This window comes from Cryptomeria japonica, chromosome 6 (assembly GCF_030272615.1).
Source record: "Cryptomeria japonica chromosome 6, Sugi_1.0, whole genome shotgun sequence".
Taxonomy (NCBI): Eukaryota; Viridiplantae; Streptophyta; class Pinopsida; order Cupressales; family Cupressaceae; genus Cryptomeria; species Cryptomeria japonica.
Window position 1 is genome coordinate 183,201,566 of NC_081410.1, and position 144,179 is coordinate 183,345,744.

A 144,179-nucleotide genomic window follows, 5' to 3' on the forward strand; every position below is an offset into this window, starting at 1 on the left:
AAAGATTTGTTGATTGGGCAACTCTTCATCAGATATCATAATAACCTTTGGGTAGATTAAGGTTGGTTTCTATTATTATTTTTAATGTCTTCTTCTTGTTTATGTTTGGAAGTTGTTTGTATAAGAAATCTGTTTTTTTTTTTGAAAGTTTATGTTTGAAAAATCTCTTGGTCTTTTTGCTTTATGAAATATTGTGTTTTGGGAGTTTTCTCAAGATCTCTTACTCTTGGGAGAGAAGAGGATCTTGAGGGTGGTAGCAGTGACAGCCCTCGAATGAGAGACTCTCTTTTGAGAGCAATCACAAGGGATCTTTGTGTGACCCTTGCTGCATGGCCTGTTTGTGCAATGGGGGTCATAAGGAGGGATATAAGGCTAGAATGCCATTGGGGGGCATAAGGAATAAGGGGTTGAGATTCTTGATATTTTTATTGTGCCATGAGGTGGCTTCTTGTTTATTTCATACTTGTAGTTCTCCTCAGGGTATTTGGTCCACTACCACCCTTTGAAAATGTTCATCACCAAAGTGTGGTGCTGTGAAAGCCAAGTTGGGAATGTGTCTGGAAATTCTGTATGCATTGCTTTCTATGTGTTTGCCTATTTGTTACCCGTCTAGGATTTGGTTCTTCGAGCTCGGGGGTGGCTACCAGTTAGCCTAGGCTAGGAGGTGAGCACTCCGTGGTCATATTTGTGTTTTCTATTATGCAGGAAAATTCAGAGGAAAGAGAATAGGAACCAAGAAAAAGGCACTGAAGATTATTATTGAAGATTCTTAAATTTAGTTGCAGATGTTTGTTTAAAATTGTTATAGAAATATGCCTCATTCATAGAAAAGAGAAGCAAGTTGTAAATTGTGAAAATAGACTTGATGTTTTTATTGTTGTGACTATTCAGAGAAACATCCTGAGAATTTGGTAGAATATCTTAGAGATGTTATTAAAAAGAAAAGCTTGTTATTTCTACTTCTGGTTTTAGAAAAAGAAAAGTTAATTTGTGTTGCATGCAAAAACTTCATTGAATTATGGAAAAGAAAAAAAAGAGATTTATTTTCATTTAGATTTTATCTATATTTCACTTGTGGAAAATAGAAGTTTATTAATGTTGGAAGTTTTTAAATATTTTAAATGGAAAAAGTTGTTTTATGTAAATATTTTATTAGAAGAAAAAAATCAATGAATTTCTTTATTTCCAGAAAAAGTATAATGTATCTTTGAATAGTATTTTAAATTGTATTTTAGTTAGCATTGATTTAAAAGCTTATTAATTTTTTATATATATATATATAAATGTTTATATATATATATATATATATATATATATATATATATATATATATATATATATATATATATATATATATATATATATATATATATATATATATATATCTGATTTATCTTAATGCTTTTCCCTTTATTATATTAGTTTAAAATTTTGCATGTAAATTCTCTTTTAAAAATATATATAAATTTATATTGAAATAAATTTCATCTTTTTAACTATGATTATTAAAGTTATGTAAATATAACTATAACTATATATATATATAAATATGTATATTTATATATATATATATATATATATATATATTTTTATATATTATATTTTAAAAAAAAAAATTGGTTTTGGGTCCTCGCGGACTCCACTGTGTGTACGCACAGTGGAGGGCCGTGCGGCGCCCACTGTGTGCACACACAGTTGAGCCGCTTTCGGCTCCCACTGTGTGGGCACATAGTGGACGGCCACGGCCGCCACTGTGTGGCCACACAGTGGGGAGCCGCTAGCGGCGCCCACTATGTGGGCACACAGTGGTGCCGCGGTGCCCACTGTGTGCTCACACAGTGGCGCGCGGCCAAAAAAAACATCTCCCTTCCTCCCGCGACCTGCAACAATAAAAAAATTCATGGCCTCCTTTGGGGTCTTCGGCCCAGCAAGAACTTTGACTGTTAAAAAAAATATATGGGTTAAAACCCTAGCCCGGATGGGGCTAGGGCAATTCAGTCTTAAAAATAATAAAAAAATGAATTAGTTTAGATATTATAAATGTGAGAAAATTAGAACCCTAATTAGGGTTGGGGAAAAATATGGTTTAATAATTAGGAAGTTAAAAATGGCTTTTGAGTTAGAGTTAAAATATTTAACATATAAATAATATATATATATATATATATATATATATATGTTTCCATATATATATATATATATATATATATATATATGTTTCCATATATATATATGGGAATATATATATGTATATATATGAATTTTGAGCATTTTGAATAAGTAATTAAATTATAAATATATATATATATGTATATACAAATATGTATATATATATATATATACATATATATATATTTATATAGTCCTGATTTTAATTTGGAATAAATTATAAAGAGAAATTTAAAAAAAATTTGATAAGACTATAAAGTCATATTGGAGGATAAATTAAATTTTCCTCTCCTATTTCCTTTAGCTTGATTAATTTAGTAAACCTAAAGACTAGGTATCTCTTGGAGGTAGAATTAAACCAGTAGGTTTTCTGCAATTAAAATTTAACAATTTATCGATGCTTAGTTCGTTTCAGAATTAGCTCGTATTTAATAATGAAAATTTCCCTAACGTTTGTCGCGAGAGTGAACTTGTTAATTAATTTAGTATGTTTTAAAAAGAAATTTGTTCCATTTTTGCCCTAAATTTTGGGCATGACAGATCACATATCCCATGATCAATCATAGCCATCAGATCTTCACGCTTGACTAGGTTCAATGTATCCTTCGATCTGAAAACATTTTACCCCACCTTGGAACTTGCATACATTTCTTGGAACTTGTGCTAGGGTATTGCAGTTCAATCTGCGTTGTAGATCTTCCTACCGATTTTCCTTTACCATAGATTCTTTAACAAACTTCATGCATGACGTACCAATCATTTAATCAGTTCTAGCTCATCAGCTTCCTTCATTAAATAATGTTTTTATTCATTCAATGCATTCTGTTACTACTCGGTTGCAACTCAGTAAATACTAAACTTCACTCAGTAGACATTCTACCTTCATTAACTGATAGTGATAACCTTAGGGTTTACTAGCTAGGTTCTCTGCTTGGTAACATAGTATAGTATTAACCTTATAATCAACAACATATGTAGGATATCAAAACAATCTAAACATCATTATCTCATCATTATCTAACTCGGTAATAGTTGCCCATTGAATAACTCATTCCTCCCTTTATTCATCATATTCTTTCTATGCCTTTTACCGACATCTTTATACTCATCAAATCATACTTTTTAAGATATGGCAACAAGATACTGAATTAGAAAATCAATTTCTTGACATCAATGACACAATAATAATATTAAGACAGTAAACATCCTTAATCAGTTATATCCATAATCATCAACAACCTTCTCAATATCCTTATTGAAATGCCAACAATCTCCCTTTGTCTATTATAATGCCAACAATCTCCCCCTTTGGCATTGATGGAAAAACCAATTGATTTGACCTATTCGATTCAGATTGCTGTAAGATTTTGAAATGCTGAAATGTTCCCTGTCATCAGACTGCTCCCCCATACATTAGTCTTCTCCCCCTTTGACAACAATGCCAAAAAGTAAAGAACTAAAACATAATTTCTTCATGTATGAACTGATTTCCTGCTGTTGTATGTGAACTTGGTCTCGTTCAGAGCATTTTTTCTTCAATTCATGTTCCCTTTATTATTTCTTGCACACCTTTAGAAAACATCCTAAAGTGTGTAAATCAACATCAACTCCTAAAAGATATTTTGTAGAGTTATCAAATTGATGCTTTCACCGAACTCGGTGAGTGAGTAGAAGATAGGGGTAGGACCCCTAAATTACTTCTGAGATACTCAAAAGTGTCCCTTAGCAGTGGCTTGGTGAAGATATCTGCTATTTGCTCCTTTGTGCTAACATACTCCAACACCACTTTCTTCTCTAAGATAATGATATTTGATAGAGATGTGCTTAGTCTTAGAGTGCATAACAAGATTCTTTGAAATGTTAATGGCATTAGTATTGTCATAGAATATAGTTACTGGCTCGGTAACTTTCTCATTTATACCTGTATACAGTGAAAATGGATAATAGCAATGTTGAAAGACTAAATAGATTCAACCACAAAACCCTAGCCTAACAACAACAAAGATCCATCATAACATATGAAGACTACCTGAGACAATCCAAATCAAATGAAATCACAAAGATTATACCATCACATGTCCAATAGGGTTTGGATCTCCATTCTTTCTATCTCCATTGATCTTGCTTGGTATATTTGCTCTCAGATTTTATATGTGCACAAGAGCTCAACAAAGAATGGAAATGTGGTTGCAAGTAGGATCGCATATGAAAGTTCGAAAGCGTAGTATAGTCAATTGATCAGTCAAGATGCATAGTGAGATTTTGTCAGGGTTTGATAATGAAGGAAGCATCTCCTTATATAGAAGACACTATATGAAATGGAGGGATAAGATTGAGAGGTGTAAAAAGAGGTCGGCTATGATTAGAGGGTAGGTAAAAGAAATAATAAAATAATGAAAGGGTAGGTAGTGTAGGAATTAAGAGATGAATTGCATGTGTCATGGGTAGAAAAAGTTAAATGAATTAATTAAATAAATAAAGATTTATTTAATTAATAGAAGAAGTGGGATCAATTAAATAAATAAGATATTTATTTAATTAGACATGACAATTTTGGGTGTCTACATTTTGCCCCTCTTTGAGACAATGCATCTTGTCGCATTGTTTCAAAGAAGATAAGATGAACTGATACAAAGTTGCCCCAAGATGGGAATGGTATGCCCCCTTGAGAGATTGGATGAAAATATCTGGAAAGATCATAGATAATCTCTCGATAAGAAAGAAAGGCTAGAAAGGACTAACCGGATAGGATGGAGTGACAGAGTCACGAGATAAAGAAGACTAACTCGGGAAGCAAGGGCTAGGGCTAGGGCTAGGGTAGTATATAAGATAGACCATGAGGGGAAAACATCCTCATTGTCATCCACACATCGAAGAGATTAGAGTGTAGAGAGAGAATAGAGCAGTAGCAGTCAGTAATGATGGCATTGGTTCACAGATTCGATCGTGTTCGCTGATTTCAGAGGCCAGCAGAGGTAGGAGAACTGGTAAGTACAACAAAACCTCCTTGTACTTTGTTGTAATAAATGTTTTCATTAATGCATCTTAGGTAGTGTTGTAGATAGGAATTCGGAAACCATCAAAGCAAGTAGTAAATTAGACTAGCTCAATCACGAAAACTAAATTGCAATGACAACAATCCTAATTACATTCAATAGAAAACATGAAGACAAGATATTCAAAATGAAATTAAAGAAAACCAAATGCAGATATCTCCTTCATAATTCTCCATTGTCCTTCTTTCTCCTTCAAATTGCTTTGTTTGTGGATCTCACCTACAAGTGCATAAGCATAATATGAAAGCAAGATTGACAAGACAGCATAAGGATACTAGAAGCGTGATTGATTGATCGGGGGGGCATGATTGAAGAAATTCATCCAATTTATAGATAAATTGGAGAAAAGACAAGATTAGCATGAAGAGATTTGAAAGGAAATTTCAAATCAAGAATGACAAATATGACAAATTATGACAAAATTGACACTTTCCATGCAAGATTGATTGATTGACAAATTATGACAAAATTGACAAGGTTGCTATGCAAAATTGATTGATTGACAAATTATGACAAGATTGAAATGTCATTCCCATGAAATTAGGGGAAATAGGAGAAAATTAGAAAATTAGATGAATTGGAGATTAGGAAATTAGAAATTGATGAAAATTAGAAAATTAGGAATTAGAAGAAATTAGTAAATTGGAAAATTAGGTAAATTAATTAATAATTTTTCATTCATTAATTAATTCACAAAAAGAGGGAGGAATTAATTAGCCAATTAAATAAATATTTAATTGTGACAAGAAGACTTAGGATAAATAAATAAATTATTTAACCTAGATGGAAAATGACAAACAAGATTAAATGAATAAATCATAAAATCCTAGAAGATGAATTAGAAATGCAAGGACGACAATTAGGTCTTGACAAAAGATAATTGATGTTGATTCGATCATGATTCTGATTAACAAAGGACCAACGCTGAAAAATGATTGAGATTGGTTGACAAACTAACCAAGATTGATAAAGAGAGAAAATTGATAGGCACCAATTGATGAGGAACAATAATTAATTGATCCAAATTGACACGATTGAAAATGACAATGATTGATGACAAATCAACCACAAAATTGACGAGATGGACAAGAACAATGATCAATGACAAATCAATCGCAAAATGACAAGATTGAAAAGGATGAGGATTGATGATGAATCGATCACAAAATGACAAGATTGACAAGAGGACAAAACCCTAATTCTATCATCGATTAGGATTGATGTTGTCCAAAATGAAATCAAATTGACGATGTCAAAATATGCCAAACAAGCATGCACATTGATGCGAAAGGATAAGATCGACCAAAATCATGACTGAAGATTATTATTAACAAGACCAAATTCGAAAGTGAGATAAATGAAGAATGCAGAAGAAGGACTTGATGCTCGCAAATGATAAAGACCAAGTGCGCAACATAGAAGAAATGTTAATGCGATACAAAAACCCTAAAATAAGGCAATGCACAAATTTTAAAGTATGACTCCACAAGCGTTGACCATTTTTAGACGTCTACATTTTGCCCCTCTTTGAGACAATGCGATTTTAATCATTGTTTCAAAGAACAATAATGAAAATGCCCCAGACAATAACAATGACATATGCATGCCCCCTCGAGGAATTGGCTGGAAACATCCAGAAAAGAGGCCAATTGATCGATAAGAATGATAGAAAATGATAGGATCAAATGGATCAAGAATCGAAGATCGGATGCACGAATGACAAGAAATAGAAGGTGAAAAGACCATGACCAACATAAGATGGAGAGGGTGCACGTCCATCTATGCACTGACAAAGATCTATAAATGAGACAAGGAGAAGGAAAATAGCTCATTTGCACTAGCCAAAGTGGAGGATTTGTTGCTATGAAAAAGGACCCTTGTAGAGAGATGGTGAACATTCCAATGGCAGATCACCTTGGGGAAAATGTACGCACCTACAGATGATCAGATGATGTGGGAGCAGCATTATGTATCTCAAAAACCCATATTATCAATTTCATGAATTTTACTCACTTGTGGGACATTGCGGGGCCCACAAGGAATGAAAAAAAGGACTTCTGCGCTTGTGTGGGTGCATCCTGTGCTTGTGTAGGATGTTTTGTGCCTATGTAGGGTACATAGGCATAGCTTGATGCTACAGGCACAGGACAGGGTACACAGGCATAGTTGTGCACTAAGAACCCTAATTTGACCAAAAACAACACGCGAATGATCTTGAAAAGGGGGAGGATGGTAGGATAGGTCAAAATAGATAAGAAACACCTTGATTGGTGGATGAAATAAGGAAATGCAACCCATAGGAGGAAACCCTAAAACTGACAAAAATTGTGCCCTAATTGTGATGCAGAGTCGACAGTATCCATTGATTACGTGGGAGAACCAACCTGACTGCTTCATGTTACGACATAGACTCAGGAGCACGGACAGAGATACATTAGCAGGACTTGGATTATACTATATCACATTCATGCCCGAGATTAGGCAAACACAGGATTGCTTACCATATTGGTAGAGCGATGACATTTAGAGACTTCCTCTTTCCATTGGGCGACTGGAGAGGCGACTGTGACACTAGAGGATGTGTGGCGTATCCTCCGCATTCCAATTCATGGGGAGATGATAGAATATGACCCATCGACAGGGAGAGACACTTTGTGCAAATTATTTGAGTGTGATGCAGATGATTTGGATATCATAGAGAGGGAGATTGGCTGGGAGACCATGGCATCAGAGTATGATCAGCGATATGTAGTGATAGCAGTGGTTATAGCATGCTTATTAGCAGCGGATAGATGAGGACATGGATTCCCTATTGGATGGGGAAGAGTGCTAGAGTGGATGGTGACAGAGGGGACTGTGTATGCATGGGGACCATGTGTGCTTGCTATGCTATATTTTCAGCTGCATCAAATAGCATATCAGGGGGTGCAAACGTTGAGCTATGGAGTCACACTATTACAGGTATGGGCATTTGAGCACATAGCCATATGTCGACCAATTGCAGAGAGACAGGTAGTACCACACTGACCATATGTGTATAGTTATGGGGGTACATTGAGACAGGGTCCATTCGAGTACATATTGTATTGGCGACATGAGCTAGATAGATTGAGAGAGTTCACATGGAGGCCATATCTTGATTTCCCTGGATGGTCAGATGATAGTGATGAGCTACCATATTGTAGATAGGAGAGATACCTAATTGGGAAACTAGTGAATTGCCAAAGAGTGATTGAGATGTACCTACCAAAGAGAGTTAGACGATAGTTTGGAGAGACACAGGATGTACCGAGAGGGACTGCACACTTTGCCTGATCTCACAGAGAGACGAGTCAGTGGGGGAGGATGATTCAACCACACATAGCATATGTTGACTTCACATAGCTACAATAGAGATAGTAGGATTGGAGATCAGATGTGGTGGACGCTGGGATGACAAAGGAGTATGAGCGATGGTTTGCATGACGACGGCCTATGCCATTGATAGATCCTAATATTCTGGTACCTAGGAGACAGGAGGACTTTCCACTCGCTGGAGAGGAGGAGGGAGATGATGAGGATAGAGATGAGGATGAGGGAGATGATGAAGATGTGGGGGATGATGAGGATGGAGGGGATGATGAGGAGGATGAGCCAGATTCAACCGATCAGGAGTCATTGTAGGATATACCCATAGAGCCGGAGATAGCTAGCATAGAGGAGATGGAGATATGTAGGGCTACCATAGCGAGTCAGCATGATCACATTGCGACATTAGAGAGACAGAATGCTACCTTGAGGATAGAGCAGGATCAGTTCAAAGCAGAGATAGCCAGATTGATAGCGGCTCGAGATATAGCAATAGCCCAGGCACAACAAGCAGAGCAGAGAGTGACAGAGTATATTGGGTCGATTAGGGATGCCAATGCACGTGAGATGGCACAGATGTTGGTAGAGATTGGAGAGGATATACGCCATTGGAGGACACTATATGAAAGTGCAGTTCCACCAGAGCAGAGAGCAGCGTCCTATCAGGTACGATCAAGGATAGAGAGAAGGCCACATTCTTGAAGGTCAGTGAGCAGCATGGGGGTGAGTGGACCTAGGAGACCACCACAACCAGGACTAGGGACAGGAGGGACATCATCTATGAGACATGGTAGGGATGAGGAGGACAGAGGGAGCACCTAATGACAGAGGCACGTACTCCTTATGACAAAGACATATGTAGTTTGACATTATGCATTCAGCCTGTGGACCATACTGAGGACAGACAGTCCAATTTTGTACTCCGATATTGTTTTGATATATGATATGATATGCAGCTATATGATGGGATGCAATGTGTTATGGCTTATGTTTACTTTCCATGTATGGATGGCTTATGCACTGTTTATGTACCATTGATGGAATATGAATGAATATATTTTTATGTGGTTTTGATGCAAATATGAAATGGATAAAATGCTTGATGTGATGCTTGATATAATGCAAATGTACTAATCAATGAATGCAGGATGCAACTTATGTTTTTGGAGATCGGAGCACTACACCGAACTAACTACCCACACTGATGGAAGAAATGCTAGTAGGAAGAAATTAGAAAGAGGACAGTTAGAGATGAAGAAAAACTTGCTTTCACCAATGCACAGAAGTAGGTGAGAACCTTTATTTGATATGGCAAAATGGATGTGGTGCAATATGGCAATGAAGGCCAGAGCAATAATGCAATCCCTTTGCGTAAGACAGACACATCGCACACAAGGAATGAGTGAATCATCCTAGGGTACATACATCAAGGGTCGAGGTATGTGCAGCGTTCACAGAGCGAACGTACTTATCACAGACACCCAATGATATAGTTGCCCTAGTTTGTGACAAACATTCCACAAACAACAAACACAACAAAAAAAACAAAAGGGACCATAAACCATCTCGGTCACTCTAAATCACTTAGTGACATCATCGAGCAACATAGGAACATGATCGAAGCCAAAGATAAATCAGTAAAAAGATAAGACACACAAATTCAACCAAGTCAAACAAATAGTCTAATCATCATTGTCAAAAGTGGAAAACAAGAATGATCATAATGTCTGGTTTCAGGGAATGTGGTACCCTATCTAAGATAGGACATAGTCTGTTTTCGAGTATACCACACCCTATATAAGACCCATGATAATGTTGACAAGGACCAATGGTATTCATGTTGATTGATTGATATGACAATTTTAATCAGTTTGAATGTCCGGTTTGATTGAAAAGTTCATCTGTGAATGTGTGATTTGCAGTAAAGCGCAGTGTGTGATTGATTGCCATTGGATGTATGCTCAACGATCTATCTATGCACAAAGTGGATATTTTTGTTTTGTTGTTTTCAATTTTTTACAATGTTTTTGTTTTTCTAGGACTTTATTTGACTTTTTAGGGATTATTTCAGGACATTATTTAATTTTTTTGGATTATTTCAGGACATTTTTTTAATTTTTTTGTATTATTTCAGGACTTTATTTGAATTTTTTTAGGGATTTTGCCCCCAGTGTCTAGCAAGGAAAGGAATATGACAGGTGAATGAATAGGCTTGCTGAAATGTTGGTGGATAGAGGGAAGACAAAGGCCTTTTATAATGGAGACAATATGGATGCAATTTTCAAGGGCTATTGCGTGATGGGACAAGAGACTGGATATGACAATGTAAAGTAGGAAGATAGCATGAGGGACATGTTAAGAGGTTTTTGAATCCATGTTTAAATTTTGTGTCCTTATGTCAAATCAAGATCAAGGAATGAAAAAGAGTGTATGGATATGGATAGGATAAGAAAGACCAAGAATGGATAAGGGACATAGATTGAAGGTCAAGGTAAAATACGGGATAGTGGCAGAAAGTTGCAATAAGCCAGGGAATATGGATGAAAGGTTGTAATAAGCAAATGGATAAATACCAAAAGCTATGATGGACTAAAAGCTGCAAACAAGATGCATGATACTCATGAAGATCCTTAGCCTTGTCAAGATCAAAGGTGGAAAGGGAAATTGGACATGAGGGACAATAGGATATGAAGGGTAATGACAGGGGTTTGATAGGATAATGGAACAATGAAGGACAAAAGGATATGATAGGATAAAACCTGTCCCCAAATATGGTATGCAAGAAGTTCATAGATTACGCATGATGCCTATTTGCTAGGTTTTCATTACGGTACTTGCCCAAAGCACCTGTTTGCTAGGTTTTCACTAGTGGATGAATTATTTTTGCTTTACTTTTTTCTCTTTTGTCTTTTTTTTTTTCACCTTTTTTTTTTTTTTGAATTTTGACTTTTTCAATAAAAGATGGACACATGATAGGGGATGGAAGAAGGACTCAAACATCTTTTTGTTTGGATAGTAGCCTTGAAAAAAGTGGACCATGACCTTTAAAAGTATGCTCAAAGACGTTGGTAGGATAAGGACATGGAAATTAAGATGAAATTAAGGCAAGGATTTATGCAAAGGATTGGATCAAAGGGATCGAAGGATGGAAAATATGCATTGGATAATGGATAGGGTATTGGAAGAATTGTGCTTGAGTGGATGGAAATGTTGGCAAGATCGACATTGGCACACACCTTGAGGGGTGATGGACTGATGGAGGAAAGATGTATTTTGGATATTGAGATTTTGAGGAAGGAAAGGCTATGGATTTTGAGACATAAGGGCCCAAAACGGATGAAGAAGGTGGTGGAGAAATAGACTTGGAAGGTTTGGATGGAGGAATAAAAATTTTAGATGCCAATTTTGATGTTTCTTTAGGCTTTTGTGCTTCAAGGAGCCGCTTAGGGATCCACATGGTTTTTTATTTTTCATGCTTTTGTGGTTCCTTGGAGTGAATTTCTTGCATAAGGGACTTAGGAACCCATATAGATTTTAACTTTTGTTTTTGAGCAATGGGCCTTTGTGACCTTTTGGATATTTCTTTTTCTTTATAGATCAATTTGTGCTTTGTTTTTACATGTCGATTATATTGGACATGTTGATCCTTGAATACATGTGGATTGCTAGACTTATGACGTTTACACTTGGCATCCAAATTTCTTGGAGAGGGAAAGGAATGCATGGATGGATATGAATGAAATGGAGTTCTTTTGGATTGATGAAATTTACTCAAGGATGTGTGCCTTTGCTAACCTTGCATAAAGCACGAAGGAATATAGGGACCTAAGATGGATGGAAAGTATGATGGGGAAGGGATATGTTTGGATTTTGAAGGGGTGTTGGATTTAGTAGGGGTACCCACATCTTGAGGAATTTCACTGAGGCCATGACCCTTAATATTTTCTTTAACATGAAGGGATTCTTGCTTATGGAGATCTACTCCTTTGCCTTTATGAATATCTTGACTTGTAGGATACTCTTTTCTTTGGGAAGAAGATGCTAGTCCATTATGAGGTGGATATGATATGAGAGAAATAATGAGATCTTGAAGTGGATCGGATTGCACCAAAGAGGAAGAACCCATTATGCATGTCAAGGGTTCATGAGCATCTTGCACTGTCACATTAGAATCATGAGGAGGATTAGGATCATGAGGGGGACTATGATTGTGTAGTGGACATGGTTCAATGACAGGCTCTTCAAGAGATGGAATGGGAGAAATAATGGGATCATCAAAAGAAATGCGATCTTGGAGTGTATATGGAGCACTAAGACAAGGAGATGGAGGAACAAAAAGATCTTGTGGAGGATCTGAAGGAATGATAGGGTCTGGTGTTGGAAATGAATTTGGAAGGATACTTTGATCTTGACAAGGAGGAAGATCATTGGATTCCTCTTTAAAGGTGCTTTGCTCTTGACTTTTAATGGGATCATCGGAAAGGATGGAAGGGATATCTTGATCTTGCTCAAGGAATGGAATGTCAATGGGATTTGAAAGGACATTTTTTTCATGAAATGGAAGGGGATCGTTTGGGATTGGATGGACTGGGGTATCTTGATCTTGCTTGGGGAATGGAGTGTCAATAGGACTTTGGATGGGATGGACAAGAATAGGGGAATCATCATGAGTTTCTGGGAAGATGAGATCTTGGTCAACAATTGGATGGGATGATAAGGTTTCAAGATCTTGATCTTCATCTATTTCAAGACACGTTTCTTCATGCTCTAAATTATCCTCTTGATTGGGGTTGGACTTTGGATATGCATGGGGGATTCTGACAAGGAATCAATGCTTGAACATGAGGAAGAGGGACTTCGAATGGGGTCCTCTAAAATAGGTAATGGAAATTAAGTACATGGTGGCATTGGGTCTTATATTTCTGAAACATGACAAGGATGTGCATCATGAATTGGATTATCTTAGCAATAAATTATGGATAGCCCTTGGGTAATTTCATCCTTGGGTGTATTATTTGATGAGGAAAATATGAAAGGTTCTTGTGAAACTTCTAAAGGTGTATGGATAGATGCCACTGGAGAGTCAATTTGTTTATGGGGGGATGAGGCATTGCTAGACATAATTGTATTATCTTGATCTTCCTCAAAGAACTCACTTGGTAGGTTCCTTAAGAGCCTTGCAAGAAAGCCACCTTTCTTTCAAGGTTTTGACATGGTTGTATCTAGAATTTGAACTTGTTTGGAAAGGAGTTGGTTCTGGTCTGATGTCATGTTTTGATTTCGAACTAGATGTTGATCAAATTGGTTTGACATGTTCAAATTTTGGCTTGGTGCATGTTGCAACCTTTGTTTTTGAATGTTTGGTTGTGGTTGTTGACATTGATATGTTAATTGAACTTGCTGATATTCCACCATTGGTTGAACTATTTGTGGATATTGTATAGTTGGTTGGACATATTGTTGAAATTGGACCATTGATTGTGTTGGTTGTATATGTTGGAAATGTTGAACAATTGGTTGTGATGGTTGAAAATCTGATTGATAGTAAACACCTTGTTCTTGTTGTGAAGGCACATAATGTTGTTGTCTCTTTTCTTGAAATTGTTTCATCATCTCAATTTGTGAGATGAGAGCTGGTATGTCTGATCGTTCAATAAGAGATCTTCCATCAATTGCCTCAATCTTTGGATTTCAACCTGGAAATTTTCAAAACATTTTGGACATTTGTGATCTATTCTTCTCAATGTTTTTCACTCTTTGTTCCAATATCTCCTTTTCTTGAGCTAGTTTCTCCTCTAGGTTTTGTATTTGGAGACTTGTTTCATCATAAAAAGTTTGATCAATGTTGCTTTGTTGTTGGGTTGGATAGAATTGTGATTGCATTGTCGGTTGAAATTTCAAACTTTGTTGCATCATTGGTGCTTGGAACCTTGTTTCAATAGACATATCACTATGCAATGTTTTTGGGATTTTTGATTTTGAAAGAATGAGGTATGATATGCAACTAAATGCAACCTAAATAGATGAAAATGCAATCTATGGCAAGAATGCAACCTATGTTTTTGTTGTTTTTCAAGATTTGGACAAACTTTTTGAAATGAAAACCTAAGGACTCAACCTTAGGAAGTTGAAATGAAGCCAAGACCTCAAAGGAAAAAAGGACCAAATGATGATAGGACAAATTGACAATGTCTCACCTATATGCTTGGATACTAAGCTAGGTTTGACAAAAATGATATTGATGACAAAAAGACAAAAGTTTGATAAGGTCTGGACTTCTTAACAATGACTTAGGGTATCATCCAAAGTTTTGATTTCTCAAGTATGACAAAACCTAGTTTTTGAGACTACATGCAAGAAAGCAATGATTATGACAATGACTTAGGATATGATATGAAAATGATCTAAGGATATGATATGACAATGCAATGATAAGGATATGAAAATACCAATGACTTGGAATATGCAAAATGCAACCTATGCAACCTAAATGGAAATCTATCTTGGATATGACAATGAAATGAAAACTTAGGAAAAATGATCTTGGACCTAATTGCGAAATGAGGATGCTTGCAATGAAAAGGACTAAAATGAAAGAAGATGACAATATGCCTTAGGACCTAAGTGGGACTATGCAAAACCTAGCCTAAAGTGACATGAATGTTGAGACAAAGTTTTCAATGTGTTTGAAAGCCATGTTTGAAGGTGTTTTGAACTTTGTTGAATGAAATACTCTTGTGTTTAACCTTGTTTTGAATCAATTTTTCTTGTTTTTGAAATGAGACACAACTCAACTTTTGACAAGCAAAGAATACAAGATATTTTAACTTAGACTCAAGACAATCATGCTCATTCACACATTTCTTATGGTAGGTAAGGATAGTAGGTACTTGAGAGGTAGACTCATTATGAGATTCAAGGAGAATACATATATGCTTGACCCCATGAGCTCCCCTCCATGGCACTCAGTTCTCAAGGAAGCCAAGCATTAGTCCCCATGGAAATCTCCCCATGGCAAACTTAGTATCTCTTCCAAGTATCTGAACTCCTCCTTCTCAAGCAACTAGAAGGATTTTTGGCCTCTAAATACAAGGTGTTTAATAAGGATTTCTATTAAGCGCTACTCCTTGGTGTCACGCAAGCATGATTGAGACATAGGCCCACCAAGATACCAAACAAATGTAGTCGTGCAAGAACGATTTAGACCGTGAGGCCCTACTTAGATGCTGATATGAGAAAGAGTCCAAGGGTCATAACTTCCCAAGTAACTACAATTCCCACGTAACTCTTCCTTCAAAGCTTTCGCCCATCGGGTATTTATTTATAGTGAGTTAGAATGCCAAGGTACTCTAGATGTGCTCACTTTGGGTCGTTCCCTTCTCATGATTGTCACTTGCTTGCAAAAGAAAGCAAATGGTCAGGAAGGCAAGCCCTCTAAAGGTAACAAACAATCCAAAACATGAGAATGGTATCGAAGATCTGGATTTTTTATCACCCTAAGAGGGATGAGAGCATACTCTCCTACTCCAATGTCAAACTCGACAAGCAAAGTGAACACATGTTCATTCCATCCTACTTAGCAAACATACTAGGTGCCTAATTATGAATTACAAACACAAAGTTTGGTTGAAATATAAGGCAACCTACAAAATCACTAAGTTAGAAGTTTGATTTGTTTGGTCTTTGACTAGCAAACCTACATAAGATTTGTTAGTAGTTTCATTCTTAGTCTTCGTCACATGTAATGCCAAGGTGCTGCACAAAGGATCAGTACCAAAGAAAACCAAAATACAAGAACAAAATGCAAAACAAAGTAATTTGCAAGTGAAAACACTGATTTTTACCTCTGTTTCTGGCCTTACACAGGCACAGAATGTCTTGACACAGGTGTAGAATGCCTTGACACAAGTGCAGAATGCCTTGACATAGGCACAGATCCCTTTGACAAAGGTGTAGAATGCCTTGACACAGGCACAGATCCCTTCTACACAGGTGCAGAATGTCTCAACATAGGCGCAGAAGTGTCTAGAAAGCTCTGGGTCGCCCTGTTTCTTGAGTTTTTCACCTCCAAATCAACTCAAAAGGCACTCAAAACATGGTTAAATGGTTAGTTTCACATCGGGTTCACCAATTAATGTACATAGGAATTCGGAAACCATCAAAGCAAAGAGTAAATTAGACTAGCTCAATCACGAAAACTAAATTGCAATGACAACAATCCTAATTACATTCAATAGAAAACATGAAGACAAGATATTCAAAATGAAATTAAAGCAAACCAAATGCAGATATCTCCTTCATAATTCTCCATTGTCCTTCTTTCTCCTTCAAATTGCTTTATTTGTGGATCTCACCTACAAGTGCATAAGCATAATATGAAAGCAAGATTGACAAGACAGCATAAGGATACTAGAAGCGTGATTGATTGATCGGGGGGGCATGATTGAAGAAATTCATCCAATTTATAGATAAATTGGAGAAAAGACAAGATTAGCATGAAGAGATTTGAAAGGAAATTTCAAATCAAGAATGACAAATATGACAAATTATGACAAAATTGACACTTTCCATGCAAGATTGATTGATTGACAAATTATGACAAAATTGACAAGGTTGCTATGCAAAATTGATTGATTGACAAATTATGACAAGATTGAAATGTCATTCCCATGAAATTAGGGGAAATAGGAGAAAATTAGAAAATTAGATGAATTGGAGATTAGGAAATTAGAAATTGATGAAAATTAGAAAATTAGGAATTAGAAGAAATTAGTAAATTGGAAAATTAGGTAAATTAATTAATAATTTTTCATTCATTAATTAATTCACAAAAAGAGAGAGGAATTAATTAGCCAATTAAATAAATATTTAATTGTGACAAGAAGACTTAGGATAAATAAATAAATTATTTAACCTAGATGGAAAATGACAAACAAGATTAAATGAATAAATCATAAAATCCTAGAAGATGAATTAGAAATGCAAGGACGACAATTAGGTCTTGACAAAAGATAATTGATGTCGATTCGATCATGATTCTAATTAACAAAGGACCAATGCTAACAAACGATTGAGATTGGTTGACAAACTGACCAAGATTGATAAAGAGACCAAATTGATAGGCACCAATTGACAAGGATGAAAAAATTAATTGATCCAAATTGACACGATTGAAAATGACAACGATCGATGACAAATCGACCGCAAAATTGATGAGATTAACAAGAACAATGATCGATGACAAATCAATCACAAAATGACAAGATTGAAAAGGATGAGGATCAATGACAAATCGATCGCAAAATGACAAGATTGACAAGAGGACAAAACCCTAATTCTATCATCGATTAGGATTGATGATGTCCAAAATGAAATAGAATTGACGATGTCAAAATATGCCAAACGAGCATGCACATTGATGCGATAGGATAAGATCGACCAAAATCATGACTGAAGATTATTATCAACAAGACCAAATTCGAAAGCGAGACAAATGAAGAATGCAGAAGAAGGACTCGATGCTTGCAAATGATAAAGACCAAGTGCACAACATAGAAGAAATGTTAATGCGATGCAAAAACCCTAAAATAAGGCAATTTGCAAATGTTAAAGTATGACTCTGCAAGCGTTGACCATTTTTAGACGTCTACAAGTATAATAAATGCGCTGTAGGATAATGTCAAAAAAAATATAAAAAATGTGTAGGTGCATCTGCCTTTGTGCCAGGCGCGTTTGTGTTTGTGCTAGGTGCGTCTATGCTGGGAAAAGCGTCTATGCCAGATGCGAGCGCGTCTATGTTGTGTAGGCACGTTTATGCTATGTGGATACGTCTGTGCAAGACAGGCATGTCTGTGCAGTCTGTAAGCATATTTATGTCATGAAGGTGTGTTTATGTCTTCAAGGTCAAATCGACAATTCTGTGATGAACATACATTGTCAATTGGATAAGCTGCTGAGAGGATACACTCAAGCAAGTCCTCTAGGGAAGACTAGGATAGATCAAGGCACTTTGTGATGAACAGGGAGTACTAAGATAAAGTACTTTGTGATGAACAGGGAGTACAAATATGAGCAGCACTTTGTGATGAATAGGGAGTGCTAATATTAACAACACTTTGTGATGAATAGTGAGTGCAAATATGAGCAGCACTTTGTAATGAACAGGGAGTGCTAATATGAACAACACTTTGTGATGAACAGTGAGTGCAAAAACACGTAGTACTTTGTGATGAACAGGGAGTACTACTAGGAAAAAATAGCAACACTTTGTGATGAATAGTGAGTGTCACTAGAATAGAAGCAACACTTTGTGATGAACTGTGAGTGTCACTTGGATAATAAGTAGCATTTTGTGATGAATAGTGAATGCCACTTTGACTGACACAGTTGATTTACTTGACTGCAGGAGTATCTACCTATGCTGGAGTCACGAGAGAGATTCACATCGACTTAGAGTCTGCGAGCGGAGTGGACACACGAGGATAGAGCAGCAGTTGAGGCCATGGGCTTGCGATACATTCTGTATGTGCTTGAGTTTCAAGGCAAACATGGGGTTGTTGACTGCTCTAGCTGAGAGATGGCACTCAGAGACTTGCACTTTCCATTTGCCGATGGGTGAGATGAAAGTCACCTTAGAGGATGTATATAGGATTCTAAGGATACCGATCAATGGGGAGTTGATTCCCTATGATCAAGACAGAGACAAGGATTCCCTAAGATGAGTGTTTCAAGATCCGGGATTGGAGATGATGGCTAGACATGTTGCCTGGGATACCATGACAGTGACAGGATTGGCGCTACTAGCAGTGCTAGGAGGAGTGATTAGTGGGTTCCTATGTCTGGATAGGGCGACACGAGGGGTGGCTGCAGAGGACACAGGGGCCAGGAGAGAGGATCTTGAGGTGGGTCCTTCTAGGGCTTAGACTCTGTCGAGGCTAGCCAGCTCCGAGGGAGGGAGTTCATCATAGCCGTAGAGGGCTCCCTATGTATCAGTTTTGTACCATTTTGTATTATGATGTAGACACCTTCGGGTGATTTTATAGCCATATGATTTTTGGACATCATTGTATCATGACACTTATGATTTTGATATATATATGAGATGATTCTTTGTGGCAGCTATATGGCTGTGTACCTACGAGATGTATGTTTCATGATGTATGTGTCTATGTGATGAGATGTTATGGATGCAAATATGTACATAATGAAATGCAATATTTTTGTTCTTTTATGTTTTATATGTTATGCCAATGCAAATGTGAATGTATGAAATGCAAATGATTATTTACATGATGAGAATGCAAGATGTGCTAACATGTGTTGTGTGCAGGATATGGTGCAATTGTGATATCTATATGTATGTATGAAATGCTAACATGTGATAATGCAAGTGCAACTACATGAAATGCAAATATTTTTGGTGTGTCATTATACTCAGTCATGTGATAGCAGGCTACACGTACTCAAGAAGGATGATGAAGGTCAATCAAGAAAGGGAGGTGGAAGATAGAAGATATGAAAGTGAAAGAGCTTCTTGTGCGTTATCATCATTGAGCTTTATTATGGCAAGTAGGTTATGACAATTGAGGCATATGTTCGACCCAGAAAGTCTTTTTACCTGTTTGCATGGAGATAAGACAGTCACAAGCAAGGAATGCCCCAGTTCACACTAGACTCATGGTATCCTTATATCCTTGGACACGTCATAGCATTACTAAAAGACAATCCATAGACAACAAAAGAAAAATAGGTGACGATACCCCATCCTCGCCTTTCTAGTCAAAGACATCCTGGAGATAAAATCTCTAGTCAGAGACATCCTGGAAAAGCTAAAAGACATGTCACCAAAAATAAAAAATAAAACCAAGACTCGACACCAACATCCATTGTAGTCCTCAAGTTTAGTGTCTCTTGTCACTTGTATAAGTTTTATTTGATTGTGGTCACAATGTTTACTTTCACAAAAAGGATAGATAGCACTGAACCATAATGTTGTCTGAGTCTGTTGAAAGATTTGATTTGTTGAAGCACATTGTTGCTGCTGTGTATCATTTGAAACTGATTGAATCCATGAAACTGATACTTTATTGTGGAGAAGACAAAACTTTATTGCGGATTGGCGATGCAAGTGCTATTTTATTGCGGATTGTTCATGAATAGACTGAAGAAAAATGGAGAAACTATGCTCCTCAAAACATGTGATGTTCTTAGTTCCACACCCATCACTAGACGTAGGATTTGCCTTAGCCACAGATAGGAGATGATTTAATATGGATTGAAAGGGGGAAAAGGGGGTTATTATAAATGGCTAACCAATCTTAGGTAGATCAATAACAAGCCATGATGGGAATGGGTAATTTTATTATGGATGGATAGGTTGTGAGTGTGTGCAAAGTGAAGGATGAAGGTGAATCCTAAAGGAGGGAGGAGTAATGTCTCTACACATGGTGTTGGTGACCTATTTTTCACCATGGTACTTTCCCAGGGAGCCACCGAAGTGGTTTTCACTGTTGGATGAAATTTTTTTTTTTTTTTTTGTGTCACAAGGCGCCTGTTTTCCAGGTTTTCACCAAGTAATGATTTTTTTATTTTATGATTTTTTTGTATTTTTGTATTTTTTTTATTTTTTTTATTTTTTTTGAATTTAGGATATTCTGAAGAGCTATGTGTAAAACCTACGAAGGTGCATGTTGTTGAAAGTATCCTCCAAAGGTTTACCCTCTATGGTTGAGAGCTGATACACACTAGATCCATATGTTGTTGTGATGATGTAAGGACCAAGCCAACTTGGTTCTAACTTGCCCTTCTTCTCTCTATCTTGTTGGTTCTTAGGATTTTTCTGAGAATTAAGTCACCCACCTCGAAAGTGCGAGGCTTAACCTTATGATTGTAGTTGTGTCTATCCTTGACTGAATGATGTGTATCTCGAGTGACTGTCTTCCTTGATAAAGGAATTGAGATAGAATTACTAATGTGCGGACTACGTAGGCCCATATACGTGTCACCTAAAAAAGTTTGGGCATCCTTGATAACAAAGTCCCTTGAGGAAGCTCCATTAAAGGTCCATGATGTATCGCCAGAAGGGGAAGGATGTGCAGAACAAGTGGATGAGTTATGAAGGCTTATGATTGCGAAAAGAAGTGAAACTATCATGACATGATGGAAACTTAGGATCAACAAGTATTCTTTTTGGCTTGAAATTTTAGAACTTTTTCCCCCAGTTATTTTGATATTAGGGGAGATCATCTCTTTCTCTTTTTCTTTCATAGGAGTTTTATCCTTGACTTTGATTTTTGCAGAGTCCAATAGCTTTTGATTTTGATTTGAACTAAAGGACTTTTCTTTATTTTTGTCTTTTAGATTTTTCTTTTCAAAGCTTGATTTTTGATCCCCATTGAGTAAGGGTTTTTCTGATTCTTGTTGATCCAAGTCTAGGAGCGGACTGGAAATAGCATGAGTGGATGAAATGGTAAAGCTATGTGAGTTCTCAAGAGGGCGAGTGATACACTCAATAGATTCTTTGTTGGAACCATTCTTAGGAATATTGATATCAAGAGATGCTTGCACCACTAGAGGAGATTCGCATTCAGACTTAGTAGCCACAACACTAGGTGGTTCACACCCAATTCCTTGACATTGTAAATTGTTTGTAGGTTGTTCCTGTTGACTAAATACCTTAGGAGATAGTGGGAGTTGATCAACATGAAAGATATACTCACCACATCCCATGTCTTTAATCTTGAACCTTTCTTTGATCTCTGTCTTCTTTGATGTAGACACTTTCAATGATTCTGGATCCACATATGTTGATGAAGGAACAACTTCTTGATTGACTGGGATTGTTATTTCTAATCTTGACTGTAGATTTTTGCAATATATGAATGGATTTGGGTTAGCTTTGATGATCACTTCAACTCCATTGTGTGGAAACTTGATACATCAATGATATCTAGATAGGACTGCGCTCATCTCATGAATCCATGGACATCCTAGTAATATATTGTATGTAAGATCCAGGTCTAGGACTTGACAAACCACATCCTTTGTAACTAGCCCAACTCTGAGAGGTAAGGTGATTGTTCCCTTGGATGAGTGCTCTTCATCATCATATGCTTTGATGGTAATTTTATTTGTAGAATTAATAGCTTTTCAAAATATCCCAATTGTTTAATAGTGTTCAATGTACAAATGTTTAGACCTACTCCTCCATCTATCAGGACTTGTTTTATTCGATGTTTATGTAGGAAGGCTTCAATATGTAAAGGTGCATTATGTGGTTGGCTTATGGATGCATCGTCAGCTTCTATGAATATAAGGGAGTTTGGAATGGAAAGGTATCCCACCATGGCTTGAAACTGGTCCACGTTCAAATCAGTAGGGACAGAGGTGTCTCTCAAGATTTTGTCAAGAATGGCTTTATGTGTGGGGGGTATGCGTAAGAGCTTAAGGATTGAGATAAGCACAGGTGTCTTCCCTAACTGTTGTACAAGGTCATACTCAGGCTTGGTTGATGAGGAAGTGATGTTTTTAGTTGGAGCACCTTGCAAAGTGAATTTACCTCGATTAGTTGTAACATTACATTCAGAGGTAGGTTCAGAAGAGGATCTAATTCCTTTCAGGATGATTTTGGGTCTTTGGGTAGAATTCTCAGGCGTTTTCTCCTTGATGATAATGGCAGAGGTATAATTGTCCATTGAAATGTGATTGATAGTTGAATCATAGTTATAAGACGCTCTGGTATAGTTGGTTTGGTCATCTGTGGCTTTAGATTTTCCCTTGTCATGTTTTGGGAATGGTTCTTTGAACATCTCATGTTCTTGATTGGATGAGTGTCCTTCAATTTCAACATTGCCTCTATCAATGAGATCTTGGATGATGTTCTTCAGTCAATGCAAATTTCCTATCTTATGACCCTTATTCTTGTGAAATTCGCAATACTCATCATCATTCCAACAATTTGGTTTGACATTTGGTTCATATGGAGGAAAATCTGGAACTGTGATTACCTTGTTTGCCACTAGCTTCTTGAAAACTGATTCAAGTGGTTCTCCCAATGGGGTGTACTTCCTTCATGATTTGGAAGTTGTTTGAGTATTCACTTGATTGTTTGTAGAGCTTGATCCCAAAAAAATGATTTTGGGCCGCACTGTATTGGCATCAACAACACCATCATTGACTATGTTTTTGTTTTTGTTCCAAAATCTTGGCTTATCTTTTCCTTTAAATTAATCTTTGTTTTCTTTGAATATCTTAATGATTCCTTGCTCAATTAGGACCTTTTTTGTCGCTAAGCCTTTTTCAATGACGTCCTTAAAGGTGGACAAATAAGCTTTCCTTAGATCATAGCCAATGTCTTGATTAACATTCTGGGTGAACATTTCTACCATTTGTTTTTGTGGAATTTTACAAGAGCATCTACTGACTAGATTCCTCCATCTTTGTAAAAATGATGAAAAAGATTCTCCATCCTTTTGTTTAGTGTTGCACAAAGTAGTCACCAATATGTCTGTCTCTATGTTGTATAAGAAATGTTGGATAAATGCCTCTGCTAGATCACCCCATGACTTAATTCTAGGTGGGAGTTGGGAGAACCATTCCATAGCTTGATCAACTAAGCTTTGTGGGAATAATCTCATCAAATATGTCTCTTCTACTGCTACCTTAGTGCAAGCTGTGAAAAATTGTCTTATATGTGCCTTAGGATCCCCTTTGCCTCTATACTTATCAAACTTAGGTGTCACAAAGTGTGTAGGAAATGGAGGCATTGGAATATTTTTGTCAAATGGATAAGGACATATGTCTCTCATTATGTAAGTTGGCTTCGGTGTATTTATGTCCTCCATTTTCTTTTGTAAGTCCCTGATTTGTTGCTCCAAATCACTCTTCAGTGGAGACCAACTTCTTGGACCATACCCCATGCCTGAACCACCAAGTGGAGGAGGAGCATGTTGCATATATGGATGATATTGATCATACACATGTTCATATGGAGGAGGTCTATAATGATGCTGCGTATATGGACCACTTGGTATAGAGTCATGATGAGGAATGGAATATCTTCTTTGTCCATGTATACCATACTCTACAGGCATGTCATGAGTTTGTTCTAGTGTGTTGCCCCCAAATTTGACATGGGGTTTCCTTGTGTCCAAATTTTGAGCATGTCTTTGAATATCCAATTGCTTTGGTGGTTGATCCTTAGCATTGGTATGTGATTGAGCATATTTTTCTGTATAAGACTTCCATAATAGTCTGCGAAGGTGAGTATGATATGCCTTACCATGTGTGTATGGGACCTCTGGTTTTTGAAACAAAGATGATGGTGGTTCAGGCACAAGATGTGGTCCTCTATTGCCTCCACTATTAGGCCTCATTTGATCCATGTTGAGGTGAGGCTATTGTAAAGGTCGATTTTCCATTATTTGAGACATGACAAAATCATGAGGTATCTTAGCTCCACTTTGTGCCATCACTTGTAAGAAGTATTGTCTATCTCTTCTCATTATTTCCTCAACCAATCGATTGAAATGGGGATTCATAATGGTGTCTTTCACTTTGGTTGAATGTATGAAAAAGTTGTCCATATTGTCATTGCGTGTATCATTGTTGTTTGTAGTGTCCATGTTCTCAACATTTGGAATGTTTCTATAGGCATCCATGTCAGGTAATGTAGTATGATCAGAATTGAAAAAGATATCATTGTCAGACTCATAAGAACTCATGTTTGCGGACTCTTAAGTCTCTTCAGCTTCTCTCCTAGATTTTTGGAAATGATTTTCAACCATGAACTAGATCTTGACCAAGATGTGTGAGACTAGATGAAAATGGAAAGAGTATGGAAGACTAAGAGTTGGATGGAATGTAAATGAATATGAGGTGTACTTGCATTGTCCAAAGTGTAAGACCAAGTATGTATGTAGTAGAGTAGGTGTGACTTCCAAAGAGATGATAGTTTCTCTTGATGAGGTAAGTTGACCTTGACTCTAAGTAAGACCAAATGAGACCCAAAGGTGATAGACCTTGATGAGGGACCACTTAGCAAAATGTTGTTGTATGTAATGTGTTGACAAAGTATGATGAGGACAAGCAAGAGACATTTTGACTCAAGTTTAGACAAATGTGAATGTAATGCAAGGTGTAAAGCAATGATGGACTTTGTGAGACACAAAGATAAGTTGAATGCTAGATGACAACCTGAAGAGATAGCTTAGGAAGCTCAAGAATTCTGAAACTGATTGCTCTTGTTTGTTGGACTGTAAATTTTTCCAATTTGTGAAGTTGTTGTTGTGACCAAATCTGAATTTTTTGACTGTTTTTCATGACAAGAGGACACGATGATGATGAAGACTCAATGTTTGCAAGTGTTTAGACTCAAAAATGACTCAAAGAAAAGTGTGTTGTTTGATGTAAAATTTATTTTGCATACACTTGAAGACACAAAAGACACAATGTTTTAATGTTTGGTGTTGAATGTTTGATAGTTCAAAATAAGACAAGCACAATTCTTATGGTTGGCCAGGACAATAGTTGTTGATCCCACATGGAGTTTCCTCCGAGGCTACGCTATTCAGAGCGGATACTTAGATGCTTGACCCCATTGACTCCACCCTCGACACTCACTTCTCGGGGCAGCCAAGCATCAGTCCCCACGAAAACTCCATGTCACAAACTTTGTATCTCTACTAAGAATCGTATGTGTGTGGGCTGTTACCAGAGGTTCGACCTCCTGCCCCAACAACTAGAAGGATTTTGGCTTCTAAAACAAAAAGGTGCTAGTAAGGGCATCTGCTCGTGTGGCCATACATGCGGCACTTTCATCTTTGTAAATACAGAAGGCTCCCAGCCGATAGGGGTTATGCCCTACAACTGATCAAATAAATTTGATCAAACGGGTTTATGGGGAGACATAGTGTCGGTATGAACTAATCAGCACACGTTATCCATAGTTTTCACCATGGATACAATTATTTATAGTGGTTTGGAAGAAGATGGATTTTCTTTTTCTACCACTTGGGTTGTTCTCTTCTCACTAGTAGTCCTAATGACCACACGGGGAGACATGCCCTCTAAAGATTAAACTAAAACAACCTATTGCTCAAGACACAAAAGACAATGCTTCAATTTTAGTGCACCAATTGAAGTGTTTGCTAATCTATGAAAACAAGGCACACAATAAAGCTCAAAAGAAAATCCTTGTCGAGGTCCTGCAACAAAGATTTGTTAGTAGTTTGGATTGTTTCAAATGATCACCCCTTCCTGCAAGCACACAAGTTAGGTAAATTTTAGATCCAAAAGACTTTGTGAAATAGGGGCCTTCAACAATGCATTTTTTTGACCAATTCAAAGATTTGATTTATCGTAAAAAAAGACCAACTATAAAATTTCAAGAAATTTCCAAAAATGTAAGAAAATTGAAAAAATTTGCTAATTTACTCCAAAAATTAATTTTTTATGAAAAATCATATAAAATTCAAAATTGATCCAAAAAATGTGAAATTTTTATTGGATAGTCCTGAGGGTATTCCAAACTTGCATACAAAAATTAATGCAATAAATCCAAACAATTTGTGAGATATGAGCAAAATAATGCAAAACCCTAATTTTCAAAGATCTAATTTTTGAGGAATTATTTTGCATCAAATTTAAAATAACAAAAAATAGAGTCTATGTATAAATCAGAGAGCTTTCCAAAAATATAAGAAAATCTACAAAATTCGCTAATTTTCTCTCAAAATTAATTTTTCATGAAAATATATAACAAATTCATAGAAATTTAAAATATGCTCTAAAAATTCTGAATGTTTTACAACCAATTTCTGAGAATTTTTTTAACTTACAAAAAAAAATTGATGCCAAAATTCAAAGCCGTTTGTGAGATTTGATCAAAATAATGAAAAACCCTAATTTTTAATGATCCAATTTTTTAAGAAATATTTTGCCTCAAAATTAAAATCACAAATAATAGATCTTGTGTATAATTATGAGAGATTTCCAAAAATGTAAGAAAATCCAAAAAATTTGCTCATTTGCTCTCAAAATCAAATTTTTATGAAAATTCATAAAAAAATCATAGAAAATTAAAATATGCTCCAATAAATCTAAATTTTTCTTTGAGAGCTATTGATACTGTTTTCAACCTGCAAAAAAACTTTTGTGCAATATTTCGAAGCCGTTTGTGAGATATGATCGAATCTCTCCAAGATCTTGATTTTGTGTCCAAAACCCTAGCTGCACAAGGTTATTCTCCAAATTGTTTTACAAAACAGCAATATATGGTTAGGAAAACGTTCAAAAAACATAGATCTAGAAAAAACACATGTCCCACTGGGCGTGCCAAAATGTATACGGTGAAATTGGATAACAACAATGTTGAAAGACTAAATAGATTCAACCACAAAACCCTAGCCTAACAACAACAAAGATCCATCATAACATATGAAGACTACCTGAGACAATGCAAATCAAATGAAATCACAAAGATTATACCATCACATGTCCAATAGGGTTTGGATCTCCATTCTTTCTATCTCCATTGATCTTGCTTGTTATATTTGCTCTCAGATTTTATATGTGCACAAGAGCTCAACAAAGAATAGAAATGTGGTTGCAAGTAGGATCACGTATGAAAGTTTGAAAGCATAGTGTAGTCGATTGATCAGTCAAGATGCATAGTGAGATTTTGTCAGGGTTTGATAATGAAGGAAGCATCTCCTTATATAGAAGACACTATATGAAATGGAGGGATAAGATTGAGAGGTGTAAAAGAGGTCGGCTATGATTAGAGGGTAGTCAAAAGAAATGATAAAATAATGAATGGGCAGGTAGTGTAGGAATTAAGAGATGAATGACATGTGTCATGGGTAGAAAAGGTTAATGAATTAATTAAATAACTAAAGATTTATTTAATTAATAGAAGAAGTGGGATCAATTAAATAAATAAGATATTTATTTAATTCAAGAAAAGGATAATTTAAATAAATAAACGTATTTATTTAAATGAGAAATAAGGCTAGAAGATGATAAATAAATTAATTAAATAAATAAAGATTTATTTAATTAATAGAAGAATTAGGCTAAAATAATTAAATAAATAAAATATTTATTTAATTAGACATGACAATTTTGGGTGTCTACAATACCTTCCAACAGTTGTTTGGTCCATGCTATGTTGGTACAATTCAATGCTGCAACAACGTATTTAGCTTCTACTGATGACTATGAAACACATCCTTGTTTCTTGTTAAGCCAACTCACTAGTCTTTCTCCTAAAAAGAAAGCCATAATCCTTAGTGCCTTTCAAGTATCTGAAAATTCTCTTGATTGTTGTCATGTGTGTTTCCTTGGGATCTGCAGAAAATCTTGCAACTATACCTACTGCATGTGCTATATCCGGTTTGCTGTGAACAACATATTGTAGCTTTCCAATCATGGATCAGTAAAGTGTCTCATCAACAGATGCAGATTCATCATTCTTTGATAATTTATAGTTGGTAGTCATAGGAGTACTTACTGGTTTTGAATCCTCCATTCCAAATTTCTTCAAGATTTCCTTTATGTACTTGGATTGAGTAATGAAAATCTCATTTTTCATTTGTAGTATCTATAAACCTATAAAATGCTTTATCTCATCAATTAATAACATCTCAAATTCTTTGCTTATTTCATTTCCAAAGTTCTTGCATAGAGAGTCATTTCCACAAAAGATAATATCATCAACAAATATGGCTGAGATTAGTATTCCATTTTCATCATTCTTCATGTATATATTGTTGTTTTCACTTGTTCTTATAAAACCAATCATGATTAAATAAGAGTGCATTCTTTCATACCATGCTCTAGGTGCTTGTTTCAAACCATATAAAGCTTTGTTCAATTTACATACCTAATCTTTATTCTTGTCTTCAACAAATCCTTCAGGTTGTTCAATAAAAACTTCTTCTTCTAATATACCATTCAAAAATGCAGATTTGACATCCATTTGATATATCTTGAAATTTCTTGTAAGCAGCATATGCCAACAATGTTCTTACTCCTTCAAGTCTAGCCATAGGTGCAAAAGTCTCACCATAATCAATTCCTTCTTCTTGATCATAACCTTTGCAAACTAGTCTTGCTTTATTTCAAATGACCTCACCTTTTTCATTCAACTTGTTTCTGAAAATCCACTTTCTACCGATTACATTTTTGTCCTTTAGTCTTGGACTAGTGTCCATGTGTCATTCTTCTTGATTTGATTGATCTCTTCTGTCATAGCATTTATCCAATCTTCATTGTTAAATGTCTCTTTCACTATTCCCGATTCAAATTCAGATATCAGACATGTGTTCTATCTCAGTTTGTTCCTTGTCATCACTGGATCATCCTTATCTCCTATAATCTGAGTTGATGCATGATGTCTTCTGACATACTTGGCTAATATAGGCTCGGTAGGCTCTGTATGATCTTCTTCATCACTCGGTAACTGTATATTCTCTTCATTTTCTTCAACAATTCTCTTGGTAAGACTTGTCGGTTGAACATAGACAAATTCATCATTATCTTCTGGTTCTTTGGAATTTCCTTCATCATTTCTTTCTGCAAATTCATCAATTTTCACATTTGCACTTTCTACTATTTTGTTAGATGATTTGATCAGAGATTTAAATGCTTTACTTCTAGAAGAATAACTAAGAAATGTTTCTTCTTCACTTTTATTATCAAACTTTGCATTTCTATCATCTTTGTGTACATAGAATCTACTTCCAAAGATTTTGAAATAACTTACATTAGGTTTCTTGTCATACCAGATTTCATATGGTGTCTTCAAAGTTCCTTTCTTTAGTTGTACTCGGTTCAGGGTGTAAATTGTTGTGCTTATTGCTTCTCTCCAAAATATTTGTGGCACTTTCTTTTCAATCATCAAGGTTCTGGCACAATCCGCAATAGATCTATTTCTTCTCTTAGCTATCCCATTTTGCTGTGGAGTTCTTAGTGCAGAGACTTATCTTTTAATACCACGTTCATTGCAGAATAAGTTGAACTCATCAGATGTGAACTCTCCTCCTTTGTCTGATCTAAGACATTTCAGTTGTCTTCCTGTTTCATTTTCAACTCTTGCCTTGTACCATTTAAACATTTGAAAAGCTTCTGATTTTTCTTTTAAAAACATAACTGACATCATCCTTGAATAATCATCCACAAATAATATGAAATATTTATCACCATAATAACTTTGAACTTTCATAGGACCATAAAGATCAATGTGCACAAGATCTAAAATTCCCTTAGAAGTGTAGGACTTACTTGTAAAGCTTGATCTTGTCATCTTACCCCTCTGGCATCCTCCACACATAGCATTCTCAGGTTTTTCAAGACTCGGTAGACCTCTTACTCGGTTCTTCTTTCTTATTTTGATCAGATTATCAAAATTTACATGACAAAACCTTTTATGTCATAACTAGGTATCATCTATCTTTGCATACAGACACTTGTTCTGAGTTGAGTCAAGGTGAAATGTATTACCTTTTGTTTGTGTCCTGGTAGCAGCTAACTTTCCATGCTTGTCATGAACTTTGACAATTCCTTTCTGAAATTCTATTCGGTAACCTATGTTGTTTAGCTGTGCTACACTCAATAAATTATATTTCAATCCTTCAACCCAATAAACATCATTACGTTTTGCATTGTCAAGAAGTGTTATGGATCCTTTACCTTTTACCGAACATGGTGCATCATTACCAAATTTTACATAGCCTCCTTCATAATCTTCTAACATAACAAACTTGTGTTTATCACCTATCATGTGATGTGAGCATCCACTATCTATGATCCAAGAATCATTAGTATTTATGTGAGATATTAGGGCTTTTTCTTCATACCTTTCTTCATCTGATCCATCTTTGATAGCCACATAAACTACTTCCTCTGTATGAGTTTCATCTAATTTATCATCATTGGATTCCTCATCAGCTATTAAGTATGACTTTCTATCTCTTCTTCTGAAATCTCGGTGTCCTTTGTAATGATTATCTTTTTGTCTGTCATCTCGGTAATCTTTCTTTTCAGTAGATTCTTTGTCAGGACAATTAGAAGCCATATGTCCTATCTTATCACAATTGAAACATTTCAAAGGTAGTTTTCCTTTATACTTATCTTTGCCTCTCGGTAACCTTCTGGCTAATAGTGCTTCAAACTCTTCTTGCTTTCTGATTTCCTCAAACAGTTTGTGTACATCTTCCACATTTTTGCAAAATCTTTCACTTGCTCCACTGTGATCTCCTTCAGAATACTTACTCATTCTATCATTGTAATTATTAGATTTACCAAGATGAAAAGAACTAAATGCAGATTCCACTTTATTTACTGATGACCCACTGTTATCAAAATTACTTAACTCAAATGCATGTAGCTTACCAATAGTAGCATCTAAAGAAATTGGCATATTGGGTACAAACCCCTATTCATTGATTTCAGAGACTCGGATTGCATAAGCTGGTAGAAGGGTTCTTAACAACTTACTTGTTATATCCTCTTCTTCAATAGTTCCACCTGCTCCTTCGATTTGATTGACAATCTCCTTTAGTCTTGTACTGTACTGGGTTATGTTCTCACCTTCATTCATCCTCATAGATTCAAGTTGCCCTCTTAGACTGTCCAGTTTTTCTCTTTGAACATGTTCATCACTGCCATACACAGATATGAGCTTGTCCCACATTGCCTTTGCATCATTGTAGCCTTCTAGATCATTAAACTTTGAGTCAGTCAATACAAATATTATTTCAATCATTGCTTGGATATGTTCTTGCTTTGCCTTTATCTCTTCCATTGTCAATGGATAGGTGATCGGTGTAATAAAATCATCTTTCAGATAGTATATAGCATATTCTCCAACTTCTGATAGGTGCAGCTTCATCCTTTTCTGCCATGTAGAGAAACTTGACTTGTTCAGCTTTGGTGCATCCCTCTTATACATCTTTGGATCTTTTCCTCAAGTACCTTTAAACTTTTCTTCCAGAGTCCAAAGCTCTAATACCAATTGATAGTTCTGATAATTAATGTAATGTACAGATGCCAAGCTAATAAGATGAGAGGGGGGGGGGTGAATCATACGAACTTAATCTTCCATAAAAATAACAGATTCAACCTCGGTAACATATACTTCAGTAATATAACCAAAACTGCTAAACATGCAAACTCAAAAGAATATAAACATCATAAAACTCATAACAACAGACTTAACGTGGAAACACAAATAGGAAAAAACCACTGTGGGATTTCAGACCCACTAAGAAATATACTCTTCTAGAGTATGCTCGGTTAAAAGCAAATCCTGTTAAAGATTACAAACACATTGCTAGATGTGACCTGGTTAAGGGATTTTCCTTAGATTTGTTAGGATCTTCACCTTGTTAGAAGTGACCTTGTTAAAGGATTTCAAACACTCAATCAAAATGTCACCTTGCTAGAGGGTTTTATAGATAAGACTGTTAAGTCTACTCGGTTAAGAGATTTTCTGTCACTTCACAAAATAATAGTAATAAAAATCTATCTGCAACTTCACATCTAAAATGATAAAGTAGATTCTTATTTGCTCAATACAATAGGACTTATCTTGTCCATCTGCTGGGCTTTATATACTGTTATTCAAACAGGTCTTCAAGCTTCAGTGCTCGGTAATCACTATGTAGCATCCCTGTGCATACACTTGCTCGCATACATTGTTTATCAACAGTTCCTTATTTATAAACAATTGCTAACCGCTTAATCTCCTTGATCACATATCCCATGATCAATCATAGCCATCAGATCTTCACGCTTGACCAGGTTCAATGTATCCTTCGATTTGAAAATGTTTTAACCCACCTTGGAACTTCCATACATTTCTTGGAACTTGTGCTAGGGTATTGCAATTCAATCTGCATTGTAGATCTTCCTGTCGATTTTCCTTTACCATTGATTCTTTAACAAAATTCATGCACGACATACCAATCATTTAATCAGTTCCAGCTCATCAGCTTCCTTCATTAAATAATGTTTTTATTCATTCAATGCATTCTGTTACTACTCAGTTGCATCTCAATAAATACTAAACTTCACTCAGTAGACATTCTGCCTTCATTAACCGGTAGCGATAACCTTAGGGTTTACCGACTAGGTTCCTTAGGGTTTACCGACTAGGTTCTTTGCTTGGTAACATAGTATAGTATTAACCTTACAATCAACAACATATGTAGGATATCAAAATAATCTAAACATCATGATCTCATCATTTTCTAACTTGGTAATAGTTTCCCATTGAATAACTTATTCCTCCCCTTATTCATCATATTCTTTCTGTGTCTTTTACCAACATTTTTATACTCATCAAATCATACTTCTTAAGATATGGCAACATCATACTGAATTAGAAAATCAATTTCTCGACATCAATGACAAAATAATAATATTAAGACAGTAAACATCCTTAATCAGTTATATCCATAATCATCAACAACCTTCTCAATATCCTTATTGAAATGCCAACAATGTCCCTTTGTCTATTATAATGCCAACACATAATTCAAAGTTTTCATCTCTAGGATACCATAAGCCAAGATTTGTAGTGCCTTGTAAGTATCGAAAATTCTTTTTTACTATTGATTCATGATTTTCTCTAGGATTATTTTGCAATCTTGAAACAATACATACTGCATTCATTATATCAGGTCTTGTTTGTGTCAAATACAGTAGGCCTCCTATCATAGATTTGTACCTAGTTGGATTAACAAGTGTAGATTCATCCCTTAGTGATGATTTGTCATTTGTAGTCATAGGTGTGCTTACCAGTTTAGAGTTCTCCATCCCAAATTTCTTTAGTAACTCCTTCAAGTACTTGGATTGACTCAAGAATATACCTTTATCAGTCTATGAAATCTACAATCCTAAAAAATATTTTATCTCTCCAATCATAGACATTTCAAATTCTTGTTTCATTTCAATAGAAAAGTCTTTACATAGTCCATCTTCTCCTCCAAAGATTATATCATCAACAAAAACTTCTATAAACAAGATATCATCATTAGTCACTTTATAGTATAAGTTTTTGTCAGCACTACCTTTAGAAAAACCAATCTTCAAAAGATATTTATCCAATCTAGCATACCAAGCTCTTGGAGCTTGCCTCAACCCATACAAAGCTTTCCTTAACCTACAAACCATATCTTTGTTATCTATCAAAGAAAATCCATTAGGTTGCTCAATGTAAACTTCTTCTTCAAGATCTCCATTCAAAAAAGCACATTTAATATCCATTTGATATACTTTGTAGTTCTTGTGTGCTGCAAAAGCCAAGAATAATCTGACTGCCTCAATTCTAGCTACTGGTGCAAAGGTTTCATTATAATCAATTCTTTCTTTCTGAGAATATCTTTTACACACTAGTTTTTCTTTATTTCTAATTACCTTACCATCTTCATTAAGTTTGTTTCTGAATACCCATTTTGTTCCAATTACAATTTTATCTTTAGGTCGAGGAACTAATGTACATGTGTTATTTTTCTCAACTTGTTCTAGTTCCTCTTTCATAGCTTTAATCCAATGTTTTTCTTCACATGCCTCATTAATTGATGATGGTTCAATTTGAGAAATAAGACATACCTCTTCATGCCAATCTTCCTCTTGTCATAACTCCTTGATACCTGTTCCCAATTATCTGATTTTCAGAGTGGTTCAATCTTACATATCGGGGTGTTTTCATTTACTGTTGTTCCTCAGTTACAGTGGAATTTTCAGATGATACTAGTGTAACTGGATCTTCATTCTATACCGGTGGGTTTAATGTAGGTTCGTTTGTTATTATTTTTGTTGCTGGTTTAGAGTCTATATACCTTGAAGGTCCTCTCAATTATTCATCAATATTCACATTTGTACTCTCAACAATTTTCTGCAATCTCTTGTTTAAACATCTATATGCTTTGCTCTTACATGATTAACCAAGAAGTATTCCTTCATCACTTCTAGGATCAAGTTTGCAATATACTCATCTCTCCTAATATAGCATTTACTTCCAAATATTCTAAAATATTTAAGAGTAGGAGTATTGCCAAACCTGTTGCTACTTATCAAGTTGCCATTAGTTTTATATTCAAAGGCATATTATAAATTCTAGTCGGTTATCACTACCGAATCATGCAATCGGTATATACACAAAGAAGTCAGTATGCATAGTCTAGTCGGTTATAGAAGAAAGTAGTTACAGAACATAGTATACACCGAGCTGTCTACCGAGTATCTTTTTGAGACTATCGAGCAGTAAAGATGACACACCGAGTTGACATACACCGAGTGAAATGTCTTACCAAATACATTGAACTTGGACATGCACATGAAAATGTGTTACAAGATCAAGGCACAGCTAACCGTTATTATATTGGAAATTGCACCAGAAGATTGTGTATGATTACAAGGACAATCTAATGAATAAAATATTGTGTATAGTTATTCATTCGATAAATCTTGTTTATAAGATTGAAGCAATGAACTGGATCACTGTTTTAAGAGATCTATTTATACAGCATGAGTTAAGAGCAAGGTATGTGCATGTATGAATGAAGGAAGACTGTTACAGAGACACAGAGGTCACCAAGAAGGTTTTCAAAGAACAGTCGAAGAACATAGTAAACAGAAGGGTTTAACGAGTTACTATATGGGTTACTGAGGTATGCTATAAGCAAGGTAATCTTATTCTAAGCACATAGAATCTGCTATAACATTTCAGATGTAAAGTTGCAGATATTTGTAATGATTTTATTGCAATATTGTGAAGATTGAAAGAGAAACCTTTATCAGGGTAAAAGACTCTAATCAAGTCTATAAATTGTAAAGCCTCTAACCAAGTGCAGCATTCATAATAAATATTGTAAAATCCTTTAGCAAGGTAGATCTAACAAATCTTGTTACTCCTAATAGGGTAAGCTATCAGAAATAGCTAAATGTAGCTCTAATCGAGCATTCTTTATTATTGCAGTAGTGAAGTTGTGGGTGCCACCCCCACCGCAATTTTTCTCTCTAACCAAGAGTTTCTGCGTAACCAAAATATATGTGTTATGGAGTGAATCATGTATGATTTTTATCTATTTGTCTTAACTTTATTCTATGTTACTGCACTATTTTGTTTATGCATAACAGTAAGGTTATTATTGAAGAAAAGTTTTGGAGTACTGATTCACCCCTCCCCTCTCAGTACATTAGCTTTCCATATTGGGCCTAACAAAACCATAATTCATGAGGGGTCTTACCAGTTTCGCCTTTGATGTGAACTTTGTTGAATGTATAGACCATTGTGCTTACTACCTCTCTCCAATATACATGTGGTAGATTTGCTTCTGATAACATACTTCTAGCTACATCCAAGATAGTTTTGTTTTTCCTTTCTACAACTCCATTCTCTTGTGGTGTTTGGGGTGCTAATAACTATCTTCTGATTCCATTCACTTCATATAATATATTAAATTCCTTAGATGTGAATTCACCTCCTTGATCTGATCTTATACATTTGATTTTCTTTCCGGTTTCATTTTCTACCATCACCTTGAATAGTTTGAACTTCCCAAGTGCTTCTGATTTTTCTCTGAGAAAAGTAACCCAACACATTCTAGAATAATCATCAATGATTAGCATGAAATATCTATCACATTGTAAGCTTTTAGTTCTAGCTGGACCACATAAATCAGTATGAATTAAGTCAAGAGCATTATTGGATTTTTTCAGAATACTTTTAAAAGATTCTCTAACATGTTTTCCAAATTGACATTCCTTACATACCAAATTGTGAGGTTTAACATTCTTAGGTAAATCTCTAACTGCCTTAGTGGTATTGATTTTCACAATGCAATCAAAATTTACATGACAGAGTCTCTTATGCCATAACCAACTTTCATCAATATGTGCAATCAAGCATGTCTTTTCACTATTATTCAAATGAAAGATATTACCTCTAGTTTGATTACCGGTTGCAATTTCCAAACCGGTTCTATTCATAATTTTGCATTTTGCATTCTTGAATTGTAACTGAAATCCTTTTTCAACTAATTGACCAACACTCAAAAGATTATGCTTTAAACCTTCAACATAGTAAACATTGTTAGTATTATGCTTACCATCAAGAGATATAGTACCTTTTCCTTTGATTAAACAAGCTTTATAATCTCCAAATCTTACCAGACCTCCATTATATTCCTGAAAGTTCAATAATTTACTTTTGTCACCAGTCATATGATGTGAACATCCTAAATCAATGATCCATTCATCCTTAACTTCAACTTTAGCTACCAGGGCCTACTCTACCGATTGAATAGTAGGTGTCGGTTGATCTTTTGTTATAGCAACAAAGACCCATCCATTGTCTATTGGATCCTCATCAGAATCATCAGTGACTCCTTCATCAGCAGGATAACAAGATTTATCTTTATTCTTCTTAAATTTGTATCTCTGATATTCAGGGTTAGGCATGTATGTTCTTCTAGCTTCTTCTCTTAGTCTAGCATGTCTATCAGGGAATCTTGAAACCATATGACCAATCTTATTACAGTTAAAACATTTAAAGGGTGCTTTACCTTCATACTTACTTTCAACTGGACCTTTAGGCATTTTCCTTGCAAATAGTGCTTCAAGTTCTTCATTTTCTCTCCTTCTTTCTTCAAGTTCTTCTGCATAAAAGGATTTCCAATCTGATTTGTCAAATGATGGTGTAGATGATGTTGATGCCTTAAAAGCTAAATTTGTCTTTATAGTAGCAACAAGATCAAATTTCTCAATTTGAAAAGCTGAAAGTTTTCCAATCAGTGTGTCCCTAGTTACTGATGTGTTAGACATTGTTCTTAACTCATTTATAGATGTAACTTTCATTTTGTATGCCAGTGGAAATCCTCTTAAAACTTTTGAAACAATTTCATCTTCACTTAAGGTTCCTCCACAACATTTAATACCCAAAACAATTTCATTTACTCTTTCCATAAAAGCAGAAATCCTTTCATCTTCTTCCATTTTCAGATTTTCATACTTGACCCAGAAGCTTTCAAGTTTTGCAATTTTGACTATGAAATCTCCTTCATTCAATGTTTCCAAATGGTCCCAAATAGCTTTAGCTGTAGATCTATCTAATACTCCCATGATTTTGTGATCTGATAATGCGCTTAAAAGTGCTTCTTTTGCTTTGCAATCATTTTCCTCATCTTTTCCTAAGGTAGGTGGATTAGGCTGACTTTGAGTAGGAGCAATATAGCCATTCTTTGTAACATCCCAGATGTCCTTTCCAATGCAATTCAGATGTGTCTCCATCCTAATCTTCCATATGCCATAGTTGGTTCCATCAAGTTTAGGAGTGTCCTTCCTGAAATAGTTATTAGGAATTGGATCTCCTCAAGTTGTTAAACTTCTACAAAAAGAGAACTAGGCTCTAATACCAATTTTTAGGTCTTAGAGACAATTGAGAGGGGGGTGAATCAGTTGTCAATTAAATTCAAACTAAAAACAACTTAACCAACCTTAATGCTTAATACCGGTAAACCAAACTTTATGTCGGTAGACAGTTTATCAGTTAATTGCAGTATCAGTAAAGATAAATGCATGAAACAGAAAGACAATAACATCCACAACACATAACACCAATATTTGTATGTCGAAACTCTGTAAGGGGAAAAACCACAATGGGAAACCTTACCCACAATCAGATGATACTACTGTAGATAGTATGTGTATACAAATGGGTTCTACACATACAGAAAGGCCAAGTGCCTAGAGCTCACTGCTTAAACACAAATAGGATCCACATTGACTACAATTAGATGGTTAAATCCAATAATGATGTACTGTTCAAAATAGCATCTTCATATGTTGGATTCAGTACCGGTGTAGTTTTGATATGCCTTCACAAAAACCTTGCTTCACCTTCAAATGATGTTTGCATGTATAACTCTGCTTATTCTCGCATATACCTTCTTACAATTCTTTTTTCCAATCGCATATCGATCTTACAAATAATATCTTACATATATACCATAACCTAAGACCAATTTTAGTAGGTCGGCTCTAAAAGATATATCAATTACAAGTAAATCAATAATCGATACAATATCTGATTCAATATGTCATCTTAATGCATTTACAATAACAACAAAATCATCTCCAAAGCGTGTCGTGTTGATTTGGAATAGATAAGCCTGTCGGTGCTTATTCTGGACCTATTTGCTGATAACAGCAAATATGCAAACTTGAATATACCAATGAACAAGTCTCCAACACAAAGTATCCAAATGATGTCTTCAACATAACTAAGTGTTTTCCATGTCATTCCAAGTGTCAGTGAACAATATACTGTGGCGATGTACCAGATATCAATGACTGTGCATAAAGTCACTTGCTTGCCGGTGAACATTGTCAATCCTCCAAAGTGCCAGAGTTGATAAGTGTTAATAGGTGTTGACATCAATGACAAAACCATATCAACATATCCAAAATACCAACATCGATAACTAAAAGGCTTACTAGAACAAATGATAGCTTCCAGATCATCAAATCCCAAACTAACTGAATGTGATACTCATCAGAAACACATGAATAATCAATCGAAACCATTACCAATAACCAGAATATACTGGAGACAAATCTCTTGATCATCATCAAATTCCAACCACTCTACCAGAACCCGATAGACAATCAAGAAACTAGTGTTGACATCAATCACAAACATCAATGCAAGACATAATCAGTTCCTCCAAAATGCCAACAATAACTTCCTACAATAACCTTGAGAGGAGGATAATGCAAAAAATTTTACAAACCATTATAGTAGTTATAGAACTTAATAGAATTAATCAAAATATCATGCATACCACAACATAGCAACATAGTGATTTATGTGGGGAAAACCCTTCTAGGAGAAAAACCCCACACTCCAAAAGTAGCTCAATATATTATTTAGCAATCAATAATAAATTACAATATATTTGCAAAGAAATCTCTTCACAGGAGTACCGCTAATCAAAGACTCAAAGGTAATACAATCATCATAAGACTCTTATACACAACCTCTATCTCTCGCACCTCATTTATAGGAGATACAATACAAGAAACTGTCAAACGGTATTACATAACTGTTGACGTGCGTTTTGACACACCCACCAACAGTCAGGTAGTTTATGCAAACATTCACCACCTCTCCTGAAAAGTAACAGGTTTGGAAGAACTCACTACCCCAAGGTCTCTGTAGTCAGGTCTCGACGGTGATGGATAACTCAATGGCTGATGTAGTTATACCTCTAAAGGGGCCTGTTGGTTAGAACTAACTCTCGCTCGTTTACGAACAATTGCACTTCCTCTTTTTTTTGTATTTTATGATTTAAGACTCTCTAGGGAAATAAAATGCGAAGCATAAGGGAAACGAGAAAATAACAATAAAGATCAATACAATGACAACTCAATAAACTATTCAATTAGTTCCCTACAATTTGAGCAATTATCAAATATTATCCAAGTTAGCATTCAACAATGGACTTCCATAAAACCTCCAAAATCATCAATTTCACAAATCTATGGACATAGAATCATCAACAATATGGCCTATCACAACAATTCTCATACACCACTGACATGCACAATATGGTTCATATCATAATAGACAAAAAGATTACCATGTTGCTAACTCAAAATAATGGACGTTATCGATTACACAGAACAATTTGGTAGAATATAGATGTAAATCAAGCAATCTACAAGCTACTTTTCATATTAATCTTCATGAATGTATAGCAAAAATAACTCAAACTTCTTAACAATCTGCAAAAATCTCTAAAAATCTCTAAGTGGGCCAAAAATCATCAATTTGGGGACCCTTACAAATGAATTCAACTTTTCAATTTATAGAATTTTTTTCACCTTATTATTTAGGAAATAAATCTACCCTAAATTAAGAACTAAAATTAGGAGTCGCAACTAACTTGCAAGTTTATGCCTAGACACTCCACTTTAACAACTACAAAACGGATGGTGTGTTGGCATATGGACACTCCAATGAGACATTGTGTGTGATTGAAGGTTTTGTCATTGATGGCAACCTTGCAATCCTATGGCACCGGCAAGACATTATACCGGCAAAGCATTTGCACCGGCATTAGCAAGATCACTCTACACCGGCACCGGCATCGGCACAGAAGATGTACACCGGCATAGAAGAGAACATGTATATCGGCACAGAGGCCGACAGGATTTTTGATATGTAATATTTTGTTTATTATTGTAAGCCGACTTGGCAAATTGTAAAATGACTCTTGTATATAAAAGAGATCATTGTAGGCATTTGTAGGACATGGATATGAAGCATAAAGAAAATTATAAGGCAGACCTAATGTGTGAATTGTAGGTCAAGGGTATATGTAAAGAACAGAGCAAGAACTAGTACTGAATCTGGCATTGAAGATGCTATTATAAAGTAGTATAGATCATTGGATTTGCATAATCCTCATTGTAAGTCAGTGTGACTTCTTATTGAGAAGTGTGCTCTAGGCAGTTGGCCTTCCTGCATGTGCAGGCCCCTTTTGTAAGTAATATTCTCTTACTAGCCATTAAGTGAATATTGTGGGTCACAAATCCCACTGAGGTTTTTCCCACACCGAGTTTCCTCATTAAACATCTTGTGTTATGGTCTTCTTTTCATGTGGATGTTTTTGATTCTGTTATTTACATTAATTCTTGCATACCGGTATACTGTTACTTTATGTTCTGCATATTCAGTTTTAAGAAAATCTCATTACCGGTCAGATACTGATTCACCCCCCCCTCTCAGTATCTGTGGGAACCCTAACAATTGGTATCAGAGCTTGGTCCTCTATTTTCAGAAGCCTAACAGCTTGAGGAAGATCTTAACATCGGTAAAGATGGAAAATTTGATGAAGCAACTTGAAGGAGCTCTTACTAACTATGATGCAGAAAAATTGAAAAATATCAAATTAGAAGATGATTTAAAAGCAGCTCAGGACATTATTCAGGCACTTCAAGAAAATCTTACTGTTACAAGAAATAAGAGAAGAGAACTTTGTGAAAAATTGCAAAATGAGAATGATGAAAAGGAATCACTAAATGATATGATAAGCAAATTGAAACAAGAGATCATGACAACAAAAAATGAAATGCAGGATATGACTATGAGATTTTGCAAAGAGATTGAGGACAAAAAGAAGAATGAAAAAGAATTGACCAGAAGACTAAGTGATGCAGCAAATGAGAACACAAGACTTAGCTATGAAAATAACATGTTGAAAACAGATCTGATGCATACTCAGAATGACTCAAATGAACTAATGAGACAAAAGAAATCTTGGAAAGGGAATTGGAAACTACAAATCAACACAAAGAAAAATTCAAGAAAAGCTCAGAAGAACTTGGTACCTTATTGAAGAATCAAAAACCCAAAGGTGACACTTTTGGAATTGGATTTGAAGTTGGAGAAAGCTCCGGTACTGCAAATACCCAGGATCACAGCAAACCGGTAAGACCTTCTAATACTTACAAATTCAATGGAAAATGCTTTAACTACAATAAATATGGTCATAGGGCAAATGAATTTAGATCTAGGAATTATCAGAATATCAATCCTCCCACCGGTCAATGCAACAAAATTGGTCATAACTTTGAAAATTGCAGAATGAATGTAAGATGTTATGTTTGTGGAAGATTTCGTCATTTATCAAATAAATGCAGAACACAAACCGACATAGGTTATGGGAAAGCTATTCAAAAAAATAATGTAACTTGTTATGCATGTAACAAGATTGGTCATATTGCTAAATTTTGTAGAAGTAAAGGTACACCGGTAGACAACAAAAGTACTAGTTTGAAAGGTAAAGAAAAGGTTGAAGAGGTTAAGCAAGAATTCTCAAAGAAATGGATTAGAAAAGGTGATCTAAATATTGGGGATACTCCTCCACTGGCAGGACAATATGATGCTCCACCGGCAGGACAGAGCAATGCTCCACCGGCAGGATGTTCTTCATCAAATTGAAGAAAATTATCTTGAGGGTTTGGCATTCTAATGACACATGTGCTATTATTCCCTCGGTTAGAGAAAAGAAGTTGAAAATCATTCATTACCGGCAAATAAATTTGAGCTAATACATTACCGGCAAGCAATTAATGTGGTAGGTAGTAGAAAAGACTTAAAAAAATAAGGTTTTGGCTCCATTTCATTTCACCACGAATTCAAACTTTCAAAGAGCATGAAGATTTCTGAGCTAAGGCATTCCGAGCAAAGAGGCAAAGCACTTCAGCAATCAATCCATCCAAAGGCAGAAAAAGGTATTTATCATCATGGCATCCTCCTCTACACCTAAATTCATAGCAAACCCTACAATAGTCGAGGTTATAAAATGACCTAGGCCCGTGTTTCAGCTAGTTCTCGAGGTAGCTAAGAAAGATGACAACACAGGTGCTTTTTCAAAAATTCCAAAAGGTGTTATTTATGCAGAAGACCCTAGAATGTATATTCATTTCAACATAGAGGAATTAGGTGATGAAGAAATCAAAAACATCTATAAGTCTATTATATGTGACAACTCCGGAAATGTGAAACCTGAACATAAAATTGTTGAAACCCTAGGATTCACTGAAATCCTCTGCATTCCTGAATTTCCCAAAGAAGTGGTTAGAATAGTTTTAAGCAGGGTACATGGTTCATTCTTTTGGCTTGACTCAGTGAATAAAATTACAAAGGAAGTTGTGAAAGTAGTAACAGGGTTACCTTCCATCGGTAACAGACCTGACAAAACCAAGAAGGCCTCCAATGACTTAGTAACAAACTTAACTGGTGCAACATCCGACAAGAGATCATTGAGGGTTAATGATGTGACTGATACAAATGTTAGATTTGTTAGCATGATTTTAGGTTACAAAGCAACTCATGCTAATAGGCTTAACTCTGTTTCCAGTTTATGCATAAAGAGTGCTTATGACATGGTTAAGGACAATGTAAAAATTGATATCTATGAATGGTTAAAGGATGAGTTAATTGACAATTTAGCAAAAATCAAGAAGGATAAGAAAGGAACCTTTAGATTTGGGAATTTACTTGTATGCTTAATGCTACATATAACCAAACAGGCTCCTGGTATAGGCAACAAGGATTTTGGATTTGACATACCAGTAGGAAAACAATTATCTGACTTATTCAAAAACATGGGTGAAAACAAAGAAAAGAATATCAATGAGTATTTTCAAGCACTAAAAGTCAGAAGAATAAAAGAATCAGACTATCACATGAAATTGTCAATAAATAAAAGGATGATATATGTTTTGTAATCAAAAAGGATGAGATCTGGATGGAAGTAGTCATCCCAAGAACAATCTGGGTAATAGAGTTGGGGTATGAAACAGATGACCACATAGTGGAAACTTATGCCAAAGCACTTCTGGAAGCCCCCAATGAACCAAAGGAAGAAGTATTTGGTAGTGCTGAGACCATCGAAAGTCAAATTCAATCTAAGAAGAGAGTGAAAAAGGTTGAGGCATTTGTGAGGAAAGGATCCAGACAAGTAAAAATCATAAAAGAAGACATATTAAAGAAAACCGGCATAACTGAAGATGAGTTGGCAGCCCAACAACCTGAAACTCATCTATCACTGGTAGATACTTCCTCAAAAGGAGATATGCCAGTGACTTTCAAAAGAGTTGTTAGGAAAAGAGACCCCTCACCAGTAACCACTCCTTCACCTAGAAGGACAAGACAGAAGCAACAGGCTGTGAGATCTCCAGTCAGAAAGGTCACACCTAAGAAGAAGCTGACCCCCAAAAGGAAGAAGAAGACAAACACTGACTTGGCCCCTCTTGACATATTACTGAATGAGATCACAAAGGAAGGTAAATTGAAAAACATAGGGAAAATCTATGACACCCTATCAGATGATAAGAAAGGATAAGTTGAAGAGAGTGTCATATTGCACATGGACATGTATAAAAAGTTTTTGTTGCAAGTCTTAAATGAAATTGCTAATGAGATATATAAAAGACTTGAGGCCAGAAGGCAAGGAATAATTGAGTTGGATAAGAAAATTAAAATAGAAAAATTACTTGCAATATACCCGGTCAACTCACCTAAGGAAATTGATGATCTGATAGCTCAGGCCAACCGGACAGTTTTTTCCACTGCACACCGGCAAATTTCACTAATGGTAGGTAGAGTCATAGAAGTTTCAAAGGAAACAGAAAATGGTTGGGATACATTCTTGGTTGAAAAAGAAAAACAAGAAGAATATAGGAATCCCAAGCCCATTCTAGTATATCAGAAGGACAAAGGGAAAGGTAAAGTTGGTGGACCACCAAGTATCAAGATTAGAGACAACTTACCCCCACCTCCTTTAAATACTCCACCGGTAAAAACAACAACCACTGAAGATCAACCGACAGCTGAGAGTATCGACACAGAGGATAATAATCCCAATCCTGAAGTCCTATATACTATGAATGTTGATACTCAAAAGATCAACATAGTGGTAGATAAGGATACACCAGATAAATTAGGTATAGCCAAAGAGCCTCCAGCAACAAGAAACACAAAGCAACCGACAATAGATACAGAGAAAAAGATAGAATTTGGAACACAAACAGAGAAACCAACAGAGCTAAAAGCTCCAGAACAGATGCCACCGATAAGAAATGATGTAGGAAAACCAATGCTTAAAGAGATGGAGACACAAACCGACCTACTAGAGGTCAATACTAGCATGGTCACTTCCACCGACACTCAATTTGTTGGGTCACCATCAAATGTGACTAAGGTATTACTTGAATCTATCAAGAAAATAACTGATTATAGCTCACAAGCTTATAAAGCAAAAGATGATTCAATTCCATTTTTTGAAATCAATAGCTCCTAATTGTAATATAGACAATAAAGATTCTTTAGGCCAGTTGGATACACTTTGTAAATATATTTCTGGAAATTTTGAGCAAACAAAGCTAGAATCTGTAAAGGAAAGTGTAGAAAAAGAGAAACGAAAATTCTTTAAGAAAGGAATAAAGAAGTGTAACAGGGAATTTGACACACTTCTACCGGAACTATGCAATTTATTGAAAGAGTACAAAACTCTGTACAAAGACACCTATAAGATAAAATTTTTGACCATAGGTGTAGACAAAAAGATGAGCAAGGTACAGGAAGAGATCAATAAACTTGCAGATAATTTTGTTAACTCACCTGATACATTATCAGTTTTTGAGGAAAAGATAACAAATTTTGAGAAAGAATTTCTCAAATTAGAAAGAGAGAAAGAGAAAATAATAAACAAGGCAAAATTCTTGAGATCTAAACTAAGTCCAAGATTGGACTATTTAGCATCTCTGCGGAAGGATATCTCAGAGGCACTAACACAGGGAAGCAAAACACTGACAAAGCACTTGCAGCATCTCACTGGTATAGTATACAGAACCGTGACAACAATAAAAGACAATAAGAAGTTTATGGATGGTATAAACTTAATTTTGGGAGATATTCTTTAGATAATAACTACCCAACTACAAGGTTGAGGTTATGGATTGGTACAACTACAAAATCTTCTAACCTTTGTCATTGATGTCAAAGGGGGAGTAGTAGAATGAGAAAATTCAAAACACAGGGATCACATGCTCAGGGGGAGTTCTCACATTTTTGGTAACATTTTTTGGTCTACACATTTTTTGGATATCTTTTGAAATTTCTCATGAGTGTTGCCATCAATGCCAAAGGGGGAGATTGTTGGCATATGGACACTCCAATGAGACATTGTGTGTGATTGAAGGTTTTGTCATTGATGGCAACCTTGCAATCCTATGGCACCAGTAAGACATTATACCGGTAAAGCATTACATAGGCAACCTTGCAATCCTATGGCACCAGCAAGACATTATACTGGCAAAGCATTACACAGGAAACCTTGCAATCCTATGGCACCGGCAAGACATTATACTAGCAAAGCATTTGCACCGGCATCAGCAAGATCACTCTACACCGGCATAGAAGAGAACATGTATACCGGCACAGAGGCTGATAGGATTTTTGATATGTAATATTTTGTTTATTATTGTAAGCCGACTTGGAAAATTGTAAAATGACTCTTGTATATAAAAGAGATCATTGTAGTCATTTGTAGGATATGGATATGAAGCACAAAGAAAATTATAAGGCAGACCTAATGTGCGAATTGTAGGTCAAGGGTATATGTAAAGAACAAAGCAAGAACTGATACTGAATCTGGCATTGAAGATGCTATTGTAAAGCAGTATAGATCATTGGATTTGCATAATCCTCATTGTAAGTCAGTGTGACTTCTTATTGAGCAGTGTGCTCTAGGCAGTTGGCCTTCCTGCATGTGCAGGCCCCTATTGTAAGTAATACTCTCTTATTGGCTAGTAAGTGAATATTGTGGGTCACAAATCCCACCGAGGTTTTTCCCACATTGGCTTTCCTCGTTAAACATCTTGTGCTATGGTGTTCTTTTCATGTGGATTTTTTTATTCTGTTATTTACATTAATTCTTGCATACTAGTATACTGTTACTTTATGTTCTGCATATTCAGTTTTAAGAAAATCTCATTACCGGTCAGATACTGATTCACCCCCCCCTCTCAGTATCTATGGGAACCCTAACATGGTGCATGAGCATTATGAAGACCATGCTGTGTGAGCCACATTTTTGTAACCATGCAAGATTTCTTTCAAAATTGGGAGTTAAGTAGGAGGAGCAATTTTAAAAATCAAGAAAAAGCTCTTCTATCTTTAGCAATTATGTGCCTATCCTTTATATCTTGGTAAATGCCTTACTATTTTCAATTATACATGCAACTGCTTGGACTTGCAGATTGGTTACATGCTTAATTCTAAATTTATACTTCTTCAAACTCTCCTCTGCATGTACTCCTTGTTCCTCTAACTCCTTTACCGTATCCGCCACCTTCTGACACTGAGTAATCAGCTATGTGTATCTGTCCATAAGGGCAGCATCAAACTGGGCAGCAGGCCCTAATTTTTGTGCCTCATATGCATCCAATTGATTCAAAACTTTCCGTTGGTCCATTATTCCAGTATCAGCTATTCTGAGGCCAAAAGGCCCTAGTATATTTGTCACAAAATTCTCATATGACAAAATCTCTCTGAGGAGAGGGTCCCGAATATTAGTCATCTCCTTAACATACTGCTGATACATCTCTACTTTCAACTCCAAAATGTTTATGTAAGATTGTAGATTCTCACAACTATCCCCTCCTAAGAGGTCTTCTTGTACTATCAGCTCTTCTCCTAACTGTAGTATACTTTTCAAAATTCGGAGCTATTTATTAAAGTAGTTCTCCTTTCACTCCCATTGTGTGGAACAGGTTGCCAAAGCTCCACCCACCTGTACCACTTTATGTTATATTTCCATTGTGTCCTATAGAAACAAAATAATTTTGGCTACATTCATTTGAGTCCAAGACTTAGTGGCTATAGCTACTCCTCTCACCTCCAATAGTGCCTTTACATATCCTTCTGGCAAGGATGAGGTTGGAGGTAGGTCATCTATCCAATAGGAGTCCAAAGGTTTGCATATTTCTACCAAGAGATGTTTATACTACCTAGGTTGCACTTTAAGTTCCATATTTGAGCTATGATCCTTTTCCACGCGCCCTCTGACAACGCCTGTGCCTTGTTCTAAGGTATCTAATTCTCCCCACTTGGTTTGCTTACCTAGGTTTATCTGTGATACCTAATATTAGGGAGAAGCTTTTCCCTCAGCCTACGATGAAACTGCCACATCTGCAATTACTTCACCGAAACTAGTTTTTGATAGGTGGTGAACCGTCTTCAACTTCTTAATCTTTGGTGGTTCCTCGTTGATTGCTTGTTGTAGAGTAACCTTGGGAAGCTCTGCTTTTCTCTTTTTCTTTCCAAAGGTAAACTCTAACCATTCTAGTATACCTTCAACTTTATCACCTTGATGTGATACAATATCTGCAGTTATAACATGCACCTCTGCCTACTCCTCTACCTGTTCCTCTACTTCAATGCCCGTTTGGCCAGGATCTTGGAATGATGAAATTTGGCAAGCCAAGCTAGCTTGGAGAGCTTGTTGTCTGTGTAAATCTCCTAGCTTACCACTAACTTCCTCATTGAATGCCATTTATTCATCAACTAGCTCCATCTCTGCTTGCCCGACTTCTATATCCTTAAGCAAGTCTTTTTGGTCTTGAGGAGTTAGAATCAACCTCTCATTCAGGCTGTCCTTTGCTTCATCTCCTTTTAGTTCACTATCTAGAGGTTGTTGTTGGTCAAGATCCTCTTCCTCCTGGTCAGAGTCAGACTCAATGTTTCTAATTTTCACTTCCTTAGTAGTGGATGTAAAATCTTACACCCCGAGCTGCCTTGTAGATACATTAACAAATGGTGGTGCGGGAGCAGCGGTGCCTGAAGCACTTGTTGTACCTATGGCAGGTGGCTAAGTGGGTACTCCCTCGGTGGCTTCTAGGTTCTCTACCTATTCTTGAGTATCCTCTGCTTTAGTGTGGCCTATAGTAGTCCTTGGTGGGAGAACTCTAGCAAGTGGAACAATGCCTATCCCATCGGTCACCCCTAGGTCTGCTGCCTTCTTCAGTAGTTCAGACTCCGTCATCTTTTCTTGGAGTTTCTTCACCAATTCTGTAGTGCTTTCTTGAGGCTTGTCTTCCTCACTTGGGTCAGTGGAGGTATTTTGTCTTGTAGTCGACCTTGTTTATTGGGCATACTCTTTATGGCCTCTTGACCGCGGTACCCCTGAGGTGGATTCCTTTTGCTTTGTTTTTGATGCAATGGGTCTAACCCTCTAGCTTAACCATTATTTAGTCCTATTGATGACTACCTGGGAGACCTTCTCCATATCTGTATCTTCACTTGCAGACCATTTTATTGGGAAGAGGGGCCTCTTGTCTATCCCTGATTCTTCATAAATTTGATCGAGTAACTCTCCATCATCCCTCAGGTCTTTAGGGAGATTAGTCTCGATACCAAAGTCTCTAACCTGCGGCACGGACAACCTATTATAATTATTCTCCCTGACTTCAAAACTATCCTGCAAGTTGGCCCAAAAGTCTTCCATGCTGGGCCTATGCCCCTTATATGCCTTAGGCATAGCTTTCTTAAGTTTCCCATAGGGATCATAAAATTCCCTAGTATGATTATATTCTTTCAGGTTCAAATTTTGAAGCTCTTGCTCGGCCAAGTTTGCCACTTTTATTTTAGAAAAGGCAAAATAACCAATGGACACCAAGAAGTCAATACCTATTTTGTGTTTAGAAGATAGCAGTGACTGGAGACCAAGAAGTTGTCTTACATACTCCAGCAGGATTACCCTATTGTTACAATAATGAGGCAACAACATTGGATTCCTTATGAATCCACTAACTCTAATGTAAGTGGAGCATGGGTTTTGTATGAACCAACATGCCCACTCCTGGATGATAGTCATGGCTTCTGGGCTTATCTGATATCCTACATCTCCAATCAACTTAATGATTATAGGGAAGATGAAGGCATCATTAACCCTCTTGAACTGTGTCTTTGCATTGGTTAGAGTAAGCTGGGAATAATATTCCCATATCTTCTTTTGTCCCTCCTTCTCTCCTAACCCCCCTTCTACCTATAGGCCTGAAAATTTTCTGGCTCTGGAAGCTACCCAAACGACATAGGATGTGAAAAAGAACTTTGGGTATGCTGCACCTCCTTCATCTGCTTACAAATGTTGTCGGAAAGGATTTGCGGCCAATCAAGTTATTGCTTTCCTACCAATATGGTACTCATAAATTGGAACATCCAAGGGTGGAAATGCTTACAATTAGGCTTGCCGAAGGCCCTGTTGAGAATAATAATCAAGTCCCTTTGAGACTCTTTGAAGTCTGCCCTCAGGACCTCTGTAGCTTTGAGCCCTATTTTCCGCTCCTCTTCCAACTAGTTGGTATTCATGTGTCTTTTGCTGACTGACACCTTCTCATTTCATGTTTTCAAGGCCTCTTCTTTTGTTAGTAAGAATTCCTCTTCCCTAGTTGGGATTCCGAAGATGAACCCTAGCATATCCGACGACAAGTCAATGATAGTCTTTTCATGTGCATCAATGCACTTTCTGGTCCCTAGATTGTAGAATGGAGCGATGGTCATTATAAACTCTGGTGCTTGAAGCGACTGTGGGAATACAATAGCTTTCACAAGACCTGATCTCTTGATCCTTCGGTGGAGAGCATCTAGATTAGGTTTATCCAATTGGGTTCCAATATCCCCAATCTCTATGTGTCCTACTTTGATGTCCGTGATCCATTTAATTTGATCATACAGCTTCGAAACATGGACCTGTCCCTAATATTGGTACTTCATGGTGGCTAGAAGTCTATCAATTTATTTACCTCTCTTGTTGGCGGATGAGTCCATCTAACTAGTGTAACCTGCAGCCAAAACATAAATTTTAGTCCTCAATACTAAAAAAAAAAATTGATCCAGTTCGGGACTTTGGGGTCTCGGGGCCTCGGGGTAAGCACAAAGGAAAAATGCTCGGAACACAGGGGATTTGGGGTTCCAAGGTGGAAGGCTAGGCAAAACCCAGAACTCCAGAGATCTGGGGTTCCAGGGTGGAATGGAAAATGAAACCTGGAACTTCGAGGATCCGGGGTTCTGGGGTGGAACGGAAAATGATACTCGAAACTTTGGGGATCCAAAGTTCAGGGGTGGAATGGAAAATGAAACTCGGAACACTAGGGATCTAGGGTGGAAGGCTAGGCAAAACTCAGAACTCTGGAGATCCGGGGTTCCGGGGTGGATTGGAAAATGAAACCCAGAACTCTGGGGATCTGAGGTGGAATGGAAAATGAAACCCAAAATGCCGAGGATCTGGGGTTCCAGGGTGGAAGGCTAGGCGAAACCCGGAACTTCGGAGATCCAGGGTTCCAGGGTAGAAAGCTAGGGCATGCCCAAAAACAACAACCACAAATGAACACAAAAGAAATAAAAAAACAAAAAGACATCTAATCTAGAAAAACACAAGGAGAGAAAAATAATTCACCAACCTGGTGAATCGAAAATCAAATGAACACCAAGAGAGAGAGCTTGGGAGTCTGGAGGTTTGCGACTTGGAGCTAGGGAGGAGAAGTTCTGAATGCACAAATGAACTTGAAAATTTCATTATATCCTATATATAGCCTCCCAAAACCCTTCCGTATGAAAGCCATAAACACGACCCTGAGACTCTGGGGTTTCGGGGTCGACAGAGAGGAAAACAAAACCACCTCAAGGCTCCAGGACTCTGGAGTTTCGAGGTCAAAAGACCCAAGACCTCGGGACGCCAGAGTTCTGAGGTCAAAACAACAAGGAACCTTGGGACTCCGAGACTCCAAAGTTTTGAGGTAAAACCAAAAAGAACCTTGGGACTCTGGGACTCCGGAGTTTCGAGGTAAAAACCCAAAAAAGAACCTCGAGACTCCGGGACTCTGGGGTTCCGAGGTAAAACCAAAAAAAGGGACCTTGTGATTCCGAGACTCTGGAGTTCCAAGGTCGACACCAAAAGAAGAAAAAAGGGGGGCCATATTTTGACTCAAGGAAACTAAATGGGGAAACAGATATGCTAGGCATAACAAATGGTGACTATCTGGGAAAAATGACTATAGGCAATTTAGAATTTCAGAATCTCTGGTTAACCCGATATGTAAGGCTATTATCATTCAAAAGGATGTATAAGAATTTCAAGATGAATAAGTGATTTGAACAAACAACCAAGATGAGATATAGACATGATCAAATCTTAAGTGTGTGCATATGATTTATTACTCCATCATTTCAATAATGTAGATAGGCAGAAGAAACTAGGCACAAGTTACATAGGTGAAGTCATTAATCGTGTTTTGTGCAAGGTTATCCTGGGCATAGCTCTGCTGCCAACCAGACATCTATAGCCCCGACAGAGATACCTTTGGCCTCCATCAAGTAGTTCTCTACTGCCAGCCAGGCGTCTATAGTCCCGGTGGAGGTTACTTGAAACACCCATTTGAGTTGCTTAATAAGATCATTTCTCTCACTTTTTTTTTCTCTTCTTCTCTTTTTTTTTCTGACAGAATATTATAGGATATAGAAATTTATAGGATATAGAGAATGACTTCTTTCTTCAATAATCTTTCAAGTAACTTCCAAATATTGAAGTTTGATGACTAGGTTGGAAGCCACGGTGGATAACATGAAACGCCTTGACTTCGGATTTTTCACTTGATACTTAATTTACCTGCTATCTCACAAAACCTTTCTGATGTATCTTAATGTGATGTTAGTGCTGAGTTTATCAGGCTAGCCTTTTTCCAAATTGAAAGTCAAAAACTCGTATCATATTTAAACGATTATATACCACTTTGAACGAGTATAGACAAAGGTTTCGAAATCAACCAAATGACAATGAAATATAAATAGCAGAGAGTCAAAGTCTCTCAGAATTTGGCAAGATGTTATACAAAGGATACCTACTTCCCTTCAGAATCTTTAAGAACAAAATATATACCCCGACTCAACAAACAAAAGAACAAACAAGCAAGGAAAACAAAAACAAAAGGGAAAACACAACAAGACCCAACGAAGCAAAACCAAAAAGAGAAACAACTAACTACTATATACAACAGGTCAAGATTTATTAAGGATTTAATCAAAGTAGTGCTTGAGAAACTGACCATTGATGGGAAATGGTACCAGTTCTCCAGTCAATGAGCTCAACCTAAAACTGTTCTCACCTAGAATTTTAGCTATTTGGTAAGGACCTAGCCACAACCTTTCAAACTTGTGATGATCACCTTTCTTTTACTTGGCCTTGTCCCATAGCAAGACTAGGTCAGAGATCCGAAAAGCTTTCACCTTGGCTCTTTTATCAAACCATCGCTTAACAATGACTTGATGCTTGGCAAAGTGTTGTAGTGTATTAATTCTTTTTTCATCAAGTCTTAACAAGTTTAAGAGGCGAACCTCTACCTGATCCTCAATGTCAATTTCTTTCATTAATTGGAGGATCGGTATTCACAAGTTAAATTGGGAAAACAAGGGTCTGACCATAGACAAGGTAGTATGGAGAAGTTCCCAGGGTGGCTTTTATTCTGGTTCGATCAGCCCACAAGGCATATCTTAGTTGATTATGCCAATCCTTGGGGTTTTTCTCATGTAGCTTCTTGATGACATCTAGGACATTCTTGTTTGTGGATTCAGCTACCCCATTACCTTGCGGGTAATAGTTGGATGAAAATTTCAATATCACTTTATATTGGCATGACCATTGGATCAACTGTGCAGAAGTAAAAGTAGGACCATTATCACATACCAGAGTGAACGACATACCAAACCCAGTGACAATATGTTCTTCAATAAATTTCAGGACTACCTCAGTAGTAGCATTACGGCAAGCTATGGCTTCCATCCACTGGGTACAATAATCTATTGCTATAAGAATAAACTTATGTCCTACGGATGAATTAGGGTTAATAACTCCTACAAAATCCAGGGCCCATTGAGCAAAAGGTCTTACCTCAAACACTGGTTGGAGAGGCATAGCAGGATTTCTTTCTTTGGAGGCTGCAGTTTGACACGTATGGCAATGTCAGACATGTTCATGAGTATCCTTAAATATGCTAGGCCAATAATATCTAGCCTTCAAAATTTGATGTGCAGTGGCATCAACTGACCCATGACCAATACCATATTTCCCATGAAATTCCTCAATCATATTATGAGCTTCTTGATGATCAATGCACCGAAGGTAAATACCCTCATAATTTTTTCTGTAGAGTGCCGAATCCTTGATCATATAATTAGCACTCTTGAGCCTTAATGCTCATATTTGTGTAGTTATCAATCCCTCAAGACACCTATTTTTCAATAATACAAATACCAAATCTGTGTACCAAGGGTCCTGAGTGAATGACTTCAATGTATATTGTTGGCACTGGATTTGAGGGATGTCGGTCACCATGGCCTGAGATAATCCTTGGCCTCAAACTAATTTCATTGGATGCATCTCTAAGTCAATTTTTTGTAATATTGCCATCCATTTCCCTCGTCGTTCTCCCAGTTCAGATTGCATGAGTAGTGACTTTACTGCTTGGTCAGGAACAATCGCATAGATTTTACTCCTCAGGATGTAATGTCCAAACTTCTTGTCTGCTCTTACTAATGCAAAGGCCTATTTTTCAAGAGCAAAATATATAACCTCAATGCTTTTGAAAGGAGAACTCATAAATGCAATAGGCTTCTTGTCTCCTACTTGCCTTTGCATCAAAATAGCTGCCCCATAGTGTAGCGAAGCAAAATAATATATGTAAAATGACAGTGTGTAATCTGGGCTAGTTAGTATAGGAGCTTCAGTGACAGATTTCTTGATCTAGGTGAAAGCCTCTTTTGCTTCAATTGTCCACTCAACCTTAGCATCCTTCTTCATCATTTCATTCAAAGGCTTGACTATTTCTACAAACCCAGTAATGAATTTTCTCACAAAATTGATCTTAACGAAGAAAGATCTCATCTCTTTTTTACTACCGAGCATTTGTATTTTTAATAATGCTTCTACCCGATCTGGGTCTATAGAAATCCCTCTCTCTGAAATTACGTGGCCAAGTAGCTTTTCTTTAGCCACTCCAAACACACATTTCTTGGGATTAAGGGAAATCCCATATCTCCTACACCTCTCTAACACCTTTATGAGGTGGGCTGGGTGATTGGTGCAGAAGCACCTAGACATCAAGACATTGGAGGAGATCCTGAGAGATATTTTAATCCATATGTTTGGATATGATATTCAATGTAATAAGATCAAATGTAATGCCTAAGGGCAAATAAAATTGTAAAATTGTCATTTAGTTGTCATTTTAAGAGTCATGTGATGTGTTTTGTAAAGCCATGAAGTCATTTATTCAAAAGTATAAAAGTTGTCAACTTGACAATAAAATGTTGTCAAGCAAAGTTGCAAAAATGCAACAAAAGTTGAAAAAGGGTTAAAAGTTGGTTATGAGAGGTAGTTGTAAGGTAAAAACTGACCAAAAGTCTATAAAAAGTCATTTTATGGTCGTTCCAAATCATAAAGAAAAGGAAGGAAAGAAAGGAGAACATTTTGATACATTTTGGTGAATTCTACTATTGCTATTTTGATTGGCTTTCCAGTTTTTATGTTGGTTCCAGGTCTTGCATGACCATGTATGACCTGGAAACCCTTGTAAAATGTATAATGGACGGTTAGATATGTGAAGTACCTTTCTTTTCCTTTTTATTTGGAGTGATTATGTTTAGAAATGAAGAAGTTATGAAAGTTTTGGTGAAAGTTGTTGTTTGCAGATTTGAGGTTTCCTGAGAACAGTCATGTTGCAGAATATGGTACGGATTCATATGAAATTATTATGACCTCTAAATAGATTAATTGGATAGATATGTGAATTATCTTTCATTCCCATTTATTCAGAGTCATATTTATTTATATTTGTGGAAGTTATGAATATTTTGGTGAAAACTGGTTTTAAAAGGTCTTCAATGGAGTTGCAGGCAATGGTTTGACATTATCTCATGATTTAAGAATTGGAAAATTTAATGGATTATATATTATGAATCTATATTCATAAATATTTCATATTAAATTGGTTTGGTGTCATTTTGTTATTTTTTGTGAAAGATATTTGATGCCCTAGGCGGACTAGGCATGCACATGCTTTGTTTGGGAACAACAGTATTGGGTCTCGGTACAGAGGCCATAACTTTTAATCTAACCATTGGATTCTCCTAAGTTTTGGATATATTTTAAGAAGTATAGTTATATACATTTTGACCAAGGGGATATTTGAAATAATATCTGGGTCAAAAGTTATGAATGACATAATACAGGTCTATGACTGGGAACTTTAAAGATTGAAGTGTGAACCATGATTATGGGTTATTGCATTAAGTTGATATTAATGAAGAGATGATTGAAAGAAGTTGTTATTTTGCTTCTAAAGAATGAGTTTAAATGGATATTGATATTTGAATATGCAGATAGGGAAGAATTTTTTTCTTTCCTCTGCATCAAATTGGTATCAGAGCTAGAAGAGCCTGAGTGTGTGGGTAGAGCGCCGAAGGAGGCAATCCACACCAGAACCTAGCCCAAGAAGAGTTGAAATTTTGTGTTGTTAATGTGTTTCGTTGCAGGTGCTTGTCCATCTAGCTGCAAGAGGAATTTTGTGTTGTGTGTGGGCAGACAAGGAAGGTCTGTCAAGGGCCAAAGGGATGGTCCATTGGTTGCCAAGAGACTAGGGAGAGAGGCAAGGAGAGGACTCCTAGGTGAGGCAAAGGTGAGTTTTTTTTTGGTGAGGTGATGCAGCATGGAGAGGTGGACTTATGGTTGGTAAAAGCACTCTGATGGCAGCCATTACATACTCCATTAATAGGAGTTATTAAGGAGGTAGATACAAGGACAGTCCTGTGTCCTTTTGGAGATGTTGATTGCAGCAAAGGCATGATAATGGTGAAAAGATGAAGAGGCAAAGACAAATATGAAGATGATGATTCTAATCCAAAGCACAAATTTTATTTTCTTGCAGGTTATAATCTCTATGTTTCCAAGGGACTTGGAAAGCTTTCAAGGTCGGTAGTATGGTGCAGAAGCACCTAGACATCAAGACATTGGAGGAGATCTTGAGAGATATTTTAATCCATATGTTTGGATATGATATTCAATGTAATAAAATCAAATGTAATGCCTAAGGGCAAACAAAATTGTAAAATTGTCATTTAGTTTTCATTTTAAGAGTCATGTGATGTGTTTTGTAAAGCCATGAAGTCATTTATTCAAAAGTGTAAAAGTTGTCAACTTGACAATAAAATGTTGTCAAGCAAAGTTGCAAAAATGCAACAAAAGTTGAAAAAGGGTTAAAAGTTGGTTATGAGAGGTAGTTGTAAGGTCAAAACTGACCAAAAGTCTATAAAAAATCATTTTATGGTCATTCCAAATCATAAAGAAAAGAAAGGAAAGAAAGGAGAACATTTTGATACATTTTGGTGAATTCTACTATTGCTATTTTGATTGGCTTTCCAGTTTTTATGTTGGTTCCAGGTCTTGCACGACCATGTATGACCTGGAAACCCTTGTAAAATGTATAATGTATGGTTAGATATGCAAAGTACCTTTCTTTTCCTTTTTATTTGGAGTGATTATGTTTAGAAATGAAGAAGTTATGAAAGTTTTGGTGAAAGTTGTTGTTTGCAGATTTGAGGTTTCCTGAGAACAGTCATGTTGTAGAATATGGTACGGATTCATATGAAATTATTATGACCTCTAAATAGATTAATTGGATATATATGTGAATTATCTTTCATTCCCATTTATTCTGAGTCGTTTTTATTTAGATTTGTGGAAGTTATGAATATTTTGGTGAAAACTGGTTTTAAAAGGTCTTCAATGGAGTTGCAGGCAATGGTTTGACATTATCTCATGATTTAAGAATTGGAAAATTTAATGGATTACATATTCTGAATCTATATTCATAAATATTTCATATTAAATTGGTTTGGTGTCATTTTTTTATTTTTTGTGAAAGATATTTGATGCCCTAGGCGGACTGGGCATGCACATGCTTTGTTTGGGAACAACAGTATTGGGTCTCGGTACAGAGGCCATAACTTTTAATCTAACCATTGGATTATCCTAAGTTTTTGATATGTTTTAAGAAGTATAGTTATATACATTTTCACCAAAGGGATCTTTGAAATAATATCTGTGTCAAAAGTTATTAATGACATAATACAGGTCTATGACTGGGAACTTTAAAGATTGAAGTGTGAACCATGATTATGGGTTATTGCATTAAGTTGATATTAATGAAGAGATGATTGAAAGAAGTTGTTATTTTTCCTCTAAAGAATGAGTTTAAATGGATATTGATATTTGAATATGCAGATAGGGAAGAAGTCTTTGTTCCCTCTGCATCAGTGATCTTCTCTGATCTTAGAAAATATCATCAAATCATCCATATAAATAATAATGCATTTTCCAATCAGTTCTTTGAATGTTGTATCCATCGTTCGCTGTAAGGTTGCCCCAGAATTAATCAATCCAAATGGCATTCTTTTATATACATATGTTCCCCACTTTGTTGTAAATGTCGTCTTCATACGATCTTCATAATTTACCAACACCTAGTTATATCTTGAATAGCCATCAAAAAATGACATCATTTGTGAACCATTCACAATTTGTGATACTTCATCCAAAGAAGGGAGTGGGTAATTATCTTTCTCAGAAGCTTTATTGAGATTTAAAAAATCCACGTAAAGCTGTATTTCTCCATTCTTTTTCCGCACTCGTACCAAATTAGCAACCCAAGTAGAATGTCGTACTAGAAAAATTATCTTCGCAGAAAGTAACTTTTGCACTTCCTTGAAAATTAAGGGTTCTATTAGTGCATTGACCGGACGTTTTTTTTGCCTGAATGGTTTTATGTTAGGCTTTAGGGGAATCACATGGGTGATAATCATTGTATCGAATGTCTTTAAATCTTCATACCCCCATGCTATTACATCGATGAATTCTTTCAAGATCTGTATCAATTTTTCTCTTTCGCTTTGAGTGAAAATCTTCCCAATATAAACAATTTTCTCTTGTCCTTCAAGACCAATATTATTAGGCTTGTATTTTCTAGCATCTGAGTCAGTTGTTAGTCTCTCTTTTACTCTCAGGTCTGAATCAAAAATTCTCTCCAAGGTGACCATCCCTTTAGGAATAACATTGGTTGGTAAATCCAAAATATCCACATTACCTTCGTTATTGAAATCATCCGATTTATCTTCCTCATCAATAATTTGATCTTCAAAAGCCCCCAAATTGGCAAGAAAAGCTAAGATATGGGCATCATCCAGGAAGACTTGGAAATTTTTGATATTATCAGCCACCACAGGTGCAGAGATTAATTCCACCAAAAACTTCTTTAAAGGGGATCGGCTTACTGGTTCTAATGTACTTGTAGCTACAGCCAACACATCAGGTATACCATTTACTTTCCTAGGTACCAGTTGAATGTCAAAAGCCTCAAAATATTCAATCAAATCCCACACTTCTAATATGCCGCTAACCTCTTGGCATGGAATGCATATTGGCTTCGCACTTGTTTAACCACCAACTCTAAATCTCCTTGCAACTTTAAACACTTTGCTCCTTTCTTATGAGTGAAAAGTAATCCTCTAATTAAAGCTTCGTACTCCGTTATGTTATTAGTACAAGGGAATTGAAGTCGGTAAGAAGCTAAAAGGGTTTTCCCTTTTGGGTTGGTTAACTCTACGCTTGCTCCACTGCCTTGTTTGGATCTTGACCCATCAAACTTTAAAAACCATATTTCATCTTTTGGTTTATTCAAATTTTTCACCTTTGGGTCAATGCTGAGGTTAGTGCTCAGAGAGAATTGTTGCTTCTCAAGCTCAAGACTTTGTGACAATTGATTTTGTTCAATCCCTAGTTGTATAAGCACTTCAACTGTATTCGAAACAACCTCCTGTTCAGATTGAGGTTGAAATTTGGATTGTGTTTCTTCCTTCTTAGGCTCTAGAGGAACATCTCCCTCTTCATTTTTAACAACCTTAACCGCAAGAACCTCATGGTTGTATTCTTTAGGTAAGGTAATCTTGTCTATGGGCTCGATTGTCTGGGACTCTAATTCAACACCTTGAACTTCCCCCATATTTTTGGTATGATCATCTTCTTTGAACAGAACCAGATTCATCAACTTTGTGATCTCATTCTGACATGGGATACATGAAACTTCTAAGTGTTCCTCATGGTGTATCCGACACCACTTCGGTAGCAGCAACTCTTGTATCTTCATAGTATTTCCTAATAAGCACATTCCTTATTGTACCGCTGTAACAAACTTTTTCACCCACCTTCTATATGCGATCTTGTCGATTTGAAATGGTTGAAGTGGTGTTGGTGCAAAGAAAGTAAGAATCTCATTGACTCTGTAAACCCCTGGGCTTACCTCAGCAAATGCCACTTCATTAAGAGCACCATAATCCATGACCGAATTCTTCAATTTAGGCTCACTATCAATTCAGATCTGGTTGCTCACCCCCTTCCAAGGAAGCCATAAGTATGTAAAACAAGTTGAGAAATATCCTCCCAATGTCTTGGACCAATCTCTACTGAGGAGCATCCCATATACTTCTAGAATATCCACCACTTGAATGTCAATATAGCAAGATATTCGAGGATCAGCACCTAACTGGATGTATACATCATTCAATTCTCCAATGACATTAACCTCTGTTTTGTCTAATTATACTACCTTACTATTCACACGTACTGGTTGAAGTCCAAGTTGTTGGCATATAGAGTAAGGCATTACATTTCCTAAAGCTCCCGAGTCCACCAAATAGTTATGTAGATTCTTCCCACATATCTTCAAACTTAGTAAAAATGGTGGATTTTCTATTGCATCATTATTAACATTAGTATTGACTTCATTGAAGTCTGCCATCTTAACTTCATTACTCTGTGATTCTAACATTTCCATCTTCCTAAGGAGAGCCTTCTTCTGTTCGGGGCAATATCTCAATACTTCCATTAAGGACATAGTAGTGGCATCCCTTTCCATCTCTATAGTAACATCAAATGATCCTATCAGAACATAATCTTGCCCTTGAACTTGTCTAGGGCGTGTTCCTTGGAAATCTTGAAGTGGACAAGGATTGTTGCTCACATTAGCATCTGGAGGTACAAACCCGCCTGTCGAGGGAGGTGGCTCTATTAACGGAGCCTTGCCTTGACTTCTAAGATTATAGTTGTTCCTGGTCTGAAAGGCCTAAGCGTCGTATATGCATGGTTCACCATCAGCTTCAGCCTGAAACTCTTTACATAGGAACGTATCAACCAGCATGGAAGTATTAACCTTATCCGGTTTATCATTGGAACAATCTTTGGGTTGAGAGTCAGCTTGAGCAATTCTTATGATTTTCTCAAACTGTGCACAATTAACCTCAGAATGGGAAGTTGTGTCATGCAACCTGCACCAATTTGTTAAGTAGATTCATATCAGCAAGGTTAACACTTTGTGTTTGGTTTGGGTTATCCCGTGCATCCGGGTGGTCATTGTTCACCCCACCGTTATTCGGACCCGTATTCCACTGCTTATTATAAGGTATATTATTGTACCTTTGATTTTGGTTCTGGTTATTGTAGTTTTGTTGATTATTATATGATTGAGATTGATTATACCCTCCTGGTGGATTCATCTTTAGCTGGCTCAAGTCTGAAGTAACCTGTGAGATCATTTTCTTCAAGGCCTCTACTTCAGCAGATATATGTGATCCTTGATTCTCAGGTGTCATGGTTGGAAGTTGGTTTGTCGAATTCATATTGTCAAATTGTTGATTTTTGACTTGCAGCTAACCAGCGTACTATGTTTGAGTGGGAATGGTATTGGTACCATTTTGCCAAGTTGATGCTTGAGCTGCGAACTGTTGACTTGCCTGTGGTTCGGGTGCATAAATTGGCACGGGGTTCATTGTTGGGGCACCTATAGGTAGAGATGAGGGTACACCTGGGAGTTGATTGTAATTTCCTTGATTCGCCCCTGTGGGTAAATTATATCTGATCCCTCCCCAGGTTTGATTCAACTCCTGATTCATGCTAATTGCTAATGTGAAGACTTTTACTAAGGTATCCCTTTGATCTTGAGGAACACTCTTTTTAATGAACATAACACTCCAAGGTTCAATAGCTCTCAGATATGAGTCAATGGCTACGTTAGGTAATACCTGGTAAGGGGCTTGCAGCCTATTGAATGCCCTTTGGAAGTTAGTATTAAAATTCGTTAATGGCTCATTCAGCAAATTATTAAGAGAAGCAAACTAATGGTATAATGTCTTGGGGTCTACGTACACTCAGAATTGATCAATGAAGGCCTTCTCCAAAAGATCCCAACTTGTGATGGAGTTTGCAAGTAGGGTTAAGTACCAATTGTATTCATTCTCCCCAAGTGAATATGGGAAGATCCCAATTTGCTGCAAAATTTGTCAGGGTTTGTAGGTAGGTCATGTATACCCCCTGGTATGGTTACTAGCGATGTGGTGTATTGGTTGAAGTAAGCCATCGAAGGTAATAATGGTGAATGTTGAGTTATGAAAGGTGCAGCGATAGGCTGAGGACTGGGGATCAGTTGATCTCTTACGTTGGGTATGGATGACTGTACTGGTGAGGATGTTGAGGGTTGTTTCTTAGCTTTCTTCTTCTTCCTCCTAGTGGCAGGTCCTAATTCAACTAAGTTAGATGGTGAAGAACCACTCCTTAGGACTTGGTGGAATCTCTCGGGAGAAAAAGATGATATACGATCCAACTTAGTACCTCAATTATCTGGTTGAGGAGGTGGTTGTAGATTTTCTCGTACTGTCCCAAGCAAAGTCATATAGTTGAGTAAGAATGTCGTCTTGCTAGTTGTTGAGGTCAGGTTGGGTAAAGGGCATTGATCCATCTCCTAGAAATACCCAATGCGGTTCACCTACGAGGGGTTTAGTCTCATGCCCTCCTTCTAGTGGCAGTTTCTGTTGATGTGCGTTTTGACACACCCACCAACAGTCGGGTAGTTTTTGCAAACACTCACCACCTCTCCTAAAAAGTAATGAGTTTAGAAGAACTCACTACCCCAAGGTCTCTGTAGTCGGGTCTCGACGGTGATGGATAACTCAATTGTTGATGTGGTTATACCTGTAAAGGGGCTTCCTTGTTAGAACTAAATCTCGCTAGTTTACGAACAATTGCACTTCCTTTTTTTTTTTTGTATTTTATGATTTAAGACTCTCTAGGGAAATAAAATGCGAAGCGTAAGGGAAATAAGAAAATAACAATAAAGATCAATACAATGACAACTCAATAAACTATTCAATTAGTTCCTTGCAATTTGAGCAATTATCAGATATTATCCAAGTTAGCATTCAACAACAGACTTCTATGAAACCTGCAAAATCATCAATTTCACAAATATGTGGACATAGACTCATGAACAATATGGCCTATCACAGTAATTCTCATACACCACTGATGTGCACAATATGGTTCATATCATAATAGACAAAAATATTACCATGTTGCTAACTCAAAATAATAGACGTTGCCGATTACATAGAACAATTTGGTAGAATATAGATGTAAATCAGGCAATCTACAAGCTGCTTTTCATATTAATCTCCATGAATGTATAGCAAAAATAACTCAAACTTCTTCACAATCTGCAAAAATCTCTAAAAATCTCTAAGTGGGCCACAAATCATCAATTTGGGGACCCTTACAAATGAATTCAACTTCTCAATTTATAGAATTTTTTTCACCCTATTATTTAGGAAATAACTCTACCCTAAATTAAGAACTAAAATTAGCAGTCGCATTTAACTTGCAAGTTTCTGCCTGGACACTCCACTTTAACAACTACAAAACGGATGTTGCATAAGCATTACGAAGACCATACTAGGTGAGCCACGTTTTCGTAACCATGCAAGATTTATTTCAAAATTGGGAGTTAAGTAGGAGCAGTTTTAAAAATCAAGAAAAAGCTCTGCTATCTTTAGCAATTCTGTGCCTATCATTTATTTCTTGGTAAATGCCTTATAATTTTCAATTATATATGCAACTGCTTGGACTAGCGGATTGGCTACATGCTTAATTCTAAATTTATACTTCTTCAAACTCTCCTCTGCATGTTCTCCTTGTTCCTCTAACTCCTTTACCGTATCTACCACCTCCTGACACTGAGTAATCAGCTGTGTGTATCTATCCATAAGGGCAGCATCAAATTGGGCAACAAGTCCTAAGTTTTGTGCCTCATATGCATCCCATTGATTCAAAACTTACTGCTGGTCCATTATTCCAGTATTAGCTATTCTGAGGCCAAAAGGCCCTAGTCTATTAATCACAAAATTCTCATATGACAAAATCTCTCTGAGGAGAGGGTCCCGAATATTAGTCATCTCCTTAACATACTGCTGATACATCTCTACTTTCAACTCCAAAATGTATATGTAAGATTGTAGATTCTCACAACTATCCCCTCCTAAGAGGTCTTCTTGTACTATCAGCTCTTCTCCTAACCGTAGTATTCTTTTCAAAATTCAGAGCTATTTATTAAAGGTGTTCTCCTTCCGCTCCCATTGTGTGGAACAAGTCACCAAAGCTCCACTCACCTGTACTACTTTATGGTATATTTCCATTGTGTCCTATAGAAACAACCTAATTTTGGCTACATTCATTTGAGTCCAAGAATTAGCGGCCGCAACTACTCATCTCACCTCCAATAGTGCCTTTACATCTCCTTCTAGCAAGGATGAGGTTGAAGGTAGGTCATATTTCCTACAGGAGTCCAAAGGTTTGTACATTTCTACCAAGAGATGTTTATACTGCCCAAGCCACGCTTTAAGTTCCATATTTGAGCTATGCTCCTTTTCCACGTGCCCTCTGACAACGCTTGTGGCTAGTTCTAAGGTATCTAATTCTCCCCACTTGGTCTACTTACCTAGGTTTATTTGTGATACCTGATATTTGGGAGAAGCTTGTCCCTCAGCCTATGGTGGAACTGCCACATCTGCAATCACTTCATCGAAACTAGTTTTTAACAGGTGGTGAACCGTCTTCAACTTCTTAATATTTGGTGGTTCCTCGATGATTGCTTGTTGTAGAGTAACCTTGGGAAGCTTTGCTTTTCTCTTTTTCTTTCCAAAGGTAAAATCTAACCATTATGGTATGTCTTTAGCTTTATCACCTTGATGTGATACAATATCAGTAGTTATAACATGCACCTCTGCCTGCTCCTCTGCTTCAGCGCCCGTTTGGCCAAGATCCTGGAATGATGAAATTTGGCGGGCCAAGTTAGCTTGGAGAGCTTGTTGTTTGTGTAACTCTCCTAGCTTACCACTAACTTCCTCATTATATTCCATTTCTTCATCAGCTAGCTCCATCTCTGCTTGCCCAGCTTCTATATCCTTAAGCAAGTCTTCTTGGTCTTGAGGAGTTAGAATCAACCTTTCATTCAGGATATCCTCTGCTTCACCTACTTTTTGTTCACTACCTAGAGGTTTTTGTTGGTCGAGATCCTCTTCTTCCTGGTCAGAGTCAGACTCAACATTTCTAATTTTCACTTCCTCAGTAGTGGATGTAAAATCTTGCACCCCAGGCTGCCTTGTAGATACATTAACAAATGGTGGTGTGGGAACAGCGGTGCCTGAAGCACTTGTTGTACCTATGGTAGGTGGTTGAGCGGGTACTCCCTCAGTGACTTCTAGGTTCTCTTCTTGTTCTTGAGTATTCTCTACTTCAGTGTGGCCTATAGCAATCCTTGGTGGGAGAACTCTAGCAAGTGGAATGATGCCTAGCCCATCAGTCACCCCTAGGTATGCTACCTTCTTTAGTAATTCATACTCCTTCATCTTTTCTTGGATTTTCTTCACCAAGTCCTCAGTGCTTTCTTGAGGCTTGTCTTCCTCACCTGGGTCAATGGAGGTATTTTTCCTTGAAGTCGACCTTGTTTTTTGGGCATACTCTTTATGGCCTCTTGACTGCAGTACCCCTGAGGTGGATTCCTTTTGCTTTGTTTTTGATGCACTGGGTCTGACCCTCTGGCTTAACCATTGTTTAGTCTTATTTATGACTACCTAGGAGAGCTTCTCCATATCTATATCTTCACTTGCAGACCATTTTACTGGGGAGAGGGGCCTCTTGTCTATCCCTGATTCTTTAGAAATTGGATCAAGTAACTCTCCATCATCCCTCGGGTCTTTAGGGAGATTAGTCTCGATACCAAAGTCTCTAACCTACGACATAGACAACCTATTATAATTCTTCTCCCTGACTTCAAAACTATCTTGCAAGTTGGCCCAAAATTCTTCCAAGCTGGGCCCATGCCCCTCATATGCCTTAGACATAGCTTGCTTAAGTTTCCCGTAGGGATCATAAAATTCCCTAGTACGATTATATTCTTTCAGGATCAAATCCTAAAGCTCTTGCTTGGCCAACTTTACTACTTGTATTTTAGAACAGGCAAAATAACCAATGGACACTAAGAAGTCAATACCTATTTTGTGTTTAGAAGATAGCAATGACTGGAGACCAAGAAGTTGTCTTACAAACGCTGGCAGGATTACCCTATTGTTACAATAATGAGGCAGCAACATTGGATTCCCTGTGAATCCACTAATTCTGATGTAAGTGGAGCATGGGTTTTGGATGAACCAACATGCCCACTCCTTGATGATAGCCATGGCTTTTGGGCTTATCCGATATCCTGCATCTCTAGTCAACTTAATGATTATAGGGAAGATGAAGGCATCATTAACCCTCTTGAACTATGTCTTTGCATTGGTTAGAGTAAGCTGGGAATAATATTCCCATATCTTCTTATGTCCCTCCTTCTCTCCTAACTGCCCTTCTACCTATAGGCCTAGAAATTTTCTAGCTCTGGCAGCTACCCAAATGACATAGGACGTGAAAAATAACTTCTGGGTATGTTGCACCTCCTTCATCTACTTACAAATGTTGTCGAAAAGGATTTGTAGCCAATCAAAGTATTGCTTTCCTACCAGTATGGTACTCATAAATTGGAACATCCAATGGTGGAAATGCTTACAGTCAAGCTTGTCAAAGGCCCTACTGAGCATAATAATCAAGTCCCTTTGAGGCTCTTTGGAGTCCACCCTCAGGACCTTTGTAGCTTTGAGCCCTGTTTTCCTCTCCTCTTCCAAACAAGTTGGTATTCATGTGTCGTTTGCTGGCTGACACCTTCTCGTTCCATGTCCTCTTCTTTTGTTAGTAAGAATGCCTCTTCCCTATCTAGGATTCCGAAGACGAACCCCAACATATCCGGCGACAAGTCAATGACAGTCTTTCCATGTGCATCAATGCACTTTCTGGTCCTTGGATTGTAGAATGGAGTAATGGTCATTATAAACTCTAGTGCTTGAAGCGACTGTGGGAATACACTAGCTTTCACAAGACCATACCTCTTGATCCTTCTGTAGAGAGCATCTAGATTAGGTTTATTTAATTGGGTTCCAATATCCCCAATCTCTATATGTCCTACTTCGGTGTCTGTGACCCATTTAATTTGATCGTCCAGCTTCAAAACATGGACCTGTCCCTGATATTGGTACTTCATGGTGGTTGGAAGTCTATTAATTTCTTTACCTCTCTTGTTGGCAGATGAGTCCATCTAACCACTATAACCTACAGGCAAAACACAAATTTTAGTCCTCAATACTAAACATAAAACTTGATCCACTTCGGGAAGGCTCAGAACTCCGGGGTTCCAGGGTGGAAGGCTAGGCGAAACCCAGAACTCCAGAGATCCAGGGTTTTAGGGTGGAACGAAAAATGAAACTCAGAACTCTGGGGATCTGGGGTTCTGAGGTGGAATGGAAAATGAAACCTGGAATGCTGGGGATCCAGGGTTCCGAGGTGGAAAGCTAGGCAAAGCCTAGAACTCCAGAGATCCAGGGTTCCAGGGTGGAATGGAAAATGAAACCTAGAACTCTGGGGATCGGGGGTTCCAGGGTGGAATGGAAAATGAAACGTAGAACTCCAGGGATCGGGGGTTCTAGGGTGGAATGGAAAATGAAACCCAAAATGCCAGGGATCCGGGTTTCTGGGGTGAAAGGATAGGAGAAACCCGGAACTCCGAAGATCTGGGCTTCCAGGGTGGAAAGCTAGGGCACACCCAAAAACAACAAACACAAAAGAAACAAAAAGACGAAAAGACATCTAACCTAGAAAAACACAACAAGAGAAAAATAATTGACCAACCTGGTGAATCAAAACTTGAACGGACACCAAGAGATAGAGCTTGAGAGTCCGGAGGTTCATGACTTGGAGCTAGGTAGGAGAAGTTCTGAATGCACAAATGAACTCAAAAATTTCATTATCTCCTATATATAGCCTCCCAAAACCCTTCCGTATGAAAGCCATAAACATGACCCTGGGACTCCAGGGTTCTGGGGTCAATAGAGAGGAAAACAAAACCACCTCAAGACTCAAGGACTCTAGGACTCCGGAGTTTTGAGGTTGGAACAACAAGGAATCTTAGGACTCCGGGACTTCGGAGTTCCGAGGTAAAACCAAAAAGAACCTCGGGACTCCAGGACTTTGGAGTTCCGAGGAAAAAACCAAAAAAAATAACCTCGGGACTCCGGGACTCTGGGGTTTTGAGGTAAAATAAAAAAGGGACCTTGGGATTCTAGGACTCCGAAGTTTCAAGGTTGACACCAAAAAGAAGAAAAAAGGGGGGCCATATTTTGACTCAAAGAAACCAAATGGAGAAACAGATATGCTAGGCATAATAAAAACCATGGGCTAAAACCACCCAATAAGGTGTAGCCAAACTTATTTCCAATCTAGATGTCTTATGACATGTCAAAACACACATTAGCATGTGTCCCTCCCTTTTACAACTCATTTCCTATTTGAGGAGTACAAATTTCTAGAGGCCATAACTTGAGAACCGTGTGTCATATTGACAAACCGTTTGAAGTGTCCAAAAGCTCACAAAGTGCTTTATTACCTCATAAATAGCTACATCATTTACACCCACTTTTCAAGGCATTTTGAGGCCTCTAAATTCCTTAAAATTAAATTTAACCTTTCATTGTACCCCTCCAAAATGGAAACTTTAATATCTTCAAAACTAGTAGTGATCTTGTGATGTAACTTTACTGGAATGCTTCTCTAGCCAACCAGAAGCTTCATAGCATGTATCCATGGGTGAACCAATAGCATATTATAAACCAAATTTTTCTAAGACCTAGAATGTAGTATCTGTTGTTATAGGGCCAACCTATACTAATAAATTAATCACTCCTTTCAACACATGTTCCTCATCATCATAGGCCTTAATGTTTATCCTTTCAAAAGGATTAATGCTAATCTTTGAGTACCGCAAAACTTTGACCAAATTTAAGGTGCATATGTTAAGGCTAGCCTCACCATCTAACAATACTCTCCTAATTTTGTTTTATGAAAAAAGAATTCTAGATGCAAAGGATCATTATGTGATGGTTTATGTATCAGAATGTCTTGTTGTGTAAAGGTAACTCTAAAAACATTAGATAAGTTCCCCAGCATATCTTGGAAAGCATTCTCATCAATATCTCTAGGTACAATAGACTCATGGAGAGATTTGTCCAGAACCCCCCTATGAGTCAAAGATATGTGCAACAACTTGAAAATCGATATTTGTGCAGGAGTATTCTTTAGCTGATCAATGACATTATAGTTCCCTCTTGACGAAGGATTTCAAGGAACTCCTTGAAGTATAACCTTTGTTCTATTGGCAATTGACACTCATCTAGTAAGGCTAATTGTATTTAGGGTTGTCATTGATGGCAACTCATCTTCCGGTGTCAATATTCTCCATCGGAATTCATTATTTTACCATTTTTCTTTGATTGGGTCAACCGGTATACACTACACACAACCGATATATACACTTTGCTTTATCCTTGATAACTGGTTAGTCTTGGTACCGGTAATGTGCATTTGGAACTTGGTTAATTATAGGACCTGACTAAGATATCTTGTGACCCCAATAACTTATTTCATGAATTTTTTTATAGCATGTGTAGGTCAACATGGTCATTGGGATTATGCATGATATACCTTGTGATCCAGCAACCGACAAGTTATAATTCTTCATTGAGGCCGACATATTCAACATGTTAAAAGGGTATTTAAGAAGATCCTTTAGCGATGGATTTAGTGTTAATATGAATGCGATTTTGGTTGCAAAAGTCAGAAACTAATTGTATGCATTTTGGTCGGCAAGAGGAAGCTTTAGTGTGTAGTTTCACATGTGTAGTTTCATCTGGTAGCAGAATGGGATAGAATAGAGTATTAGTAAACCGATTCACAAAGGAGGTTGACAGAGCATAAATCGGAACTTATCCAACATGGTTAGATGCAATCAATAAGTTCATTTTTATTTGTAATCAATATGTAATGTTGTGTAAGTTAGTGAGGCTTCTAATTGAGCAGTGCTCTAGACAGTTGGCCTGATTGCATGTGAAATCCCCTCCATGTAATATTTTTATACCTTGATCAAGTATATAGATATTGTGGGTATCAACCCCACCGTGGTATTTCCCTTTGCAAGGTTTTCCATGTATAAATATTGGTGTTATGGTGTTGCCTCTTTATGTGTTATTTGGTTTATGCACTTTAATTTTATTTGCTATCAACCGGTTCATATGCAATAAGTTGAGAAATTTGTTTACCAATAGAACATCGATTCACCTTGCCTCTCAGTGTTCTTAGACTCCAACAATTCGTATTAGAGCCTAGTTCTTCAGAAGAAGTTTAACCACTTGAGGAAGATCTAGAACTTGGAATCAATGGAAATCAGTATGCAGCAACAACTTCAACTTGATCTTGATGATCTTGATAATGAGCAGATGGAAAATAGTAAACTAAAGAATGAAATAATACAAGCCAGAGAACACACCATCTCATTACAAGGAAATCTTCCAATTGTTCAAGCTAAGAGGAACACACTCTATGATCAATTGCAAAATTAGAGTAGTGATGAAGAAGATGCTATGAAGGATCAATGTCAGAAAATCACTCACGAGAACACTATCTTGAAGAATGAGATGCAAGCCCTAACCATGAGAATGTGCAAGGAAATTGAAGACAAAAATAAGAATGAAGAAAACCTAGATTAATCATTGAAGGATAGATCTGATGAATGAAATAGACTGACACATGAGAATGACATGTTGAAACTTGAGTTGATCCAGTCTTCGAACAATGAACAGGAACTTGAGAGATAGATCATAATCATGAGAGATGATTTAGTCACTAAAAATGAGTACAAAGACAAATTCAAAGTTATCTCTACTAAAATTGATGAACAACTAAAGAGTCAGAGAGATGCTAATGATAAGAGAGGTAATGGTTATGAAGAAGGAGAAAGCTTCAGTACTACACAACAAGATCAATCATGTGGTTAGAAGAAGAATCATGCCAACGAATGGAATCAAAAATCACTGGTAAGACAACCTAATGCTCACAAATTCAATGGTACATGGTTTATTTGAAATAAATATAGTCATATAGCAAGTCAATGCAAGAATAGGAATAATTAGAACAATGCATCAATCACCGGTCTTGGAAATGTAAGATGTCATGCATGTAGTAGATTTGGACATGTGGCTAACCAATGCAGATCAAAGGGAAATTAAGGAAATCAAGGGTTTAACAAGGCAATTCAAAATAACAATATTGTGTGTTATGCATGCAACAAGATCGGACATATTGCTAAATATTGCAGAAGTAAGAACCCACCGGTAACTAATGGAAATGAAGATAAGAAGGGAAAAGAAAAGGTAGAAGATACCATAAAACAACATGAGAAAAGATGGGTTAGGAGATCAGACACGCAACCAATAGAACAAATGGTAGAGCCATCAAGTCCTGCACTAGAAGTAGGAACAACCGGTAACTAAGGCACTTTGCCTTAGGGGTAGGCAAATCATTGAAGATCATGCAAACACCCTGGATTAGATATGTAGTCAGAGAATTCTAATTGCAAATGGATACTCAAGTGATTTTAGGTGTTTATCAAAAATTATATGCATATTATGTGATCTGGTCAGTTTTCTTAGTAGCATTTATGACAGTGAAAAATTAGGGTTAATGGCGATAAAAGGGAAAAATTTAAGTTATTTCTTCACAAAGTGATCAAGCATTTTGAAGAGATATTTCTAGAGCATTTCAAGAGTCCAAGGCGATTTGTACAAGCATCTATACTCAAAGGCAATTTCATCATCCGGCATAATCTTGAGGTATTTACCATTTGAAGAAACCCTAGTTCGATACTCCTTTGGTAATTATGGCTTCTTCATCAAGTGTCGATACTCCTTTGGTGGTGGAAATCAAGAACTGCCCCTGTCTAGAATTTAAGAAGCATCCTTTTAAATCTCTTTTGGATGATCCACTGGGAGCATTTTCGAGTGTTTGTCATGGTGTTCTTCATACCAAAGACATTAGGTCATACATCCACTGTGACATAGAAGAGCTTGGAGGTTACGAAATGTACTGCATATTCATTGAGAATCTAATTACCGACAACCGGTTGAAGCCAGAATTTGCCCATTTACAGAGGAAGGGTTTTACCCAATTTATGGATTTCTTCACATTTGACAAAGTGAAATGGGTCTGATATATACTCAGCCACATTCATGGAGAATTCATTTGGTTGGACCGACCCTACAAGATCACTGAGGAAGTTATCAAGAATATCACCTGCCTGCATAAGGTTGGAGTTCTACCCAGCCCTAGGTCTAATCTCTCCAACACCCAACTCTACAACCTCACCAATGCCATCTTTGATGGTCGATCAATGAGCGTTGATGATATAAAGGATATTGAAGTCAAATTTGCAGCAATGGTAATCAGATTTAAAGTTTACTAGTCAAACCAATTGAACTATGTCTCTAGTAATAATATTCTTATTTCTCATCAAATGGTGAAGGAGGACTCACTATGACCTGCGTAGTGTGATGTTGAAGGAGTTAATGAAAAACCTTCAGAAAATAAAACAAGATAAGAAAAATACTTTTCGGTATGGATCTTTTGTAATATGTTTAGCATTCTACTTTTCAAATACAGTTCCTGATTATGGTAAAATATAGTGGGCTTTTGATAGACTGGTAGCCACTCAGATAGCCCAAATTTTGGATAGCCAAGGAGATAAACAACAAAAGGCCAACTTATGGGCATTTTAAAAAAAAATTAGGAAGAAATGAAAAATAGGGCTATGATCTATAAATCAATTGTAGAATAATATAAAGACACTATTTATTTTATGGTAAATAAAGATGAGTGTATGATGGAGGTAGTCTAGCCTACATTAGTCTGGATTATGTCGATGGGATATGAGGTGGATGAGGCCACACTAGATGCATATGCACAACATCTATTGCAAGCACTAGTTGATGAAAAGGAAGAAAAATTTGGCACAACCCAAGAGAAATGCTAAAAATTTCATTAGGAACAAGTTGCACTGACAATAAGAAGAAAAATGACCAAGGTTGCAGCAAAAACTTTAATAAGTGAAGGTCATGACAAGGCTAAAGTTGAATAAAAGGTTAAAATCCTTGAATCCCAAAGAAAAAAAGAGATTAAGCAAAAGAGAAAGGAAGAAAGAAAAGAAAGAAAGGCAGCTCAGGCCACTCCAAATGTGGTCCCAGTTTTTGCAGAGACTTCAAAACAACTGGAAGCACCATCTAGTGAGCCTACTAGTCCCAAGCCGATAGAATTAGTGAAAAGAAAACAAAAGGTGGCTAGGCAGTATATGACTGTTTCTTCGGAGGAGACTGAATCAGATGAAGAAATCAAGGAATCTCCAAAGAAGAAAGGTGTTTTTGCAAGCATTGTGAGGGAGAAGAAGGAAGAGTAGAAGAAAGAATCGACTAAGGAGCCTCCCCAGAAAACACCCAAAATAACCATTGTACATAATAAATGGTAGCCAAAGTTTGATGAGTAGTCTAAACCGGAAGAAAAGAGGAGAACCAGTAAGAAGAAACTAGATGCTCAAGAAATCATTGATAAAATTATTAATGAAGGTAATATGGATAATATTTCTACATTCTTTTATGATTTTGATGATAAAGATAAGAAGAAAATAGAGGAAGCTATTCTTTTATACCTTGATTGTTTTAGTAGAGCATTTATTGAGTTAGAGAAAAATTTTCCTAAGGAACTTAATGATAAATTAGAGGTCAAAAAATTGCATGTTCAAACTTTGGACTGCCAAATAACAGAGACAGAATTAGTCAATCTATGTCCATCAATAACCCCACCAGAGATAGCAGATTTAATCAATAAAATAGGTTCATCATAATTCAATCCAAAACACTAAATAAATAACTTCATGTTAGAAAGATTTTAGGAAATCTGGAAAGAGAAAATTGACATTTGGGTTAAAATTCTTTTGAGTCTAGGATATGAGTTGAGCCCCAATTTTGTTCAATCACAAAATATACAATTACCAAGGGACAAAGAACCGGCAAAGAAGATGAACAAAATGTAAATACTGATCCACCGACTAGTGAATCCAATTTTGGAATAGAGGATACCCTGACAAAAAATGTACATGACATAGAGGCTATTGTTGAAAAAGAAAAGGATACCAATAATAAAGTTGTTGAGGAAGCACCAAAACAAGATAAGGAACCAAGTGGCAAAGCCACCGGTGCATAGAAAATAAAGGATATAGTAAATAAATCTCTGATAGAAAAATGCAAAGAAACTGTGACATAGTTTTATTCCACCTTGGCAATTGACACATCATCCATAGCCAAAGGAAATATGTCAAAATTTTCTATCATTTTTGACAAGCCTTATCACATGATGTCTCTGGCAGAGAAAATTTTGGCCACTGCAACACTTCGGGCACAAGCTACTCAGGAATTGGCCTAGGAGGAATCCAAAGATAGAGAATTGATTAAGAACACTTTTGAAGTTTTGAACTAGTTGGTACCTAATTTTGAGGCACAAGAGAGCGTAAGTTCATCTGGTAAATTACAGGAGATCATTAATTTCATTCCTAAGCATTATGATTCTTTTCTTAAGATTTCAATAATTGAGGCTAAGGATAAATTTTTTAAGGCCCAGAAACAAACATTTTTGCAAATGATTGCATCTGAGAAGGGTAAACTCCAAATTTGCTTACAATAATCCATTGATGTAGCATTGGTGGAAGGAGGAAAGTTTTACAAGACTTGTCTAGATTTTTCAAAGCTTACAGCCTCCATAGACAAGCAAATTTATGACTGTAAAGATAATTTGACTCAAATTTCTAATTCTTATAACCTGGCAGTGAACCTAACCAATTATTTGAATGGTCCAATTTTGCCAGTTATGGATCAAATTTTGAAATCAGAGAATGAAAGGGATGGCATAATAAAGAAAGCAACTGAGCTCCAGAATTTCATAAGACCGAGTGTATATCTAACATGCAGAAGGAGGATCTCATAGAATCTGAGGCAATTGAATACTACGCTAGTCTCTTGAATGGATTCACCTCCATTATTGACTCTCTTAAGCAGGGTTGGGACACATACTTCTCATTTTTGAAGACTATGTATGCTGACATTTTGAAACTTGTATAGAATTGGCATGTGTACATATCTATATAGAATTTTTTATGGGCACCTTGCTTTATCATTAATGTCAAAGGGGGAGGAATACAGTGAAAAATGTATATATAGCTCAGGGGGAGTATATCAAATGTTTATAGAAGCATGAATCTACAGGTCAGGGGGAGCACTCAAGGATGGCATCCTTTTTTCACATTAGTGTTGCCATCAATACATAAGGGGGAGATTGTTGGCAATTGAAACTCATTTGTAAGGCTAATTGCATTTAGGGTTGTCATTGATGGCAACTCATCTTCCGATGTTGATATTCTCCATGAGGATTCATTGTTTTGTAATTTTTCTTTGATTGGGTCAACCAATATACACTACACACAACTGGTATATATACTTTTCTTTATCCTTGATAACCGATTAGTCTTGGTACCAATAACATGCATTTGGAACACGGTTAAGTATAGGAACTAACTAAGATATCTTGTGACCCCGATAATTTCTTTCATGGAATTTTTGATAGCGTGTGTAGGCCGACATGGTCATTGGGATTATGCATGATATACCTTGTGATCTCGTAGCTGACAGGTTATAATTCTTCATTGAGGCTGACATATTCAACAAGTTAAAAGGGTATTTAAGGAGATCTTTTAGTGATGGATTTAATGTTAATGTGAATGTGATTTTGGTTGCAAATTAGTCAGAAACTAATTGTATGCATTTTGGTCAATGAGAGGAAGCTTTAGTGTGCAGTTTCAACCAATAGTAGAACAAGGCAGAACAAAGTATCAGTAAACCAGTTCACAAAGGAGGTTGATAGAGCATAAACCATAACTTATCCAGCATGGTTAGATGCAATCAATAAGTTCATTTTTATTTGTAATCACTATGTAATATTGTGTAAGTCAGTGAGACTTCTGAATGAGCAGTGAGCTCTAGGCGGTTGGCCTAATTGCATGTGAAATCCCCTCCATGTAATATTTATATACCTTGATCAAGTATATAGATATTATGGATATCAACCCCACCGTAGTTTTTCCCTTTGCAGGGTTTTCCACGTATAAATATTGGTGTTATGGTGTTGCCTCTTTATGTGTTATTTGGTTTATGCACTTTAATTTTATTTACTGTTAACTAGTTCATATGAAATAAGTCAAGAAATTTGTTTACCGGTAGAACATTGATTCACCCCCCCCCTCTCAGTGTTCTTGGATTCCAACATGATCAATGAGTGATCACTACATAGTTATAATTATTTACTTTAACTATAATAATTACGATGATTTCATCTACCTGACTGATGTGATTGATAGTGTAGTCATATGAGACCCTAGTATAATTTGCCTTGTTATCTTGTGAGTTGGAGCTTGAAGATTTTCCCTTTTCATGATTGACAAAAGGGTTATTGAAAATAGTGTGATTTGTATTAGAATTCTCTTTCATGTTTTCAATAGTTATGTCCCCTTAGTCAATAAGATCTCGAATTTAATTCTTAAGTTTGTAGAAGTTGGATATCTTGTGTCCTTTGGTTCAATGATAATCATAGAAATTTTTGGCATTCCACTAAGCAAGCTTAAAAGGGTTTGGTCCATAGGGTTTTACCTCTAGTAAAATTATCAAATTTATCTATATTAGCTTCTTGATTGTCGATTTGATGGGTTCCTCGTGGGGTGTATGATTTCACCTCGGGTTGTTATTCCTCGACAATCGAGAATTAGTAGATTGCACTATATTTGTGGAGACTATGTTGTTGTCATTAGATTGATTCTTATTTAGCACAAAAGTGTGGCAGGTCCTTGCAATGAGACAATAATTTGGGCCCTATTCACCATATGAATCTCAACTACTCTATCATAAATCACATTCTTATTTTTTTGACCAAAACTTAGACTTCTCATTACTTGAGTTATTGGCCGAATTACTAGATCCTTAATATTCTTTAGGATCCCTTGTTCAATAAGTCCCTTTCATCATTTGAATCCTTTCTCTATTACCTAATGGAATGAATTCTAACACTACATCTGTAAAGGGTATTTGATATGGGGGACTATATTCTCTATAAACATATCTACTTGTTCCTTTTTTAGGATTTGATAGGGACTCCTTCGGGCAAGTGAGCATCAACATTGTAGGAAAGAAGAAAAATATTCTCCTTCTTTTTACTTGGTAGCACATAGATCCATCAGTGTCACAAGGTTTTCTATATTATGTGAGAAGTGCATAGTGAATTATTTGGCCAATTCTCCCCATGAACTTATCCCAGGGGGAGATGTGAAAACTATTCTAAGGCCTGACCATCGAGACTGAGGAAAAAGACACATCAAATAGGTATCATCCCCTACAACTTCTATATAGGCAATGAATAATTATCGAATATGGTCCCTCAAGTCACCTTTCCCCCTTGTATTTCTCAAATTTAGGACTTGCAAATTTTAGGGGAAAAGGCATTGTGTACATTGTTCTATTGAAGGGATATGCGCAAAGATCCTCCAAGGTATAGCTCTTTTTCATGTTGCTTGTTCGAAGATTTGTCACTTGTCTTTATACATTTTGGACTTGTTGGATGAAAAAAATTTATTTGAGTCAATGGTGTATGTGCTACATGAAGGTTTTCAACAAAGGGGTTGGTATTTGTGTACACAAGAGGTTGTTCAAATGTTGGATGGTTATGGATTTGTGTACTACTAGTCCTACTTGGTGAAGAGAAATAAGCAAGTGGACCCAAATGGATTAATAGGACCTTGATTCAAATTTTGGTGACTATAGGTTGACCTCATGGAGACTAATACCATAGATTGTAAGGTACTAGTCAATACCATAATTTAAAAAGCATTGGCCAAATTTGGGTTGAAGTGTTAGAAGCACTAGCTATCGTATGTGATGACATACTGACACTTATTTATGACGTAGTGTTTTTATTTGTTTGAGAATTTATGGATGTCATTCCATAGTTTAAACTTTGGGTTGAAGTCATTATGGCTTGAGTTGACACTTCTTGTTTTGAATTGTACCTTAGGTAGAATTGGAAGATACAGTGTATGTCTAAGTTTGTTGTGAAGATGACTATGGAGTTTGATTCCTACTTGAGTTTAACATGGTTCTAGTTGATAAGACAGTTGTGACATCAAAGTTAGGTGGCAATTTGGCCCCATTTTATAACAACAATGAAAGATGTCTATCTCAATCATGATTGAGGAGATCATTGAGGATAGTGAGAACATGAGGATCTTGTTGCGTGGCCTCAAGTTCTTCAGTTGTTAGGTTATGTTGCAGTGCATCTAGTGAAGGTAGGTTATTGGTGTTTTATTGTAGGGTCACACCTCTTTAGGGTTTTTTGCCGACAGATTCATGGTGCTAGTTGGGTCCATTTGACTCCTGTCTTTTTGTGATTAGGTAACAAGCATAAGGACTCCTATGGAAACTCAAGGATGTGATGCAAAAGTTATGACAAGCTATGACACACTAGGGATCAAATACAAATGCGTAAGAATGATTATGATGAGGTATGAATTCAATTAGACTAGACACTCTAATAAGGATTCGAGCAAGGAGGTTGTTGTTGAAGCTAAAATCTTTCAAGCCTCTGTTTAAGGATCTCTCTCTCTCTATTGCAACCTGAATTCAATAGGATTTTAGTTTTTCCTCTTCTAAGACAAAGGTAATTCCTATATACTGAGGTGCATTTCTCTTCAATCTCTAGGCAAGGTTATTTAGACCTAATATAATATCTTCTTGGTCATCGTTAAACCCTAAATTGGGTTTCAAGACTATGAATATATCGTAATGAGGTAACACCATCTTGGTTCATGCTAAGGGATTATTCTAAATGAGATGATATGATAGATAAGGTGATAATGTTGTTGCTAATGAGGACAAGACCAGAGGATCAGATTGAGGACATTGTGCCACAGATGTCAAGGATTATTTTGACCCAAGTTGAGACTAGGATTGATTATGGATAAAGATACCCTATACTAGACTTATGAGTATGGGAATAAAGAATTTTTGAGGATTGATTGATGACAAAGGGTCTTTGGTTTTCAATGTCTCTCTGGGTTAATGTTGAGACCTAATCTTTGGACAATGCAAACAACTATAGGATGCAAATGATGATAGCTAAGGGTATACAAATTTTAGGAAACTCAAGACTATTTTGATTGCAAAAGGTATGGGATAGTCTGGACTTTAAAAGTGACCTAAGGATTTTCTATTTGAGCACCAATTTTGTTAGTCTGATAATAGTTTTGGGTTTAGACAATTGCAAGATAGTAGATTGGAAAATGTAGAATATTGTCTAGGTGAATGCGACATAATGACTGGGCAGATGTGAAATTTTGACTAGGTGACACAAAATATTGTCTAGGAAAATACAAAATGACAACAAGTCAAATGCAAAACTCATAACAGTCAAATGGGAAATTCTAAGTTTTGGTTGTAGTTTTGGGAAATATTTGGTTTATTTTTGGATTTTTTTTGTCAAGTGGTGAAAATTAGACACTCAAAAAATAGTACAAATAGTATGTCCAATAGCTTTCTGAAAACTCTAAAAAATCAAAGTTACGCATGAGAGGGCCTAGCTTGGCCGAATCTGGACTAATTTTACTAGTACATCAAAAAATTTACAAATAGTTAGAAGATGAGCACATGCCTACTTAGGATACAAGGAAACCATTAAATAGGGCCCTTGTGATAAAATACCTAAGACAAAATGAAGAGATATTGGTGACACTAGCTCTCCCACCACAACATGGGCACACCAAATCTCTTACTTCAAAGATCTAGAGATCTTATAACTAAGAAATTCATGATTCATTCTAAAGGATACATGAGGGGTATGATCCACACTCCATAATGCACCAAATATAGGTATTCGGGCCTCTAATAACAAGGGTTTTAGATAGAATCTAAGGTTTCCAACACTCTGTGTGCGCCAAGATAACCATACTCAAGACATGAAATCCCTTTTATATTAGCAAGAACTACAAGAGCTCATTCTAGCAAGGCTTAACTTTCATTGCACCCTTATTTATAAAGCAGGCCAGATTAAAGTCTCACTTGGGTCATTCCTTCTCCCCCACCTATTACATCGAGAGGTAGGCCCTCTAATAAGGTTAAAATAAAAAGTTGGGCAAGCACCCCAAACACAATAAACACTAGTTAATTTTATGCACCAAACAAAGTGTTATCTATCCTAAAAATCACATACAGTCCTATCTACCTCTACAAACACAAAATGTTACTAGTTTTGGTTTTAATTTGTCTTCAATTGATTGTATGTAATTAATTATAGATATTTGGTACAAAATTGAACCTCATCATCAATTGATTAGCTAAGTATTGATTTCAATTCATTTAATTTTTATAGTTAATCTCAATTATTTTTTATTTATTTATCTCAACTCATTTATATTAAATTGTCTTAATCTATATGCATTTATTTAATTAAAATGGATAAAAAATAATTAATTTATGATGGAACCCTTTTACATATCCCATTACAATTTTAAAAAGTGGTACAAAACAAAAACCCTAAGAATCATGTACATTATAGCACCCTTCTCTCATCTCAAATTTTATTTAAGGGATTTTGAATCTTCCAAACAAATATGATTACTACTCAAATGTTATTTTAATGGTGAAATTTTCATTCATGTGTAAGCTTCCATTTAGTTTTGAGCCTGTTGTGATATAAAATCATAATATGATTATATCACTCAACAAGTGGTACACTCTTGTGCTAAGTTTGGTTGCTTCCTCAACCCTCATCCATTACCATTTATTCTTTACATCACATATGTCTATACATTTAACCTTATTTGAACCCTATTTATACATCTTCTCACATTATCACCCCACTATTTTCTAGACTTCCATCCATCTATTCTTGATCACAAGCCTTATAGGTCTTTGTCCTAAATGAATCCTATGGTGCTTAGGATCAGTCCCAAGAGACTTGAGATTAATTCCAAAATTCAATTTTTTTAACTTAAGAATATTAACTTTTATCCTTTCCCACTAGCTACCATGAGCCAACTTGGTATGCAAATTCGTAATTACTTATTATTGCAAATGTGAAGTTGATGGTGTGTCAGTATGTTAGGAACCAGAAGGCAACTGAGGGGGGGGGGGGGGGGGTGAATTAGTTGTCTATGAATTTCAACCCAATTTTAACTTAATCAAACTTGATACTTAATGTCAGTTAATAGATTAACAGTTAATATCAATACCGGTAAAACTTAATGCATGAAACAAAAAGAGAAACAACATCCACAACACATAACACAAAGATTTTGATGTGGAAACCCTGTAAAGGGAAAAACCATGGTGGGAAACCTTACCCACAATCAGATGATACTACTGCAGATAGTATGTGTATACAAATGGGGTCTGCACATGTAGAAAGACCAACCACCTAGAGAACACTACTCAAATGGGAGTCGCAATGACTACAGTAGGATGGTTAAATCCTAGAATAATGTACTACTCAAAATAGCATCTCCAATGCTGGACTCAGTACTGGTTAAGCTCTGATAAACACCTTCAAACCTTCCTTGAACCTTCTCTATGGTCTGCTCATATGATCTTCAATATTTGCACATACCATGTTACAATAGCATACCATAACCATATCTCATCTCACAAATGGGATCTTACATATATACAAAACCTAATACCAAATGTGTAGGTCAGCTCACTAAGAATATTACAATAAAATCATTTACAAATAAGTCTTGATGCGATGCATCATGTTGGCTCAATACATTTACAATAATATTCAATCAATAAATCATCTCCATAATGTGATGTTTTGATCTGGAATAGATAACACATACCGGTCCATAACCTAGACCAATCTGTCAATAACAGCAAATATGTCAACCCAATTAGACCAATAACCAAAAAACCAAAACCATGTCTTCGACATAATCAAGTGATCTCCAGATGATAACAAGTCATCATCAGTGTTGGTGAACCATATAACCTATCGGTGAACGATATACTGGTGACTATGCATAAGTCACTGAACTTGTCGGTGAACACAAAGTGTCGGTTCAACAGTAAACCAATATAACCATAGTGCCAAATCAACAATGTAGATCTCTAGAAGGATAAGTGTTGACATCAATGACAAAACTAATGCAAGACATCCATAATATCAACAATCTCCCCCTTTGGAATTGATGGCAACACTAGATGGAAAAACATCTAAGTGCCAAAACAGAATGCCAAAAACCAAAAACCAACAATCTCCAGAATAGATCAATACCGGAAATAAAAATCAAAATACAAAGAGTATATATCTCTCCCTAATGAATAATGTCTCATAGATCTCTCTGCCAAGAATTTTTTTCCATAGATCTCTCTCCCCCTTTGACATCAAATGCCAAAGCAATAAAAAAAATTCCAGAACACACAACCAACTACTCCCCCTGAGAAGTAGCTCTCCTCCATCAAAGCCGGAAAAAAAGATTTAGCTGTTAGTTTCTGTCGGTTTGATGTCAATCTTCAATTGTATAAGTCTCTACCGATGGGGGTATTACCCCAAGCTTCTCTTTGAGATATTCAAATGTTTCCTTAGGCAAAGGCTTAGTAAAGATATCCACAATTTGCTCTTTAGTATTCACATAAACCAATATTACTTCTTTTGCTTCAAAATTCTCTTTCAGAAAGTTATATTTGATGGAAACATCCTTAGTCTTAAAGTGAAATATCAAATTCTTTGATATATTAATTATTGTTGTGTTATCACAATAAATGATTATAGGTTATTTTCATTTTACCTTTACGTCCTTCAACATTTTCTTAATCCATAATACCTGAGTATATTTAGTTGTTGCTGCAACATATTCTGATTCTATTGTTGATAATGATGTACAACTCGGCTTCTTGCTTATCCATAAAATCAATCTGCTGCCAAGAAATAATGCTCCGCCAGTGGTACTCTTTCTATCTTCTACATCTCCTACCCAATTTGCATCAGTGTATGCACATAAATCAAAATTTTCATCTTTAGGATACCATAAACCAAGATTTGTTGTGCCTTGTAGATACCGGAAAATCCTTTTTACTGTTGATTCATGATTTTCTTTAGGATTACTCTGAAATCTTGAAACAATACATACTGCATTCATTATATCAGGTCTTGTTTGTGTCAGATACAGTAAACCTCCAATCATAGATTTGTATCTTGTTAGATTAACAGGAGTTGAATCATCCTTCAATGTCAATTTATCAGTTGTAGTCATAGGAGTACTTACCAGTTTAGAGTTTTCCATACCAAATTTCTTCAGTAGTTCCTTCAAGTATTTTGTTTGACATATGAATGTACCTTTATCAGTTTGTGAAATCTGCAATCCTAAAAAGAATTTTATCTCCCCAATCATAGACATTTCAAATTCTTCTTGCATCTTGTTAGAAAAGTCCTTACACAATCCATCTTCTCCTCCAAAAATGATATCGTCAACAAAAAATTGAATAACCAAGATGTCATCATTAGTCACTTTGAAATATAAGTTGTTGTCAATATTACCTTTAGTGTAACCAAGCTTCAAAAGATATTTGTCCAATCTAGCATACCAAGCTCTAGGAGCTTGCTTCAATCCATACAAAGGTTTCCTTAATCTACAAACCATATTTTTAACATTTGTTAATGAAAATCCATCAAGTTGTTCAATGCAAACTTCCTCTTCAAGATCACCATTCAGAAATGCACATTTTACATCCATTTGATATACTTTATAGTTCTTATGAGCTGCAAATGCAAGAAATAATCTAACTACCTCAATTCTAGCTACCGGTGCAAAGGTTTCATTATAATCAATTCCCTCTTTTTGTGAATATCCTTTACACACTAATCTTTCTTTGTTCCTAATTACCTTACCATCTTCATTAAGTTTATTTCTGAATACCCATTTAGTTCCAATTACATTTTTGTCTTTAGGTGGGGGAACTAATGTCCATGTATTTTTTCTTTTCAATTTGTTCTAGTTCATCTTCCATTGCTTTAATCCAATGTTCATCTTGGCATGCTTCAATAACAGATGTTGGTTCAATTTGAGAAATTAAGCATACCTCTTCATTTTCTAGTCTTCCTCTTGTCATAACACCTTGATACTTATTCCCAATAATTCAATTTTATGAGTGATTCAGTCTTACATACCTAGTTTATTCACATGTTGTTTTTTAGTCACTGTGGAATTCTCTGATGATGTCAGTGTGACTAGATCCACATTCTATACCAATGCACTCTGTATAGGTTCATTTATGATCATCTCAACTGTCAGTTCAAAATTTACAGACCTTGAATTTCCTCTAAAGTGTTCATCTATCTTCACATTAGCACTTTCAATGATCTTCTGCAATCTTTTATTAAAACATCTATATGCCTTGCTCTTAGATGAATAACCAAGAAATATTCCTTCATCACTTTTATAGGATCAAATTTAACAACATACTCATCTCTCCTAATATAGCATTTTCTTCCAAATATTCTGAAGTATTTAAGAGTAGGAGTATTACCAAACCATAGTTCATAAGGGGTCTTACCGGTTTCACCTTTGATGTGAACTCTGTTGAAAGTGTAAACTGTTGTATTCACTGCTTCTCTCCAGTACACGTGAGGTAGATTTGCTTCCAATATCATGCTTCTAGCTACTTCTAGAATAGTTATGTTCTTCCTTTCCACAATTCCATTTTGTTGAGGTGTCTAGGGTGTTGATAGTTGTCTTTTGATTCCATTCACTTCACAAAATGTATTAAATTCGTTAGATGTAAATTCTCCTCCTTGATCAGATCTCAAACATTTGATTTTCTTACCGGTTTCATTCTCTACCATTGCCTTGAATAATTTGAATTTTTCAAAAGCTTTTGATTTCTCCCTGAGAAAAGTAACTCAACATATTCTAGAATAATCATCAATAATTAGCATAAAGTATCTATCTCCCTGTAGATGTCTTGTTCTTGCTGGACCACACAAGTTGGTATGAACTAAATCAAGAACATTATTGGATTTCTCATAAATACTCTTAAAAAAATTTCTAACTTGCTTTCCCATTTGACATTCCTTACATACCAAATTGTGAGGTTTCACAATCTTAGGTAAATCCCTTACTGCCTTAGTTGAACTGATCTTTAGAATGCAATCAAAATTCACATGATAGAGTCTCTTATACCATAACCAACTTTCATCAATATGTGCAATCAAGCATGTCTTATCACTATTGTTCAAATGAAAGATATTACCTTTAGTCTGATTACCGGTTGCAATCTCCAATCTAGTTCTGTTCATGATTTTGCATTTACCATTCTTGAATTGTAACTGAAATCCCTTTTCAACTAATTGACCAACACTCAAAATATTATGCTTCAAACCTTCAATATAATAAACATTGTCAGTATTGTGCTTACCATCCAAAGATATAGTGCCTTTTCCTTTGATTAAACGAGCTTTATCATCGCCAAATCTTACTAGACCTCCACTATATTCCTAAAAAGATAAGAAATTACTTTTATCACCAGTTATATGATGTGAACATCCACTATCAATGATCCATTCATCTTTTTCTTCAATTTTAGCTGTCAGGGCCTCTGCTCTACTGGTGGGACAGTAGGTTCCGGTTGATCTTATTTTATTGCAATAAGCACCCATCCATTGTCTATCGGTTCTTCATCGAAATCATCAGTAACTCTTTCATCAACATAGTAACAATATTTATCTTTGTTCTTCTTAAATCTGTATCTTTGATATTCAAGGTTAGGCTTATATGTTCTTTTAGCTTCCTCTCTCAATCTTGTATGCCTATTAGGACATCTAGATTCTATATAACCAACTTCATTGCAATTAAAACATTTAAATGGTGCTTTACCTTCATACTTACTTCCAACTAGACCTTTAGACATTTTCCTTGCAAATAGTGCTTCAAGTTCTTCCAGTTCTACATTTTCCCTCCTTATCTTCAAGTTCTTTTGCATATAGTGCTTTCCAATCAGATTTGTAATATGATGATGATGATGATGCAGATGATGATGCAGATGATGATGCTCTGAAGGCTAAATCTATCTTAATTGTAGCAACAAGACCAAATTCCTCAAGCTCAAATGCTAAAAGTTTTCCAACCAAGGTATCTCTAGATAATGATGTATTAGGCATTGTTCTCAACTCATTAATAGCAGTTACTTTCATTTTGTATGCCAGTGGAAAAGCTCTTAAAACTTTATAAACAATTTCATCTTCACTTAAGGATCCTCCACAACATTGTATTCCTAAAACAATTTCATTAACTCTTTCCATAAAAGTAGAAATTTTTTCATCTTCTTCCATTTTCAAATTTTCATACCTGACCCAGTAAAATTCCTATTTTGCAATTTTGACAGTGGTATCTCCTTCATTCAATGTCTCCAATTTATCCCAAATAGCTTTAGCAGTAGATCGGTCTAATAATCCCATGATTTGTTGATCTGATAATGCACTCAAAAGTGCTTCTCTTGCTTTGGAAACATTTTCTTTATCTTTACCCAAAGTTGGTAGATTAGGTTGATTCGGAGGACCAACATAGCCATTCTTTGTAACTTCCCATATGTCTCTTCCAATGCAATTCAGATGTGTCTCCATTGTGATCTTCCATATACCATAGTTAGTTCCATCAAGTTTAGGACTGTCCTTCCTGAAAATTTTTGTTGCCATAGGATCTCCTCAAGTTGTTAGGCTTCTACAAAAAGAGGACTTGGCTCTAATACCAATTGTTAGGAACTAGAAGGCAATTGAGGGGGGGGTGAATCATTTGTCTATGAATTTCAACCCAATTTTTACTTAATCAAACTTGATACTTAATATTGGTAAACCAAACTTAATGTCGGTTAACAGATTAATAGTTAATATCAATACCTATAAAACTTAATGCATGAAATAGAAAGAGAAACAACATCCACAACACATAACACATATATTTTAATGTTGAAACCCTATAAGGGGAAAAACCACATGCAAAAAGGCCAACCGCCTAGAGCACACTGCTCAAATGGGAGTCGCAATGACTACAATAGGATGGTTAAATCCTAGAATAATGTACTACTAAAAATAGCATCTCCAATGCTAGATTCAGTACCGATTAAGCTCTAAATAAACACCTTCAAATCTTCCTTGAACCTTCTCTATGCTCTACTCATATGATCTTCAATATTCGCACATACCATGTTACAATACCATACCATAACCTTATGTTGGTATTTTGGATATGTTGATATGGTTTTGTCATTGATGTCAACACCTATTAACACTTATCAACTCTGGCACTTCAAAGGATTGGCAATGTTCACCGACAAGCAAGTGGCTTATGCACAGTCACCGGTATCTGGTACACTAGCAGGATATATTGTTCACCAGCACTTAGAATGACATGGAAAATGCTTGGTTATGTCGAAGACATCGTTTGGACACTTTGTCTTGGATATTTGTTCATTGGTATATTCGTGTTTACATATTTGTTGTTACTGGAAAATAGGTCCAGAATAAGCACCGACGGGCTTATCTATTCTAGATTAGCACAACACGCTTTGGAGATGATTTATCAATGTTATAAATGCATTCGGTTATTGATTTACTTGTAAATTATTTTTATTGTAATATCTTTTAGAGACGACTTACTAAAATTAGTCTTAGGTTATGGTATATATGTAAGATCTTATTTGTAAGATCAATATGCGATTGGGAAAAGGAATTGTAAGAAGGTATATGCGAGAATAAGCAGAGCTATACACACAGACATCATTTGAAAGTGAAGCAAGGTTTTTGTGAAAGCATATCAGAACTGAACCGGTACTGAATCCAGCATATGAAGATGCTATTTTGAGCAATACATCATTATTGGATTTAACCATCCAATTGTAGTTAGTGTGACTCCTATTTGTCTTTGAGTAGTGAGCTCTAGGTGCTTGGCCTTTCTGCATGTGCAGACCCCATTTGTATACACATACTATCTGCAGTAGTATCATTTGTTTGTGGGTAAGGTTTCCCACTGTGGTTTTTCCCCTTACCGGGTTTCCACGTACAAATATTGGTGTTATGTGTTGTGGATGTTATTGTCTTTCTCTTTCATGCATTAATCTTTACTGGTACTGCAATTAACTGATAAACTGTCTACCGACATAAAAGTTTGGTTTACCGGTATTAAGCATTAAGTTTGGATAAGTTTTTTTGGGTTTGAATTTATTAGTCCTCTTTTTGTAGAAGTTTAACATCTTGAGGAGATCCAATGTCTACTAACTATTTCAAGAAGGAATGTCCTAAACTCGATGGAACCAACTATGGTATATGGAAGATCAGGATGGAGACACATCTAAATTGCATTGGAAAGGACATATAGGATGTTATAAATAATAGCTATATTGCTCCTACTCAAAGTCAACCTAATCCACCCACCTTAGGAAAATATGAGGAAAATGATTGCAAGAAAGAGAAGCACTTTTGAGTGCATTATCAGATCAACAAATCATAGGATTATCAATTAGATCTATTGCTAAAGCTATTTGGGACCATTTGGAAACATTGAATGAAGGAGATTCCATAGTCAAAATTGCAAAACTTGAAAGCTTCTGGCTCAGGTATGAAAATCTAAAAATGGAAGAAGATGAAAGGATTTCTGCTTTTATGGAAAGAGTTAATGAAATTGTTTTGGGTATTAAATGTTGTGGAGGAACCTTAAGTGAAGATGAAATTGTTTCAAAAGTTTTAAGAGGATTGCCACTAGAATATTAAATTAAATTTACTACTATAAATGAGTTAAGAATAATGCCTAATACATCAGTAACTAGGGACACATTGATTGGAAAACTTTCAGCTTTAAAATTGAGGAATTTGGTCATGTTGCTACTATAAAGATAGATTTAACTTTTAAGGCATCAACATCATCTACACCATCATTTGACAAATCTGATTTGAAATCCTTTTATGCAAGAGAACTTGAAGAAAGTAGGAGAGAAAATGAAGAACTTGAAGCACTATTTGCAAGGAAAATGCCTAAAGGTCCAGTTGGAAGTAAGTATGAAGGTAAAGCACCCTTTAAATGTTTTAACTGTAATAAGATTGGTCATATGGCTTCAAGATGCCCTAATAGACATGCTAGAAGAACATACAAGCCTAACCCTGAATATCAAAGATACAGATTTAAGAAGAATAAAGATAAATCTTGTTATCTTGCTGATGAAGGAGTCACTGATGATTCTGATGAGGATCCGATAGACAATGGATGGGTCTTTGTTCCTATAACAAAATATCAACCGGCACCTACTGTTCAACCAGTAGAGTAGGCCCTGGCAGCTAAAGTTGAAGTTAAGGATGCATGGATCATTGATTCAGGATGTTCACATCATATGACTAGTGACAAAATTAAATTCTTGACTTTTCAGGAATATAATGGAGGTCTGGTAAGATTTGGAGATGATAAAACTTGTTTAATCAAAGGAAAAGGTACTATATCTCTTGATGGTAAGCATAATACCACTAACGTTTAGTATGTTGAAAGTTTAAACCATAATCTTTTGAGTGTTGGTCAATTAGTTGAAAAAGGATTTTAGTTACAATTCAAGAATGGAAAATGCAAAATTATGAACAGAACTGGTTTGGAAATTGCAACCGGTAATCAAACTAGAGGTAGCATATTTCATTTGAATAAAAATGAAAAGACATGCTTGATTGCACACATTGATGAAAGTTGGATATGGCATAAGAGACTCTGTCATGTAAATTTTGATTGTATTGTGAAAATCAGTACTACCAAAGCAGTTAGAGATTTACCTATGATTGTTAAACCTCACAATTTGGTATGTAAGGAATGTCAATTTGAAAAACAAGTTAGAGCATATTTTAAAAGTATTCCAGAGAAATCCAATAATGCTCTTGACTTAATTCATACTAATTTATGTGGTCCATCTAGATCTAAAATCTTACAAGGTGATAGATATTTCATGCTAATCATTGATGACTCTAGAATGTGTTGGGTTACTTTTCTCAGAGAAAAATCAGAAGCACTTGGGAAGTTCAAACTATTCAAGGTGATGGTAGAAAATGAAACTAGCAAGAAAATCAAATGTCTGAGATCATATCAAGGAGGTGAATTCACATCTAAGGAATTTAATACATTTTGTGAAGTGAATGGAATCGGAAGACAGTTATCAGCACCCCAAACACCACATTAGAATGGAGTTGTAGAAAGGAAAAACATAACTATATTGGATGCAGCTAGAAGTATGTTATCAGAAGCAAATCTACCACATGTATATTGGAGAGAGGCAGTGAGCACAATAGTCTATACATTCAACAAAGTTCACATCAAAGGTGAAACCGATAAGACCCCTCATGAACTATGGTTTGGTATTACACTCTTAAATATTTCAGAATATTTGGAAGTAAATGCTATATTAGGAGAGATAAGTATATTGGCAAATTTGATCCTAGAAGTGATGAAGGAATATTTCTTGGTTATTCATCTAAGAGAAAATTATATAGATGTGTTAACAACAGATTGCATAAAATTGTTGAGAGTACAAATGTGAAGATTGATGAACAATTTAGAGGAACTTCAAGGTATATATACTTTGAACCGGAAACAAAGATACTGACAAATGAACCTACATTGAACCCACTGGTATAGAATGAAGATCCAATTACACCAGTATCATCTGAAAACTCCAGTGTAACTGAAGAACAACAGCAAATCAAGACACCCCGGTATGTAAGATTGAACCGCTCTAAAAATCAGATAATTGGGAACAAGTATCAAGGAGTTATGACAAGAGGAAGACTGAAAAATGAAGAGGTATGTCCTATTTCTCAAGTTGAACCATCATCAATTAACGATGCATGTAAAGATAAGCACTGGATTAAAGCTATGGAAGAGGAACTGGAACAAATTGAAAAGAATAACACATGGACATTAGTTCCCCAGCCTAAAGACAAAAATGTAATTGGAACAAAATGGGTATTTAGAAACAAACTTAATGAAGATGGTAAGGTAATTAGAAACAAAGAAAGACTAGTGTGTAAGGGATATTCACAGAAAGAAGGAATTGATTATAATGAAACCTTTGCACTGGTAGCTAGAATTAAGGCAGTCTGATTATTCTTGGCTTTTGCAACACACAAGAACTACAAAGTATATCAAATGGATATTAAATGTACATTTCTGAATGGAGATCTTGAAGAAGAAGTTTACATTGAGCAACCTGATGGATTTTCTTTGATAGATAACAAAGATATGGTTTGCAGGTTAAGGAAAGCTTTGCATGGGTTGAAGCAAGCTCCAAGAGCTTGGTATGCTAGATTGGATAAATATCTTTTGAAGATTGGTTTTTCTAAAGGTAATGCTGACAGCAACTTATACTATAAAGTTACTAATGATGACATCTTGGTTATAGAAGTTTTTGTTGATGATATAATCTTTGGAGGAGAAGATGGATTATGTAAAGACTTTTCTATTGAAATGCAGCAAGAATTTGAAATGTCTATGACTTGAGAGATAAAATTCTTTTTAGGATTGCAGATTTCACAGACTGATAAAGGTATATTCTTGAGTCAATCTAAGTACTTGAAGGAGTTACTAAATAAATTTGGGATGGAAAACTCTAAATCGGTAAGCACGTCTATGACTACAAATGACAAATTATCACTAAGGGATGAGTCTACACCTATTAATCCAACTAGGTATAAATCTATGATAGGAGGCCTACTGTATTTGACACAAACAAGACCTGATATTATGAATGCAGTATGTAGTGTTTCAATATTTCAGAGTAATCCTAAAGAAAATCATGAATCAACAGTAAAAAGGATTTTCTGTTACTAACAAGGCACTACAAATCTTGGTTTATGGTATCCTAGAGATGAAAACTTTGAATTATGTGCATACACATATGCAAATTGGGTAGGAGATGTGGATGACAGAAAAAGCACCACCGGCGAAGCATTTTTTCTTGGAAGCTGTAAAGCAGAAAATTGAACCCTAGGTGTTCTCCCCCACTCCAAGGAGAAAGGGGGTCACTAGGGTTGACGGTTTTCACTTAGGAGGGACTTTACATTCAAAAGAGGGGTTGAAACCCACAAGATCCAATCCTACACAATGCAAGACTAGATTCTAAATGAGTTTCAAGGGTTGAGACATCAAGGATACCCTCTTTTGTAAAGAATGTAGATAGAAAGATTGAACTAGGAATGCATGTAAAGTAAGAAAGATTTGCTCATAAACGAAGATAGGGATACAGGATGAAGCTGCGGACTTGAAATTCACAGTAAAATGTCAAGATGATGCTATTTTGCAAATTTGAGCGAAAGTTGATGGGACGATGGCGCCCAGCGTGCACACAGTCCTCCGAAAAATCCACAAAATGAAGGGGGATCTGTTTGTCTCTGCACAAGGATTCCATATCTTCAATTATAGCCACGGACCTGCAACCTTGTTGTAAGAATGTTTGTATTCTTACATGCGAAGGTGTAATGAATGTTGTATTTTGTATGTTGTAAGTGATCTCCTCTTCAATGGTTGAATCCTTGTCTTGAATGCAACACTTAGCCTTGAATGGAAACTTAGAATGCTCAATTGCTTGAAGGAATGCTTGAATGCTTGAATGTTTGAATGTCACTTCCGCCTCTTGCTTGCATATATTTTCCTCTTTTTCCTTGCCTCCTAAAATGGGAGGGGAAATGTAGTTTATATACTTGTCAATTAGGGCTGATAGACTGATTTTTCCGACCTTGGGCCGACCAGGAAACATTATTTCCTAAATTGCAAACTTAAAGACCCGATGCCCAAAAGAGACCGGGCCCAAAATAGGGCCAAAGACCAGGGCGCTGGGCGCCATGGTCCTAGGGGACCAGGGTGCTGGGTGCCCTAGTCCTGAAGGACCAGGGCGCTGGGTGCCATGGTCCCACCTCCCGGGGCAGCAAGGTGCAAGGAGGGATCAGGCCAAGGTGCAGAAAATGTAGTTTTTGGTGTCGTAAACAGGTTTCGGGGGTCTCCATTCAAGTTCAACATTGCGCCGCCATCGTGAAGACCCAAATGCAATCAAAATTGCAAGTGTCACAATTTTAGGACGCTACATTTAGCCCCCACTTTAGTGGGAGTATAAGCATACGCCCATACTTCCGGTAAAGTACAAGGAAACAACATTGAAAGACTTTCACCATGTCAAGGAGGCAAGATACACCAAGCCCCCAGTGGACTAAGGATCTTATGACTTCAATTGACAAAGTAAAAGGGAAGACCACGAGGGAGAACCATGACTATCAGTAGTAAGGTTCCCTCACTATGGGTCACGCAAGAAAGATATCAAAAATTTTCAAGGCAAAGCTAAATTTGTCAAGAAATTTTCAAGTATCTTGAAGAGATATGAACGAGATGTATGCCCCCCTACGTTAAAGCAATCACACACGCCTCATCGGGGGTGATTGCTTTAAGGTAGTGATACATATAGGAAATGAGAAGGAAAGGAGCATGTTATCACAAGGATTTAGCCCCCAAATGTGAGATAAGCCCAAGGATAATAGACACAAAACACAAAGCACAAGGTGACTTCTCTTTCCTTAGGGCCAGTATGTTGTATGATAATTCATGTATATCATATGTATGTATGCATAATTGTTCTTCATTCCCCAATCAAGGAAGGTCACCTAGAAGAAGGGAACACATGTGTCTTTTGAGTCAACATGAGAGAGACCAAAAGAGGTCGCAATGCTTTGCATCATCCTCAAGTAGACAACACTAAGGACAACAAATAGAAGAATGATAATAACAAATAGAAGAAGTAACAAAAGAGATCAAGAGAGGAGGAGAGAATCTGCTATGCTAATGAACTAGTCTAGCACATCATCTACCCCCCGATCTTGCTGATCAAAGTTTCAGGAAGGTAGGGAACACACTAGAGGAGGAACATCCAACACAGCAGATGGAGCTATCACAAGATCCAAACAAGGGCTATGTTCATGTTCCAAGCCACGTTGTTCTTGTCTAGGAGCTAGGATAAGTGCTTTAGAATATTTGTTAGATAAATGGTTATCAACATCAACATATTCATATTCACTATTAGAGAAAAGAGGAGTAACATTTTCATCATTTTCTCCTATATCATCATCAAGATTTATAAAAATAGGATCTTTAACTCGCACAGGATCAAGACCATCATGCATCTTATGTTTAGGAGATTTTGGCTCAATTTCTGGCTGAGGAGAAAATGGAATAATGCTAGCTGAAGGTGTTTTTGGGGATTGCAAAGTTTGAGAAGTAGCTGCCTGAGCTCTAAGACGACGCTTTCATCGGCGTTCACGTGCAGAATGATTTTGTTTAGTCTTAGTAGGAAGTTGAGAAGATTGAGGAGGAGGAATGTTTTCATCCTTATCACTTGGGTGTTTAGGTTGTGATCTCTTAGGTTGGATAATAGGAGAAGAGGAAGGTCTCTTCTCTCTATAAGAGGAAGGAGGAGGAACTGCTCCATATAAAGGAGGAATATCTGGTTTAGGAAGGAGACCAAGTCCATCATGACGAGGAGGTATAGGTCTACCTTTAGAAAGTTTATTAGGCATAGACATAGTCACATCCATAGGGATGGGTTGGGAATCTTCTTGCGGAAAGACATTAGTTTTATCTTTCAAAGGAAGAACTTCCTTCTCAAGAATGATAGGAATATCAAGCTTGGGTGTTCTAGGTTCACTTAGAGATAGGATCATATCTTTTTTCCACTTTTGATAAGATTTGAAAAGATGATCACTTCACGGTGGAAGAGATTGGAATTGTTTAGGCCAAAAATAATCAATAGGAACGCTAGAAGTTCTTTTAGCTGGTTTAAAGAGACTATGATTGACAGTAACAACTTCACCATTATGGGGAAATTTAAAACACTTGTGAATAGGAGAAGCAATAGCTTTCATGGAAGATAGCCAAGGATAGCCTAGCTTCACACAAAATTGTTCAGACGATGGAATAATAGCAAAGTTCACATCAAGGGATTTATTATGGACCTCAATATGTAATGTAATAGAACCAATTGCAGGAGAAGAAAATGCATCAAATAATTTCACAACCACATTTGTTTCATCATCGATCACTTGATTCAATTGCAAAGTAAAAAGAAATTCTTCAGTAATGACATTAACCATGCAAGAAGGATCAATAAGCACTCCACGGCAAGGTGTATTCTTGACTTTTGCAACTATATATAGAGGACCATCAGGTGCCCTGATAGTTTCACTGGAATCAAAAGTGATGGAAGGTTCTTTAGGGATTTTTTGCTGCTCTACAAAGTTAATCACATTCAGAGTCATAGAGACAAGATCATCAGGTGAGACAGAGGAATCATTAGTATCAATCACATTAGAGGTATGAGAAGGTAATGGATCAATAAAAATATTAAGATTTTGGTTAGGAGGAGCTACAGATGTGTTGCCTTTATCATTCACACTAGAAACAGAGATAGTATTATTATCAATCAAATCTTGAATTTTACCCTTTAAAGCAAAACATTTTTCAGTATCATGCCTAGGTTGACGATGAAATTGACAAAAAGATTTGTTATCAAAATAGGGTGAATTAATCTTTGTAGGATCTATTTGCTTTATAGGAGGAAGAGTAAGCACATTTTGTTCCAATAACTTATTCATAATACTATGCAATGATTCATTTAAAGGAGTAAACTTTCTTTCTTTCTTGAAAAACTTAGAAATAGGAGGCACACCTGATGCCGCATTCACATTGTTGTTGATGATGTTTTCATTGAATTTAATGGACTCTCTATTTGGTTTAAACTTCCCAAATGGTTGTTGACTACTATCACCCTTATCACTCGGAGCCATAGGATTTGCTTGTTCCATTTGACTCACAGTCAGTTGATAATTGTGAAGAGTTGCACACAACTATTGGAAAGAAGTAAACTCAGAAAACAAAAGTTTTTCTCTAATATCTTTTTGTAAATTAGAAATAAAGATTCTTTGAATATCATTGTCAGGCACTGGAAAAGAAATTTGAGCATACAAATGCTTATATCTACCAATGAAATCAATCACTTTTTCTTTAACACCTTGTTTACAATGCATTAAATCAATCAAAGTAACTTTAGGACTTATATTGTTTTGAAATTGTTGAATAAAAGCATTTGCAAGTTGTTGGAAAGAAGTAATAGAATAGGAAGGCAATGAGCAATACCATTGTAGAGCCTTGTCTCTTAATGTTCTAGTAAACAGTTTTGCAAGCAACCTTTGGTCATGAGCAAAATCAGTACATATTGTTTGAAAAGTCTTAACATGTGTTAGAGGATCACCTTTACCATTGTAAAGCTCCAATTGTGGGAGTTCAACATGCTTAGGGTGAATAGCTCAAACAATGTCAAGAGAAATTGGGCTCACAACATCAAATGTGGGCACACTAAACTTAGATTGATTCATAGAGGCAATTTGTTGCTGTAAAGAAGAGACAGTTTGTGCAAGATTGTTAATGGTCGCTTCAGTCGAAGAGTTCATATTAGACGTGTTAGATTGAGATGGAGGTATTATGTTACTGAAAGAAGGTATTGATTGAGAGTAAGGTGGCGGGACACTATGATAGTTAGTCATAGGAGATGATTGGAAAGGAGAAACACTACAAGGAGGAATGGAATGGTTAAATGAATTGCCCCCTTGCACCAGGTTCATTTGTGGAGATGTAATAGGAACACTTATTGAAGGAATGAATGAAGAAGTCAGATTAAATGAAGGAAGAGGGTTAATTGAAGAAGAAGGATTGCCCCCATGACTGGTGATCATAGGTGGAATATCTTGTATTGAAGTAGTCATTATGTTTGATGTGAAAGTAGGTATACTAGCAATAGAAGTCGTCAAAGGGATAGAATGATTGACTTGAGTAGGAGGTTGTGTATAACCCAAAGTTTCATCACAACTCTTCATAGGCATCACATTCGAATCCACAATGTGTGCAGTACTACGCAAAATATCAATTCCATTCTTATCATTTTGAACCATATGTTTTAGACCCTCAATTAAAGGAAGAGCTTGACTCTCGGGGTATTCTTGAGACATCCATTGTCGAAAATCATCAAATTGGTTATCCAATTTCAAAAGTTGTTCTTCATAAACCTCATGGAGAGCTTCTTCATCATTAGGAGGATTAGAGGAATTCCCGTGTCCTCGTTAAAAAGGCTATTCAAATTAGGTTCCATCTCCTCAGTAATTAAACCTTGGAAAGACTTAATTCTAAGGCTTCGTCTAACGGGAATAGTGTAAGTAGGGCTTATTGTTGTAAAACTCATGCACTAAAGAGAGAGAGAGAGAGAGAAGATTTTGAATTTTAGAGGTAGCAAATTTCAGTAAAATCAGCCAATCTCCTAGATTTAAGCTGTTAAATGCAATCAGGACAATCTCCCGAAATTTCAAAAAAAATGTCTGGGACCATGGCAAACGGAGTGCACACGGTCCTCGCAACTTTTTTCAAAATTTTCAGGGATGAAAGTTATGATGATTTTAAAGCTAACCTAAAAAAATTGAGTGAATTTACGATCTGTAGATAGGCCAAATTAAAGTTGCAATCTCAAAATTGAACCCTACCAAGATTGTTGAAAAATGCAAAATTTGAATTTTGAAAAAGAGAGGGAAATTGAAATTTTGAATTTTATGATTTTAGAGGGAATACTAAAAGCAATGCAGGTTTTGAAAATTAAAAATTGATCAATTTCACACAAAATTCAATTTTGAAAGTGGAAATCAAGGTTGTTGCAATTAAACATTTAATTTCAAAAGTCACAAATTGCAAAAATTTGAATAAAGTACTGAAATTTCGAATGAATGCCAACACACTTTTCAGATTTAGGATAGTAAGAAGCACAATTTTGACATGAATTTCGATTTCAATAATTTTTGAATGATTATAAGCCTTAATCCAAGCAATCACTAGACCAACTTTGACTGTAATTTTGAAAGTGTAAGAATTAATGAAATCAGCCAAAATTCTGGATTTTAGCAGAAAAATACAGTAAGATCTAGCTCCCGAAATTTCGGAAAAAATGTCAGGGACAATGGCGCTCGGGGTGCACACGGTCCTCGCAACTTTTTTCCAAATTTTTAGGGATGAGAGATATTATGATTTTGTTGGGGAATCCAAAGTTACAGCCGATTTGGAGGTGTTTTGATCAGTGAAATCATCAGTCAAAGGCTGAATCAAGAGGGTTTTAAAAATTAGGGTTTTAACACTTAACCACTTAATTTTCAAAATTAAAGCACAGATATGATTTGATAATTTGCAGTAGGAGGGTAGATCTGAAACAAGCATTAATAATTAAACATTTCACAAGCTCAATTACTAAAAAGAATATTTTAGGGTTTTGTGCAATTAACCTCTAAAATTTGCAAAAGATCAAACATGGAAATGTAATTAAGGAAGCAAATTTTTTATATTTTTTTCAAATCTAACCATGAATAATTAGAATTAGAATGTTCACGTCGGGTTCACCAAAATGTAAATTGGAAAATCAAACCCTAGGTGTTCTCCCCCACTCCAAGGAGAAAGGGGGTCACTAGGGTTGACGGTTTTCACTTAGGAGGGACTTTACATTCAAAAGAGGGGTTGAAACCCACAAGATCCAATCCCACACAATGCAAGACTGGATTCTAAATGAGTTTCAAGGGTTGAGACATCAAGGATACCCTCTTTTGTAAAGAATGTAGATAGAAAGATTGAACTAGGAATGCATGTAAAGTAAGAAAGATTCGCTCATAAACGGAGATAGGGATACAGGATGAAGCTGCGAACCTAAAATTAGTAGTAAAATGTCGAGATGATGCTATTCTACAAATTTGAGTGAAAGTTGACAGGACGATGGCGCCCGGCGTGCACATGATCCTCCGAAAAATCCACGAAATGAAGGGGGATATGTTTGTCTCTGCACAAGGATTCCAGATCTTCAATTACAGCCGCGTACCTGCAACCTTGTTGTAAGAATGTTTGTATTCTTACATGCGAAGGTGTAATGAATGTTGTATTTTGTATGTTGTAAGTGATCTCCTCTTCAATGGTTGAATCCTTGTCTTGAATGCAACACTTAGCCTTGAATGGAGACTTAGAATGCTCAATTGCTTGAAGGAATGCTTGAATGCTTGAATGTTTGAATGTCACTTCCGCCTCTTGCTTGCATATATTTTCCTCTTTTTCCTTGCCTCCTCAAATGGGAGGGGAAATGTAGTTTATATACTTGTCAATTAGGGCTGATAGACTGATTTTTCCGACCTTGGGCCGACCAGGAAACATTATTTCCCGAATTGCAAACTTAAAAACCCGATGCCCAAAAGAGACCGGGCCCAAAATAGGGTCAGGGACCAGGGCGCTGGGTGCCATGGTCCTGGGGGACCAAGGCGCTGGGTGCCCTAGTCCTGAAGGACTAGGGCACTGGGTGCCATGGTCCCACCTCCCGGGATAGCAAGGTGCAAGGAGGGATCAGGCCAAGGTGCAGAAAATGCAGTTTTTGGTGTTGTAAACAGGTTTCGGGGGTCTCCATTCAAGTTCAACATTGCGCCGCCATCGTGAAGACCCAAATGCAGTCGAAATTGCAAGTGTCACAATTTTAGGATGCTACAGAAGTAGATTAATTTCTTGGTTGAGTAAGAAACAAAGTTGCACATCTTAATCAACAACAAAATCAGAATATGTTGCAGCAGCAACTAACTGTACACAAGTATTATGACTTAAGCAAATGTTGAAGGACATAAAAGTAAAATGAAAGGAACCTATAACTATCTATTGTGATAACATAGTAGCAATTGATATATCTAAGAATCCGGTACTACATTCTAAAACTAAACATGTTTCTATCAAACTGAATTTTCTGAAAGAGAATGTTGAAGCAAAAGAAGTAAAACTGGTTTATGTGAATACTAAAGAGCAGATTGCAGATATTTTTGCTAAGGCTTTGCCTAAGGAGACTTTTGTTTATCTCAGAGATCAACTTGGGGTCATACCCCCACTGGTAGAGACTTAGACAGTTGATGTTTGTCATCAACCGACAGAATTAATAGAGAAATTTTTTATTCTAGCTTTGATGAAGTGAGCTACTTCTCAGGGGGAGTAGTTGGTATACTAAAGTAGTTGGTATACTAAATTGGTTGGTATATTGTATTTGAATCTGGTTTTTGTATTGGCTTTGGCATTTGATGTCAAAGGGGGAGAGATTGATATGGAAAAACACAAGGAAAACTCATGTTACTCCTAGGGGGAGTGATTGTTACTTTGGGAGAGATTGATTACTCTCTATATCTGAATTTTGATTTTTGGTTATGATCTCTTTTGGGAGATTATTGGTTTTTGGTATTTGGCATTTCTGTTTTGGCACTTTGATGGTTTTTCCATCTTGTGTTTCCATTAATGCCAAAAGGGGATATTGTTGGTATTTTGGATATGCTGATATGGTTTTGTCATTGATGTCAACACCTATTAACACTTATCAGCTCTGGCACTTTGGAGGATTGGCAATGTTCACCGGCAAGCAAGTGGCTTAAGCACAATCATTGGTATTTAGTACACTGGAAGGATATATTGTTCACCAGCACTTGGAATGACATGGAAAATGCTTGGTTATGTTGAAGACATCATTTGGACACTTTCTCTTGGAGATTTGTTCATTGGTATATTCATGTTTGCATATTTACTGTTACCAGCAAATAGGTCTAGAATAAGCACCGACAAGCTTATCTATTCTCGATCAGCACGACACGCTTTGGAGATGATTTATCAATATTGTAAAATAATTAAGCCGACATGTTGCATCAGTTATTGATTTACTTGTAAATTGTTTTTATTGTAATATCTTTTAGAGCCGACCTACTAAAATTGGTCTTAGGTTATGGTATATATGTAAGATCTTATTTGTAAGATCAATATGTGATTGGGAAAAGGAATTGTAAGAAGGTATATGCGAGAATAAGTAGAGCTATACATGCAGACATCATTTGAAGGTGAAGTAAGGTTTTTGTGAAGGCATATCAAAACTGAACCGGTACTGAATCCAACATATGAAGATGCTATTTTGAGCAGTACATAATTATTGGATTTAACCATCCAATTGTAGTCAGTGTGACTCCTATTTTTGTTTGAGCAGTGAGCTCTAGGCAGTTGGCCTTTCTGCATGTGTAGACCCCATTCATATATACATACTATCTGTAGTAGTATCATCTAAGTGTGGGTAAGGTTTCCCACCATGGTTTTTCCCCTTACAGGGTTTCCATGTACAAATATTGGTTTTATGTGTTGTGGATGTTATTGTCTTTCTGTTTCATACATTAATCTTTACCAATACTGCAATTAACTGATAAACTGTCTACCGGCATAAAAGTTTGGTTTACCAGTATTAGGCATTAAGTTTGGATAAGTTGTTTTTGGTTTGAATTTATTAGACAACAGATTCACCCCCCCCCCCCACCTTACATACCATAACCATATCTCATCTCACAAATGAGATCTTACATATATACAAAACCTAAGACCAAATGTGTAGGTCGGCTCACTAAGAATATTACAATAAAATCAATTACAAATAAGTCTTGATGTGATGCATCATGTCTGCTCAATACATTTACAATAATATTCAATCAATCAATCATCTCCATAATGTGTCGTGCTGATCTGGAATAGATAACGGATACCAGTCCATAACCTAGACCAATCTTCTGGTAATAGCAAATATGTCAACCCGATTAGACCAATAACCAAAACACCAAAACCAAGTATCCAAACCATGTCTTCGACATAATCAAGTGATCACCAGATGATAACAAGTCATCATTAGTGTCGGTGAACAATATATCAGTGACTGTGCATGTCACTAAACTTTCCGGTGAACACAAAGTGTCGGTTCAACAATAAACCAATATAACCATAGTGTCATATCAACAATGTAGATCTCTAGAAGGATAAGTGTTGACATCAATGACAAAACTAATGCAACACATCCATAATACCAACACAGTATGTTTGTCATTGATTTCAACTTTTGGTTTTTGTGTTTCAGTGATTGGTTCATGTTTTACATTTTTGATATGTTGTAGGTGTAGTCATAGAAGTTTTGGTATGTTGTGAGAAGTTTCTTTTGGATGTCATGCTTATGATTTGGTGCTCTGGAAGCATGTTCAATGTGTTAGGTCCTGGGGACAACTGAGAAGGGGGGGGTGAATCAGTTGTCAAATAAATTCAAACCAAAACAACTTTGCTTACTTAAATGCTTAATACCATTAAACCAAACTTTATGCTGGTAGACAGTTTTATCAATTGATTACAATACCAGTAAAGATTAATGCATGAAATAGAAAGACAGTAACATCCACAACACATAACACCAATATTTGTACGTGGAAACCCTATAAGGGGAAAACCCACATTGGGAAACCTTACCTACAATCAGATGATACTACTACAGATAGTATGTGTATACAAATGGGGTCTGCACATGCAGAAAGGCCAAGCACCTAGATCTCACTACTCAAACACAAATAGGAGTCACACTAACTACAATTGGATGGTTAAATCCAATAAGGATGTACTACTCAAAATAGCATCTTACTATGTTGGATTCAGTACCAGTATAGTTCTGATTGTCTTTACAAAAACCTTGCTTTAACCTTCAAATGATGTCTGCAAGTAAAGCTCTACTTATTCTCACATATACCAAATTATTTCTTCCTTCGTATTCCACATTTGATCTTACAAATAAGATCTTACATTTATATCATATCCTAGGACCAATTTTAGTAGGTCGGCTCTAAAGGATTTACAATAAAATCAATTTACAAATAAAACAATATTCGATGCAATAACCGATTCAACATATCGGCTTGATGCATTTACAATAATAATAAAACATCTCCATAGCGTGTTGTGTTGATCTGGAATAGATAAGCCTGTCGGTGAATGATCTGGACCTATTTGTCGGTAACAGCATATATGTAAATACAAATATGCTAATGAATAAATCTCCAAGACAAAGTGTTCAAATGATGTCTTCGACATAACTAGGTGTTTTCCATGCCATTCCAAGTGTCGGTGAACATTATATCCTATCGGTGTACCAGATACTAGTGACTGTGCATAAGTCATTTGCTTGCCGATGAACATTGTCAATTCTTCAAAGTGCTAGAGTTGATAAGTGATAGTAGGTGTTGACATCAATGACAAAACCATTCCAAAATACTAACAATCTCCCCCTTTGGCATTGATGGCAACACAAGATGGAAAAAACATCAAAGTGCCAAAAGAGAAATGCCAAATACCAAAAACCAACAATCTCCCAAAAAGAGATCATAACCAGAAATCAAAATACAAATACAGAGAGTAATCAGTTTCTCTCAAAATAAAAATCTCTCCCCAAGAGATAAAGTGTTTTTCCATAGATATCTCTCCCCCTTTGACATCAAATGCCAAAGCCAATACAAAACCAGATGAAAATACAAAATACCAACCAATTCAGTATACCAACTAATCCCCTTGAGAAGGAGCTTCCTCATCAAAGTTGGAGTAAAATATTTCTCTGTTAATTCTGTCAGTTGATGACAAACATCAACTGTCTAAGTCTCTACCGGTGGGGGTATGACCCCAAGCTGATCTCGAAGATATTCAAAGGTCTCCTTAGGTAGAGGTTTAGTGAAAATATCTGCAATCTGCTCTTTAGTATTTACATAAACCAGTTTTACTTCTTCTGCTTCAACATTCTCTTTTAGAAAATTCAGTTTGATAGAAACATGTTTAGTTTTAGAATGTAATACTAGATTCTTAGATATATCAATTGCTGCAGTGTTGTCACAATAGATAGTTATGGGTTCCTTGCATTTTACCTTTATGTCCTTCAACATTTGCTTAAGCCATAATACCTATGTACAGTTAGTTGCTACTGCAACATATTCTGATTCAGCTGTTGATAAAGATGTATAACTTTGTTTCTTACCTAACCAAAAAATTAATCTGCCGCCAAGGAAAAGTGCTCCTCCGGTGGTGCTTTTTCTATCATCCACATCTCCTGCCCAATTTGTATCTGTGTATGCACATAATTCAAATTTTTCATCTCTCAGATACCATAAGCCAAGATTTGTAGTGCCTTGTAAGTACCGAAAAATCCTTTTTACTGCTAGTTCATGATTTTCTCTAGAATTACTTTGAAATCTTAAAACAATACATACTGCATTCATTATATCAGGTCTTTTTTGTGTTAAATATAGTAGGCCTCCTATCATAGATTTGTACCTAGTCAGATTAACAAGTGTAGATTCATCCCTTAGTGATAATTTGTCATTTGTAGTCATAGGTGTGCTTACCGGTTTAGAGTTTTCCATCCCAAATTTCTTTAGTAACTCCTTCAGGTACTTGGATTGACTCAAGAATATACTTTTATCAGTCTGTGAAATCTACAATCCTAAAAAAGAATTTTATTTCCCCAATCATAGACATTTCAAATTATTGTTGCATTTCAATAGAAAAGTCTTTACATAATCCATCTTCTCCTCCAAAGATTATATCATCAACAAAAACTTCTATAACCAAGATATCATCATTAGTCACTTTGTAGTATAAGTTGTTGTCAGCATTACCTTTAGAAAAACCAATCTTCAAAAGATACTTATCCAATCTTCCATACCAAGCTCTTGGAGCTTGTTTCAACCCATACAAAGCTTTCCTTAACCTGCAAACCATATCTTTTTTATCTGTCAAAGAAAATCCATCAGGTTTTTCAATGTAAACTTCTTCAAGATCTCCATTCAAAAATGCACATTTAATATCCATTTGTTATACTTTGTAGTTCTTGTGTGCTGCAAAAGCCAAGAATAATATGACTGCCTTAATTCTAGCTACCGGTGCAAAGGTTTCATTATAATCAATTCCTTCTTTCTGAGAATATCCCTTACACACTAGTCTTGCTTTATTCCTGATTACCTTACCATCTTCATTAAGTTTGTTTCTGAATACCCATTTTGTTCCAATCACATTTTTGTCTTTAGGTTGGGGAACTAATGTCCATGTGTTATTTTTCTCAATTTGATCTAGTTCCTCTTTCATAGCTTTAATCCAGTGTTTATCTTCACATGCCTCATTAATTGATGATGGTTCAATTTGAGAAATAAGACATACCTCTCCATTTGCCAGTCTTCCTCTTGTCATAACTCCTTTATACTTGTTTCCAATTACCTGATCTTCAGAGTGATTTAGTCTTACATACTGAGGTGTCTTTGTTTGTTGTTGTTCCTCAGTTATAGTGGAATTTTTAGATGATACTGGTGTAACTAGATCTTCATTCTGTACCAGTGGGTTTAATGTAGATTCATTTGCCAGAATCTCTATTTCTGGTTCAAAGTCTATATACCTTGAAGTTCCTCTGAATTATTCATCAATCTTCACATTTGTACTCTTAACAATTTTTTGTAATCTTTTGTTAAAACATCTATATGCCTTGCTCTTAGATGAATAACCAAGAAATATTCCTTCATCACTTCTACGATCAAATTTGCCAATATACTCATCTGTTCTAATATAGCATTTACTTCCAAATATTCTGAAATATTTAAGAGTAGGAATAATACCAAACCATAGATCATGAGGGGTCTTACCGGTTTCTCCTTTGATGTGAACTTTATTGAATGTATAGACCGTTGTTCTTACTGCCTCTCTCCAATATACATGTGGTAGACTTTCTTCAAATAACATACTTCTAGTTGCATCCAAGATAGTTTTGTTTTTCCTTTCAACAACTCCATTCTACTGTGGTGTCTGGGGTGCTGATAACTGTCTTCTAATTCCATTCACTTCACAGAATGCATTAAATTCCTTAGATGAAAATTCTCCTCCTTTATTTGATCTCAGACATTTTATTTTCTTGTCGGTTTCATTCTCTACCATTGTTTTGAATAGTTTGAACTTCCCAAGTGCTTCTGATTTTTCTTTGAGAAAAGTAACCCAACACATTCTAGAATAGTCATCAATGATTAGCATGAAATATCTATCACCTTGTAAACTTTTAGTTCTAGCTAGACCACATAATGAGTATGAATTAAGTCATGAGCGTTATTGGATTTTTCTAGAATACTTTTTAAAGTGGCTCTAACTTGTTTTCCAAATTGACACTCCTTACATACCGGATTGTGAGGTTTGGCAATCTTAGGTAAATCTTTAACTACTTTAGTAGTACTGATTTTTACCATGCAATCAAAATTTATATGATAGAGTATTTTATGCCAGAGCCAACTTTCATCAAGTTTAGGACTATCTTTCCTAAAATAGTTAGTAGACATTGGATCTCCTCAAGTTGTTAAACTTCTGCAAAAAGATGACTAGGCTTTGATACCAATTGTTAGGTCTCGGGGACAACTAAGAGGGGGGGGGGGGGTGTGAATCAGTTGTCAAATAAATTCAAACAAAAATAATTTTGCCAACTTAAATGCTTAATACCGATAAACCAAACTTTATGCCCGTAGACAATTTTATCAGTTGATTACAATACTGGTAAAGATTAATGCATGAAACAGATAGACAGTAACATCCACAACACATAACACCAATATTTGTACGTGGAAACCCTATAAGGGGAAAAACATTGGTGGGAAACCTTACCCACAATCAGATGATACTACTGCAGATAGTATGTGTATACAAATGGGGTCTGCACATGCAGAAAGGCCAAGCGCCTAGAGCTCACTACTCAAACACAAATAGGAGTCACACTAACTACAATTGGATGGTTAAATCCAATAAGGATGTACTACTCAAAATAGCATCTTACTATGTTGGATTCAGTACCAGTGTAGTTTTGATCATCTTAACAAAAACCTTGCTTTAACCTTCAAATGATGTCTGTGTGTAAAGCTCCACTTATTCTTGCATATACCAAATTATTTCTTCCTTCGTATTCCACATTTGATCTTACAAATAAGATCTTACATTAATATCATATCCTAAGACCAATTTTAGTAGGTCAGCTCTAAAGGATATTACAATAAAATCAACTTATAAATAAAACAATAACCGATTCAACATGTCATCTTGATGCATTTACAACAATAATAAAACATCTCCATAGCGTGTCGTGCTGATCTAGAATAGATAAGCCTATCGGTGAATGATGTGGACCTATTTGCCGATAACAGCAAATATGCAAATACGAATATGCCAATGAAAAAATCTCCAAGACAAGTGTCCAAATGATGTCATCGACATAACCAAGTGTTTTCCATGTCATTCCAAGTGTCGGTGAACATTATATCCTATCGTTGTACCAGATACCGGTGACTGTGCATAATTCATTTGCTTGTCGATGAATATTGTCAATTCTTCAAAGTGCTAGAGTTGATAAGTGATAGTAGGTGTTGACATCAATGACAAAACCATACCAAAATAACAACACAATGATGATGATATTTGATAGTGTTTGCAATGCTCCACATTTCTAGTTTTAATGACAATATTCTCGATTTATTTTGTTCATATCTTTATCTTTGATATTCTGATTTGAGACATGATGATGACGATATTCAGTATGGTTGTCACTGATATCAACTTTTGTTTTTTGTGTTTTAGTGATTGGTATGTGTTTCGCATTTCTGATATGTTGCAAGTGTAGTCATGAAAGTTTTAGTATGTTGTTTGAAGTTTCTTTGGGATTTCATGCTTATGATTTGGTGCTCTTGAAGTTGTGCTCTAGAAGCATGTTCAATGATGATGATGTTTGATAGTGTTTGCAGTGCTCCGCATTTCTAGTTTTAATGACGATAGTCTAGATTTATGTTGTTCATATCTTTATCTTTGATATTATTATTTGAGACATGATGATGTGCTCTGGAGATGTGGTTGTTGGTATGTTCATTCTAGGTCCGGTTGACCTTGAATGTTTCTATTTTTGCTTTGGTGATTGCAGCATAAGGATAATGTGTTGTTTTGATCAATGTAGTGCATTGTGGTGTGGTCCACTTCTCATTCCTCTTAGTTGTGGGAATGTTTGGTATAGACCTATTTCAAATTGTGTTTCAATGAATTATTTTTGGCTGACTTGGGAAATTCTTATTTTAGAGATCAATATAAGTAAAGATAATTATAATGAAGAATATATAGAAGCAAGCAGACTGAAAAAAAAAATTGTTGGTGCAAATCTGTGCGAGGTTATGTGAAGTTGTGGTTGAGCAGTTGTGTGTTGTTGTTGTTTCATACTAGAGGGAGTGAGCCAAATGTTTCTTCTAGCATTGCAGTGTTGTGGTAGTTTTCCTTTAGTGGTGGATTCTTTATTTTTCCTTCTTCTTGTTTTGGGAAGTGAGCCCTTCTTTTTCTAGTGGTTTTAGCTAGGCAGTGAGCATTTTGGTAGTGAGTCACCCTTTGTAAAAATCACCTTAACTAGTGTCACCCTAACAGGTGTTTCATAATTGAGAATTAGCATTCTCCATAGTTTTTCCCTTCTTGGGTTTTCCACGTAAATTTTGGTGTTTCTTGTGCATGTTATATGCGTGTGCTCTCTCATACTTATATTTGTTTATGTTTAAGTAATTAGAAGTTTGTTTACCGGATCTATTTCTATGAAATAACTAGAAGATTTTAATTGACAATTGATTCAACCCCCCTCTTAGTTGTCTAGGATATTCAACACTTATTACATCTTAGTATTTAAAGACATTCATTTGTCTCTTTATCATCTAAGGTTAGCAAGAAATATTCACATTATAAGGAGCATCCATCGTAGGAACACTTTAATTTGCAGCATTAAAACAAAATGCATCTATATTTATACTTTCATATAGTCCATTGCACACTTGACTTTGTTATCTTTAGTTTGTAGTCCAAGGTTGTAAAATCAGTCTGTTAGAAACCTCAAAAAATCTTTTTGGAATTCTAAATTTGAAGTCTACATTTTGCCCCTACACTTTAAAAAAATGATTGGTCGCCCTCATGAATTTCCATGTCTCAAGTCTTTCATATTTATGTTTCATAAGTTTTGAATTGTTACAAAACTCTTATCGAAATTGTCATACTAGCACATAGTTAATTTATCATCGGTTCCCACAACTCCGCAAGTGTCATATCCAAGGATGCACTTCATCAAATCATGTTTAACACATTCATGGGTCAACTTGGTCAATAGTCCAATCAGACTATCATGGAGACTTCAAATACTTCTCCCTAGACACGTGGTTTTAGGAAGGACAAATCTTGTATAAGATAAATATGATCAAAATGTCTAATTTTAGGAAGGATAAATCTTGTATAAGATAAATGATAGATGATCATGTCTAATTTCAGGAAGGACTAATCCTGTATAAGACAAATGATAGATAAAAATTGGATGAATAATGAAATATGATGAAGGTGAGGAATAATTGATTGATAGATAGATAGAATAGTTGATATGAGGAAATGATAGAATTATAATGAAAAGATTGGAATTAAGTGATGAGAGAGATCATGTTAGATGAAAGAATCATTGGAAAGAATTGAAAAGGTTGATCCAAGAAAATATGCTTGATGATAGAATTATTTTGAAGAGACAATCAACATGATAAGATGAATGATGGAAACATGTCGGGTTCGCCATTGTTTTTAGGGGTAAATTCAATCATAAATAACAAATTAGATTATAAGAGTGAACCTCAACTCTAATCTAATTATAAATACTCCTAAATGACAATGAAATAATGCTAAATCAATTGAATAATGAAATAAACTAATTTAAATTCCCTCAATTAATGTAACAAGGCTTCCATTGCTCTTCTGTCAATTGTGTATATAGGTAGCTCTTAAGTGTTGTACTAGGATTTCTACATATAATTAACACAATTATTTTGAAGATAGTGATTCTATGATTCTAGGAAAATTGAGAGGAAATGATGTTGAATTTATAGATTTTTCAGGTGAGATGGGGTGAGATTTGGAACTAGAGTGTTGATTGATGGATCACTAATTTTGATTGATCAGTTAAGTAGATTGATTTATCTGTTAACAGGATAGATTGATTGACTAGATGATTGAATTGAGTAGGGAGATGAGTGATTTGATTGATTAGAAGACTGAATTGATTTATTAGTCATAAAAGGTGATTTGGAGTGAAAAGGGGAGATGAGAGTTAACCGAGTTAACTAATTAGTTAACTGATTTTATTAACTAGTCATGATTTTCAACATGTGCTATAAGAGATCGAATTGAAATTCATTTTCATTTTGATTTGAATTTGAATTTGGATTTTTGAATGATGAAATGGATATGAGATTTATTGAAATTCGTTAAAATTTAGATTTGATGAAATGTGAATTTGGGGGAAAACGAAATTAGATGGAATGAGTTGAAATTCGAATTTGGGGAATTGGAGGAATTAATTAATTAATTTAAATGAAATTATTCAATCATTATAAATAGGATTAATTAAATAATAAAGATTATTTAATTAAGGGAATTAATCATAATTAATTAAATAATTAATATTTAATTAATATTCAACAAAGGGTTAAATGATGAATTGATTAAAAGATAGAAATTGAATGATTAGTAATGATTAATGATTATTGAGTTAATTCAACAGAATAATTAGCTTAATTAAATAATTAAATAATTATTCAATTAATTAGGATGAATAATTAGTGATGATTAGCGAGACATTTTTAGGTGCCTACACTCACCACATCGTGATTTAATTTTTCATTGTTATCTTTAAGTCACGAGGTTGTGGCGTAGCATCTTTTGTGATCATCCATAATTAGATCACAAGGTCACATGTCACAATAACAATTAACCCTAACCACTGTGAACTCGTGTTTGACGTATCATTGCATCTTCATAGTCTTTCCCTGATGGTTTGTCTTGACAATTGCAAACCTACACCCAAACACTTAATGTTAGCTTATATGGGTCCATCGCATCTTTGCACCCTTCACTAGCAGTTGGTCTTGACCATTGTGATCTTGCACCTAACATTTCATGTCACTACGACACATTCCCCAAGTCGAATGGTAAAAAGTATGTTATCTATTGCTCACTTTTAAACTACACTCACCAGTCTATATTAAAAATTAATGCTGCCACCATATTGTCAATGTGGGATAAATGGACAAAACCATTACACACACAGAGGAGCCCAAAGTAAAGGCTAAAATTGATTCATTCTATACATTCAAGCACTGGACCATCCCACCAATTGTTGACCAAGACAAACATGTCAAAGACTTTGAAGAATAGAAGAGTGAATTTGGTGAAATGGTTCCACAGATTATTTTACATTCAAAGGAAGAAAAGGATGTTAGTGTTCAGAGCCTCAATCTCTTCCTTGATAGGATAATCATATTGGATAATGGATATGTAAGATTTATCTTTCAAGTGTGTGGGATCACAGATAAAAGATGGAAGGATCTCCTAACTAATGTCCCAGATGAGCAAAAGTATAAATGACTTAATAATGCAATGTGTACCAATGGGAAAATATGTATTTAAAGTCATCAAAGGAGTGATGAAGTACCATAGCAATTGGTGAATATGAGAATAAGCTCCCACTTTCAATAGAACCTTGTTAGGCCAACAAGTCATAGGTAGCTACTCGAATTATGAAGATAAGGAGTTATGTTCATGTTCGCTAACTTTCTCTCTATGTCAGTTATTTTTTGATATGTTGACTTTGCTTTAGTTGTAACAAATTGAAAAAATATAATCATATTATGTTAGATTTTTAATGAAGAGATGTGCCTTTTCATTTTAGGGTGAGTTAACTAAATGGTTCCTTTTGTAATGAAATAGCTTGAAGAACTCGGGCTTAATACTATAAAAGGGAAATTAAGACCACAAAAAAAAAGAGAATAAGAATAAAAACATTGCAACACATTAGTTTATAGAACTCTGGCTTATACCTTTAGGGCTTCCAAAAGAGAATGTGCAGAAATAGTTTTGTATTGAAAATGTTTTTAACTTCTTATTAAATTTAAATACAAAAATATCACTAGTGTCGTCTCCAAATTTTGTTCTTGTCAATCATATGAATCAGTATATCAAGGATATACCTGATTTGTCATTACACCTTAATGCTCTTGTGTGTGTTTTTAACGGGTCTTTTTAGGGAAGAGTTAAATCCTGTTGAAAGAATACTATGATTCGAAGGGATAAAATTGGATCAGTAAGTATGGTTCTATGATTGACATGCTTGCATGTTTATGTAATGCATAAACTAGGAAAGTGCTAAGTAGTTAGAATTTTAAGCATCAGATGAACAATATACTCTATGGCCTGGGATAAGGCACTGATCGAACTTCATTTTGAAACACATAAAACAATACATATTTTATTTTTACTTTCTATTTTTAGACTGGTGATAGGAGTTAGAATCCAATTTAGTTTTTCATTCAAACTTATGCCAGTGAGTAGCAGATAAAAAGGAGATTATGAGAATCTATAATCTGCTTAATCATCAAAAAGGTAAACCCCCTCAATATAGTAAAATCAGAAGTGCAGTATCAATTCTTTTTAGGGTTTATTCTTTTTTATTGGCCAAATCTAGTGGTGAATCTGATCATTAGGCTTAGCATACTTTTAGGGTTTGACAACCTGCATTTTTGGGAACCAACAAAGTCCATCAAGAAGATTGATTGAGGATAAATTAATCCTCATAATATAGCAACTACTACTCCTTACACATAGCCAAACATCGCAAATCATATAAGATCAAATCTTAGAATTATGTACTTGTTCAAATCAAAATTGCACCCTCAAATTAATTTCTATATTATGCATGATCGACCTCAAGCCACTCAAAATTAATCCATAGAAAACTTATAATCTACATAAGATTTAAGATAGTCAATACATCAAACATTCAATTTTCTCTACTAAGACAAATTAATTATGTAAGTCTTCAACATCCACATACTCCATTGTTGATGTTAAAGCCAAGCGCTCCATTATTTGAGCCCTATTTCTACATCTCACATTGTCACCCTACTATTAGCTAAACTTCCATCTATATATTTTTTTATCCCAAGCCTTATAGTTCCTTTTCATAGGCCAATCCTGCAATTATTAGGAACAATTCCAAGCCACTTAAGCTTAGACCCAAAATTCAATTTTTTACCTTAAAATATCAACTTTAACCCTTTCCTACTAGCTAGCATGAGCCAACTTGGTATGCAAGTTTGTAATTACCTATTACATCTTGGTATTTAAAGGCATTCATATGTGCCTTTATCATCTAGGGTTAGGAAGTAATATTCTCATTGCAAGGAGCATTAATTATAGGCACACTTTAATTTGGAGCACTAAAACAAATGCATCTACATTTATATTTACATGTAGTCCATTTGTATTTTTTAACTTAAAATGTAAACTTTATTCTTTTCCTACTAGTTACCATGAGCCAACTTGCTATACAAATTTGCAATTACTTATTACATCTTGATATTTAAAGACATTCATTTGTGTAATGTTTGCCAAAATACCCTAGAGAAATTAAGCAACTAACATACTAATAGAGATTTTTTTTTAAACATCATCTTTTATAACACATAACATCTTCTACTCATTGAATTGACATACATAAACATAATATTCACTTAACCATCATGAAAATATATTATAAACACATGAACTAATTACACAAGTGGAAATAAACACCACATAAACTTCACTTCTATCTCCCTAGGGTATCTCAACGTCATTACTTATGACATCACCGCAAGCAAATTTTATCATGATCACTACTACTATCTAATGCAACCTAATATCATGACTAGCTATTTCCTTTCCTACATATACATATAATCATTTACTAATTCAACAAAAATCATATCCATTACCATTTATTCCTTCCATGCAACATAAGCAAGATCATCTACTAACTACCTATCATGAAATGCAATCCATTACAATGTTAACTAATCCATTCCAATTAGGTTCATTTTAGAGCACCAATACCAAATATTCATAATTCCCTTTTTACATTCAAATTCCAACATGATCATATACTTTCCCCATCATGATTTACATAATAGCAATATGTTCTATTCACATTTCTAATTCCTTAATAGAATACACATAATACCAAATGCACAACTATAATTCCAATAATATTTTTTCCACTTCAAAATTCTATTAAAAATTACACTAAGATGCATCCATACTTATCCTCCTACTAGAGTCATAATTGCATCCCACTTCATCTAATGCAATCTAGTTCATTTCATTAAGGTTAACCATTTATCCTAACAACTACCCATTCACATTCATATTCTAGAGATATCAACTTACCAAGCATAACAATTTTTTTATTAAGAACATTCATTTAATGCCATCATAAATACTTCATACATATCGAATATTCACTTACAACAAAAGCATTACAATGACTTCAATCCACTACTACTCCACAAGCTATGAGATACATTACAATACATCTCAATATTTTCTTTCACCAATCATAATCAAGTCCTAAGTTAACATCTACCATTACATACATATATCCAATATATCAAGTGCATTACTCTTCTACTACATTTACAAAATTTACATGATATATAAATAACAAATGCCATAAGATCAAATACATCTATCTGCTACAATATTCATCCATAAGCAATCATGATAGAAGAATCCACATCCACACAAGAATCCAATGAAGACATCCCAATGGAAGAAGGCATCAACCACGCAACCATGTGGAACCAAAGGAACCACCCCCCCTGCTAGGAGATGACACAGGGTCCCAACACACACTCTAGACCTAAGCTGACACCTAACAACAAAAGAGACTCAACAATTCAAGCACTACAACAGTATATAATCATACATCAATCATAAGGCAATCACAAATATAAAATCCTAGAAGCGTACCAACCAATAAAGATATAAGAGTAAACCAAACAAAGGACACATGTAGGGTGTTGGAATCCAATAACACTGAGAGGGGGGGTGAATCAGTGTTATACTGGAAATTTCAATTTTAACCTTATTAAAACATGCATACACCAACTGGTATACCGATACATATAGAATTGAAAGAAGTAAAGCAACCAATAAACCAATCACATAAATGAGAACCATAACCCACAAAATTATACATGGAAAACCTCAAAGAGGAAAAACCATAGTGGGATTTGTGGCCCACAATATCAATCCACTGGCCATATGAAGAGATATTACAAAATATAAGAGGCTTGCACTTGCGGGAAGGCTTACAGCCTAGAGCACACTGTTCAATCATAAAAGGAGCCTCACTGACTACATAGAAATCTAGACTACAATTTGGAGAAGTGTTGAAATACAAAAGATAGCGTCTTCTATGCCAGAATATAGTTTTGGTTAAGCTTTGTCTCTTACGATCTAAAACCCTAAACCCTTTACCAGAATAACCCTTACAAAAATATCCTCACATACATAATCTCTCTGATATATCTCATATTATATCACATCCACATATCCATCACCATATCTATATCAAAATGATCTAATCCAATTGACCTATATACCCTATACAACTTAGCATGCCTTATGTTAGCTTACAAAGATAATTACAATATCAATATACATGTCGGCTAGATAACATAAATACATGAATATAAAAAACAATTTCTGATGTTGGATCCAAGAGATGTTGGCCTCCAATACCGATAACCATATTCTAAACCATGTCGGCTAGCATTGTCGGTAACCAAAGAAATCCTTCTATCCTACCGGTGTCGGTGCCAGTGTCGGTGTAGTGCCTGTGAAGTGCCTACTAGTACACAACTGAACCAAAATATGAAGCTGGAACAAGATACCATGTTGCCATCAATGACAACATAGTGAAACCAACCAATTGAGTGTCAATTTCCAACAATCTCCCCCTTTGGTATTGATGGCAACACTCATGTGAAAAATGGTCATGATTTCGTTTGTCGGTTTCATCTTGCCTACTCCACCTGAGCTGAATATACTCCATACTCCCATATCTCCATATCTCCCCCTATTGTATACAACTCCTTCTATTATTTTTCACATCTATATCACTCCCCCTTTGACATCAATGCCATAAAAAATTCTAAAAAGAATGTCAGAGATCCAAAAAGAAATTGTATAATGAATATCCCAAAAATATCTTACCAGAGCTTAACAAATTTAAAAATTTCTAGATAAGCCTTCTCCAATAGCTCAAGATAAGTACCCCAACCAGTTTTGAAAGTGTCATAAATAGATACAAGTCCATTTAGTATATGTGCAAATCATTTTTCTCACTTATCGTTGTCGATGTGTGATTTCCAACCATATCCATACATTCCTTCTTATGTACACTGAGTGAATCCAACCGGGGACTCACCAAGCCTCTAAGACTTCTGGCTCTTCTTATGATTTTGTCTTTTTCCTTCTCAAGAACATAAATTTGGGCTTCCAAAATCAAAATTTGACCATCAATGGATGTAGTCAATGAAGTCAATCCATCAAAAGAATTAGCTATACTTGCAATTTTCTCCTAAAATTCCTTTATCTTCTTATCCACATTAACTGTAAGTATATGTGTTACAACATATTCTATATATATTTGTACATTGTTTCAAATAATTATCTATTTGTTTCATCTTTTCATCAATCTTATTCTTCTCAGATTCAAACACCTAATCAAATGCAACTATTTTAGCTTGTGTGAACCTCTCCAATACTTTCCTATTTGAAATCTGCTGCAAGGATTGAAAATCCTTTGAAATATGATCAATAATTGTCTTCAACTTGTTGGATGGGCTCGCTTCCTTGTCAATCTTGCACTCTGGGACTAGTCTATGTAAAACAGTGATAGAATTATCAATAATTCCTCTTCTGTAGATCCCTCCTTCATCAATTTCTGTGCAACCATCATCATGAGTTCATTAGGACTCATCTCGGTTATGTTTTTCTTTACAACCTGTGAGGTGTCAATTGACAACAATGATGGACCTACTATCGGTTTCCTGCCAAATTCCCCTTTCTTCTCCTCTGATGATTTATCCTTTATAGCTTCCTTACTTACACCGGTGGCTTTGCCACTTGGTGCAGTCTCTGTAACTATCGGTTCCCTTGTAGGAACTGTAACCTTAACCTGTACATTTGTATCCAAAGGACTGTTATCCTCAACATTAGTATCCTGTACAATATCAACCTTTTCACTCTTTGTATTTGTCAGTATCTCAGTATTTGTCTGCACACTTGTATCTACCGGGAGCTTAATTTCCACTATCTTAATATTTTTCAAAATTGAGGGTGAAGCACCCATAATACCCTTTCCTTTTCCTTCAACCAGGGTGTCTGCAGTGTCTATCTTTGATTTTGGTGAAGTAAATAAACCTTTGTTCTCTTTTAAGAACTTAACCCATGCCTTGTGGCTCTCCTTTATTATCTCATTTACCCTTCCTAGCATCAAACTGGTTATTCTATGTTTGTTGTTAAAGACTTTTCTATATGCCACCTCAAGTGTCCTATCCATTTCCTCAGGAGTAATAGAAACACAAATAGATAACAACTCTTGAATTTTTATGTGTTTGTCTTCTTGCATTGCTTATAGTCTCCTAGAATCTAACATATCATATAATTCTATCAGTATTTTGATCTTCAATTTCTATCAAGGCTTTCTTATAAATATCCAAATATAAAAATACTGCTTCCTCTACCTCTCTTGTTCATCATCCCTTAAATGTTCATAATAAAATTGTACATTCTTTAACATGCCATCCTTAGTTATTTCATCAACTAATTCTGCACAAGTTTTTGGTGGAATGATAGTTACATTACCAGATTGAATAGGCATCAATGTCATTCTTCTTCTTCCTTTTTGCAATACCCGATGGAGCTGAAGGTGTTTCTTTTGGTGCTTTCTTCTGTGTCGGTATCTTGAATGTAAATTTCCTAACTGGTTGCTTTTTAGCCTCTACTTTTATTTCCTATGTTTTCTTCCTTACAACCCTTTTGAATGTCAGGGGTGTGTCATCCTCAGATTCAGACTCAGCTGTGATAGACTCAATGAACAATTCTGGTTCTTTCCTCTTCCTACCTTTCTCCGAGACAACATTGTTGGCATTACAGTAAAAAAAGAGATTGTTCGCATTTCAAGATCAGAAGATTGTTGATATTCGGTAAGGATATTGAGAAGGTTGTTGAAGATTATTTGATATAACTGAAGAAGGATGATAACTATCTTTATAAAATTATTTTGTCATTGATGTCAAGAAATTGATTATCTGATTCAGTATGATGTGCCATATCTTGAGAAGATTGATTTGAAGAGAATTAAGATGTCGGTAAAAGACACAGAAAGAATGTGATGAATAAGAGGAGGAATAAGTTATTCAATGGGCAACTATTGCTGAGTTAGAAAATGATGAGATCATGATGTTTAGATTGTTTTGATATCCTACAAATGTTGTTGATTGTAAGGTTAATACTATACTATACAACCGAGCAAAGAACCTAGTCGGTAAACCCGAAGGTTATTGATATTGGTTATTGAAGGCAAAATGTCTACCAAGTAAAGTTTAGTATTTATTGAGTTGCAACCGAGTTATGACAGATCACATTGGATGGATAAAAGCATTATTTAATGAAGGACAATGATTAGCTAGAGATGTATAAATGATTGGTATGTCGTGCATGAAGTTTGTTAAGGATCTATGGCAAAGGAAAATCGGCAGGAAGATCTACAACGCAGATTGAACCGCAATAACCTTGTGCAAGTTCCAAGAAAGGAATGCAAGTCCCAAGGCAAGGTAAAACATTTTCAGATCAAAAGGATACATTGAACCTAGTCAAGTTTGAAGATCTGATGGCTAAGATTGATCATGAGAAATGTGATCAAGGAGATTTAGTGGATAGCAATTGTTTATAAATAAGGAATTGTTAATAAACAATGTATGGAGGAAGTGTATGCACAAGGATGCTACATGGTGATTACCGAGCACAGAAGCTTGAAGACCTGTTTGAATAATAGAGTAGAGAGCCCAACAGAGGGACAAGATAAGTCCTATGACTAGATTGTTTTGAGCAAATAAGAATCTGCTTTAGCATTTTAGATGTGAAGTTGCAGATATATTCTATTATTGTTATTTTGTAAGTGACAAGAAATCTCTTAACCTAGTGGACTTAACAATCTTATTTGTAAACCCTCTAGCAAGGTGACATTCTAGTTGAGTGTTTGAAATCCTTTAACAAGGTCACTTCTAACAAAGTGAAGATCCTAATAGATCTGAGGGAAATCCCTTAACCAGGTCACATCTAGCAATGTGTTTGTAATCTTTAACAGGATTTGCTTTTAACTGAGCATACTCTAGAAGTGTATATTTCTTAGTGGGTCTGAGATCCCACAGTGGTTTTTCCCTATTTGGGTTTCTACGTTAAATCTAGTGTTATGAGTGTTATGATGATTATGTGTTGATGAGTTAGCATGTTTAGCAATTTTTGGTTATGTTGCTGAAGTATAAGTTACCAAGGTTAAATCTGTTGATTTTATGGAAGATTAAGTTTGTATGATTCACCCCCCCCCCCTCTCATCTTGTTAGATATTGGCATCTGTACTTTACTTTTAGTATCAGAACTTACAATTGGTATCAGAGCTTAGGACTTCAGAAGAAAAGTTTAAAGGTACTTGAGGCAAAGATCTGAAGATGTATAAAAGAGATGCACCGAAGCTGAACAAGTCAAGTTTCTCCACATGGCAGAAAAGGATGAAGCTGCATTTATTAGGAATTGGAGAATATGCAACATATTATCTGGAGAATGATTACATTGCACTGAGCACCAACCCTATGACCTTGGAAGAGATAAAAGAAAAGCAAGAACATATTCAAGCTATGATTGAAATAACATCAGCATTGACTGATTCAGAGTTTCATGATCTAGAAGGCTGCAATGATGCAAAAGCAATGTGGACTAAGCTCATATCTATGTATGGCGGTGATGAACATGTTCAAAGAGCAAAAGTAGATAGTCTAAGAGGACAACTTGAATCCATGAGAATGAATGAAGGTGAGAACATAACCCAATACAGTACAAGACTAAAAGAGATTGTCAATCAAATTAAAGGAGCAGGTGGAACTATTGAAGAAAAGGATGTAACAAGTAAGTTGCTGAGAACCCTTCTACCAGCTTATGCTATTTGAGTCTTTGCAATCAATGAATTGAGGTCTATACCTAACATGCCAGTTTCTTTGGATGCTACTAATGGTAAGCTACATGCATTTGAGTTAAGTAATTTTGATAACAGTGGGTCTTCGGTAAATAAAGTTGAATATGCATTCAGTTCTTTTCATATTGGTGAATTTGATGATTACAATGATAGAATGAGTAAGTAATTTGAAGGGAATCACAGTGGAGCAAGTGAAAGATTTCGTAAGAACATGGAAGAAGTGCACAAACTGTATGAAGAAATCAAGAAGCAAGAAGAGTTTGAAGCATTATTAGCTAGAAGGTTATCGAGAGGCAAAGGTAAGTATAAAGGAAAGCTACCTTAAAAATGTTTCAATTGTGATAAGAGAGGACATATGGCTTCTAATTGTCTTGACAAAGAATCTAGTGAAAAGAGAGGATACCGAGATAACAGGTAGAAAGACAACCAATACAGAGGATATCGAGACTTCAGAAGGAGAGATAGGAAGACATGTCTAGTAGCTGATGAGGAATCCAACGATGACAAATCAGATGAAATTGATACAGAGGAAGTTGTTTATGTGGCTATTAAAGATGGATCTGATGAAGAAAGGTATGAAGAAAAAGCCCTAATATCTCACATAAATAATAATGATTCTTGGATCATAGATAGTGGATTCTCACATCATATGACAGGTGATAAACACAAGTTTGTTAAATTAGAAGACTATGATGGAGGATATGTAAGATTTGATAATGATGCACCATGTCTAGTGAAAGGTAAAGGATCTATAACACTTCTTGACAATGCTAAATGTGATGATGTATACTGGGTTGAAGGATTGAAATACAATTTGTTGAGTGTAGCACAGCTAAATAATACAGGATACCGAATAGAATTTCAGAAAGGAATTGCCAAAGTTCATGACAAACATGGAAAGTTAGCTGCTATCAGGACACAAACAAAAGGTAATACATTTCATCTTGACTCAACTCAGAACAAGTGTCTTTATGCAAAGATAGATGATACTTGGTTATGGCATAAAAGGTTTTGTCATGTAAATTTTAATAATCTAATCAAAATAAGTAAGAAGCACCGAGTAAGAGGTCTACCGAGTCTTGAAAAACCTGAGAATGCTATGTGTCGAGGATGCCAGATGGGTAAAATGACAAGATCAAGCTTTACAAGTAAGTCCTACACTTCTAAAGGAATTTTAGATCTAGTACACACTAATCTCTGTGGTCCCATGAAAGTTCAAAGTTATTATGGTGATAAATATTTCATATTATTTGTGGATGATTACTCAAGGATGATGTCAGTCATGTTTTTAAATGTTTAAATGGTACAAGGCAAGAGTTGAAAATGAAACATGGAGATAGCTGAAATGTCTTAGATCTGATAGAGGAGGAGAGTTCACTTCTGATGAATTTAACTTATTCTACAATGATCATGGTATAAAGAGGCAAGTATCTACACCAAGCACACCTCAGCAAAATGGGATAGCCGAGAGAAGAAATAGATCAACTGTGGATTGTGCCAGAACCTTGATGATAGAAAAGAGGGTACCTCAAACATTTTGGAGAGAAGCAATTAGCATTGCAGTTTACACCCTGAACCGAGTTCAATTGAAGAAACGAACTATGAAGACACCATATGAGATCTGGTATGACAAGAAACCTAATATAAGTAATTTTAAAATCTTTGGAAGTAGATGCTATGTTCACAAAGATGACAGAAATGGAAAGTTTGATCAGAAAAGTGAAGAAAGAACATGTCTTGGTTATTCTTCTAGAAGTAAAGCATTTAAATGTCTGATCAAATCATCTAACAAAATAGTGGAAAGTGCAAATGTGAAAATTGATGAATTTGCAAAAAGAAATGATGAAGGAAATTCCAAAGAGCCAAAAGATTATGAAGAATTTGTTTATGTTCAACCGAGAAGTCCTACCGAGAAAACTGTTGAAGAAAATGAAGATAATGTCCAGTTGCCGAGTGATGAAGAAGATCATACAGAACCCACCGAGCCTATATTAGCCAAATATGTTAGAAGACATCATACATTAAATCAGATTATAGGAGATAAGGATGATCCAGTGATGACAAGGAACAAACTGAGACAGAACACATGTCTAATATCTAAATTTGAATCGAGAATAGTGAAAGAGGCATTTAATAGTGAAGATTGGGTAAATGCTATGACAAAAGAGATTGATCAAATCAAGAAGAATGACACATGGACACTGATCCCAAGACCAAAGGACAAAAATGTAATCAGTACTAAATGGATTTTCATAAACAAGCTAAATGAAAAAGGTGAGGTCATTCGCAACAAAGCAAGACTAGTTTGCAAAGGTTATACTCAAGAAGAAGGAATAGATTATGGTGAGACCTTTGCACCTGCGGCTAGACTTGAGGGAGTAAGAACATTGTTGGCGTATGCTGCTTTCAAAAATTTCAAGGTATATCAAATGGATGTTAAATCTGCATTTTTGAATGGTATACTAGAAGAAGAAGTTTATATCGAACAACCTGAAGGATTTGTTGAAGACAAGAGTAAAGATCAGGTATGTAAACTGAACAAAGCTTTATATGGTCTAAAACAAGCACCTAGAGCATATTACGAGAGACTACACTCTTACTTGATCAAGATTGGTTTTATAAGGACAAGTGAAAACAGCAATATGTACATAAAGAAAGATGAGGACAATGTAATACTGATCTCAGCCATATTTGTTGATGACATTATATTTTGTGGAAATGACTCCTTATGCAAGAATTTTGGAAATGAAATGTGCAAAGAATTTGAGATGTCACTAATTAGTGAGATAAAGTATTTTATAGGTTTATAGATACTGCAAATGAAAGATGAGATTCTCATTACTCAATCCAAGTACATAAAGGAAATCTTGAAGAAAATTGGACTAGAGGATTCTAAACCAGTAAGTACTCCTATGACTACTAACTATAAACTATCAAAGAATGATGAATCTACATCTGTTGATGAGACACTTTACCGATCTATGATTGGAAAGTTGCAATATGTTGTGCATAGTAGACCGGATATAGCACATGTAGTAGGTATTGTAGCAAGATTCTCTACAGATCCCAATGAAACACATATGATAGCAATCAAGAGAATTTTCAGATACCTGAGAGGCACTGAAGATTATGGCTTAGTATAAGAAAAGAGGAATAATTTTGATTTAAAATTTTATACTGATGTTGATTGGGCAGGAAACAATGATGATAGGAAAAGCACAAGTGGTGGAGTTTTCTTTTTAGGAGAAAGACTAGTAAGTTGGCTTAGCAAGAAACAAGGATGTATCTCATAGTCAACAGTAGAAGCTGAATATGTTGTTGTAGCATTGAATTGTACCAATATAGCATGAATCAAACAACTGTTGGAAGGTATAAATGAGAAAGTTACCGAGCCAGTAACTATATTCTATGATAATACTAGTGCCATTAACATTTCAAATAATCCAGTAATGCACTCTAAGACAAAGCATATATCTATAAAGTATCATTATCTCAGAGAAGAAGTTCAAGAGAAGAAAGTTGTGATGGAATATATCAGTTCAAAGGAGCAATTAGAAGACATCTTCAAAAAACCATTGCCAAGGGACACTTTTGAGTATCTCAGAAGCAAGTTAGGGGTCCTACCCCTATCTTCTACTCACTGACTAAGTTTGGTGAAAGCATCAATTCGATGAATCTATAGAATATTATGTCTGGATTGATGTTGATTTATGCACTTTAGAAGGTTTTCTAAAGTTGTGCAGGAAATAGTGAATAGAGACAAGTTGCTCTGACCGAGACTGAGATGATACATAGCAAGGCAAATCACTTCACAGAGGAAGAAAACATGATTTAGTTCTTTTACTTTTTGGCATTGTTGTCAAAGGGGGAGAAGACTAAATGGTTGACTGAATGGTAAAGCCCTGAATGATGAAAATAACAGAAGACTAATGACAGGAGGAGAAGATTGCAAAAATGGAAGAGACTAAATGCAAGACAACAGCTCAGAAGCCTAATGAAAAAGGGAGAAGACTTCAAAAGATTTTAACAGCTCAAGGATAACAGGATAAGTCTAACAACAATCTGAATCCGAATCAATTTGAATATCTTGTTGGTATTACCATTTAATTGTTGGTTTTGCCATCAATGCCAAAGGGGGAGATTGTTGGCATTACAGTAAAAAAAGAGATTGTTGGCATTTCAATATCAGAAGATTGATGATATTCAGTAAGGATATCGAGAAGATTGTTGAAGATTATTTGATATAACTGAAGAAGGATGATAACTATATTTATAACATTATTTTGTCATTGATGTCAAGAAATTGATTATCTGATTTAGTATGATGTTGCCATATCTTGAAAAGATTGATTTGAAGATAATTAAGATGTCAGTAAAAGACACAGAAAGAATGTGATGAATAAGAGGAGGAATAACTTATTCAATGGGCAACTATTACCGAGTTAGACAATGATGAGATCATGATGTTTAGATTGTTTTGATATCTTACAAATGTTATTGATTGTAAGGTTAATACTATACTATGCAACCGAGCAAAGAACCTAGTCGGTAAACCCTAAGGAACCTAGTCGGTAAACCCTAAGGTTATCGATATCGGTTAATGAAGGCGAAATGTCTACAGAGTAAAGTTTAGTATTTACTGAGTTGCAACCAAGTTATGATAGATCGCATTGGATGGATAAAAGCATTATTTAATGAAGGACAATGATTAGCTGGAGATGTATAAATGATTGGTATGCCATGCATGAAGTTTGTTAAGGATCTATGGCAAAGGAAAATTGGTAGGAAGATCTACAGCGCAGATTGAACCGCAATAACCTTGTGCAAGTTCCAAAAAAGGAATGCAAGTCCCAAGGCAAGGTAAAACATTTTTAGATCAAAAGGATACATTGAACCTAGTCAAGTTTGAAAATCTGATGGCTAAGAATGGTCATGAGAAATGTGATCAAGGATATTTAGTGGTTAGCAATTGTTTATAAATAAGGAATTGTTAATAAACAATGTAGGCGGGCAAGTGTATGCACAGGGATGCTACATAGTGATTATCGAGCATAGAAGCTTGAAGACCTGTTTGAATAATAGAGTAGAGAGCCTAGCAGAGGGATAAGATAAGTCCTATGACTAGATTGTTTTGAGCAAATAAGAATCTGCTTTAGCATTTTAGATGTGAAGTTGCAGATATATTCTATTACTATTATTTTGTAAGTGACAGGAAATCTCTTAACCGAGTGGACTTAACAGTCTTATTTGTAAACCCTCTAGCAAGGTGACATTCTAGTTGAGTGTTTGAAATCCTTTAACAAGGTCACTTCTAACAAAGTGAAGATCCTAACAGATCTAAGGGAAATCCCTTAACCGGGTCACATCTAGCATTAAGTTTGTAATCTTTAACAGGATTTTCTTTTAACCGAGCATACTCTAGAAGAGTATATTTCTTAGTGGGTCTGAAATCCCATAGTGGTTTTTCCCTATTTGGGTTTCCATGTTAAATCTAGTGTTATGAGTGTTATGATGATTATGTGTTTATGAGTTAGCATGTTTAGCAATTTTTGGTTATGTTGCTGAAGTATAAGTTACCGAAGTTGAATCTATTGATTTTATGGAAGATTAAGTTTGTATGATTCACCCCCCCTCTCATCTTGTTAGCTATTGGCATATGTACTTTACTTTTAGTATCAGAACTTACAAACATCAAATAATGCTTTGATGTCTTGTGAAACCTTCTCTAAAAACTTACTTGCTTTTCCTTCCTGCTTCTCTCTCTTCTTCCAATTGAACTCTGTTTCAACATCTTATGTCTTCTATTTGGGTATGTGTAGGATCATGGTATGCCAAAATAGGCCCTTAAGTGGCAATGAAATTTTAGAAAATCAGAGTTATGCAACTTGACATGAAAATTTGAATAAGTTGTGAACATTATTTTTAAAATATGTAAGAAGTGAATATTTAGAAAATTGAATGTAGTTTCTAAGCTACTAGTTGTTTTTTGGAAAAAAAATCCTATTTGATGAAAAAATCAAATTTTAATGCAGTGGTACTAAAATTTCAGGAAAAAAATAAGAAGTAGACGTATGTCTGACCACCCTAATCATAATCAAATCTTAATATTTTTTATAATATTTATAATATAAGTATTAGACTCATGTCCGGATGTGACGAATATTTTTTTTAATTTTTTATAAATAAAATAATTATTTATGAAATTTTTACTACAACTTTTTAAAAATTCAAAAACTCCTACGTCTGATCACCTTAACTTGGTCAAAACCTTATGAAATTTAATTTTTTAAAATTTTTCCCTATAGTAGATGAAGCATAAGATGTGATGCATGTTTCGGTTTCAAAAAATGTTATACCGTTTGAAAGTTATGAGTGTTTTTCAATCAGTATATCAATCAGGACTATTGTCAGAATTCAATTAGAAAATAAATAATAATTATTTATTAAAGTCAAAATAAGACAAGCCTTATATTGTTGGAAAGTTGGGAACGTCCTTAAAAAACCCTTTTCGTTTTATCAATTTTGGCTACAAAAAAAGTAGTCAACCACTAGTGTAAAGTTTGGAAAATCAAGGAATACTGAAAAACACGTTTTTTCAGTTGACTTTCCAAGCTTGTCACTTCCAAGCCAAATACCAAAGCATTCCTGAGCCGAAATTTGAAAATTTGACTATAAAAATCAGATATCCGATAAAATCTGATATCCGATCTTATCGGATATCTGATTTTAGTACAAAATTTTTCCGTTGCCACCATTTATTTAGTAAACTGCCACATGGCAGAAATCTGATATCCAATTAAATCGGATATCAGATTTTATTAGTCACATTTTAGAGAGAGAGAGAGAGAGAGAGAGAGACCATATGACCCCTAACAACACAATTTGGTGTCTTAAGGGGTCCTATGGTGTCGTTAGGGGTCATATGGTGTCTTGGGACACCATAGGACCCCTTAAGACACCAAATCATCTCGTTAGGGGTCATATGGTGTCCCATGAACCCTTATGACCTCTTAGGACACCATATGACCCCTAATGACACCATATTGGGTCACTTTGGGTCATATTGTGTCCTAAGGGGTCATATTGTGGCCTATGGCCCCTTAGGACACCATATGACCCCTAACTACATGATTTGGTGTCTTAAGGGGTCCTATGGTGTCATTAGGGGTCATATGGTGTCCATAACGGTGTCATAATGGGTCGTATGGTGTCCCAAGACACCATATGACCCCTATGGACAACATAGGACCCCTTAAGACACCAAATCATGTCGTTAGGGGTCATATGGTGTCCTAAGGGGTCATATGGTGTCCCAATATTATGTCCTATGACCCCGTAAGACACAATATGACCCCTAAAGACATGATTTTGTGTCTTAAGGGGTCCTATGGTATCGTTAGGGGTCATATGGCATCCATAGGGGTCATATGGTGTCTTGGGACACCATAGGACCCCTTGAGACACCAAATCATGTCGTTAGGGGTCATATTGTGTCCTACGACCCTGCAAGACACAATGTGACCCCTAACGACATGATTTGGTGTCTTAAGGGGTCCTATAGTGTCGTTAGGGGTCATATGGTGTCCATAGGGGTCATATGGTGTCTTGGGACACCATAGGACCCCTTAGGAAACAATATGACCCAAAGCGACCCAATATGGTGTCATTAGGGGTCATATGGTGTCCTAAGAGGTCATAAGGGTTCATGGGACACCATATGACCCCTATGGACACCATATGACCCCTAACGACACCATAGGACCCCTTAAGACACCAAATCATGTCGTTAGGGGTCATATTGTGTCGTACGACCCCTAACGACATGATTTGGTGTCTTAAGGGGTCCTAAAGTGTTGTTAGGGGTCATATGGTGTCCATAGGTGTCATATGGTGTCTTGGGACACCATAGGACCCCTTAGGACACAATATGACCCAAAGCGACCCAATATGGTGTCATTAGGGGTCATATGGTGTCCTAAGAGGTCATAAGGGTTCATGGGACACCATATGACCCCTATGGACACCATATGACCCCTATGGACACCATATGACCCCTAACGACACCATAGGACCCCTTAAGACACCAAATCATGTCGTTAGGGGTCATCTTGTGTCTTACGGGGTCGTAAGACACAATATGACCCCTAACGACATGATTTGGTGTCTTAAGGGGTCCTATGGTGTCGTTAGGGGTCATATGGTGTTCATAGGGGTCATATGGTGTCTTGTGACACCATGGGACCCCTTAAGACACCAAATTGTGTCGTTAGGGGTCATATTGTGTCCTAAGGGGTCATAAGACACAATATGACTTCTAATGACATGATTTAGTGTCTTAAGGGGTCCTATGGTGTCGTTAGGGGTCATATGGTGTCTTGTGACACCATAAGACCCCTTAAGACACCAAATTGTGTCGTTAGAGGTCGTAAGACACAATATGACCCCTAACGACATAATTTAGTGTCTTAAGGGGTCCTATGGTGTTGTTTGGAGTCATATGGTGTCTTGTGACACCATAGGACCCCTTAAGACACCAAATTGTGTCGTTAGGGGTCATATGGTGTCTTGTGACACCATAGGACCCCTTAAGACACCAAATTGTGTCGTTAGGGGTCATATGGTGTCTTGTGACACCATAGGACCCATTAAGACACCAAATTGTGTCGTTAGGGGTCATATGGTGTCTTGTGACACCATAGGACCTCTTAAGACACCAAATTGTGTTGTTAGGGGTCATATTATGTCCTAAGGGGTCATAAGACACAATATGACCCCTAACGACATGATTTGGTGTGTTAAGGGGTCCTATGTTGTCGTTAGGGGTCATATGGTGTCCATAGGGGTCATATGGTGTCTTGTGACACCATAGGACCCCGTAAGACACCAAATTGTGTCGTTAGGGGTCATATTGTGTCCTAAGGGGCCGTAAGACACAATATGACCCTTACCGACATGATTTGGTGTCTTAAGGGGTCCTATGGTGTCGTTAGAGGTCATATAGTGTCCATAGGGGTCATATGGTGTCTTGCGACACCATAGGACCCCTTGGGACACAATATGACCCTTTGGGAAACAATATGACCCAAAGCAACCCAATATGGTGTCATTAGGGGTCATATGGTGTCCTAAGAGGTCATAAGGGTTCATAGAACACCATATGACCCCTTGGGACACCATATGACCCCTAACGACATGATTTGGTGTCTTAAGGGGTCCTATGGTGTCGTTAGGGGTCATATGGTGTCCATAGGGGTCATATGGTGTCTTGGGACACCATAGGACCCCTTAGGACACAATATGACCCAAAGCGACCCAATATGGTGTCATTAGGGGTCATATGGTGTCCTAAGAGGTCATAAGGGTTCATGGGACACCATATGACCCCTATGGACACCATATGACCCCTAACGACACCATAGGACCCCTTAAGACACCAAATCATGTCGTTAGGGGTCATATTGTGCCCTACAACCTTGTAAGACACAATATGACCCCTAACGACGTGATTTGGTGTCTTAAGGGGTCCTATGGTGTCATTAGGGGTCATATGGTGTCCATAGGGGTCATATGGTGTCTTGGGACACCATAGGACCCCTTAGGACACAATATGACCCGAAGCAACCCAATATGGTGTCATTAGGGGTCATATGGTGTCCTAAGAGGTCATAAGGGTTCATGGGACACCATATGACCCCTATGGACACCATATGACCCCTAACAACACCATAGGACCCCTTAAGACACCAAATCATGTCATTAGGGGTCATATTGTGTCTTACTACCCCTTAGGACACAATATGACCCCTAATGACACAATTTAGTGTTTTAAGGGGTCCTATGGTGTCCCAAGACACCATATGACCCCTATGGACATAATATGACCCCTTACGACACAATATGACCCAAAGTGACCCAATATGGTGTCATCAGGGATCATATGGTGTCCTAATAGGTCATATGGGTTCATGGGACACCATATGACCCCTAACAACACCATACGACCCCTTAAGACACCAAATCATGTTGTTAGGGGTCATATGGTGTCCTAAGGGGTCATATGGCATCCCATGAACCCTTATGACCTCTTAGGACACCATATGACCCCTAATGACACCATATTGGGTTGCTTTGGGTCATATTGTGTCCTAAGGGGTCATATTGTGTCCTAAGGGGTCCTATGGTGTCCCAAGACACCATATGACCCCTATGGACACCATATGACTCCTAACGACACCATAGGACCCCTTAAGACACCAAATCATGTCGTTAGGGGTCATATGGTGTCCTAAGGGGTCATAGGCCACAATATGACCCCTTAGGACACAATATAACCCAAAGCAACCCAATATGGTGTCATTAGGGGTCATATGGTGTCCTAACAGGTCATAAGGGTTCATGGGACATCATATGACCCCTTAGGACACCATATGACCCCTAACGACACCATAGGATCCCTCTCTCTCTCTCTCTCCTTCCTTCTCTCTCTCTCCCTCTCCCTCCCTCTCCTCATCTCTCTCTCTCTCCCCCTCCCTATCCTCATCTCTCTCTCTCTCCTTCTCTCTCTCTTTCTCTCTAAAATATGACTAATAAAATTCGATATCCGATTTAATCGGATATTGGATTTCTGCCATGTGGCAGTTTACTAAATAAATGGTGGCAATGGGAAATTTTTTAGGGACCACAAATTTGTGTACTAAAATCAGATATCCAATTTTAGTACAAAAAACCAAGAAAAAAAAGGTTTTGTGGGCCATTTTGTGGATTCCAACGGCCCACATTCTGCATATTCTATTTTCTATCGAGGATCACGGGTTTTTAGACAGCTAGAGACAAATTTGTGCTTTTGGGAGATTCTTAAAGTGAAAACTTACATTGTCAATCACGAAGGAGCATATGTGTGGAGGGAAATGGGGAGTAGTAGTCGTCGGAAGTCTAAACGCAAAAGAAAACTTTCAAATGACCAAATTGAAGTGTATAGAGAAAGAGATAGAGAATGTCATAGGAGGAGAAGACAAGGTATGTTAAATGTTGCTAATGTTACTTCAACTGAAGAGGAAATTGAATTTGAAAATGTGCCACAAGTTATTGAAAATGAAAATGTAGATTTTGAAAGTGAAAATTTTAAAAATTTTGAAAATGTTGAAAGTGATAATGAAAATGCTCAACATGTGGAAAATTTTGACATAGGAGGTGAAAATGTGGAAAACTTTAACGTTGAAGGTGGAATTTCTCAACCAAGTGAACCATATGTAACACCTAATTACTTTATAAATGAAGACCCTCTCATGGATGAAAGACAAATTTCAAATCCAAGACCTTCAAGAACCCCAAAATGGTTATTTGAAATCGATGAGAACATTATTGTGAATCTTGAAGGCAAAAGGTCAACAAGAACCATTCGGTTGTGGGCTACACAACTTTTCAACCAAAATTTTATCAATAAGACATTGACTGAGCAATTCCAACTCTTTGTTCAATTGCTAAAGATGATAAAGATGAGACCATTGCTAAACAAATTGAAGATTCGTATGAACAAGAAGATGGAGAGAAATTCTATTATTGCAAAAAATCTATTTGATGCTCTCAATTCTATTGGAAAGAATACCAAAGAAAGAGATAAGAGAGCCACTCGAAGAGTGATTACAACCTCCTTAGTAAGCCATCAATTGAGGAAGGCTCATTAAATGAGACAAACTTGTGTTGATTTTAACATAAACCATAAAACTTTGGATAGAGCACTTGCACGAAGACAAAGACTTGACGATCCACTTCAACAAGATACATGGGCATTTGGTGGGAGGCTTCCACATGTTGATAGAAAGTTGACTGACAATGTGAAGGAAGAGATTCAACAATTTTGGCACTCTAATTCTAGAGTGTCACCCAATGTAAAGGACATTTTGAAATTAAGAATCGACAATCGAGACCGCACAGTGCATCCCAAACATTTCTTGGAATCAAGCCAAACAATGTTGTACAAATTTTTTTGTAAATTACATCCAACTTTGCAAATATCACAAAGGGCCTTTGAATCTTTGAAACCATTTTATTGTGTTCCTCTTAAGATCCGCAATACCTGTTGTTACAAGTACCATGTGGAGTTTTCAATGTACCATGAACTTTTATGTCATATTCATTCTACGATACATACTAATGAGATGTTGCAGGAGTGTGGTGCAATGCTATTTCTGAGATCATCAAGAGACTTGCAAGATCTATTTTTATGCCCTAGAGATGATGGCTACTATTTCTATAGAAATGATTGTTTGAATGAGAAGTGCTCAGAATGCGGTGGGTTGTCAAAGTTTGTTTCATGTTTTCATGAGGGCAGCGAACACGAGTTTGGAAATAATTATGTTGAGAAAAAAAGATACGAGACAGTGAAATATACTTTGAAGAGTGGCAGTGATGGTTCTAGATGCGAATTAGTCTCAAGAGAAGTGAGTATTGCTGATTTTATTTTGGATTTTAAGGAAAATCTTTTCTACAAGTATGCAAGGAACACCCATAGGTCTCAATGGTTGGATCAATAGTTCAGGATGTGTAAGAAATCTTTCCCAATTGGCACTATTGTATCGGTGGTTGATTTTGTAGAGAACTATACATTGCAACCACAGAATGAGGTACAGTCTCAGTACTACAATTCAGTCCAGATTGCTATTTTTATTCACATTACATATAGACATGCTCTTGATAGTACAAAAGAGGATAGGAAGATAATCAGGGAGTATCATTTTTATATGAGTAAGGATAGATCACACTCCTCCGAGTATGTGCAACATTCTTTCGAGAATTTTTTTGAGTTCTTGCATGAGAAAGATATTGCAATTGGCTGACATATAATATGGTCAGATAGTTGTATGGGTCAATTCAAGAATGCCCGTATGTTTTATTGGTTGAGTAGAATGCATGTGGAGAGGTGTAAACCTCATATTTGGTGTTTTTTTGAGGCAGGGCATGGAAAGGGAGAGCATGATGGAGTAGGTGCATGTTTGAAGAGAGCTCTAGTTAAGGAGCAATTGAGGATTTCAGGTGCAAATTTCTCTGATGCATGTTCTATTGTTGATTGGTGTAGTTTAGCATTGTCACATGGAGGTACTCTTGATTCAGCAATGATCAAATTATTTTGGTTGGTTGAGGAGGGAACAGTGGGAGATAGATTGGATTGTCAAACAATTAAAGATTCTTCAAAAATGCATTCATTTCTCAGCTCAGATGCAAGTACATGGACCATTTGGACATGAGCATTGGCTTGTTTTTGTCAGAGTTGTGTTCGGTATGATTGGGATCAGTGCGAGTCAAGTGAGTGGGTTGATACGTGGGTTCACCACTATCTAACTCCTTTATCTCAAACAATATCCTTGTCAAATGATGACATGGAAAGTTCACTTGAGTATGATCGTCTATCAGATCTTGTACAGCCAGGACATGTTTTTGCAGTTGTTGCACCGCAAGGGAATGAAGAGAGATTGGAATATTGGTTGGCACGATGTGTACAGGGAAAACAAAAGCTAACACAACCAGTGACAGATGATGATGGGTTCACATATCCTACAGGTTCATTTGTTGTTGTGGGAACTTGGTTGTGAACATACATGATTAGAAAGAATGGCATACCTGCATTTGAAGAGTATGAGAGACACAAAACCATTATAGTGTATTCACACCTTATTATAGCTACAAATGTCAAGTTGTTGAAGCATCAAGCAAAATCGAAGACCAAAGAGCTATGGACAGTGACTATTGATGATCATGAAGCAATATTGGATACTCTTAAACAAAGAGATGACCCTTCAGGCACACTTGAGTAGTAGGTCTTTAATGGTGCCTTATTTTTTTTATCATGCATTTCATTTCGAACAATGATCAATTTTGTTATGTGTATATTAAGGATGTGTTGAAAATGCAGGTCTATTGATGATCATTTTTTTTGGCAACATGGTTTTTGCATGCACATAGCGGGTACACGATATAATCAGAAGGGACGTATTTTTGCAACATGACTTATTATCATGCATTTGATGAGCTTTACAATTTTTGTTATTAGAGAACACTATCTGACAATTTTTGATGATATAATTATTGTAAAACCTTTATGCTCATGCAGGTCCTTATTGATGATATACAATAGTACATCACATTATGATTTTTGATGATATACAGGTTCATGCTAGATCATTTGCCGTTGACAAGACCCTCTCTTGGTGATGGTACATATTCTTTTGTGGATTAATGAGATAAAATTTTGTGCACAAACATTAAGTCAAGTGAATGTATTGCTATTTAGAAATGACCATATCTACCATCGTCTTCAACCATGCATAGAAATGTAGTGAGAAGGGCTTTAATCAACATGCATCTTTCTTCAAAGTTATGCTTGTATACTTTGCAGAGAAATTGATAAGTTTTGTAATTATACAATCTTGTGCGTCTTAAAAATGTTTGAAATGATCTATTTATAATTTTCCAAACTAATTTGTATTAAGTGTTATAATTTGTTTCTTGTAGCACATTCATTCCGCATAAAAAGGTTACTTATTTTGGTCTTCATTTATATACAGGCATTGTTGTACGCAAGCTTTTCTCTTAGGACATGAGGATGTCTGATGCAGATGAAGTGGGATGTTGTATTTGTGTATGGATGTGAATTGATGTAACATTGTTATGATGATATACAATGTCCATAAGCAAATTGGTTTAGTTATATTGATGATAATGTCCATGTATCTGTACATGAGTACATTGGTGTAGTTGTATTGATAATGAAAAAAAAATCATGTTTGCATATCCCTTCATGGATGTCACATGCAAGTGTAATGGTAATTATGTGTATACAATACATGGAAATATTCATGATCATTATGTGTCTATAGTGTAATGCTTGTTTATATATAATTTTAGCGCTCAAGAGACGACGCCGGTAGGGTATGACCCTGAGCATTCGATCAAGTGGGGGGGGTAGGGAATAGGAGCATGCGTAGGGTAATAATGCCTAACTAGACATGTCGGAGCCAATGGTTCATCATCGTGATGAGTAGAACGAGAAATTGGCCACACAACAACATTCCATTGAGTGAGACTGACGATTTTTTCACCAACCGAAAAATTGCTGCCCTAATGAAACCGTAGGGCAACTTGAAAAATCAAGATAGGCTTTTTTAGGGACCTCTCATGGCCTTGTAGGCTCAAACGGATCATTTGCAGGTGCCACGGATTCTGAGTTAGGGCCCATCAAAGCTTGACAATTTTGAGCACGTAGGGCGCTCAAGGGACGACGTCGATAGGGTATGACCCCGAGCGTTCGATCGAGTGGGGGGGGGGGGAATAGGAGAATGCATAGGGTAATAATGCCTAACTAGATATGTCAGAGCCGACGGTTTGTCATTGCGATGAGTAGAACGAGAAATCGGCCATGCGACAACATTCCATTCAGTGAGGCTGACGATTTTTTCGCCAACCAAAAAATTGTTGTCCTAATAAAACCATAGGGCAACTTGAAAAACCAAGATAGGATATTGTAGGGACCCCTCTCATGGCCCCGTAGGTTCAAACAGATCATTTGTAGGTGCCACGGATTCCGAATTAGGGCCCATCAAAGTTTGACAATTTTGAGCACTTAGTGTGCTCAAGGGACGACACCGGTAGGGTATGACCCCGAGCGTTCGATCGAGTGGGGGGGAAAAATAGGAGAATGCGTAGGGTAATAATGCCTAACTGGACATGTCAGAGGCGATGATTCGTCATCATGATGATCAGAACGATAAATCGGCCACGCGACAACATTCCATTGAGTGAGACTGATGATTTCTTCGCCAACCAAAAAATTGCTGCCCTAATAAAACTATAGGGCAACTTGAAAAACCAAGATAGGCTTTTGTAGGGACCCTTCTCATGGCCCCCTAGGTTTAAACGGATCATTCGTAGGTGCCACAAATTTTGAGTTAGGGCCCATCAAAGTTTGACAATTTTGAGCACTTAGGGCACTCAAGGGACGACGTCGATAGGGTATGACCCCGAGCATTCGATCAAGTGGGGGGAAAAAATAGTAGCATGTGTAGGGTAATAATGTCTAACTGGACATGGCGGAGCTGAGGGTTCATCATCACGACGAGCAGAACAAGAAATAGGCCACGTGACAGCATTCCATTGAGTGAGACTGACGATTTTTTTGCCAACCAAAAAATTGTTGCCCTAATAAAACCATAGGGCAACTTGAAAAACCAAGATAGGATTTTGTAGGTACCCCTCTTGTGGCCCCTGTAGGTTCAAATGGATCATTTGCAAGTTCCACGGATTCTAAGTTAGGGCCCATCAAAGTTTGATAATTTTGAGCACTTAAGGTGCTCAAGGGACGACGCCGGTAGGGTATGACCCCGAGCATTCGATCGAGTGGGGGGGGGGGGGGGGGAAATAGGAGCATGCATAGGGTAATAATGCCTAACTAGACATGTTGGATCTAACAATTTGTCATCGCGACAAGTAGAACGAGAAATCGGCCACGTGACAACATTCCATTGAGTGAGATTGACGATTTTTTTGCCAACCGAAAAATTGCTGCCCTAATAAAACCATAGGGAAAATTGGAAAACCAAGATAGGCTTTTGTAGGGACCCCTCTCATGGCCCCATAGATTCAAACGGATTATTTGCAGGTGCCACGGATTCTGATTTAGGTCTCGTCAAAGTTTGACAATTTTGAGCACTTAGGGCGCTCAAGGGACGACGCTAGTAGGGTATGACCTCGAGCGTTTGATCGAGTGGGGGTGGGAGGAAATAGGAGCATGTGTAGGGTAATAATGCCTAACTAGACATGTCGGAGCCGACGGTTCATCATCACGATGAGCAGAATGAGAAATCGGCCATGTGACAACATTCCATTGAGTGAGACTGACGATTTTTTTGCCAACCGAAAAATTGCTGCCCTAATTAAACTGTCGGGAAACTTGAAAACCTGAGATAGGCTTTTGTAGGGACCCCTCTCATGGCCTCGTAGGTTCAAATGGATTGTTTGCAGGTGCCACAGATTCTGAGTTAGGGCCCGTCAAAGTTTGACAATTTTGAGCACTTAGGGCACTCAAGGGACGATGCATATAGGGTATGACCCCAAGCGTTCGATCAAGTGGGGGGGAAAAAATGAGCATGCGTAGGGTAATAATGCCTAACTGGACATGTTGGAGTCGACGGTTCGTCATCACGATGAGCAGAACGAGAAATCGACCACGCGACAACATTCCATTGAGTGAGACTTACGATTTTTTTGCTAACTGAAAAATTGCTGCCCTAATAAAACCGTAGGGAAACTTGAAAAACTGAGATAGGCTTTTGTAGGGACCCCTCTCATGGCCTTGTAGGTTCAAATGGATCATTCGCAGGTGCCACAGATTCTGAGTTAGGGCCCATCAAAGTTTGATAATTTTGAGCACTTAGTGCGCTCAAGGGACGACGTCGGTAGGGTATGACCCCGAGCATTTGATCAAGTGGGGGAGAAAAATAGGAGCATGCGTAGGGTAATAATGCCTAACTAGACATGTTGGATCCAATGGCTCGTCATCACGATGAGCAGAATGAGAAATCGACCACGCGACAACATTCCATTGAGTGAGACTGACGATTTTTTCACAAACCAAAAAATTGCTGCCCTAATAAAACCGTAGGGCAACTTGAAAAACTGAGATAGGATTTTGTAGGGACCCCTCTCGTGGCCCCGTAGGTTCAAACAGATCATTTGTAGGTGCCATGGATTCCGAGTTAGGTCTCGTCAAAGTTTGACAATTTTGAGCACTTAGGGCGCTCAAGGGACGACGCTGGTAGGGTATGACCCCGAACATTTGATCGAGTGGGAGGGCAAAATAGGAGCATGCGTAGGGTAATAATGAATTGTATCAAGTATTGTTCATTAAATGAATTGTATTGTATTGTTCATTAAATGAATTGTATTTTTCATGAATTGTATTGTATTGTTCATTAAATAGCCATTATTAACCATTGTTAATTATTGGAATGAAGATTAAAGATTTCCATGATAACACCACGCATAAATGAGCAACAATTTATATGATCGAATATCAACTTCTGTATATATAAAAATGTCAAATGATTACAAATGTATGTCCATACACAAATATGGCATACACGCCAACTGAAACAAAATGTATGTCTGAATACGTGAATGTATGTCCATATACAAAATATACATGCCAACTAGACATGTAAGCATCCCAAAACTATCTATAACATCCTAAGTTGTTGATGGATCATCAAAATCAATCCTCTTCGCCGCACTGCTCGGCTCTGAAGAATCCTGCACAAGAAAAACAAACCAAGATTAATATTAGTTATATTATATAATTCACATTCGAAAAGTTAACATAAAAATGAACTATAATTGAACTATTCATGTTTACCTCATCTCCACATTTTCTCTTCAGCTTTGCAGGACTCTTGATGTATGTCTTTGGTAGAGGAGGTATGTTTTGAATATTTTCATACACAACCTACATATGTTCAGAAACATGACATTGATACAAGTTAGCATATAATTGTCACTGATAATAACAAATTATATCTACTAATCAAAAAATAAAATAAACACACATCTACTCGAGGCATCTCTTCTTCTTTAGGTATATTGGGTGTAGTCATCAAGGATGTGAAGCCAAGAATTCTCTATATATATACACAATAAGTATATGAAACTATCAATCTATGTCTAGACATGTATAATCACTATAAGTTATTTAAACTATTCATTCAATCATATTTGCATTCAATTACCTTTCCCTTGTCTCCAACTGCACTACCAGATCCTAAATCACACTGCCCCACACTCGTGCTGCTTGTGCCCTACAAGAGTAAAATAAGATATACATGCAAGTTACCTAAACCTAAACCTAAACTCAGCATACCTAAAATAAGAGTGGTCTATTTTGGGGCATACCTAAACCTACACCCTGGAAAGTTGGATGTCAAAGTACTTCACATGTTTGTGTAAAACAAACTCAGCATACAATTTTTTTATGAAATAGAAGGGGATATCAAGATTGTTGTTGGGTGGTTTGTCGAAAACCATCCACCAACGATCCCAAAAGTTTTTCACAATCCCATCATTTGTGCACCATTTAATAGAAAGTTTTTTTTTTGGGGATCTACGGGCTGACCAGTACAGGGATTGACAAACAATGAGGCAATTTCGGCTTTGGATATCTCAAGATCCTTGATATCCTTATACGACAAGCCATCTGCATATTTTTCCTTCATAGAATATCGCCACAAAAGGGCGGCATCATGCTCCTTAGTCATGGTTTCCATACTTTTTATGATCGACATGAGAGGATCAAACATTGGGTTTAGATGAGGGATCCTACGATATAATTCTACAATCCCCCTCAATTCATTCAAATGTTGTGCAATCAAATCTTGAATTGAGGGGGGGTTTGGCAAATGAGGGTTTGGTTGTTGCAGTTGTGGTTGGTCAATGTTTTCATTGTTATCCCCCATTTTTTACCTAATTGAATGTAAACAATTAAATTTAGTTAACAAATTTAAACAATTAGGTATTTGATTTAAAAAAACCTAGTTTTCATGAAAAAAACCATATTTTCAATGAAAAAACAAATAAACATTAACAAAAAATACAAAAAATGAATGAAAATGATTCAAAACGATAAAATTTTTACCTCTGAATCTATTTTTTAGCAATTTTTTGTCAAAACACCGGATATCGGATGGAGCAGATATCGGATTTTGATGAAATCGCATGGCCCGTGAGTTAAAAATGACTCACGGGCTGTCATTGTCGAAATATAAAAGTCTCAGAAAATCGGATATCTGATTTTTATACTTAAATTATTTTTAAATAACATATATAATACAATAATATATTATATAATACGTATTGTATTATATTATATATATTATAATATATAATATAATATGATATAATATTGTATTGTATTATATAATATATTATTATATTATAATATAATATAATATAATAATATATTATATAATACGTATTGTATTATATTATATATATTAGAATATATAATATAATATTATATTATATTATATATTATAATATAATATAATATAATATAATATTATATTATATTATATTATATATAATACAATACAATATTGTATTATATAATACATATTATATAATATATTATTATATTATAATATAATATAATATAATAATATATTATATAATACGTATTATATAATATATATAATGTAATAATATATTATATAATATATTATTACATTATATATATTATATATTATATAATATGTAACATAAAATATATTTTTTAAATTAAAATTACAAATAAAAATCGGATATCCGATTTGCATAGGTAATTACCAGGCCAAGGTGTACTGACACCCAGGCCAAGCAAAAAGTCAACATGGATTTTCGCATTTTTAGGCGAGTGAGGAAGGTTATTTTTTTCACATCGCTACTTTTTGGCCCCCTTGATCCTGCACTAACCCATTTTCCAGTACCACAGGGCTTCTCAGCCTCATCAATAGGTGCATCAATCAACATTTTTGCATAAGCCTCAAGGATCTATGCATCAACTTCATAGCCCATTTCCTCAATCCAAATCTTCTGGGGCTTAACCGCTTCCATAAGTGTTTCATCTTTCTTCACCATGAAGCATATGTCAGTTGATTATTTCTGAATATTATGCTTAGGAACCCTTTCCCTAGATTTCACAGACTTCTGGAATCCCTTAAAATATCCCCATACTTTATCATCCCTTTGACTGCCTAAAGTAGCAATTGACTATTTCAATTGTCCCCCTACTAGGATATCAAATGCCCATTGCCTCTTCCCAAAATCGGGAGTGTCATTCATGAAAAATAACATTAAGAAGACAATTAAGTTTCTATATCGGAAAGTCCCTTTCTTTTCACCTTTAATCTTTCCTAGGTTTATTAATAACTCATCTAACATCCAACCACATAGATCCAATTTCTCATTTTCTCTCATCATTTTGTAAGCTGCGAAAATGCACGAGCTAGAAATGGAATTCAGTCAGTTTGACTGAGTTACCTTATAACCGATGATTATGCTACCAAAGCTGATGTCTATGTCGGTAATAGTGTTTATTCCAATAGATCTTCTATCAAATGTCTCACCGATGATTTTATTGACATAATTATTAGAGACCTTCTTGTCTGGGTGTTGCCCAACCTGTGGTAAACCAATGATTGCCCTGATGGCTTCCTTGGTGATATTATAAGGTCTATCTAACCAGATAAACTCTCCATGTACTCTGCTCAAAACATACCTAATTATTTCATCTTCAAATTCTGGAATGTCCAGAATGTCGGTAAACCCTAAGTCTTCAATGTGCTTGTATGTCAGTTTGATCTTTCCAGAATCTCCCATAAGCTTGCTCATGTGCATGATCTTTATATCAGATGTCCCCAAATCCTCAATGTGACAATGTATGTATGCCCTAACATCTTCTACTTAAACAACTCCCTTCGAAACATGGGAAAATACTCCAACCGAATCTTCCAAGGTAGCCACATGTGGGTACCGCTTGAAAATTGGCTTGGGGTGGTCTTTGACCTCTACAACAGTCGGATTTGCAACAAAGATAGGAATAGATGATGATCTCGCTTCCATGTTTAAACATAAATACATGTTGATCGCTTCCAGTGAAACCCTTAAAAAATTATTCCAGTTGTCAGTGAAATCGCTCAAGAAGATATCTGATCACACTAAAATGCCTTTGATCACTCTTAATCACACCGAAATCGCTCTGGATGTAAGGTGATAAAAATGAAGTGAATTTGACCTTTTATCCTCCAAGAAAAACCCTAATATTTCATTGAAATCAATGACTGCTAGTGAAAGATACCAGATCTTGAACAAAACATATCCATGCCGGATAAGCATCTCCAATGTTTCGAACATCTTCCAATTACTCTTCTTGGGGCATATGCAACATCTTCATAAATTTTGCCTACCCCTAAGGCATCTGCCTTAGTTATCAGATGAGCTACTTGTTGGTGAAGGAGAAACCTCCCCTATCAGATAAGTAACTGGTCCATTTCCATCTGCTAATTTTTCTTTAGTCTTCTTGACCCATCTCTGAGTATGATCTTGCCGGATTTCACTAACCTTTTCTTTCCCTTTCTCATTTGATCCTCCATTACCAAATGGTGGATTTTTGCTTCTACAGAATTTAGCAATATGTCCAACCTCATTACATGCATAACATGTAACATTGTTCCTTTGAATTGCTTTGCTAAAAATGGTATAATTTCTTGACCTGTCTTGATTAGCCATATGTCCAAACTTTCCACATGCATAGAATTTAACATTAATTTTGCAATCTTTTGTCTTATGAC